The sequence below is a fragment of the Nesoenas mayeri genome (assembly GCF_963082525.1).
Source record: "Nesoenas mayeri genome assembly, chromosome: 1".
NCBI classification, from domain to species: domain Eukaryota; kingdom Metazoa; phylum Chordata; class Aves; order Columbiformes; family Columbidae; genus Nesoenas; species Nesoenas mayeri.
The window spans coordinates 67,951,509-68,090,979 of record NC_137541.1 but is presented as its reverse complement, the minus strand read 5'-3'; the positions used below and the strand labels follow the sequence as shown (position 1 = coordinate 68,090,979).

The 139,471-nt window shown below is 39.5% G+C and overlaps 4 protein-coding genes across 6 annotated transcripts; 2 read left to right on the top strand and 2 right to left on the bottom strand.

Moving 5' to 3' along the window:
* Nucleotides 1-21,353: 21,353 nt before the first annotated feature.
* On the bottom strand, nt 21,354-25,070 carry FGF6 (fibroblast growth factor 6; the record flags this gene model as incomplete). Its single annotated transcript, XM_080361342.1, has 3 exons — nt 24,586-25,070; nt 23,571-23,674; nt 21,354-21,530 (listed from the first exon to the last, which is right to left on the bottom strand). The coding sequence occupies exons 1-3, from the start codon at nt 24,923-24,925 to the stop codon at nt 21,354-21,356; spliced, it is 621 nt and encodes a 206-aa protein (XP_080217468.1). The 5' UTR covers nt 24,926-25,070.
* A 26,372-nt stretch (nt 25,071-51,442) lies between these two features.
* Nucleotides 51,443-73,279, bottom strand: FERRY3 (FERRY endosomal RAB5 effector complex subunit 3). 3 transcript variants are annotated; one of them, XM_080344551.1, is made up of 14 exons: nt 73,192-73,279; nt 71,800-71,988; nt 71,390-71,535; nt 70,988-71,169; nt 68,749-68,848; nt 68,541-68,662; nt 66,155-66,261; nt 65,252-65,449; nt 63,208-63,336; nt 62,037-62,105; nt 60,332-60,534; nt 53,804-53,861; nt 52,528-52,595; nt 51,443-51,693 (listed from the first exon to the last, which is right to left on the bottom strand). In XM_080344551.1, the coding sequence occupies exons 2-14, from the start codon at nt 71,975-71,977 to the stop codon at nt 51,601-51,603; spliced, it is 1,653 nt and encodes a 550-aa protein (XP_080200677.1). In that variant the 5' UTR covers nt 71,978-71,988; nt 73,192-73,279; the 3' UTR covers nt 51,443-51,600. The 3 variants fall into 3 exon arrangements, with proteins under 3 accessions (XP_080200677.1, XP_080200678.1, XP_080200679.1); XM_080344552.1 differs by having other exon boundaries at nt 63,229-63,336; XM_080344553.1 differs by lacking the exons at nt 71,390-71,535; nt 73,192-73,279 and having other exon boundaries at nt 71,800-71,870.
* Nucleotides 73,280-73,392: 113 nt separating this feature from the next.
* Nucleotides 73,393-81,903, top strand: RAD51AP1 (RAD51 associated protein 1). Its single transcript, XM_080363451.1, has 9 exons — nt 73,393-73,471; nt 74,351-74,400; nt 75,729-75,858; nt 76,843-76,952; nt 77,270-77,344; nt 77,982-78,134; nt 79,194-79,349; nt 80,196-80,342; nt 81,207-81,903. The coding sequence occupies exons 1-9, from the start codon at nt 73,452-73,454 to the stop codon at nt 81,335-81,337; spliced, it is 972 nt and encodes a 323-aa protein (XP_080219577.1). The 5' UTR covers nt 73,393-73,451; the 3' UTR covers nt 81,338-81,903.
* Nucleotides 81,904-101,673: 19,770 nt separating this feature from the next.
* Nucleotides 101,674-126,933, top strand: DYRK4 (dual specificity tyrosine phosphorylation regulated kinase 4; the record flags this gene model as incomplete). Its single annotated transcript, XM_080361202.1, has 14 exons — nt 101,674-101,697; nt 105,539-105,622; nt 106,921-107,070; nt 111,034-111,163; nt 112,350-112,513; nt 112,919-113,055; nt 113,886-114,026; nt 116,055-116,193; nt 118,585-118,666; nt 120,397-120,569; nt 121,710-121,770; nt 122,336-122,465; nt 126,086-126,240; nt 126,695-126,933. The coding sequence occupies 14 exons, from the start codon at nt 101,674-101,676 to the stop codon at nt 126,931-126,933; spliced, it is 1,809 nt and encodes a 602-aa protein (XP_080217328.1).
* Nucleotides 126,934-139,471: the final 12,538 nt, after the last annotated feature.

Sequence of the window (139,471 nt, the reverse complement as noted above, 5' to 3'; positions counted from 1 at the left end):
ATCAAACCTGAAATATTGGCACATTTTTACTGCTTCAAGGCACAGCAAGCAAGCTTGAGAGAACTACAAAGGGACGTGACCAATCTGATAAGCAATAAATGGACAGCAATGTTAAAAAATATTCCAAGATACAATACTTGCTTTTCAGTTGTTCTGCCAATGTTCTGCGTCTTTACAAACAAATAGTTTGATTTTAAAAATGTGGTTCCATTTACTGTACGAAAAAGCTGTACTAAATGAGACACTGTATGCAGGTAAAACAATTATGATAGGAATAGCAGGTTATAAAACTAGTCTATGTTAAGGTTTCTTTCAAAAATTAATATAAAACTGAAAAGAGTACTAAACAATAAATTAATATATACTCTTTAAAGAAATCTGAGGGTTTTAATTGTAGCAGTCTTAGGTTCAGTTACTGTCTCTAGTTGGACACAGTATGCAAAATTCTTAGTTTCATTAACAAGCCGTGGAGCAGTGCCATCAGCAACAAACACATTATGGATTGATACAACTGTAGCCAACTGCAGAAGTTGATCTGGTATTTTTTTAATTGTTTAAAATTAGCAAAACTCTGCCAAATTCTTCTGTCACACCTGTGTAAATCTAGAGACTTGCATCAGTGTATATACACCTGTGTAAATGACAGCATTTTTAGCCAAAGTGTATAAGGGTCATGTCTTAAACTAAGTAGACTGACAAAGCTGTTTGCACTGAGAGGCAATCTAGGGTACAGATGTTTTACTGGTTATAACATCTGAAAAGCTTTAATTTCATTTAAAAGATAGCTTAGAAGGAAAGGAGGGTTATTTTTTCTTCTCTTTTTAAAGCAATGTGTCTATTTATTGCTGAAATTATTTACCAATATTTTTCACTCTGGATTAAAACAAATGTTTGTGTTTTTTTGATGTGGTTTGTTTGTTTTGATTTTCTTTTTCTCCCTTTTATTAGATTACCATGGAAATGTGCACATGTATGCCTCTGTAGCAATTGCAAAAGTTTCTGTGAGAAGCATTTATAGAATAGTGTGTCCTCTTGGAATTTTTTGTGATTCTTTTGTGAACGCTGTTTTTCTGGTTTGATATTTCATATTCATCATGAAATTTTTCTGTACTTGCCATTATGCATGGATCTGATCTCTCTCTGTTGTCTTAGCTGCAGAGAAGCAGTTCTCAGATGTTTGAAAATTTTTTTCAAACCCCATTTTAGGACATGCCACTTGTGGGCAGTTGTTTCATTTTTTTTTTATATGTCAAGGAAGCAAAGACTTCTTTCACATGATTAAATTGTTTGGCGTTTTCAAAAGTTTTCCATAGGATCAGCAAAACTCCAGATTTTGCTGAGTTCTGTTTAAGCTGCTGGGCTAAAGCGAATTTGTTTAAGTCTCTGCTTGTGAGGATGATAATGCAAATTTTGCCTTTGCATAGACTTTTTGTTGTTGTTGTTGCATTAAACCTATAAATAACCACTGCATGTGTTTTTTGTAAGAGACCATTTCTTTTTTATTTCAGGCTGATCCATTTATTCCTTCTGTTGGTATGCTGCTTACCTTTTCCTACCCATTCAGTTGATGAAGCAACTAGGCATATGAAGCTTGCTTACTTTTCCAGCTGTGTCCATTAGTCTAATAGAGGTGATGACAACCTTTCTTCTTGTGTATCATTATGCTCAGTAACAACAATAGTTCTGCCACTTTTACCATGTATGTCAATATTGCTTTTTTAGATCTCTATGTTTTTCTGAGATGCTTGAAAACTTTGAGACAGCTTCTCTCAGTTCTCAGGAAAGAATTAGCTGCAGAGTCTTACAGTTTTTGTGTGATTTAGAGGAAAAAAAGAATGGCACTGAATTTGAAGACCAAAACCATTTCAGTGAGCTCAGCACTACTGTTCTTCTTTGTCTGCTACCTTAATCCAAATCAATAATACAGCTAGTGATAAGTTTTGTTCACACGTGGAAATAGCTTAGTCCCTCCTCTGAGGACCCTGCATTTTTAAGCACGTAGGAGAGAAAGTGTGTGCTGTGAAAACAGCACTATGAGCACCTGTGGAGCTTGCGACCTGGTGGTGGGAAAAGACAGGGCTGACCTATGCCTTAGGACTGAACACAGGTCTTGCCACAGTCAGGATGGCCACATTTCCACATTTTCCACTTCTCATTGCAGAGATACTACACAGTCGGTGTCAGGTGGCACAAGGCTTTCCTTGGAGCCATACTGCAGGGGCAGTTGGGGGACAACTCCTAGGTACCGTCCATGGTGGATGTGAGGAACTACTGAGACAAAGTAAAGAAACGTGCCATTCAGAGGAAAGTTGAAAGCAAAAGATGGAGAAGACAGGCTTCAGCTTGCAGGCTGAAATTTGTTTGAGAAAACAATTGATGCTCTGACCCTTAGTGGGTCTCATTCCCCTCCATACCTCTGCCATACCTCTGTCCCAGGCCTCCTCTTGCTGCTTCCTTGCTCCAGAGGCAGCGCAAGTCTGGCTAAGCTGGTCAGTTTGGATGCTCACCTGGGCTGGGTGTCTCAGCTATGACCTCGGTAATGCTTGTGCCTCACTGGTATGGGGTGTACGAGGAATGCTAGCCCAGGGCACACAGCAAATGGGACACAAAGCACTGAATATCTGCAAATTAACATCATAAATTTCTGTGCTGAATAAAGCAAATGTTCAGTGGAAAGTTTTGTAATTTATTTAAATATGATCAGCTAACTGGAAATTATATCCAAAACTGTGTACAGAAGATCATGAGAGAAGCATGGGATCGGGGTCATGTATCAGGGACATGGGAGAAACATGGGATCTGACTTCCCCCCCATTTGGCTGCTTTGAGTTTCAACCTTAGGTCACTTTTGATCAAAAATTACCTTTTCAAATCTGTAAAACCATGATCTCAGCAACTGTATGTCACTCCTCGTCCAGCTGCTACCAAAGTAACTACTTTCTTCTATTGCTTATGATTTAGAACCATTTAGAGATTCCACTTAAATTTGAGAAGAAACCTGTTCTCAGTGAGGGTAACAGAGCACTGGAACAGGCTGCCCAGGGAGGCTGTGGAGTCTCCTACACTGGAGACATTCAAAACCTGCCTGGACACCTTCCTGTGTAACCTCATCTAGGTGCTCCTGCTCCGGCAGGGGGATTGGACTAGATGATCTTTCGAGGTCCCTTCCAATCCCTAACATTCTGTGATTCTGTGATTTCAGTCAACTGCAGAGGACTTACAAGAGAAATGCAAGCTTTTTTACCAAAAATTTAAGTTGCTACAAGTGATTTTTTTTCCCAGTTATCTTTTGCAGACTCCTTGATAGTGCACCATCAAAAATTTGCAGGTTAAAAGTTGTTTTTCCTTCCAGGATTCTTCTATGAGTAAAATTCACGTTCCCTCACAGTGCTGGGCTACCTTTCATCATACAGGAGCATCTGTAGCACTGTTGCTTAATAAAGCATATTGACTTATGTTTAAACAGGTGTATCGTTTGTCCATTTTCAGAACTCTGTGCTCTCTGGATATTTGTGATGGCCTCAGGAAGCCTCTTGCTCTCTGCTGTTTCAAAGACCACAAGGGAGTTTGGGTTGACAGATTTAAAACTACCTCTGCTTTTAAACAGTTTTCTTTGCACTGCATTTCTTCAAAGAGGTCAGAGAAATCAGGGGCCCTTCTCCCTCCCTCCTCTTCCTTAAAATCACTGTAATAACTGGCTCTGGGACAATCACATCATCAGCGTTGGAAATACAAGGGTGGAGTGCCTCTCCAGAAGTTATTCTAGGAATAATGACGCCCTAAGTCAACGGTACGTACAGTGGATGCTCTGTTGTGTATGTGTATGCATGAGCCTTTGCCACAGGCTTTACCCGGTGTTGTTAAACACATCCTGAGTGACCTTATTTGGATGTCCCATTCTTGTCACACTGCCCACGACTAAAGAAAACATCCTGGCTATGTTCACCTACGTGAAACAAATGAGGTAAGCACAGCCCACTGGGTCTGGGACCGCAGCATGTACCAGCAGTTTCTGCTATGTGCTTGCCAAATATATTGTTTTGGGTCCTCTATTTTTTTTCCCCTCACCCTTTCTCTATGTAGCAGACACTTTGGAAATCCATGTCCAGTTTCAGAAGTGCTAAGTCACCTGCACAGACAGCTCAGACAGTGATATTGCTGGAGCAGCTTCCTCAATGCATTTCTCTACAGGATGTGTGGTCTTCCAGAGAAGTGCCTGTCTTTTCTTCTTGGCATTTTAATTCCAGTAAGACAGAAGACTGGCATAAGCTCTGGTTCACAACCCCGAAATGGGGGGATTGGCTTTTTACTGGTGGCTCTAAGGAGTATGAGCTTTCAAAATTTAATACAACACAGACAGGCAGAAAGAGAAAGCCCCAGTATTTCACTGTATTCTGAGGCGGAGGTAGATAAGAAATCAGACTTCCCTGCCTGTAAATGTCCCAGCTGGACGTTTGTGATGCTGTTAGTGTTGTTTTGCTCTAACTAACTGAAATGAAGGGCCTCATTCCTCCTCCAGCTGAAATCCTTGGCAGAGCTCCCAGTCAAAGCAGAACCAGTCCCTAAAAGGTCGTGTTTTCTGAACAGACAGTGTTTCTGTCATTTTAAAGCATCTGAATTTTCTTAGGTATTGTGGAATAGAGAATGGTTACAATCTGTGATGAGAGCTGCTGATACCCTCCATTTCCAAAGAGATGCTTCTATTTAATTGAAATGGAGTCTTCTGAGTTGCGACGCCTGTTCCTCTGGGGATGCAAAGCCCCTTCCATATATGGGGACCTGCCTCTCCTGCAGCTCAGGTCAGCAACTGGACACAACCAACCCCATAAATCATCTAATATGCTTGATGGTAGGTAGATGAGACAATGTCCTTGACCTAGGGTGAAACAAATGAGAAAAGTTGGTGAGGATCTGACAGTGGGTCCCAGCATAGAAGTAGGAGGCAAATGGTCGGGATAAGAGGTGTAGCTGTGAGGGGTACCCCAAGAAAGTAAAAGAAGAGGGCATGAAGACAAGACCTCTTTTCTTGTTGGCTGTGGTAACTGCTGCTCTTTGCACATTAGCAAACTCTGAAGTAATCTGCTTGAAAGATGCAGGTGTCTGAACCAAATGCCCTTTCTCAGTGCCTTGTGGTATCAAGCTCTCCTAATGATTTGTGGCTTAAAATATGTATTTACATTTTAAAAGATATATTTTGATCTCTCAGTGTGCAACTTGCAATTTCATATGATGTACCATAAAAGTGAAAGAGTTTCAAGTTAATTCTGCTCCTACACATGTACTTGTATCAGCTTTCAGGTGTTTTTTGTCCTAAAAACCAGACAGCCCAAGTCAATCTGATTTCTCACACGGAGATCCCTCCGGGCTTTCATGGAGCATCCTTGAATTGTTGCTCTTGCTGCTCAGACCCCAGCCTGAAAATCTTTATTTGCTTCAGTCCACCCTTTATAAAGTAAAATCCACAGGCCCAACAGTAAGAATGTGCAGCACTTGTCCATCTCTCGTTTCACTGCATGACCCTTCTGACAACCATGGACGGATCTCCATTGTTCCCTATGTTCCCTAATGCAGTATGACTAAATTAGTTTTATCCTGGCAGACCTGAGATGAGAAGGACATTAAATGTGTGCCAGGTGGCTCTTGCCTGGCAGGTTGACTGTGGGTTGAGACACAGGTCCCAGGTGGCAGAGCCCTGTCCAGTCTCCTGGGGTGAGCAGCAGCTGAACCAGCAGCTGACATGACTCTGGAGCTGATAGCACTGAAAGAACCAATAAGATGTTGCTGCTTTATTTATTATTATTTTTTTTTAAACCAATAAGATAACTATGATCTCTTCCATTTTGTCTGCAGGGGAGGGGAGCAAAAAGATAAAAAACAGCCTCTGAAGGGCTCCTCCTGGATACACTCTAGTTTAAAGGCTGGCACTCAGCTATTTGTGAAGCATTTTGCCCACAGTGGATCTGTTGTCTTCCACTTCTGTTCAGTTCTTCTTAGTACTGGAAACAAAGTCAGTATAAACAGAAACGTGCCCTTGGGGAAGCCTTCTTTTCTTGTGCCATATTTCAGATTTGAAACAGAAGCATTTGTGTACTCAGGGTTAAAGGGAACTTAAATTTCTTGATGCTCTTATCATGTTTGATGTTTGCTTATGGCTGTTTATTGAATCTGAACTCTCATAGTCAAATGTTGCTGAAATAGTGTTGCTATTGAACTGGTCAAGGGATTGGTTTTTTCTCCTGCACATCAACACACATGAAGCAAAGAATTCAGCTTTATAGATACTTCTTTGGATGTGTAAACTCCTTGTCTCTTGTAAAAACCTGCAGGATTTGGTGGCATTTAGTTTGGAGTCAAATGTAAAATGTAGTTTGCAAGCATGGCAAACTACTTGCAGCCTTTGAAGAGCATTTGGTTTCTCAGCTGCATTAGGAGTTTACTGTTGAGAAATGTTTGCCCTTAGGCAAGGGGTTAGGAAGGATGGAGATGACAGGCTTATAAGCATAAAGAAAAGTTTTTAAACTCACTTTTTCTTTCTTTTTTTTTTTTTTTTTTTCAATGATAGTTTTCTTATTTTCTGTTTCCAAGTCTGTTTGGGAGGAAAAATTCAGTACACTTTCCACAACCCTTAGCTTTTCAACTCTACAGCAAATATATTTATCTAGATGAAATTGAAGATAATGTCTAGTCAGTCTAAACTAACCAGTCTACCTCCATAGCTTTGTACGTGAGTTTTGCAAGTTCTGGGTTTTTTTCTGATTACGTTTTAAAAATGGACCACTCTAGCATCAGTTTGGTTTCAGGTGTAAAGAAACAAAGAACAGCCTTGCAAGAGTAAGAAGGTACACAGATATTCTGACAAACAGATTTGAAATGCAACTATGAAGCATTTCTGAGTAGTGTTTGTAAACCAGAGTGGCATGAGATTAATGAATGGCACTGAAAAAAAGGAGGACTTAAAACTAATAAAGCAGGAGCAGAACACAGAACACACCTTTTATCTTGGTCAGAAAAAAAACTACAAAGGAAGAAAAATGTGAGTGAATTGGTTCCCAGCCATCTCCATGGATAGTGCTTTGTTTCAAATGGTCTACTCTAACAGGGCTCTGTAATGCATAATTTCTGTACAAAACCCAGTTGAAACAAAGGAAATTTTTTTTAGAAAGAAGTTAAAAATTATTCCCCTGAGATGCAGCACTCAAGCAGATACACAGAGAGTCTGCATCCCACAGCCTTGGTGATATTAAACACTTGAGTAGGCAAGGTCCTGAGTGAGCTGATCTAGCTTGGGAGTTATGTGCTGCTCTTATCTCAGCTAGGACTAGAAACCTAAAGGGGCTTCTTCCTACCTAAATCTTTCTCTGATTCTATGACGTTGGGCATAGTAATTAATGTATATCACTGCATTTATTGACAGTTTCCAGTAAACTAATAAAGTAATTTTCCATTATTAGATAGAAGATGAGAACAGATAAGAAACTTCGCTCTAACCTAGTTTTAAACTTACTCCAGTCTCTTGAGTTCACAGGTTTCACTCAATTCTGTCTCCTGGAAGAAGAGATAGAAAGGTTTACTTTAAAGAAATGAAGAATGGAAAATGCAAAGCAGGGGAAAAATGCAGTGAAATCATCAACAGACAAAATATGTAGACAATCTCATCATCCGTCAAGGGCCCTTTTGCTGTGGAACATCAATGACATAGTATGTGACTGAGGAGGTTAGAATTGCTTCAGTACAATTGCATGTGTTGCTTTTTAGCTCTTAGACTTATTTTTAGTGGGATCTCCTTGAAACTAAAACTTGATTCAAGAAGCATTTGCTCTACAAGTTTTAAGAGTAATTTTTCAATCTGAAAATCTAAGCAGTGAATGAAGAAGTCCGTGACTGAACCAAGCATTGCCCTTGTCCCCAGTACTTCTCAATGTAAGGAAAGTATAAAGGTCTCCCAAGCTACTGTAAGACTAATAAATTATTCTGGACTCCTTTAGAACAACATGGAGATCAAAGTTCATAAAGGGCAAGGCCAGATGAGTAACAATGACTTCATTTTTTCACCTAAAGTTATGTTAGCTCAGCTTTGTTCAGAAGCTGGGGTATATTGAGATATTTCTCTGATGAGGGCACCTGAAGCATATAGACAAGGACTCATTAGATTTGACGGAAATCTGGTTAAGTCTTTAACTCTGCCCCTGATTCAAGTTTTTCATCACAAATGGTTTTTCAGGTAGATTTGCAGCTACAATATTTCTTTGTGTATTGCAGACACAATAGTTCTTCATGTTGCCTTCCTAGCCTGTCATGCTGCTGGCAAGGAGGAACTTGGAACTTTGTGCCCTGGATGCACAGGTTCATCAGCTGCTGGGTCACTGATCCTGCACCCAGGCCCTACTGATCTTTGGCTATCTTCACAGCTGGCACAAGCTGGTGTCATGCCAGGGCTGTTTGGGAAATGCATCCTCTTTCAAAGAAGACAAGCAGACTGTTTTTATCATCTTTATTGAAGTTTTGGAGTCACATCAATCTGCTTAGTTTTCCAGAAACAAAGATTTGCTGGTTGACATTAATTTAAACTTAGAAATGCAACCTAACAGTTTTTTTAATTGAAAAATATTCTTATATTATCCTTTCCATAACCCTAATGGACCTTCTTACATGCCAGAGGCTGGCTAGCCCACCTGCATAACCTGAACATGAATATACCTCTTCGACAGTGATGTCACTTCAAGACCTCTTTCTGCATGGTTCATTCACCTCTCAATCTCCACTGCTGGGAAAACACTGGAAATGAACTCAAGTTAACACCTTCATGACAGCTGATGACAAGCTCAACATAGTCTTAGATTGTGCAGAACACAAACATACATATGAAACTTCACACAGAAGAAATTTCACGGTCACCCAAGTGGCTTTTAGACCTGCATGTTGATTGTTGTAGTGGTGTAGAAAATAAATCTCATTCAATCTTATCCTTATCTTCTTCTGAAATCTGCAAGTTTCTCTTTAAATTCTACAACATGATGCCTACAGATTTGATCAAGATTTACAGAGTGTAGCACCCATGCCTACCCCATAAATGTCCCCTTCCCTTTCCCACATTTTCTATTCCTCTAGTTGTTGTCTTTGCAAAATGTTGTGTTCTGGTGAGCTGGCATGGAAGGGCTGCATCTTATCTGTCTAGATTCTGAAATCTGACCTGTGCTACAGCTGGTCCATCACTGGCATACCCAGTTCTGCTGACCTGCCTACTCAGGTAGTGTGTCTTGTTTAAAAAGTGTATTCTTTCTTCTGGTGTGCTTGCTCCTGGGTCCTTAGGAACACTGAGGATCCAGATATACAGCCTAAACAAGAAAATCAATTAATGTATCCAACTTCTATTGTATTACACTGCAAGGTGACTGAAAGTAGTCTGAATGTTTTGTTTTGGGAAAACTTTTGTTTTATGTAAAGTTTCCTATTTCCCATCATTGCTGTTATTCTAGGACTGGGATCTAGTGCTTTTGCATAGTGTTAGCTATGAGGTTGTATTAAACTACAGAAGTACTTAACTTATTTTCGTTAAGGGACTGTGGATCAAACACAGAAAGATCATGAGGTTAGAGTCAAATAAGTTGCTTGTGCTACTCACTGTTCGCATCAGCTCAGCCTGACATCTGAACGCCTGGCTGCATCAAAGCTTTGTCAAGAGTCAAGGCAGGGTAAGGATTTGCCATGTGTCCACTACTTTGCAATAACTGCTTGTGTTTTGACCATGTGGTAAACGTAAGTAAGCTTGTCCCTCACTGGATAACTGAGGTAGTAAAAGTCTTATTGAAAAAGATGATGATCTCAGTGAATGACACCTATGCTGCTTATCACAACTACCTTCCTTATGTTTTAGCAGCAGACCTATTGCCTCTTCGATAAACTGGAAGATTTGTGCTAGTGTGGTCAGCTGTGGGTCCAGGTCACAAACAGACTAACCCCAGGAAAAGAAACTGGCTCTGACCACCTGGAATGAGTCAGGATGGATAAGTTCTCATGACAAATATTTAAAAAAAAATAGATGCTCTTCTCCAGACAGTCCTGAAACAAATATAATTGCAAACAACTCTGTTGGTTTATACATTATCGCTAATGATTTATCATTTGACGTAAATTCATTTGGTTGCATTGTCCTTGGAGGAGCTATTCTAGTGCTGTGAGCTCTGGTCCATGAAATCAAAAAACACACAACAAAATTGTGCATTGTAAACAGTTAATTTGGGGGACAGAATTTTGGTCCACACCCTGTAATAAAAAATAAGCAACAATAATAAGCATGCATGCAATCCAGGATTGAATAATATGCTTACATCTCATGATCCAAGGACACAGCTTGTTCAGCTCATCTGGACTTATTGGTCCCTTGGATTTTGGCCAAACACTTTTCAGCAGACCATGGCTTCCAAAACAAACATGCTTTTGGGTTGAGCTGGATGCAGAGCTTGGCTGCAGAGAAAAAAGAAATCTCCGCTTGTGGCTGCATACTTGGTTGTTTGGTTTTAGGATTTTTTTCCAGTGACAGCTATTTCATCAGCCAGGATTGGTCACTGCAGTTAACTGCAATTCCAGTTTGCATTATATATGTTACACCTAGAGATTCCCACACTGTTTGTCTTAGCCTCAGTCTCCCCTTCCGTTACCAAGAGCTGGAAGACATTCTTACTTCCTACTTCACTCTTGTGTTCTGACAGGGAAACAAAATGTCCTCTTGGCTTCTGCTGTGTCATTTGTGATTCCAGGCTTGAGGCACAAGAGCTTGCAGTTGGGTTATTTTTCCAAGGCAAAAAGTCACCTATAGTTGACTACCTTTGACTAATTCTACCCTCCATTGCTTAAACCTATGCAGAGGGTAGCTTCAGCAAATGCCAGAAGTAAAACTAAAAAATAGAGAATGCAAAAGAGATTTGGGGCTGTTTATTTCCTTTTATAAGCATATCTTAAGTTACATGGCCAATACTGACCAGCACTCTGAAGTCTCTGAGATGCTTTTAGGTCACGGTCTGCAAATGTCTGTCAAAGATGCTGAATATCCTCTCCTTCCCTTAGCAACAGTGGGAATGGAATTGATCATTGCTTAGCTCTGTAGGGACTGAATTGTTTCACAACAGTTTAATTTGTTTACAAATCACTTTATGAAATCCAGACAACAATCTCACCCCATTGTCATGCTCTTACACAAAACTGTCTTCAATGAATGTCTGGCAGTTCCCTGGAGAGGCTGGAGGGGGAATCCCTGGTTTATGGACTCTCTGCCTTTGCCACTCCTTACCCTCTGAGACTTCTTAACCATTTCAAAAACAATGGCATATTGGGTTGCATTAGCAAAAGCATGGCTAACAGGTCAAAGGAAGTGTTTATTTCCCTTTTGTGAGGCCACATCTGACACTGTGTCTAGTTTTGAGCTCCACATTGCAAGAGAGATGTTAACAAGCTGAAACAAGTCCAGCAGAAGGCCACTTAGATGTGTGCAGATGGCAGCACATGGTATACAAGGACACTTTTTTGGAGTGGGGTTTGTTCAGACTGGAGAAGATGAGAGGGCAAATGTAGCTGCAATTTTGCTACATGAAAGGCATCATACAGAAGATGGAAATGATATTATTAGGATGTGAAAAATACATTGCTGATGTATTTTTCCACTCTCCACTTATCAGAGGTGTCCCAATTCAGTACAAATGGCTAACTTAGTTTTCTACACTGTTGGTTTTGCAGCATTTCCTGCATACAAGACACAGTGCAGGGGCAGAGTGCGTTGTCCATGGTCACACAGAAAGCCTGTGGCAGAGCTGAGAACTGAGCCTGTGACTCCCAAATGTTAGTCCACCACTCTGTAAACTGTTCCCTCTGTGTCTACAATTATAGAACCCCAGTGTGATATGCCAATTTCTAGAAAAACACTTTGTTCAACTCCAGAGTTATGGTGATAGGTCTCAATCCAGGAGGTACAGGTAAGGCTAGGCAGGGCTACCAGGGCCAGTTAAGGCCAAGCTAAGGGTTTGGTGCTCTGGGGATGCCAGAGCCCTGTATAAGGCTGGTACCTTGCAAGGTCTTGTAGGGCCAAGGTCTTGTGTGGCCAGAGAACCACCTCTCATAGAATCATAAAATAATTTTGGTTGGAAGATAAAGATCAGTGAGTCCAACCATTAACCTAACTCTGCCACTAAACCATGTCCCTAAGATCCTTGTCTATGTGTATTTTAAACACTTTCAGGTATGGTGACTCCATCACTTCCCTGGGCAGCCTGTTCTAATACCTGACAACCCTTTCCATGAGGAACTTTTTCCTAATATCAAATCTAAACCTCCCCTGGCACAACTTGATGCCATTTCCTCTCATCCTATCACTTGCTATCATGAATGCCTTCATTCATGTTTTTGTCAGGCATTGATTTTATTTTGCCTGTCTTCCCTTTTTTTCCCCTTTCCTTTTCTTCCCTCTGCATTCTCTAGTCCCATCTCCCTAGATGTTTGGTGTGGGATTTTGTTTGTTTGGTTGGTTTTTTTTCTGGGATGTTTCTTTCTCTGTTTTTCCAAAAAGAAACTCTGGTTGAGCCTATCCTCCTTCTTTACCACTGACTCTGCCTGTGCTATCACAGTCTAATGTCCTCACGTGGCTCTGTCCCCATGCAGGCTGGTTTAGACAAGGCTGGGCTCTGGGGGCAACCTTCATGAGGGTTGTAGGCCTGGCCTTCTGCAAGGCTGGGTTTAGCTGATGTATAAACTTTAGCAAGCTCTCACCTTTGCTTTGGTTTGTCATTGTGGTTCCTAAAAGACCGGCTTTCCAGAGCTGCTGGGATACTGTGACCATGTTGTGGTCTCCTGCATGCAACACCACATTTCAGTAACGAGAAAAGGACCAGGAGGCAATTAGGCTCTCATGTGATTTCAACATTGAAACCCAATCCTATCTCTCTCGCCTAGGATCAGCACTGGGATCCTGCTCAAAAACTCACAGATACTGAGTTGCGGACTTGGATCAAATATATTGAGCAAGCCTAAACCTGATTCCTGTCTTCTAATAGTAGGATAAACATCATCTGAGAGAGCACAGACTGGGTATTTGGTCCCAGACTGATACTTCCTAGGAAGTTCACTTTTAAAAGAAAGAAAAATGTATTCACACTAACATGTGTTATGTATCTGTTCTTTAAACCAGAGAGGAAATGAAGACCTATTAAATAAAACTTGATGTTTTCTGCCATGAACTTTCTTGATCTAAAAGACATGGATGAAAACTTCTGAAAAGCAAATTATTTTCAGTTATCACTTTTCTGGTGTACCTGTATACATATTGTAAGGAAAGCAAACATGTGAAAGGTTTTGGGTTTTTTGTTGTTGGCTTGTTTTGGTTTTGATGGTGGTGTTTGTTGTTGTTGTTGTTTTACTGAATTAAAAGGTTATTTTTTCCTTTGAGGAAGGATCTGGCTACATTTTTTTAATGAGACTCTGGTATAGTAGCTGCCACCCTTCTATAAAAACTGCTAGCTCAGTATTTGATGCTGAAAAAACAGCAGCATTTATATGATACTTAAGATTTTGCTGGTGAGATAAATATCTCTTCTTAACAATATGCTGTTTCTTAACAACACGCTTGTTTCTAAGTGAGTGAGTGACCTCTCCTATGTTTTTTTCCTTCTGTTTTTGTTTGTTTGGGGTTTTATTTGTTGTTGGCAGTGGGTTTTTTTGTTTGATTTGGTTTGGTTTTGTTGTTGTTTTCCCCCAAAATCATTGTTTCTGCAGGTGGCACACTGCCCCCTGGCAGCCAGAGCACCAGCATCTTCCCCAGGGCTCCTGCAAAGTTTATTTCTGGTAGTCGATGAACTGGAGACTGTATCATTTGTGATCACTTATGGTCCCACAGCACTCCTTGTAATAATGCACTCAGTAAGATAATGGGAAGAAAAAGGAATTTCTTAACATGCTTTAAAATTGCTGCCTTCAGTATAATTTAGAAAAGGCTGCTGCTTTCTGCTTTCCTGCTCAAGGTGCTCCGTGCTGCTAAACAGTATTTCCAGTCAGAGGTGTCACGAGTAGCAGCAGGGGGATCCAATGAGCCTTGTCATTTTATATCCTTTAAGGCTTTCTATGCAGCACTGCCTTTGGTGAGCAGGCTTTATGTTTGCAAAAGCCTTGCCACATCTTCAGGTTGGAAAATTTGGAGTTAAAACAAAGTAGTTTTCACAATGAATTTACCTGCCTAGTGTTATTAAATGTTCATCATCAAGAAGATACCTGAATCCCAAATACTGTTTTCTGTGGCTTCCCACTTAAAATTGCGACTTTCCTGCAAAAGGGTGCAACAGATACTAATACACGGTAGGATCTGAAGCCGGAATCTATTCGCAGCCGTGAGGTGGTGGCCTCCTCTTACCTTTGTGCCCAGGCCCGTGGTACAGAAACGATGCTTAGTTGCTGGTATCTAGCTGCTAAATAACAGAATGGCCACGAGAGGGCAATAATAAAAACAGCAAACAAAGAAGTGCATTAGTCGGCCTCAGGAGGTCAGACTCTTTCTACCTGTCCGTAGCAGGCAAGAGGTGGCATCGAGGTTTTGGAATAGCACTGCTGCTGCTCTTTTCCCAGAAAGTGGTCTGGGGGTGCTCTTCCACATGATTCTTGTACCTGTGTGCTACCCCAAATCTTGTGTACCACAACTGAGGTAGCCCTGCATCCCTGAGCTGTCAGGATGCCTGTTTGTTCTTGGTTTCTTTGGTCTTTTCTTGCCTTAAGGGTCTGAGTCCTTCAGATGACTTGTGCAGCTATTTTTGTTGGTGGGGGTGAGTTCCAGGTGGAAAGCAATTTTCTGCTTGCTGCTCAGGCCAGATGTGGCTTGTGTCAAGGCCTGATAGGGAGATACTTTCAGCTCTTAGACTGCCTTCCAGCAAAGCATGAACTGTGATGGTGACCCCTTGGAGACCTTTGTCTGTGACTGACACTTTTTGAGTTGCTCTCCAGAGCTTAATGAACCATGAGGCTCTCACAGGGGCTGTGGATAGAAGAGCTTCTTCGTTATGAAACCTCCCCTGTCTTTGAAGTTGGTTCTGCACCGAGCCAGAGGTTGAACTGTAGCCCTCCAGCCATCCCTTCTAGTATAAATATCTCTGATTCCATGGCCAAGTTGTACCCAGGGCAATACACATTTAGCCCTCAGCTTTTTCTGAGTAGAAATGCTTACTGCTTATCATATTTACATTTATTTATTTATTTGAATCTTGCTGCCATTGCTAATCAGTTTTTGCTGGCTTCAGGAAGGTGCAGTGCTGCCTGCTCTCACCTGTGCTGCTTACACTGTGACCTCCAGCCAGCTCAGGGCTGGCTTGTCAATCAGGAGCTATGCACAACCCAGGCTCATCAAGTTAATGAATACAGCACCTGCTGCCTCATGTAGATGGTGGGTCATCAGAGAAGCCAGAGCCTGGATAAGTGGACAGATTATGGGTCTCAGCCAATGGCTTCAGGCCAGGAGACACAGAGAGCAGCATGACTTGGGGGAGAGGGGAGAGAAGAGACATGCTGGGATACTCCTGTGCTCTGCTTTGGGTGCAGGAAGGCACTTTTCAGAGAAGTAGTTATATTTTCAGTGACAGGTCAGAGAAAAAGATGTGGAAAAAAGAAGAGAGATGGGATTATTGCAGGGAGCTAGGAGAGGCTCACTTTTAAGCCGTTTGATTGATTTTTCATTTAAATTGCATGTTAAAGCTTTTCCTTCCCTCACAAGCATCTCACAGCTTTACGATTTTGGGAACAGAGCCTGGGATCAGCAGCAGAGAGCTGCTGAGGCACGAAACCAACTCGAAGTGGTGAGGTGAAGCATAAGGTTACTATGTTGCAGCCGTACCTGTAGGAATAGGTACAACATTAAACTTCAAATGACCCAGAAGGAAGCAGAAAATGATGTAAACTGAGCTAAATTCAGCCAAAACTTTTCCTGCTGTTCATAGAAGTGTGGGCCTTAACCAGTATCTCTTGTCCCTCAAATTCCCTGAAGAATTTCCATCCCCTGAGCTGGGAGCACACAGTGGGAAGGTAGAATGTGAACTGTCCGTGCCTCTCAGGGCACCTGGACACTTGCCTTGGTGTGTCTGGCCAGCTTCACCTCTCAAAGGGCAAACTGCAATGCAGGGAGCAGAATCTACCCCATCTGAGGAGGTGTCCTGTCAGCTGGCCATGTGTAGCCTTTTCCTAGCCTCTGCAGATGACTCCTTACCAGGCCATTTATGTTTCTGTTTTGCTGGGCCTAGGTTTGTTTGCATCAGCTGCTGGTTTGTCCTGTTGTTTGCAGTCACTGCGCGTGGGCTATCTTCTTCGTGTCCCCACTTCCACCTACAGTGGCTGGCCTTCAGAGCTGCAAACAAGGCACTTCTATAGCAGATGGAAGCACTGCTTAACCCACCAGTGAAACATCACCCTGTCTCAGGCAAAATGTGGCACACACACAGCAAGGGTATGCGGGAATTTATGACTCCTGGTAAGCAAAGAGAGCTACTACAGGGAAGTGCAGGCCGTTGAAACACAAATGCAGAGACTCATGTTTAGCCAGCGTGGTGTTGCTGATGTTCTTGTGCTCCTGAGAAGGGCAAACAGCAATCAGATCCTTGAAGAACTGTCCACTCTGCAGTGTCATGCTGGTATGGATTAAATAGCATGCTCGGATGAAAAAGCAGGGGGCAGACTCTCAGCTGTTAATTTCTAATACTTCAGTTTGGGTCCCCAGACTGAGAGAGGTCTGCAATCACATGACAGGAGAGCTTGGGGGTGCAGGGGTGGAACACAAGTCTTACCAAATCACTGAAATGTAGCAGGGTTTTCCAAAGTACTCAACTTTGAGGCATAGTGAGGCAAAAACCTTCAGAGATGATTCCAGGAAGCTGCCCTCCCAAGTTAGTCCCAAGAAAGAAGAAAAATCCATTTAAAAACAAACAAACAAACAGGCAAAAAAAAAAAAAGCCTTTCTTATTTAATAAGGCAAGGCTTATGCATGTGCAGTTACACACTGAAAAGTAGTATTATAACAGGAGAGAAGAACAAGAAGCTTCCCAGGTAAAAAGCTTTGGAATTTAGACAGGTGACTATGACAACTTATTTTTAATCAGATTGCAGTTTTATTTTCCTTTACTTCTATGAGAGTCCCAGATTGTCTACAACAAGAATGATTCTCTTATGACTTCCCAGTCAAGAAGCCTGAAGAACACAAAAGTCTACCACAATTTTAAGTGTACCAATACATCTTCTTTTTTTAAACATGAATAAAAACTTCATGTGTTTGTGGGGGGAGGTGTGTTAATACAGTGACTCTGAAGCAAGGAATAAAACAAATGTTAAGAGGGATTTGGAGTCAAAACACTACCAAAATATATAAAAGTTTATTTTATTAATACATTAAACTATTGTGCGCAGCACGTACATATAAAAATAGAAGCAATTTCACAAATTATTGGACAGTTTTGTGTTTCTTGAAAAATTACAGTCTCAATTGTGAGTCCATATTGAGTCAGAATATGAGGTATATTTCAGTGAAAAAAAAAAAAAGTGAGAACTTTGGCACCATTTTACTGTGCAAAATAAAATCTTGGAATTGAAATAGTTTGTGAGGTATACAAACATTACTCCACTTTTCCACTGTGTGTGTCTGCATCTCTGCATGTTGAGGAAAATTAGATTATTTAAGAACATGATTCAGTTCCAGTCAAGATTGTTTTCTAACGGAGGTGGATTAGGTCTTAATTTATTATGGGATTTTCCTATGGAAGAAAAAACCTTGAAAATAAGTATCAGCTCCACAGGAGAATCCCATGTACAAAATATGGGCAAGACAGGCTGCAGTGGGGCATTCACAGCAATGTTTTCAAAGCATGTAGCCCATTTCATGGCCCTGTGTTAATGCACACTGAGATGAGATATGCTTTGAAAGGGATCACTGCAAGAAATATCAATAATAGGTTCCTAATTTGGCTCTGATTTGGGAAACTCCTTTACTTTCATGAGGGTTTTTTATGTGGTCACATATCAGTGGAACTATTCTTTCAAAGAAAGTTTTGCTTTAGAGTTTGCCAAACCATGCCCATATTTCCCCCATAGCCTCTGTATCGTATACATTCTGTTTATAAATTGTTTCAATTTCTTTTTCCTCTGTGCCAGCTCAACAAATTTATCCTGAGGTGTGTAAAATGGGTGGTCTTCCTAAATCCTCTTGCTCCCATGCAGGTAATTATGTCCTGAGGAGGAGGAGTTGGAATTTAGCTAACCAAGCATGAGGAAGAACAGGATCAGGCCATTTCCCAGGCAAATTGTGTAACTTCTTGAACACCGCCAGAGTGCATTCTGCTACCATGAACTACCCCTAGACTACTTGCACATGCACAGCAGTGTGTCAACCCGTGCCTTGACTCCTTTCTTGAATGGAGTCATGCATTCACTTAAGAAGTACCTCTGTCAAAGTACCGTATCCAACTAGTCTAAAACTCCACAACACTTCATTACTGCTCTGTTTATGAATGAGGGGTTTCCTGACACAGTTATCACTCCTGACAATGGCATCTTTCATTGTCACTTCTGACAGTGATGTCATTCACTCTCATATTAGCCAGGATTCCTGGAACTGGGAAACCTTTTTTTTTATTTCAATGTTGACTTCAACATTAATCTGGCTGGCATTGATAAGTAATAAGGAAAAAGCAGTTGTATAAAAAATAACTCAGCAGAGTGACGGGTAGGGCTTCCCAAATGCCCACCAAAACTGCGCCTGCAAGGGTCTGCAGTTCTTAAGGAGAAGCTCAGCCCAGCAGGCTGCATCCAAATAGGCTTCTTGTGACCTGGTCTACAGCTTGTTCTCACTGTTGACCAGTATGTGCAAAATGGAGTCAGTGAGTCTGATTCTCACCTTTTATGACAGCTATCCCATTACTTACCAGTACTGGCAACAATAAATTACTCTAGACTGCACTGGTTTAAGAGGGAACTGACTTCATCCTATCCTAAGGACACTGGTTTAAGCTGTAATCAGAAAGAAACTTACGTGTCAGCATTCAAACTATGATTTCTTCTACATGCATGTACTCTTCCAACCTTCTTAAAACTTAATTTCAAAGACACAAAGATACAGGTTGCCAGTTAATGTATTTCAGCACAGCCGTAGTCCTTCTATCTGTACCTCTAGTGATTCTAGGTCGATGTAACTGTCTGATATCCATCAAACTTTTCTCTGACCCACTCTCTCCACTCAAAAATCCTGCTTTTTCTCTTAAAATGCACATTTTTCCAAAGCAAACTGCTGCACACATTGTGGATGAACAAAGTGTACCAACTTGACTTCTTTCTACATACTGCAAGACCAGAAAATGAAGAGTAGCTCCTTTCCTTTGCCATATCCAAATTGTCCCTTTCACGTACTGTAAACAATATTCCATTCTTTTTTTTTCTCTTCATTTACACTGTGATCATCACTGATATTTGAGCAAAATAAATGCAAGTGTAAATCACACAAAAGGAGCTGGAAAACTGTATCTTGTTCACAAAAATATTGTCTTGACAATTTTTCAGAAAGCATGACTGTAGATACATCCCTGTAGGTGTGCTCTTTGGGCCAAATCTTCTGCAGCTATAAATGATAGACTTACTAGGCTGGTTTGCTCCAACTGAGGATCTGGCCTTGACAGTGTTTTTCATGCAAGTCAGAAGGCTCAAATTCATCATGAATAGATGCCCCCCTGCAAATAGAATGGCATGTCAAGGCTGGACATAGCCACATTTTGGCTGGACATGGGAGATTATCTTGCACTCAGATGTTCACTTCTGCAGCAGCATGGTCCATCTATGCTGAAAATGCTCAAGCTCTGACATTGCCTTGAATCTAGTTTCAAATTTAGGAGCACGACATCAATTCGGGAATCCCAAGGCTTCTGGTAACTGCCATTTATAGTTACTATTGACTTAGGGCCTCTTAAAATACTCTTTCAAAGGCACAGAGAATGTAGCTTCACTGGTGATCTGGAAAAAAGGTTGTCAAAATAGTAAGGCAAGGTTACACGCCATTTGTATGGCTTCTAGGAGAGCTTTGGAGAGTATTTCATACAGCTTGCTCTGTTGTCTTTGAAACTGATGCTTCAAAAGTGACAGAAATTGGAATTATGGCACAAATTCCTCTGCCTCAACTCAAGAAGCCATGCTTGTATAACTTTCTTCTTCTGTCCTTCATACCTCAGCGAAGTATGATAGAGAAGAACCAAATATACTTAAAGCAGTAAATAGAAGAAAATTCAAAACGGAGAATTTTTCTAAAATAACCCTTCACTGGAATATTTCATGAATTTCATTCATCTTATAAAATGCATCCTGCAGACCCATTCTAGTTATTAGAGATTAACAAGGTTCAGCCTAAATGGAATACAGTTCCTTTAAATATTTATGTTCTTTTACATGTGTATGCATATAAAGACACCTGAACATCTAGAGATTGGGATGATTAATTCATTAAAAATATGCAATTACATGGATACACACTCACACACCCCATGTCTACATATATATACACATGTATTTATATTAAAGATGTACACATCTATATTTGAGGTAGGTCTAAACTAAGCTCACAAAACGCCAAGGAGGCGGCATTCAAAATCCTCAACTCCAAATATATTTTACATTTGGGACCCATCTGTGATTTATCCTGTGGCCCTTCCTAAGTGAAATTGATTATAGGTCTTCATTTTACCAACAAGTCCATGTGAGGAGACCCCGGAGAATCCCTTCAGAGACAGAGGGCCTCTGGGCATAGACAGTTTGCTTGTGTAGAAACAGTTGTGGAATCAGCACCCTAATGATCAAAATAGGTTGAGGACTTTACAAGACAGGACACAAGGTGTAGAAGGGGGGGTGCAGGCAGATATTCAGGTGGAGTGAACTGCTTGAAGCTTTGGTGGAGCAAAGTCATCTGATGATTTGGCCCATGGTATGTAAACAGCTCACTAGGAAAGGTTATTGTCTGAGGTAATTAATATTAATTAGTAGATAACCTGTGATTGATTAGATTATTATCCACAGCCATTCTATATCATCCAAATACATTTTTGCCATTGTATTCCAGCTTGCATTTTTCTCTGTTCAGCACCAAAGGAGGCACACAGCCATGTAAATTTTGTACAGAGTAGAAGAGCAGCAGCATCGTATTACATATGCTACGTGATGAATCTAGTACAAATATTTTTATCCACATATACACATACATATATAGATTTCTTTTTTCCTATGACCAGTATAAATACTTTACCTGGGAGATTATTCCCATGTGCAAAATGAAACAGTTTTTCCTGGGATTTAATCTTCTGCTTTGCTCACGTTCATATTCTCGGTAAAAAGTGGGTCACTGTCATAGCAGGAGAAACCTTGTTTCCTCTCTTCACTCTCCCATGTTTGCTGAGTGCTATGTAAGCACCACGGTAAGCATTTGATTCATATGCATTGTAGTTATTGGGCAACAAGGTTTCTTTGAATTTGCACTCATCTTGAAAAACAGCCTAAAGAATAGGAAGGGGTGGGGGGAAGAACAAAGCGGGTACAGTAAATATTTCATGAAAACTCAAGTAATTTTTCTCAACAGCGTTTTTACAGCAGAACTTGTTGCAGTGTGCAACAGGTGGTGCTGGGGTGACTGCATCCAACAATAAATCTCCCTCCTCAGTGCTAATTTGGTGTCAGATGAACTCAGATGCCACCTGTCCAGAAAATGGATTGTGTACTTCCTGTGACAGATCAAATTAATTCATCATAAATCATGGATTTCTTCATTTTATTTGCAAGTAATGATTTCTGTCAGCATCACACTCTTTCGCTCGAATGATGTAGCTTTATTTGACACCTCTCCTCTGCAAGAGGTCCTATAATTTATAAAAGGATGATATGCTGGCTATCAAAACCTTCAGTTCTCTTACAAACAGCCGGGACAACTATTTGCTTGAATAAGGTATTTGAATAAGACTTCAGATCATCACTAAACCTTTTCTTTTTTAAAAATATTAGTGATGTCATATTTAACTGACAGTGAGATATACAGCAGGAGAAGTTTTATATTTCTTCATGTTGCATCACATAAATCCAATAAGAGGACATTATCTGAGAGAGGAGGTGCAAGGAAAAACAGGAGACAAACACAGAGCATTGAGGAAATTAAAAGAGAAAGGAGAATAACTCCCTGGCATTAAATGTTTGGCACATGAGACACCACTAGTGCTGTTCCATTTGGACTGCTTTGTGAAAGTTCATAAGAGTTTAACTTGGGGTGTTGCACTGAGCAAGGGAAAATGCTCATTTCTTACGACTTTTAAAAACGACTTTGAAAATAAGGAAGATGACGTTCCTTTTATAAGACCTAGCCAAGCAAAGCAGTTGGGCTTGTGGCACTTTTAAGTGCTTGAAATCAGACATGAAACTTAAAATGTCCTGCTCTCTTTATCCATGGGAGGAGGAATGTATCAGATTGTCCTGCTCTCTTTATCCATGGTAGGAGGAATGTATCAGATTAGTAACGGCTATGGGTCCTCCACAACATTTGGTATTTTATTAAGCAACTGAAATGCTTTGTTGAAATCACAGCTATTTCAAAGGAAATTACTTTGTCGTTTCTTGACAAAAAAAGATGAATGCAATCAGTATCAGTCATTAGTTTGAGATGGATGGCTTTTGCCTATTGCCCAGAGCCATCCTCTTTTAAATGCACCTCCCAACAAGCCCCTTTTCTGCTGAATGTTGAGGCTGGAGATGTCTTGCTCAGGCCTCAGAGATTAAACTGCATTTAGATGGCATAGCTAGCACTTTTTAGATGAGGGTGATGGTGATGATATTTCAGTATGACTTGCATAGCGTTGTTAATGGCTATTATTGGTTTTGCACTCTTTGGGCCTGGTCTCACAAAAGTGGTCCTTAAAATAACCACAGACATGTATGTTGACTTTGTAGGGTAGACTACCTATTTATTCTTCATGTTGGGGTTGGTTTTGGTGGGGGGGGTGGATCTGATCATGATTTTACTAATGGTAGCTAGCATACATAGCTCTAATTGTATCTTCTTACACACACCTGCACACACACCCATGTGCATGCAATCACACACACACACACACTCTCATGGACATATGCACAAGCTTTACCTCCTAGGGGTTTTTCCAGAGCACATGCTTTTGCTTTACACACAATGCACCACAAAATGAAAGCAACAAAGTTCAGTCTTACTAGAACATATTTGCAGTGCTGAGCCCTTAGAAGCGGCCATCTAATTAATCCATACTATTTGCAGAATACATTCGTTTTCCTAGGGTGCTCCCTGTGCAATCTTATTGGAAAGCTTTAAAATAACAGACCTCTAACAACCATGCTGCTTGTCACACTAAATAACACTGGTGACACCAGGCTGGGCAGGTTCCCTGTGGTTGAAAGGCTATTTTCTCTGCTTGCAATTAGAGATTTCCAGGAGGGAAAAAACAAACAAACAACAACAAAAAAACCCAACACCTTTGCAGCCTTTATTTAAGCCTTGAAAAACTGTTTGCACTTGTACTCACCGTTCCATAGAGCCTCCCCTTACTGTTCATTGCAATGAAGAGAGCACTTTTCACACCAAACAGGCTAACAACACCTCTCTCTACAGTGGATATTTCAAAGAGACCTGAAAAATGAGAAGTTCAATAGAAGTGATCACAGAATTTATAGCTAATCAAGGGCAATTCATCTATAATTTATTTTTTTCAAAACCCTAATGAACACTTCATATTTTCTTTACTAGAATTATCTCCCTAGTCTAGTATAACAAAAACACAACAGAGAAGATCTTGTTTTTTCCTACATGCCATAGAATATTAAAATAATTCTGGAACTGTAGTCAAACGCTATATAATCCTTTTACTCTATCAGACTCTTTTGGTCTTTCAAAATCTTGGGTTTTCTAATAAGCCAATTATTTTCATCTAACATGTTGTAATTACAGAGCCTTTGCTATTGAGCTTTAAAGAAGTATAGCTTGCATTTTGAAGTCTCCCAACGATATCTTAGCTACAAAAGATTTTAGCAGCTACCTTCTATAGGAAATTCAAATCCATAGGGCTAGTGATTTTCTTTTAATCTTATTGTTACAGACCAGCACCCACAAGAACAAGCAAATGAGAAACAGCCAGCCTGTTCCATGATGGAGTGTCCCAAAAGCACTAGTTGGCTGGTATTCAAAAATCATACTTTGGTACTCTGTGCTCAGCAACAGCCTCCTGAATTTGAAAAGCAAATGAGAAAGTGAGGAGTGAGAAAATACAGCAGAGAGACCATTTTCAACCTGATTTGTCTTTTCACATCTGTGAAGTAAAGCAGAATAAAAATAAATTGTATCTAAATTTGTCTAAGCATTTGTGACATGTTCCAGCCTGGAGGGTTCTAATGTTTATTGATCCCAGAGACTTTTAAAAGGCAACAGATGTAGCACAGGTTAATAATATCAAGTAATAACATTTACATTCTATGAAGGGTAATTACTAGAGTTCACAGCAATTAAGTGACATCTATTCTATTTCATTTCTGGATGCAACTCACTGTATTGGTTTTCATTGTGAACTCCGCTTATCCTTCCGTCTGGGAGGATTTGAAGGTGAAACCCGATGCCCACGTTGCAGTAAAGCCTTCGCTGCCTCTTGATTCCTAGCAAATAGTCACTCTCCCAGTTCACATCTGACTTCTCCCCTGACATCCCAGCAATGGACCTGGACAACAGAGATTGCCATCCTCTTTCCAGCAATGTGCCATTAGTTCTGCTTACAACTGGATGTGCTGAAGCAATCCCAGCTAGAAAACCGAGGAGAAGGAAAGCAGGCAACGTCCGGTGAATGCTGGCTTCGCAGGACATAGTGATGAGAAGTCTTTGTGCCGTGGCCATCCGGTTCACCTCCTGGGCACGTGGTCAGAATTAATGGCCCTAAAAATACCACCCTTCTTGTTTTTCTCCCTTCAGCATAGTGGCAGAGGCTTATTTTTGGAAAGCAAATAGAGATTGCTGACATGAAACTAAAGCCCGATAACAGTTGGGTTGGAAGCAGAGACAGGCCGGCAGGACTCGAACTGGCGGGGACCATGTTTTGTAGATCCGGCTTTCCGGTGGGCAGCCTCAGTTATATTTGATTGACCCATCTTTATAGTGCAGAGGCTGTCCCTCCCCACATCATCACTCTGACATCAACAGCTTGCCAAAGGTAAGCCTGCCACGGCTGTAACACTAACCTGCCGTCCTCGCGGGCTGGCTGAGGTTTGGTGAGCACTGTCACCCAAGACCGGAGGCAGGAGTGGGGTTTCATTGGCTGTTGAAAGCAAAGGAATCAAATTGGTTGGGCAGCGTCTTCCTTATTTAGAGAAGATGTAAAAACAGGTATGGACCTCATCAGCGAGCAATGACAACTTTGCAGGCACTTCCTTGGTGGCCCCATCACTGTGTGTATGTCAGGGCAGCTGAATATTTGGGGACAATTGGCTTGAAGCGGTCATTGCTCTTGCTGTGAATACCCAGCAAATCCAAGACACCTCTTACTATAGTGGCCCACGTGCTAACAGCTTGTCTGTTCCTCTAAAAGGAGAGCTCCTGGCTGCTTAACAGAGAGGTAAGCCATGTCAAAGGGAGAGGAAGCCCCAGGGCTTGCTTCTGCTGTTTTTATACAAGCACATTTCTGCTGCTTGCAGTGTCAATTCTGCAGAGTAGACTGTGCACGCTGGAGCATTGATCTTGTAGCTATATGTAGCTGGGAACATTGATGTGTTCTTAAGTGTTCATGTTTTTCACTGAGGTATCTTCCAAATTATCACATTTATTTGGGGAGGGTGTGTGCCTCTTGCAGGGTTGCAATTGTATTTGTGTTCACAAGACAAGGGCTTAGGTAATACATTAAAGAAGAGGAAAATGGGAAATGGTCACACCTCCCTACTGTTTCACTGTCTCTTTTCCTCAAGTCCAAATACTCTTTATTTTTGTAATAATGTTTGAGCATCTCAATTTTCCTCTGCTTCTCTTTGCTTAGACTGTCTCACTTGTTTCCGCTGATTTTGTACTGATGCTGTTTCAGCTTCTTTGGAGCTGGACAGATTAGACTTTTTTCTTAATTAGTTTCACAGCACGTATTAACATATTAGTGGGACGAAAACAACTGAAATTTATGCAGATATTTTTGCCAACATGTCTGTCAGCTTTTCAGAGCACAGAACTTGCATCGCCTATGTCATTTGAGATGCCTGCATGTTAATAAAGAGAGTACCTGGAAGCGTAATTGAACTGAGAGCACCCGGCGTGACATACAGTTTCACATTAACAGCGTTGTAATATGAGACCTTGGATACTGCCAGCACTCACGTAGGAGCACCGTGACAGGGAGGCAATGGCAGCCCTGAGGCAGGTGAGCAGTTCGATTCAGTGACGTATGAAATACTGATTATTCTCTTGAGAAAACGTCAGCTATTAAAAGATTGGGAACCACAGGACTAGACCCTGGCTGGTTCCAGGTGGCGTTTTAAAGCCTCTCTGACTTTGTTGAAGCAGCATGCAGAATATCTTCTGCCTTTTTCTCACAGTGAAAAGCTTCAGACCCTTTTCTCTCCTGCCTTCTACTTCGTCTCATGATTTTTCAGCTATGCAAAGTGCATATATAATTTTTAGCAAGGAATAATACTAGTATTATTTACACCCCCTCAGCATAGCTGCAGTCTTTATGAGGCTAACATCAGTGGGAAACAAAGCCCAGAGTCACTATTGTAGGGATGGAACGTTGAGGTCCTAGGCTGTCTTATGCTACAGTCTGAAGACCTGCCTATTCCCAATGCATGTGACTCCTAGAAACATTGCCTAATCTTTTTCTTTCCAATAGATTTTTTTTTTTTCCCCTAGAGAATGTTTCAAGTGTAACTTTGCAGTTTGCTCATCATCAGTGTCCTAGGAGAGAAATCAGAATACAGCTGCCAATCAGCAGCCAAAACAGCATTTAGTGGTTTCATGAGTTGAGGGAGAAGTGTGCAGAGCTGGCTTTCCATCATTGCCTTTTGATCACTTTTGCATCTTTTTGTCTCCTTTGTCAGGTTTCTCATAGTAAAGCCTGGTCATGGGCTAAAAATGCTTCTCTAACTTGTGCTGGCACATCTGCCACTGCAGATTCCCAGCAAACTGTTCTGATGGCCCAAGTCAAGGGAACACTTTGTGGGATGCACTCTGTCACATCCCAGTACTCCGATCCTCAAATAAATACTAAATGGTAGTACAAAAAATTGGGATAAATTCTGCCAAGTCTATTGGATGTATTGCTTTGGCTTGTAGTCAGCCCAGCTGCAAAGTGCCTGCTGTGAGCTCTGATGGGCCAGGGTAGCTAAATCATGGGACAGCCTCCTACCTGCAGTTGCTTGCTGAGCAATTAGAACTGACAGCATACTGTATGGGAAGTGTGGCCAGATCACTGGCCTGCAAATTCAGGACTTCTTTTGCTTGATCTGGAACCCAAAACAAATAGCTAAAAATGGTGATTTCACTGGGACACTTGGCCCTCGTGAGACCAATACTCCTGGTATCTGGCCTAAGACCAAATGGTGTGCAGCTGGGACATGAAGTGTATACTGTAGCCTTGTGCTGCTCAGCAACTTTGCATTCGAGCTGAAATGAAACGCTCTGTAGTCTGATCTGTGGCCAGTAGGTTGTTGACTTCCTGTGTATTAGCAAAGTGGTCTGAAGATGAACTGCCATATAAATTCTGGAGCTTCTGATTCAATTAGGCAAACTTGTCTCCTCTAACAGATGTCTCATTCTGTTTGGCTTTGTCTTCTTGGTTCATGAAATAACTGTTTTAAGAAAACACACTGTAACGCTTTGATTTTCAGATAGAATGTTGTCCTGGCTTCATGTCCCCAGTGAAGTTTGGAAGGCATCAAGGGAGACAACAATAGCATTTGCAGTAAAACAAATCCTGTGAATTCCAAAATGGTAAAAATTTACTTTAGCAATCAACATTTGCTTGCTCAAAATCTTAAGACTCAGGATGACAGTGCTTACTGCCTAATTAAAGTAACAAGTTTTCATTGTCAGTATTTTAGTACAATATTAAAATAACCCCCCCCTTTGGAACACAGCAGTACAGATCCACTTTCAGATAGTCTAGGAAAAGCCACGCAGCTGAGCAGTAACATGATATGGATGCAGACCACATCTTTCAAAAATGCATGATGACTTAGAGTCCTAAGTTCCATTTTCAAATCTCTTACAAGTCTCTCCCTATTTTAAGGCCTGGGTAGAGCAATCCCTCACTTAAACATAGAAGGACAGACTTGCCCATGTTGAAGACCTAGGCTGGAGGTGGAACAGAGGAGAAGGGAGATTTCCAGGTGACAAATCCGACTGTAGTAGCAGGAGAAGTATTGGAGTCTCTGGATAACTTGCATAAAAGTCTGTTAGCCCAAGTATGACCATGGAGCCCCATCAGACCATTCTTAGGCTAATGGGGTTTTTTGGTCAGCATGTAAAGATTTGTAACACAAATACTAGGACTGTTATGAATGAAATATGAATCACAGTATGAAAGCAGCAGAAAAAAAAGACCAAGGTTTGCAGAGATGGCATGTATTGGTATCCAAGGTCCCAGCTGATAGCCATGAAACTAGTAAATGCTGAGGAGTGCGTTTTTGGCATCATTAGATTTGATTAGGGCTGCACCATACATGATTAACCAGCAGAAAACCTGAGAGCTGGTAGCAGAAGGATGACAAAAAGGGTTATAGCACACCACATTTGTTATTCCTCTTTCTGTTATCTAACAGAGAGGCAGATTTGTAGCCATTCAGATACCCAAAATTAATAAAGACAATGGACAGCAACCTTGTCTGAGATTCTTGGAGGCTGAAGCAAGCAAGCTTCTGAAGCAAAAGTTTCACCTCATTAAAACTGCTGATTCCTAAAGCATGTAAAAGACCAGTTCAAACCCAATTTGTCATCACCAGTCAAAAGGAACCTAAGATACATAGTGAAGTCTTAACAGGTGTCCTCCTTTGTCCTCCATGTCCCACAGGCCACTTGGGCACATGCATTTTGGTGCATGTGCATACATGGGTAAGAGAGTAGGTAAGTTAAACAACTTAGAAAGTAATTTAAAATAATTATCTTCCCATTCTGCCACAAAGACTGTCACTGAGTTTTTATATGCTGATTTCCTACAGGCAGGAACAAATTACAGAACATATTCCTGCTAATATTTTTGAGGAAAAAATATTTTAAAAAGTTAGCTTGCTTGTAATAAATCCTGGTTTACTGCTTATTCATCCTAAATTCATATTCTGTAGAGAGTATGTCAAGCACTGATATATCAAACATACCCACCCATCTTTCTTTTCTGAGGAGTTACCACAGAAGCTAGTTCATAGGGACACAGAGTAACTTTGCTGTGCTTACACACAGACAGGGTTATGGGCAAATCTTGCTCTTAATGACACGATCACAATATCCTTCTTTCAGCAGAGCTGTCCTCAATGTATCATGATGTAACAAAGCAGAACTCGCATCCTTTATCTTTAGTGTCTTCTGCACAAGATCTCGCCAGAGATTATGCCTGTTTAAGGCTTGGTGTAGAAATGCAGAGGCAGGTAGCCCTCTGGGAAAGGGAATTGTGTTTCAACTTCCCTCTGTTCTAGGCTCTGGGAGAAGGTAACCCACACAGCCTCCAGAGTAGTTGATGTTGAGTCAGAAGGGGAACAGCCAAAGCTGCAGGTGATTGCACTGGCTCCCCTGTGGAGCCCTTGCTAGTGCAGGCTGAAGGAAACTTGGAGTTCTGGAGATCTCTGGAAGTGCAGAAAAATCCTTCTGTGGTGCAGAGATGTCAGTGAGAGGTATATTTTAGTGCAGCTGACTCTCTGGTCTTTCTCCATTCATGGCACAATAAAATCTCACGAAGAACAGTTCTGAGGTGGCCACGTCTGCCTCTGAATATCTTATAGAGATTGAAATGACTGTCATAAGACAGAGTGGTGACTCCACAGCTAACCTATGGGCTCCCAAGCTGGAGTTCTGCACACCAGCCCACGCTGCCTCTCTCATTACCTTCTCAGCTGTTCCCACTCCACAAGGACAGACAGTCCTAGGGCAAAATGCTGAGCTTAAAAAAAAAAGAAGTGACAGCCGCCAGCCCCCACAGAGATCTGTTCAGTGTTATTTATTAGGAGAGTGGAATAACATGGAACATGTTTAATTTGGTTTTAGTTAGTTACGTGTGTGGTTTTCTCATTACAGCAGGAACAGGGACACTGCAGGAACAGGGATGCTAAATGCCTCATTTAGGTAGCATTATTAATAGGAAAGCAAAAATAACTTGTTTTTGTTGGTGGTGATGATTATGTTTTGTCCAAGAGGCCAACTGGCCAGATCTCTGAGTGATTATTGACTATGGAAGCCACTCAGATTATTTCCTGTAATCCAGTATAGAAGATTAAGGACGATTTCTGCCATTTACCATGTAACCATGTCTTCCTTGTGTTGTGTATCATTAGCTCAGTTGAGGACTTTCTCTTGCATGTCAGTTCTTCATCTGTTGGTCTAGTTGTCTCCTCAGATTTCAAAGAAGTATGAATCCTGGGCCTTTTGTGCAGTCATCTGAACTCTTTCTTGGTTTTGCCAAACTTTTTTACCTGCAGAGTGGGCAACACCGAGAGTTTAAAGCTTGTAATCTAGTTTTGATAACCATTAAGATTTGTCATTTAATTTCCATAGAAAGGACCCTGTCTTTGACATCTCTTCCTGACCTCTTTCCTTACTCTCTTCCCATTCCCCCTCTGTGTTGTTGGTGGAAGAGAAGCTATTGGAGGGGTGGAAGTGAAACTCCTCAGACCCTTGGTACTTAGGGAGAGTGGTTTGGTCTTTAAATGGAACACAAGACTTGAACCGAAGCATAACAGATGTTTCTAGCACACAATTGGATTGCCCGTTGGTCCCCAGGAGGTGAGGAAGAGTAACACTACATCAGGTTTTGGCTTCACTCACCACATCTGAAATATTCAAAATCCCCTAAGGCAGACAGGTGTGTAGCCCCTATTGTCTTGTTACTCTTCCACAGAGGAAGACCAAATGAGTTACTGCAGAGAGAGGAGAAGGGATCAATATGCATGGCTTCCTGCCATGACAGGAGAGTAGAGCAGTGCCTCATTCTAGGAAAAGAGTTCTTGGGCTACTTGGGGTGAGAAACTGCTTTGTATTCAGACAGCATTGTGAAGATGTCTACATTTCAGTGGGTCCATGTATACTAAGGGTCTAAGCTTGCAGTATAGTCAATGCGGGCCTAGTTAATACAGAGAGCCCAGTAATTGACACAGCTCACCAGCCATTAAGTTTCTTCAGGGTGAGCTGAAGCACTCTCGGGACTCCACTACCTTCATTGACATGGTCTGTGTTTCACAGGAACTGCGACACATGGAGACACCTAAGTGGAAGTCTTTCATTCTGGAAGTGAATCCTTTACCCATCTCTCAGCAGCCTACCTAGCAATGGAGCAGCAGATTGAAGGTAAAGGTGTGCAGACTGCTGTTGGGTTCAGCAACATCTGCAGGGATGGTGTCTGCTTGGAAACCTCTTCCACCCATCTCCCAGTGGCACAGACACGTTTCTCAATCCAAGTCTGAAAGGCAATCTCAAGTCCATAATCTGAAGCCCTGCAGATGCTTCACACATACTTGCATTAGGCAGGTGTCTCACTATCCTGGCTGCAGTATCCTGGATGTTTTTGACAGCGGGGGTGTGTTTCAGAGACCATGTTCCTTTTGTTTTGTGCTAGAGCATTTGCACATTCCCAGCTACATAAAGGTGGGTGGAGAGTGGCTGCACAACGTGCCTCATTCTCACCCTCCTTGCATCCAGATCTGCTGTTGGGAGAACTTTTTAAAGGGCATCAAAACTCCAGGCTGAGCTAAGTGAACCATTCAGGGTTTTGGAAACACCTGGCTTCTGTTGTCAGCTGCAGGTTCTTTCAGTGTGATTAAGACCCCCTAGGGCTACATAACTAGTAGCAGTTCACAGACACAAATCTCACCAGCCACGGCCCAAAAGCTGGGTCATGCTCTGAATACTTTTTGGAACCAGAGCAAGAAAAATAGATTCTCCAGACCCCTTATGTTTCTGAAATCAAACTGCAGGAGTCATGGGATTCCAGTTCCCTGTTTCTGCCCATCATACACATGACAGGTTTTATAGACTCAGTCTTGTCCTGCCCATTGCAGAAATACCTTATTTCTTCCTCAGCTCTTTCATTTATTTGGTTTCAAAATTGATTTGCAATGTGCCCATAACTGTATTGCATGTACAAAAAGAGCAATCATGTAATAACTCATACAGGAAGGAAATTTAGACTGTCAATGATATTACTGAAGAACTCATCATGTCTTCTCTTGCCCTTCCCCATTAATCTCTCTAATTCCTTAACTCCCTCAGTAACTAATGAGTCGGAGTCACAGAAAGATTTACATTAGAAGGGACCTGGGCAGTTCATCAACCTCCGGCTCCAAGCAGTGCTAACTCCAAAGCAAGAGCAGGTTGCCCAGTCTTTAACCTCATCAGGCAGCAGCAAGAACAGGGCTGCTCCATACAGGAAGGCAAGCCAGCAGCTGAGGGTGACAGCAGCATGGACAGGGGCTGTACTTTCAACCAGGGCACAGTTCTAGGTCCTCACCAGCACTCAAACTTGGTGAGCAGAGCAGGGGTGCTGATACTAACAGGTCCCATCAATGGTTCACTGCTCAACACACAAATACAAGGTAATATATCAGGTCCCAGGTCAAACTAGGAAATCCAAACAATGGAACAGGAGCTCTTTGGAACCAGACTGGGAACAGAAACACCTGTGCTGTAGTTTAGGCCAGGACTGAAGGTGCATCCCTGAGCTTAGAGAGAAGTTCTGGAGCAACAGGCAAAGGGTGCAGTTTGGAGGGCATAGGTGGGGCTGTACACAGTAATTACAGCCACCTGGTACACTGAGGGCTCTGGAAAAGTATCTTCAAAGACAGGAGATTCTCTACCCTCTCTGGTTGCCCATTCTTGTGCTGCACGAGTCTTAAGGGTAAGTATGTTTTCATTATAGAATTTTGTCCTTAAAACTGGCCAAAAGATTCAATGCTCTGCCTTCCATCCCTGGGATCATAGATCACACATCTGCCAGCTTGAACTTTTTGATGGTTCCAAAATGTCATTTCAGCTTAAAGATGGAGCTGGTGTTTTCCTTTCATATTGGTCTTTATGTGAACCTCTATAAATAGGCGAATAAGAGTGGGAGGGCAAGGGAGTTTTATTTATTTGTTATTTAGTATAAATTGATTCCCAGGACTGATACAGAGAGATCTGAGGTTTAACAGAATCTATAGGAGTAACAGCAGATTTTTCATTTCCTCGTTGAAAATGTGCATATGGAACTATATCCTGTTCTCATCACCAGATGCAGGCTGCATTCTCAGAAAGCTACCTAGATGGGTGGCTGAAGCTCAGTTAGCCACCAGAAATTCATCCAAAGAGAAAGTTCATTGGCTAAATGAAGAAATGGGGCAATTTCAGAAGTGATTTAAATTCTAGTCAAGTTTGCAGGCTAAAGCGAACAGAATGAGATTTCATATATAAATGCAGTGATTCAGGTTTTGTTCATATAGCTCCTTTACTGAACAGGGGAAAGAGAACAGGGTAATTTTTAGTTCCTCAACAGCAGGGCAAGTAATACAGCAAAAGGGACTCAAGCTGTGCCACAGAGTATTAAGGAGCTCCAAATTTGTTGAGACCTTGCAGGGGACCAGGAATGCAAGAGAGGTGAGCTGTTTAAGGCAATGTAACTGATAATAATTAGTTCTGCAAAGAAAGATTAATTGAAAAGGCCTGTCTAGGAAATTGAGAAAAAAGGAGAAGAATAACAAAACCACATCATTTTGAAACAGAAAGGTAATGAAGAGGTATTCAAAGATATTAAAAGAGACTAGAAGGAATTTTGAAGGCATATGTATGGAAATTTTTCTTGGAAATTGTAAGGAACATAGCAGATCTGCAGGGGCACACAGGCAAAAAATAAAAATCGTTAAAGTACAAAGTAAACATCAAAAAATATATGGAGAATAGATAGCTAGTAAGTATTCTGGCTTACATCATCAAGGACCAGAGATAAGTGGCATATAGCTGGGATCAACCAGTACCTAGTTTCCAGCAAGCTGCACATTTATAGTCTGTGGTCATTGGCTCCTGTGGAACCTGGGACTGTTCACACTCAAAATTAGGCATATGCTGCTGCAGATTGCTGAACTGGACTGACTTACAGCAGTAAAGATAGACACATGTAGAAGTAGTTTCAAGATTAGAGCATTATGGAGCAGAGGGTGTAAAATAAGCAGAGTTAGTGAAACTCATTTTGGTATCAGTATTAGAGAAGAGGTGAAGGAGTCAAGACATCCTATATCTCAGTGCAATAACAGGATTATTAAAGAGATTATAAAAAGAAACATGGAAAATCTAAAACATGGAATTAAAAAAGTGGAACTGAACCATAATAGAAGCTCTGGTCATTCTATGAGACCTGTATAGTTCCTGTGGAAAGGTGTTAGAGTTGAGCTCTGTTTGTATCTTCTATGCTTGAAGAACGAACACATTTATGACATACCTGCAGAGTTCAAGGTTTGTGAATTCTCCACAGAAGTATGACAGAATGATTTTCCTGATGATATCCAGGGCTGTATTCAAAAAGCATCTTTCTGATACAAAAATATTTTCTCTTTACTAAAGCTCTAAAATCTTGCAAACAGCTTAGCAATATCTTGATCTTTGGTAAGCTGCTGAGAGCACCTTTAGCCCTTCCTTGAACATCTTTGATGTCCTTCAGCCCCCCGTGCATCCTAGAGGCTCTAATTTGTTGACCTCTCCTTTGTGCTGGGATGTTCAAAACTGGAAGTAGCACACTTGATGTGGCCTCTCCAGTGCTAGCTACAAGGGAAATAATCATTTCCCTCAATCGTTGAACTCCTGGCTACATTCTTGCTAATGCAGCCCAGTATGTGTTTTGCCTGACTCACCACAAGTACTGGTTTAGGTTCAGATCACTCTTCACCAGCATCACCAGCCTCTCCTAAAAGCAAAGCTTCTCCCCCTCTAGTCAGTGCCCAACCTGTATTTTTGCCAGGAATAATGTCTTCCCAGAGGAAGGGCTTTGCATTTGTTAATGCCAGACTGCATGAGAGTCCTGTCAAGCCAATCTTCCAGCTTTTCAGGGTCCATTTGGATGCCAGCCCTACCCTCATTGTATCAGCTTTTCCTGAAATTTGTTGTTGTCAACTGTGAGCTTGTGAAGTCAGTGAAAATGAAGTAATTTGGAGCTAATGATAGATTCTTCCTCAAATGCCTACTATGCTTACGCAGAATGTTGTTTCTACTCTCCAAATTGTTATCCATTGTGATTTTGTACTATGTGTGGTCATCCCACACAGTATCCATAGTAAAAAACAATATAAAAAAAAGGTGGGCTGGGTTTTTGCCAGAAAACACCTCATTCTTTAGCCTCATATTTTTAAAATCCACTTTTAAATCTGTGTATGGTTCTAGGTGTTTCGCTACTAATCTGTGACTGTACAGTACAGTTAAAATGACTGAAGCTTCCCTCCAATGCAAAACCCAAAGACAAGGTGAGATCAGTAAACCAAGTTTTCATATGGTTGATTACAATGGCCATTGGATATTTTTAAAGCCTGCAAGTCCCATTTTCAGAAGGGAACCCATCTCTCCATGTCAAAATATCCTCTGCTCTCAGCACCACAGCTCCTTATTACCAATACCATTTTTCACACTGAAGTCTGGGAGCTGTTGAAGAGCTGGCTGTGAGTAACTAGAACGTCAGTGCCCTCTCTCCAAATATTATGAAGATTTGAAAGTTTCTCTGGTTCAAGATTGCCTCCTTCCTTGCCTTGAAATGTTATTTTCTGATACTTACTCTGATAAGAAAGTAGCAAATCTGAGCACAAAATAAACGCTTTGTATTTAAGGTTGCAACCACCTTGTTATTTCTTCATCAGGCATCGCAATGCAAGGTATTTGTTATGATGGCTTCTAACATATGGAAGATCAAGATTGGATTCCTAAAATATTCTGAAAACTAGTTATAGCTTTAACAGTGACTGCAGTTAAATATAAAACCAAAGTAATTTGTTCTATTAAAAAGTCAGAGTCTTATTTTTATCAAGTGATGTTATGAGGGCGTGTTCTAAATCAGCCAAAAGCTCTTGTAGCAATAAGAGCTTCACTTCTGCAATTTTTAAGAGCCCAGTTAAGTTGGTGTGGCTTCTTTGTGCATTTTGTTAGCACAGAATTCTTGCTCTGACACTGACCAGATCAGGCAGACTCCAGAAGATTAAACATTTGAAGAAGACATAGGCAAGGGAAATGCAAGAGCTAAAGAATATAGCTGAGTTTATTTTTTGCCTGCAAAGATGAGTCTCATTTGGACAGGATCAGGTTGTGATGGGAACACAGGACTAAGAAGTAAAACCACACATTTCATGCATTCATATAACACTTTCCCTCTTGACACCCCTCTCCATACTATCATGTACTTCTCCATATGCATTGGCCTAGTTTAAGATTACGCTGCTAATGACGATATGCAACTATTCCAAGCATCCTCTAACCAGAATGTGTATTCCACGCAGGATTAAAGAATAGATTGTCTGATGCACACTAGACAGGCGGTATGGAGCAGGGTCAAGGCAAGCATGTAGCAGAGCTCTGAAATTTCCTTTTTGATCAAGCAAGTAGTGGGCATATGTTCGCAGCTGGAATGCGTGCTCAACTTACTTTAGTGGAGTTTCAGCACTGACCTTTTGCTGCATTCCTTCAGCAGCAGTAAAATGGTTCTGCTTAAGTAAACTGACATATACCACGTGCAAACCCAGCTGTCTTTTCCAGCCCACCATTTCTCCTACTGTTACAAAAAGCTTGAACGCATGGGAATGCTGTAATTTAATGTGTAATGACCTCTCGTGAAAATAATGTTGTAAGAAATAACTGTACTCATGGCACAATAAAATCCACTTCGAGAAAACAGTTTAAGAAATGCCCACAGGGGTGCCTGTTAACAGGTCCTGGATTGTTGTATTTTGTTACTGCTTGGTTGACACAAACACAGGAGGTTAAAGCCTCTTACACCATCTCCTGCTGAATCCAGTTGCCATCTCCAGCTTGACCCATCTTTACCTCTTTTTCGTTGCCTTGTGTTTGCCACCTTTGTTACTGTCCTGCTTTGTTTTTCCAAGTGTCTGGCAGGTCTGGCCTATGTATGATTCCACAGTAAAAATTAAGATGGTAGCAAGTAGGTGATCTGGCAGGGATTATTACTGGGTAGAATGCTTCTTTACAGAACTATTCATGATAGCGAGCACTGCCATTGGTGTGAGTCAACCCCAGGGAAACAGCCAGATTGTGCCCTTATAGTGTAGTGTTGTACTGTGTGCAGAGCAAGGCTTTCCCAGGAGGTTTGCAATTCCAAGTACCCCTATTTACTAGATGCATTAAACTTCAGATATGTGGGCTTCACTTTCAGAAAGTGCTGAATATCCCACTTGAAAGCCAACCTGCTTAAGCTGCCCTAGTTTGGATACTCAAAAGCGAAGACATTGCTTGGTGTTTGGGTAGCCAGGGGAGAGCTTTTTTCATATGCAGGGCCTGAGCTTCCCAAGTCACAACTGAATGCATCTTTCCCCATAAAAATGCAGCAAACACACAAATGACATGTATCCAGCATGTATTATATGCAGCCCGCACTGCCACATTCTTGGCACCTGTTTTTTGAAGGGAAGGTGAAAACCCTGGTGAATGGGAAGGGCAGTCAGGAAAGATCCAAAGGTGCTTTTTTTTTTTTAAGTCTTCTCATAGGAATGAAGGGGCTATTTCCACTGCCCTGCTCAAATAAATAACTCAGCCTTGATTGAGTTTTCTTCCAACTGCCATGACATCAGCTGAAAGATTATCATCTACTGCTCATTGCTGCTGCCTTTCACTCAAGTGAAGGTGGGTCAGTTTATACAGGACAACTGAGGAGCTCTTCTGACCCACCTTATTTTGCCTCCAGAGGCTCAGGGAGCATTTTGGGAAGCGTTTCACCCACTGGAGGTGGCAACCTTCAGCAGAGAAGGCATCAGACAGGGTGACCAGCTGCAGGTAGTTGCCCTTCTCAGCAGGCAGAGCTGCAGCCAGAGGACAAGGAGGTTTCAGAGCTCCCTCAATTCTCCAGTCTCCCTTTAGGTAAGGCCCCCTTCCCACTCCCAATGTGTTCGCTCCCCAGCACTTGCTCAGCACTGTAGCACTTCACTTGCCATGGGCTGAATCCAGAGCCCACTCAGGCTCCTTGACAGCAGTAGAGAAGCATTAGTCACCCAGGAATGACAGCAGACAGCAGACTATGGAAGCATCATCTACTGTAGTCATAAAGAAATACTAAAGGGTGCCTACAAAGGCCACTGGACTCAGGCACTTCTCTCAGGTCTGGATTTGTAACCCCAAACCCTTTTTTGAGGTTAAGCACCAAAGAGGAAGAAAGGTCAACCTGATTTTTTTTCTGCCATGGCAGGAGTGTCCTGTATTTGTATATATTTGCCAGTACATAAGATTATCTCAATCTCTTTGATGCAGGAAACTCAGATTACAGGCCCACTTGAGCCTGAAGACATTTCAGTCCAGCTCTTTCCTGAGAATGGCTTGACTGTCAAGGGAAAATAATATGCTAAAAAGCCAGGCTTGGATGGAATAATGGACGAATGAGTAAGAAACCACTGCTCTTCAGCACATGTCCTGGAAGCCAGGGAACATGTGGGTGAGGCAAGTGTCCTCTATGCATGGCAGATGCGTTACCAGTCTATCTGAAAGCCTTCTGTGAAGTCTAGTCAAAAGACTCAAAAAGACACCTAACCAGAGCTGGAAGCATTACTGAATGCTGAGGCTATTGTGGATAGAACTAGAGTTAGGAACAACACCCTTGACTCTGTACTCAGTCACGAAGATGACTCCTTGTTGTCATAAAATCTTATTAAAGAGGTACTTAAATGTAAGAATATCTCTAAAGTCTGGGTACACGGTACACTTGATATGTCTGCAGTTGGACAAAGAACTTGTTTTCTGAATCAGCGCCTTCATGGGTCTGCAGCATTGTAGCCATAAGTAAACCAGTTCTCCACCTTGATTTTACATTTGGTATATAGGGTGGGTCTGATTTATTTTAGTTGTGAGACAGATGAGCTGTAAGTTCTCCAACAGCACTAAAAGATGTCAGAGCTTTTGAAAGCTGGAGGATTTCAGAGTGGTGGGAGCTGCTGAATCCAGCCCAGATCCAGCCAAGGCTGCAGCAGCTCTACACCCCCAGCTCCAGAGAGTAGCAATGCTGAGCATGTGTTCTCAGTAGCCACACAAATACACAATATGTACATACATATCTATGTGGCCAGTCCCACAGATCAACACAAGCAGACAACACAGCACTCAGTAAAATGCAAACAGTGCCAATGGCCTCATTCTGCTGCCTTGCCTGACGGATTGGGCAGAAAGCCCATTAGTGGAAAACATATGTGCATGTATACATGAAGGTACAGGTACACATAAACATATACATACATATATAAGCTGTATGTGTCCTTCCAGTAACTGATGTGCTTTTAGACACTCTATCCAGTAACTTCTCCCCATCTTTGATCTCCCCTGCAGCTGGCACTTGGCCATACCAGCCCCTGTGTCCTGCAGACCTCCTCGCATACCTAACCAGACACACGCATGCCCTATGCATTCCCCCTATAACTGAAGTGAGATATTGAGTGTCTCCAGTATCTGGGCCCTGGATCTCTAGTGTCCCCATTGCCTTATGCACAACCATACACAAACAGGTCTCTCCCTCAGCCTTCTCTGCAGCTGATCCCTAGACACCACAGTCCCTCCAGCAGCTGATTCTCAGACTCACTGTTTGCTTATGGCCACTCCAACACCTGGCTGGCAAGCCTCTTACCCTACCTCTGGGTTGTCCAGCATGATATTCATGAGCAGGGACACACACTGACTCCCACACTCACACAACAGGGACTCTCTCCAGTCTCCCCAGTTGCTGGCTCCTCAGACTCACCAGCAGCTGGCACTCTGACCCCCATACACACATGTGCACACAGAAAGGAGAGCCGCTCACCCAGGAAAATAGTCAGGAACAGAGTTTAATAAGAAAACAGGAGAGACTAAAGGCTCAAGGCGTAGCCCGGCAAGTGTACTGACCAGCAGACTGTTTACGTGCAACTTGTCCCCATTTCACCCCTTATCCTTCTGTTTTCCATGCTTGTTCCTCCCCAGTCCACCTTGATCTCTCCCTCCCTACCTCTGCTCCCTCCTCTAAACATCTCATAATATGTCTTGTGCAATCCCCAAATGATTTTTCCCCAGCACGCCCTGCTGAGTCGCACACCCCTGTAGGCATTAACCTTTCTCAGTCTGTAACATGATGTAGAGAGAGCCTCCCCACTGACCCACCTGGTGGGTCTCATACCCAGATAACAGGGCTGAGCATCCTCATCAATAAATACCTACTTACTCTGAAAGAAATATGGCAAGAGGAAAAGCTAGAAAATGTTGTTATTTTTCAGCAAATTTCCTACAATAAGCAAAAGTATACTGTTGTCTAAAGTGTGGTGTACAGAGATAAAGAATCGACATGACTGAAAGCCCCTTCTTTTAAACTCTTTATATATGAATACACTTATCAAGCTCTGCATGTCACAAAGATTTTTTAAAAATTAACACAGTTCCTTTAGTTCTAATTTAGGCATGAGATCATGCTATCATAGAAATGTTGGTTGGAAGGAGCCTCTGGAAGCTGTCTAGTTCAACCTCCCACTTGAAGTGGGACTCTTGCCAGTTCTAGAAAAGATCAGACCATGGCTGACCTTCATACTGTGTATCTAGCCATAGAGAGATATCCATCTAACTTAACATATGATGATTACTATAGGGCTAAGAATAATTCTCTGACTAGGGGGATGTTTTAAATACACTGGATGGTATCTGATTGAATTTATTGCAAATTTATTTTGCAATGGATATTTCTTTCTCTCTTTCTTTCTTTCTTTCTTCTTTCCTTCCTTCCTTCCTTCCTTCCTTCCTTCCTTCCTTCCTTCCTTCCTTTCTTTCTTTCTTTTTCTCTCCCTCTCTCCCTCTCTCCCTCTCTCCCTCTCTCTCTTTCTGCCTTTCTTTCTGTCATTTTTCTCCTCTTTCTGTCTTTCTGTATTTTTTTTTTTTAATAGCAAGTTAAATGTTCAGAGCTCTCTATTTTTCTGCAGAGGACTGGACTTGGTGAAAACATGAGCATCTGAAGAACATTACTGATGTGAATGAAATGTGCAAAGGTCTGTTGTTTCCTTTTTCATTAGATTTACATGACCTATACCAATACACTGCTAACAAGGGGGCTTCGAGAAATATATATTTGCATGGTGAGGAGCTGTGTATATTATTACTGAAAAACCGTCTGCCCACTGGTGGTTTATGTATGTTATGACACTTACCCAGCACTCTCGCACTGCATATCTTAATTTTGCAAGAGTGAGTTTCATAAGCCATGGTTTTCAAATTAAGAAGTTGAGAGGGGATATTTTGGCTAAACATGCCATGAGGTACTGGTGACATCGAGGAACTGAGCTTTGTTCTTCTGATGCTCAGTCTGGATTTTGAGCCTTTAGATCTGTCTGCTAGACAGTCTTTTGTTTAGAAGAGTTGCAAAGCTTTGATGCCTTGCATATTTTGCACACATTCGTCTTCTTATTTAACCATTACATGTTGCTAGAGATATGCTGGGAAGTGAAATCTCGGGCCCACTGCAGCAAATAGCAAAACTCTCACAAAGTTCAGTAGGGCCAGTATTTAACATTACTTTGTCATAAAAAGCCCTGCATTTGGCTTAGGCATGCAACTGAGTGGAGGAGATCATAAAGTCAGCCTGAATAATGGTATCTAGCAAATATCATATATTTATAGCATCATAGAATGGTTTGGGTTGGAAGGGGCCTTAAAAATCACCTAGTTCCAATCCCCCTGTCATGGGCAGGGACATCTTCCACTGCGCAAGGTTGATCAAAGCCTGTTGAACCTGGAACATCGAGCAAAGGAATTCAAACAGGTGGACAGAGATTTTCTAGGAAATGTCTGGAAAGATTAATCTCTGGCTTCATCACTTGCATCACATTAAGTAAAAATTACTTGAAAATATTCTCTTAGAGTTGGTATGAGTCATTCTCTTGAACATAGAATATGTTATTCTAAGTTACACTGAGTTATTCAGTTGATCAGCAGAGAGTTTTCTCCACTATGATGTTTTCCTATTTTTTTGAGAGGGGAAAGCCTGTTAAATTCCCCTAGATAGTATTTTATGTATGTCAGAATTAAGACAGGGTCATGAACTGAACTGTAGTTAATCTGATAGCTTGGAGATAACAGTCATGACAGAATAACTGAGCCATTCCAGTTCAAAACCTGCTGTTTTCAGGGGGAGAGAGTGTGACTGCTTATGTACGTTGGTCTGGCTAGAAGACCCTTGTAACAGTCTTTTTTTGTGTATGGGACTGCAATTACAAGTAATTAGCTTCAACTGACCTATGGGTGCTGGTGTTTTCTTCTGAGGCCTTATCAGAGTTTGGGCACGCTACTTTCACCACCACAGGCCATGATTGGCCTTGCTTTTGGCTACAGAGGCATAAAAGACTAAGGTTGTGAGGAAAGCCTGGCCAGACAGAAATCCATTTAATAATTAAGGGGTTCAATCTCCTAGGATTTGATCTGGAGAACTCCAGTGCTCTCGAGTCACTGGCTTTTCATTTTCACTAGTTCCAGTAGCCTTTGAGTTAGGACTTGGGTGTCCTGAAGTATGCAATTTGCTCTCTTCTCACAGAACTTGGTGTCCTGCAAATAGCAAATGAAATGTTAAAACCAACCAACTAACAAACACAAAAGCAACAAGCAAGTTTTCTTTCTTCTCAGGGTGCCTGTGGTAGGGTTGAGTTGAAACTAAGGCTGGCAACAAAGTTATGGGAACAACAGGTGGCCTCTGTGTTTCACAGGGAGGAAAGTTTCTCCCATCTGTGCGTGACAGAACATCTCATCCACTGTCCAGATGATTACCTTTTTCTACATCCTGATAATGTTCCCAGTCAGTAAAGTTTTCCTGATCAACTACATTTTATCTCTTTGCCATTCATCCTACCATTTTATCTCTTAGTAATTCATCCTATTACTATCTGGCCCACAGTTTGTAGATTCAGTGCTAACAACAAAACCAAAAAGTCTGCTGCCAGTCTTCTGTGCAACTGGTGACCATTTATCGTTCCATCACTTGAGTCCTTGCATTTTTAAATCAACTTAGTAGAATGAATTGTTCAGTCCAATGACAGGAGTTTTAAAAGGACTAGATAATTTGAAAGGTAGGGAGGTTTGGCTTTCCTGGGTGTTGGGTACTTCAGAGAGAGGTAGCTAGTCCCCATGAAGTCTATGGTAATCAGAACTATACTGCTGTGGTCACTTGTGTGCCGTATGCTGAACATCCAGAGTTTTTATGCGACTTGTGTTGAGTGCTACGTCCGTCACTCAGCTTTGTCATCTCTGTTGGGACTTGTGATAATTGACAGCTACCAAGTGATTCAGAAACACAACAGATAGGAAATGTGTTATGGGGAAGTTCTGCCTTCCTTGATGACTCCAGAGCACATCCATTGTGAAAGGCAGAACTGAAGCAGCAGTGGCCCAATCCGAACAGTAAATTCCATCTACTGAAACAGCAGAAAGTGACACTAGTAAAAGCATCTGCATCAAAGAAAGCACGATATCCTTCATTGTTAGGCGGCACTTCCCTGAATTATTTTGAAGGTTTCAAAGTTGAGTGGACCTCAGAAAGATGCAGCAATTGCCAACAATTTATTTTTATCTGCAGTTCATATTTCGTAACAGGAAGGATTCATAAACAGGGCTGAGCAGGACTAGCTATCAATGCAAGAGTGGTCTGTACCATTTTGCATGTAGCAACATCAGCTTGAAAGCGTTGCCCATAATTTATGGACTGCTTGAAAGAAAGAACCACTTCCATGGGCAGGGAGAATTGCCTGAAATGGCTAAAAACATTTCCAAGATAACAACTGGTGGTCAGGCAGCGGTTTCCAAACAACTACTCAACAGAAGCACTCACATCCTCTTGTGTAGCTGCTCAAACTTGAGGCCAAGCTCCTGTCACTGACCCACTGCAATTTCCACCTTTTGTTGGTGAGCAAGGGAAGATTCATTTCTCAAAAAAGGAGGCTTGGCTGGCTTGCGCTGGTAGGATTTCCGCTGCGGAAATAGGCACATCGAAAACCGATAACGTGGATGCTGCACACACGAGGAGTGGCGGAAGGAAGCAGGCCCCTGTTTGTGGAGTGATGCTATTTCTGCCAGGATTTAAAAGTGTTCTTTGGAACAAAGTTGAAATAGTCACTATAAATGACTTGCATGAGTGAATACAGAGCATTTTGGAGGATTATAATTTATGCCGGGCATAAGCTGTTATGGTTCAGTTTAAGGCACTTAAAATAAGTCTTTTGGGAGACAACCAAACCAGCTTCAACTCTGGTAACTTCCCAGTTCGAGACACTCCTAAATTTATATGCAGAGGGTCCACTCCTGCCCATGAGCCAAAGACCTTGAACCCTTGCTGAAACCACTAGGTTTCAAAGATGCTGTGATGTTATTTGGCACTGTTATAAATGAACCAATGCTCATTAGGAAAAAGCTGACAATGTCATGTAGCACATGACTCTCCACACCTCTTATCCAAACCCGAATTAATATAACTAAAGGATTTATTCTCCCAAGGTTTTGCCTTTCACAGAAACTATGTTTGGAAGGAATGGGGAGTTTTTCTCCATGGCATGCTGCTTCATACAGATTTAAAATCGACCAATATATTAAGCCAACTGGGGTCAAACCATGTCTGTCTTGATCCAGATGGTCGTGCATGTGCTTCCCAAAGATGGAACAGCAGGAGGGAGAAACCTATCCATTTCAGCTGAGCAATCAGAAAGGCAGACGAAGCCTGTCTTGCCATCTCTCAGGCATCTTAAGAGTTCTTTATAACACAAAGGCACAGCTGTATCCTCCTGTCATTTTGTAAATTAGACAGTGGATATCTCTCCATTCTCAGATAAATTTTTGTACATTATTACATATTTTTCTTTGCTCAGTTTTATCCCTGTTAGTTAAAACCTTTCTTGGAACATGCAGTACAAACCCGCCTCCTCTTTAATCTTTGCACCCTTTAAATATTTACGGATGGTTTTCATATTCCCCTTCAGATGTCATTTAGCCAGTGTTACTCTGTATCTCTTCAAACTTAGCACCCTTGGAAGGGCATACAAGGCCAAATTCTGCTCTCAGTTACATCCGTGCAATTTTGAAGTAAGTCAGTGAACTTCAGTGGAGTTTGAATTTATACCAGCAAAATGCAGAGCAAAAGGTGACTCATAAATAAAGGTGACTGCTAAATAAACTCTAGGGAGACAATCAAAACTAACATCACGTCCTCCAGGCCCTGGACTGCACAAGGTCGGTGGCTTTTCTACAACAGGATCTTTTGCTGCATTCCCAGGGACTGGAGCAAAGATTTAAGAGACACTGTGAACTGCAACAGCCGTCTGAAGCATGCCAGTATCTACCACAGCTCTTCTGCGAAGTGCAGATATAGCACACCATCACGTGTGAGTCCATGCCGAGTTCTTTCATGATTGAACACTGTTAGCTTTGGGGTTTTTCTATGTTACAAAGAATATTACTAAATACTTCATATTTATATGTCTGCGTTACAAACATGACACAAGAGCCTTCTTTTATTCTGTGATTTTTCTTCCCTATGGGTATTGATAATTATTCCCACTAGAGAAAATTTTTCCACTTCTTATTAGCCCTGCGTAGCTCTGGTTGAAAGCTCCCTTCCATGTCATTTCTGAAATAAGAGAAACTAGTCAGTGAGACAAAAACTATACATCATGTACCTAAGTCCATAGCGCATTTTCCAATGGAAAAAAAAAATTCAAATGGGAAGAAAGTCCCCAAAGGAAGTTTTGTTTGCTAAACCTATCTCATCTTCCCCAAGCTGCATTTGCCAACCTACACTTTACATTACCTTCTACCACCTCTGCAGTCTTTTTTGTGGCCTACTCAGTCTGTTCTGCTACATTCTACTAAGCATACAGTGAATGTCTCATGGTCTGCAAAATTACATCAGTTATTTCCCAGCCATATCCTTCGGGTTTCTCTAAATTGTCTTACTGTCCCAGCTGACTTCCTTGTACTGTCACTCTTTCTTCTATTAAAGCCATGTTAAAGATTGTTAATGTGGTCAGTGCTTGAAAGGCATTATTAAATCTAGCAGAAAAAGAGCTGACTATTCCCTGACGAGTTTCTCTGGGCTGTTTATACTGCATTCTTCCACTTGGTTTATTTTCTTTATGCTTTCCCCCCTAACACTCTTATTAGATAGGATCAGCAGATGCCCTTCATCTCTCGACCGCTCATCCCAGCTATTTCAGGTATGAAGCCTGTTGCTGCATGAACTGCCATCCCCTCTGCAGGTCATCCCCTTCCCCAGCCTTCCCATGGTCCTCATGACAGGAACCATCTCCCAGGAGATGGATAGAAGTTCTCTCCTCCTCCAGAGGTGGCAGCCACCTTCCTCATGCTTATTCAATGGGACACAGGCAACAGACTAAACATCCTTTTAGTTACCCAGGGTACACTGATGTATCTATCTGAGTTGGTGGGTAGGTGACACAGCATTTTCTATGACATTGTTGTTAGGTCCTTCTTAGCAATGGACTTCAGACATTACACGTTGTATGGGATAGCTTAAATAATGAGGCAGAGCTTGTGAGACTTATTTCACATCTTATGTTGACTAGTTTCAACAGCTTTTATCTTTTGCAGCCTTTATTATATAGGGTGAACACTGTTTTTCTCCCTTTACAGGTTATCCTGACAGATGTAGTAAGTAAAGAACTGTGAACCACCTCTCTTTACCCAGAATCTGGCCTAATTTCCAGAAACTAATCTTCAAAACAGCTTTACAGATTTCTTACAGCTTCCTCTGTAGCCTAAAAACACCATGACAGCCTGTACCATGTGTAAAGAAGGTTAGCACATTCCAAATAGGAATTAAGGTGTAATTTAGATGCCTGCTTCAGAAACTGTGAGACTGCCACCCATGCTTAGACAGCAAGCATCTATGGAAGTGCTTGGTACTGAAGCACGGCAATGCAAATTTTCCCAGAAACTTAAATACTCTGCTTCTGAGTGTTCATAAACTCATCTCCATTTCAAGGATAACAAGCACATCAGCAACTGGCTATGCCAGAGCTCATCCAGATTATCAGTTAGGTTGCCCTTGCTATACATCCTCTGGTAGATGTGCTGACTCCGTGATGTGCCTCCTGGCAAAAATTGCCATCGTCTGAGGGTCTCCAATTAATACAAAAACCCACTTGCTCATCATGTTCAACACCACAGTTCCATTTGCTTTTCTACCTGAGAGGACTTAAAGTCAAATTTGATATCAAGCCACAGACTTTATTGATCAAGGGTTATTACCCCACCTGGCCTGTTGGAGCTGCCTGGTGCCTGTTTTGCCAGCAAGCACAAGGGGGAGCACAACCTATGACAGATGAACTGATCCCATCTGCTGCCCACACTCCCTGTAACTGCTGGACTTCTTTGTCTTATGGGTTTAGTCCAGCTTTCCACAGTAATTTTGCTCACAAATAGCTTAAGCCATTAGCAGGACAGAACCTGCTCTTCTAAGGACTCCCTCATACAGAATACCATCCTGCTGCTGGAGGTAGCCCCTTCTTTCTCTCAAGTGTAGGAAGTTTCACAAGGGTACTCAGTCCATCGCCACCTTGCTTCTAATGGTTGTTGCGGCTAGTCTCCAAGTGCTGCTCCTTCTGATATGTGTTCGCTTTGTTCCACTTGCTTCTAAAGGCTGGGGTAAGATTACAACTTGGTGTTCAAATGCTATTATAGCATAAAGTCAGGAACTTACACAACCAGAAATGAGGTTGTTTGTACTTGTGCATAATAATATATTCTTCTGCAGTCTCATGGGACCACAATTCTGCAGTTGTTGCTGACTTCTACCACATCCAGTACATGGTATGAAGAAATAGGTTTATTTTTACACAGCACTGATGGTCTGTCCTGATACTTCAATGAGGCAAAGATACAAGACAAGGATAGACATCTCTTCACACTTCTGACCTGGTGTGAATATCAGGGAACAGCACTGTATTTTTGAATATAGTACAGGCAAGAAATAAATGTGGCATGCAAGGCTAACGCTCAAAATACAACACAAGCATAACTTTAATGAGCGGAAAATGAGGTACAGATCAAATGAACTGATAAACTTTTAAGCTCACAGAAATAACAGAACTGGGTTAGAAATTGTTATCTTAGTCATGATTTCCTCCTTTAAATTATATTCCCTCTCCATAATCACCTTCTGTGGCTTCACTCACCTCTCATACAATGGGAAAATAACACCTTTCAGCTGTGCTTCATTAACTTGCATCCTGCTACCAGAGTGAACTATTGCAGAGGGAAAGGATCTGATGTGATTCTTACCTCTCCAGGCAGTGATATCTACTAATAGTGAAACTTCTGGAATTACAAGATATACATTCTATACATTCGATACATTCTATACAGCAGCCTGGTCAGGACAAGGTCTGTAGAACAGTTTCTCAACCATCTGCATTCTCCTCCTCCTGTTTGTCAACAGGCACCACATGAGGAGATGGACACAGGTGATATAGCTCAAGACAAGAGGCTCAAGGTCAGTTAGCTATATCCTTGACAAATGGAGACTCTCTAAAATTATTTTTTCCTGTAATAACCTCAGTTCAGATTCTGTAAAGGGCACCTGCAGTTGATCATGGTCACCATGAGCAGGTTAATAAAGCTAGACAATGCCATTTGCTTCTTGTTTCTCTTTGTGGCAAGAACAATTTATTCAACACAAGCTACGCGTACAATTTTGCACGTTCTCAAGGCATTAAATATTGTCATCCTTCCAAGGAACGCTGCACTGCATATACAAATAGAAAACCTCATGCCTATTGAGTCCTTTTCCTCTTAATCCAGCTTCTCATGACCCAAACAGGATATCTCATGTGACTTTACTCCATAAATTGCAGCCTGTCTGCTACTGTTCTGTACTGCTGCCAGGTATGGATCAAAGAGAAAGTACAGTTTAGGTCATCACATCTCTACATTCTGTTTTTCAATGAAGACAGCTAAAAATCTGCTGTTAGCACTACTTCCTTGGGAATAGATACAAAAAATGGGAATAATAGATGATCCATCAAGAGTCCTTTAGGCAAAGGTTCTGTCTGGCAGGCCAATTCAGGATTTACATGGGCCAGGCTTCAGTACAATTTTAAGCGTAATTAATAGTTTGCCCATGCCATTCCTACCTCTTTGATTTTCCAAAACTTCACCACTAGAGCTTGTTTGTTCTTTTTAGTACCAAAGACCAGTGCTGAAAAGTTCATACGTAAACTGCAAAGGACTGAAAACACACAGATTCAAAAAATGAAAGGCAAACATTTAATTATCTTCTTAGAAACTACTGCCAGTTTTACACAAGTGATACTAAATTAATCCATGTTTTTGTGTTTTGATAAAAATAACAGGAGAATTCAGGCATAATTTCTATTAACAGTCTAAAAGTATAAGCAAGATGATTTGCTGAAGAATTTTTGGTGTTCCACCAGCTACTTGTTGGTAGACGTACTGACTGAAGAAAAAGTAAAATAAAAGTACCAAGTATGTAACACAGACCTCTTTCACAACACAGATAAGTCTCACAACTTATAAAAAGGAATACTTCTGCTACTGCACCTTTCCCAAACAGAACAGTAGTTAGAGCACTTGCTTTTCTGGGACCAGAGTTTAATTTCAGCTTAAGGCCAGCAATGTAAAATGAGCTCTAACAGGATTAATCCAGCTCCTTCTAGATGAATTTTCATCCTTCTTTTCTAGAACACAAAATTAGGTCACATTACTTGCATGATTCTTCTTGAGAAGTTGCTGGCAGAGGAAAAGAAAGTATTTGACAGTTCAGTAATAGATGTTTGCTGGGTCACTTACATGGTTTCTGTTCAGCATGCAGGACTTTATAAAAAACTAAGCTAAGAGATCATTAATTACACGGCAACTTTATAAACATCATGAAATAATTAATATTCCTTTTATTCTCTGTAAGAATTTTAAATAGTATCGTCTCTCTAGAACAGAGCTTTGCAATCTTCACATTTATCAAAAGAAATAAATTAAAAAAAAAAAACACACTGAAAATAGAAAATAATTTGATTTTTCGTTGGCTTCCAGGATCCTTGTTTTTCAAGTGCAGAATTTCAGTAATACATAGAAAGAGATTCCAGATTCAAAGCCAGCTCTGCCAGGATCCTCATGCTTCCTGCACAACAGAACTGTGGACTTCTGAAAGTTGCCTGGGACCTCCAACACCCTGAGCTGCTTCGCTGTGAGCCTGACTCTTCTAGGAACCCCAAGAAACTCCGTTTCAGACACAGGACTTTCCCTGTGGCCAATCTCTGCATTGCTTCCAGCACCTGTGTCCACAGCTGAGTTCAAAAAGTTTGACTGTCCTAGACAGGGGGGGAAAACAGTTTTGAACCTCCCCTGTCTCCCTGGTATTTCTGATTAGATTCCTTAGTCATAAAACATTAATAATCAATAAGCAGCAAAATATACCTGTACAGAATCTGGATTATTATAGTGTTCCTATTCAGTTGTTCAGATGACAGACTTGTGAATGTGCTCTCTTTAAATAAAGCAAAAAAGTTAACATATGGGGAAAAAAAAATTAAAAGTTCTAATCATTGTCACAAGTATATTATTTTGATTTTTTAAGCACTTCTCTGATTTACAAAATGCAGCAGCATAAATACTTGTTCCATTTTATAACAGCAAAGTGGTAAAATGAAGCAGTAATACATTTTATTTTGGTGGTGACTGTGATTCTGGAAATACAACTCTGACTAATTATATCCAAGTTATTCTAAGGAGACACCTGACATTGTTCATACTTTTTAAAATATCATTGAGCAAATTCAGGAAATGCTTTTAAAACTCAACAACCTGCAGTCCATTCAGAAGAGCCTATTCCTACCATAAGGTCTTATTCCTACTACTTAAGTATGAGAATCACTCATATTTCTGTAGATTATATACAGTACGTTACATTGAACGTCTTTCAGATGAAAGTGAGGAATTCAGCATTAATACCCTGCTGAATTGGAAAGCAAGAGGTAAAAATCAACTGCTAACACCAAGTACAGAAAGCATTTATCGTTTATTATGACAACATGATTCTTGAAATTGCAACAAATACCACTTCACGGTCATCATCCCTCAGAAAAGAGACATTCTATTCCAGAATCTGTATCATCTCATCCTTTGTCAACAGGATACATCTTACTGCTGCACAAAATTCAGTGCTTAGAGGTCAGAGTCAGTGTAGAAGATACTCTGAAGATCTGCGGAAGCATATTACTCAGCTGGTAAAACATTTCCTCAGAAATTGTCTGAAAAATAAAAAATATTGCATCAGTAAGCTTTGGCTTTTTGCTATAGTTTGGAAGAATTGTCTCTCAACTTTGTTTCTTCATATTAGAGAACAGTTGTTTTTCAGAAGACCATGAAGATCGTTTTCAAACTACGTGTTATAATGCTATTTAATTTAATCAAAAGGAAAATGATTTACATAAAAATACTGTTTGTATATTTATGTGACATATCTGTTTCCAGTAGATTTCTTGTTCCGGTAATCCATTATTTTTGCGTAGCATAAGCAGGGCAGTACTGTTTGTTATCCACAGGACTCCTGCTCTCTGAATTCTAGAATTAGATTCAACTTCACTATTTAGCTTATTCTTGGCTTCCTCCTTGCTCACCCATTTACTACTTTATCAAAAACCACGTTATTTCTTTCATAATATAACTCTGATTTTTATATTGCTTCCAGTACCGCTTTTTAGAACAAATAAAAAATAGTGCTGGCCACCTTTGGAAAACTTTCTGTTTCTGACAATCAGCTGTAACTCCAAATTAAATCATTTCAGAATCTTAATGACAATTCACTTCAAATATCTAGAGTCATTGATGACTTCGCATAAACATGACCGAACTCTGAACTTCCCAGTTTGAGATTTTAGCATCCTCAGAAAATACTACAGGATATTCAAAAATATAAACCCCTTTTATTCCCATTTTATAGGCAAGGGACCAAAACCACAGTGATTAATTTAAGCTCATATAAAAAGAGCAGGGCAGAGCCAAGAAATCAAACTAGATCTGCTGACATTTAATTTCTTGTTCCAGCAGCCTCCTACATTAGAAATGAACTTAGATTAACTTACCTGTGGTACCAAGAACTGTACAGTCCGAGAAATTCCTCCGTCCCATGAGGCCATTTCCATCATGAAACCTAAAAACCAGCATTCATACTATATGCATTACCTATGTAGTCTTCCCTGTCAATTACACCATTATCAAGCAGCAAGAGAGTTTTCACGTACAATTAGGACTGTACATCCCTGTACATTGTACATCCCTGCCTTAACTAGCGATGTCATTAATTACATTTAAATCAGACTTGGTCAATTTCCTGACTGAAATATGCTTTAGCTGGAAAATCTAATGAGGACTTATGGAGAAAAGTCAATATACTCCTGAAGAGCAGAATAACCAGTCCTACTGTACAGCAGAATTGAGAGGTTTCTCCAAATATACATGTGTGAGTTCTTTCAATGGCTTGCATTCACTGAGAAATAGCTCTTTCCTTTAGCTCTAATGGGATCCCATCCATGTGAAGGACTACAAGCCTGTTGCCAAAAGTGACAATCTGACAGAAACAGAAACTGTCTGGACTGACTTATATGGAAAAAGCTCAGTTCTCCTTTATTGCTCAAGTTACTTTCCAGCATTTTTAGGCTAGCTTCTCCTTACAAATGAACTACAATGTCCACAGAAACCCACTAGGGGCAAATAAATATACCCAGAAAAATACTTGTTTCATGCAAGTGGCTATGTGGATGATATTCCATTAGTGAATTAGTAAGGGTCACAATAGGAAGAGGTTCCTTGAGTAGGTGGTAGAAAGAACATTAATACTGCTAACATTTTTAACACTCTAAATCACTGGTTCAAGTATTTATAAGTGCAACGCAGAAGAATGCAGTAAATAACACCACTTGGAAAGACAGAAAAACAAGTTGAATCCTGAGGATTTTCCAGCAAAGAGATGAATTAGCATATAAATTAGCCTTGGAAAAATGTTGGAAGTCATCATTGTTTGAGGCAAACCAAATACAGAAGACACTGTAAATTATACTTTAGAGAACCACCAGCTCTTGCCCTCCTTCAGAGATTACTCAAAGCAGCAAGGGCTTTTTCTTCTACTGTCTAAGTGGTAAAGATCCATTTGAAACATTTTTAGTCTCCATTCTAAGTGTCTGAGACCATTTTTTGGTACGATAATTAATAATTTTAAAGAGACAATACAAGCATACATTTCAACAAATTATAAATTATTGGAAATCGCTTTTTTTTTTTTAAATATACAGCCTGAGTTAAGGCTGGATGTCACCAAATGCAACACAAAAAAAACCCCAGCTGAATCATTCGCTAACATACCTTTGACACACTTGAACACAAGCTCTGCCCTCTTCAAACACCATGGAATGGTCATTTCCTGAAAATTAATAAAAATTAATAAATGAAAAGCCTCAATGCCAAATGGATTTAACCAACACGAGTAGCAAGGAAGTTATTAAAAAGAACACAGTTTTGCCACAGAACTGCATTTTCCCAACAGCTATTCAAGCAGCATTACAGATCATGAAAAGCAACTTGGTTTTCCAGAGTATTCTAGGCAGGTAGTATTACCTTATAGGTGACCAAGAACACACTGCAACTGCTTATTGATAAGAGAGCTCAGTGTCAGAACAATCTATAAATTTTTAAGCTGAGATGTTGAATAAAAATATTGTTGCCAATCCTATTAATGTTATTGGAAATGGGTCTATTTAGTTCTCCTGCAGAGCTTCAGAAAAATGTATAATATCCAAGGGATAACTGTAAGATTTGTGCTTCAGCTCACCAAAGACAGGTACTTGATGACATCTGAAGAGCAGTAACTGATGATTCCCAGCTATTCTTTATGATTCTGGTTAAGGTTTATTGGCATACCCACCGCCTTCAGTAAAAACCTTCTCCCTAATACTGGAACAAACCCTTCTCCCCTAAAGATGCATTTATGTTAAGAGTTAAAACAAACAAAATCCATTTTCATCTGATGAAGGATTTTTAGATATAAACAGGTAGGAAATTCTCACGTAAAGGTAAATACCAAGGTGGGATATGAAAACCACACTGCTTTAAGATATCTTAAGACATGGCTACAAGTCCTAGCAAAAATAATTTAAATAACAGTTTAAGTGCTATAGTACATTACACATCCCTTGGCTGTACGCTACAAAGTGAATTATATCAAGATGAATATGCCCAGCCATAGACAGAATGACTCTCTCTGTAAACAGTCCTCAGAAAGGAAATAGTACCATTTTGTTCTGATGTACTCTTCACCCTAAAAATGAGCACTTTCCTGAATACAGGAATATAGACATGGAAACGAATTTATTATTCTATGTACCTTTTCAAATTTATGCTTTATGTAATTTTCTAACCAATAAAATCAGCCTTTATTTTGCAATGCCAAACACTGCGCAATCGTCCATTTTAAGAGCTTGATTTCAGGATTTAAAAAAAACGTTGAGAAGCAAGGTTATCTAAGAATGCCAACTGATAACACCAAAACAGTGTACTGAACAAAGCGGCATTAAACAGTTACTGAATGCCAAAGTTCTGACTTAAAAGGCAGTATCTCCTGCCATCCCCAAAGTATGTAATACATTTAAAACAGCATAAGCTAGAAATAACTTTTCAGAAAACTTTCTTTTGTGATGTAAATCACAGAATCAATAGATGCTGCTTTTGGAGCATAAAATACATTAATCAGACAGAACAATACTTTCTTTTTTTTTTTTCATTTCTAAGCTTTCTGGAAGAAATACTTTGTTATAATTTATCTGCCTAAACGTGCTTTCTGTCACAAGTAATGGAGCCGTTTATTGTTAGTTTTGATCACCATTTTTGCTTAGGTAAAAAACAAGTGTCTAAAAAGAAAGGTCCTGTTGCTCTGAAGGCAACTCAGGAGTACCTTGCATAATCAATAAAGGGAGCTAAGCCTTAAAAGGACTGATCAAAACAGCAGGATATGACACTGTTCCTTGGACTGTTTCAGAGGAACATAGATGTTAAATCTTGCGGGCAACTCAGGGAAATAACAGGTTGAATCCAGAATGCCACTGCGTGCAAGCCACAAGAACTGAAAATGACGCACTAGCGATTCAGTTCTAAACCATCTTTAAAAATGCAGGTTCTCATGATTTTGCCATGTTATCAGGATTTTTCTCTGTATGCAAACTAAGTAACAGTTACAGAAATGATGAAGGATTGACTAAGTACCAATTAAAAATGCAATGCTGGGGATAGGGGAAAAAAGTCAAATACCCCATCTTCTATAGTAAGGTTTGGTTAAGAGCATTTAAACAAGTGAGAAGCCACCTGGGACCTCTGGTTTTCTTCATTAGCAGAGACCATACCTCACTCCTTTTTAGGATGCAATGATTTGTTGTAAAATTCAGATATTTTTTCCGCTTATTCGGAAAAAAAAAAAAAAGGACAATTTCACTGATTAGACAGGTAAGCTGCAAACCTTGTTATTCAAACAAATTTGTGACAGGCTCGCTGCATGGGGCTGCTGATTTTATAAAGCTAAGGGCTTGTATCTTTGCAGAACAATGCCAGCCAAGCAATGAAAACACTAAATGTCCATAAATGTCTTGTGGGACAAAGATTTCAAACCAAATTTCAACGGTTAAATTTATTAAGTTAAGAATTAGCAAGATGTTTACACAAAGTGTATCTACGCAAACGCTAAATACTGTATGAGCAGCTATACATTTAAATGCAGGAAACTCAGATGAGAATTATTTGAGGTTAACACACCCATCAGTAATCTCTCTCTATAAATCATGTTCATAAGCATCTGTTACACAGCTTATACTCCATTTATACTTTTTTTTTCCAAACATTTTTGTCCTAACTTATTGTAATAGAAACAGCTGCCCGTGACCCTTGAAGAGTCACATTTTTCATGGTATTGCTGTGAGGACAGCAGCAACGGCTCCTATATCCTAACTATGAAGGAAGCGCACCAGCATTTTTAGCAATGCCATGCTATTAGAGCCATTTTGTTGCCTAGTTTATATATCAGTTTGTAGTAGATTCAGAACAGTGATAAGACAGTAACACCTTAGTTGTCCTGAACTTGAACTTGTCTGGTTTTGTTTCTTTCCTTCATTTAACTTAATGATCAGAACAGAGAAATCTTGTTTTGTTGTTCTTGTCATAAGAAAAACTAAGGAAAATAGAATTCTTAATTTTTTTCAAAAGAAAAAAAAAATAGCTTTATATTAAGGTCCAAGAATAATGAATGTAACAGCCTCATTGAGATCAATATCCTCCTTACTTCTGTGAACTTATAAACTCTTCCATCCATAAAAGAAAACCTTTGGGAAAAGCATAGAGAAAACTTATGACGAATGCCTGTCACAGTGAAGCATCCAAACATCTCTGCAGCTGTGCTCCTGGTTAACCACTTTACAAAAATGTTTTTATGTAGGTGGTAAATGCAGATTCAAAACTGGGGCTGCTGAAGGCACCAAGTTCAGGTTAACTTTCAGAAACCTGTTATTATTCACTTTTCCCTCAACAACAAGTTACATATGCGTTCATTCCAAACTAGGTCAGCCAGCTGCAAAGCACTGTAATAAGCAATGCAGCTAATGCAATTCACACAATGCAGTTTTGGTTAAACATACACTTATCATACAGGTCACTTTCTGCTTACTCTGCAAAGACTGAAAACTTAATATAAAAGGTAAACCATTTTACCAGGATCTTTTAAGAATCCAGCACTAGACAAGAAGATAATCCTTCAGTTTCACACATCCAAGCAACAACATACTCTCAAAGCACATTGAACATGTTAGTCTTGTGCTTTATTTGTTTTTTTAAATACAGATGTGCAAATGAAAGCTAAAGCTAACAAAGTTTAAAGATGTCCTGGTTTTGTTAAAAACAAGTTTCTCTTTTAGTGAATTTGCCTGTCAGCTAAAGCCTGCATATTAGCTGCACTTTTTTCTAAAAAGCCAGATACATGTTTTGGTAGACAAAGAGGTGGTATGCAAGGTCACTGATAAGGATGGATGAGAATGGATGTACATCTTGTGAGAGGAGCAACGAGAAACAGGTGACCAAAAAACTGACCAACTGAAGCATTCCATCCCATTCCCGTTATACTTCATTAAAAGTGGGAGATCACGAGGATCTCGTCCCTTTTCCTTACGGCCAACGTTAGGAGAGGACCTTGCTAGTCGTCCCTGCGAATTGATGCCTAGTGACAGACTGAATCCAGTTCTGGTTGGCTGCAGAGTCCAGTCCAGGACTTTGGGTGCCGGCCCTTCATTCTGCCAGAGCAGTTGCCGGGACTTTCAAGATTGGTTTTGTATATTTTGTATTATTTTCTCTATTTGTATTGGAAGCATTAGTAAAACATTTTTAATTTTTACAACTGTCTTCTCTCTGTCCTTCTTTCCCTCCCAATTGCCCATACTTAGTGGGAAGGGGGGCGAGGGAGGGGCTGAAGGGAGAAAGAAGGGGAGAGGGGGTTAACAAAACATCTGCCATGGTTTTATTGTCACCCTGCAATCAAAACCTCTACAAAAGAATATAGTGAGATGGCGACTTCATTAAGAAAAAATGTCAATAAACATATGAAATACAGTAACTGAGTCCCATGACTAACCCAGGCTGCTGTCCTGCAAGTTGATTACTTGCATTGGAGCCCCAGAGATGAAAAAAATCAGAAATAATATTATTCATTCCTAAAAGTCTACTTTTATGTATACAAGTATATCCTTTAGAAGCTTCATTATTGGACATTTTTAACTTTTGCATTGCTTGCACTTTCACAATAATAGACCCTGATCTTGCAAAAGGGGGACATGTCTACATGGTGTTACAATCAAATTCTGTTAAAAAAAGTCACTGTTAAAGGTAATCCACTGGTGAGCCTTTATCTTGCTACAAGTCAGGCACTTTCAAAGAAGGAAAGGCAGTACCAAAATATACATGTGAAAAAAAAATCAAAGGGTTATTTAATAAAAACCCACAACAGACTCTCATTATCCATGCAAGTGTGCATTATCTGACTAATCTGATGCCTTCTATGACGGCATGACTGGCTGGGTAGATGAGGGGAGAGCAGTGCATGTTGTCTACTTTAACTTGAGCAAGGCTTTTGACACTCTCTCACAACATCCACATAGGTAACCTCAAAAAGTGCGGGTTGGATGAGTGGGCAGTGAGGTGGATTGAGAACTGGCTGGATGGCAGAGCTCAGAGGGTTGTGATCTATAGTGCAGAGTCTGGTCGGAGGCCTGTAGCAAGAGGTGTTCCCCAGGGGCCAGAACTGGGTCCAGTCTTGCTCAATCTATCCATCAGTGATCTGGACAAGGAGACTGAGTGCACGCTCAGCAAGTTTGCTGACGATACCAAACTTGGGGGAAGGGCTGACACACCAGAAGGCTGTGCTGCCATTCAGCGAGACTTGGACAAGCTGGAGGACCGGGCAGAGAAGAACCTGATGAGGCTCTGCAGAGGCCAGTGTAGGGTCCTGCATGTAGGGAGGAATAATCCCAGGTACCAGTAAAGGCTGGGAGTTGACCTGCTGGAAAGCAGCACTGCAGAGAAGGACCTGGAAGCCCTGGTGGAGAACAGGTTGACCATTAGTCAACAATGTGCCCTTGTGGCCAAGAGGGCCAATGGCATCCTGGGATGCATTAGGAAAAGTGTGATCAGCAGGTCAACGGAGGTTGTCCTTCCCCTCTCCTCAGCTCTGGTAAGGCTGCATGTGAAGTACTGTGTCCAGTTCTGGGATCCCCAGTTCAAAAATAAGGAACTACTAGATAGAGTCCAGTGGAGGGTTACGAAGATGATCAGGGGTCTGAAGCATCTTCCTTACAAGGAACAGCTGAGAAAGACGAGTCTGTTCAGCTTGGAGAAGACTGAGAGGGGTTCTTCTTTATGCTTATAAATATCTTAAGGGTGGATGTCAAGAGGATGGGGCAAGATTCTCTACAGTGATGCCTAGTGACAAGATAAGGGGCAATGGGCACAAATCAAAACACTCTCTTTTCTTCTCTGCTAGTATCTTATGAGCCACATGTGGCGGAGGAAAGAGGTTGTCAATGGCATTAAATTACTATGCACTGCAAAAAGTTACAGTTGAGTAAGAGACAAGCTCTGCACATTAGTGCCCCATTAAAGAAGAGAATATAAAAGCTCAACACAATAAATAAGCACACTTGTATCTACAGAGAGCCTCAGCAGTATGCTGCTTCTTGCCTAGTTGGTATTTGAGGGACTTAAGAGAGAAAACAGGGAAAGAAATTAAGGACGCAAGTGACTAGGCAGTGAAGGAGACAGTTCAGAGCAGAGGTGAAATTTGCTTGCTGCGGCACAGGGCTGAGGTGGTGTTTAGGGATACAGAACTCCAAGCCAAGCTTTACTAGGTTTACTGCTCATAAAACTTAAACCTTAAAACTGACTTTCTAACTCGCAACTATTAAAACTGGTGATCTGGTAGCACTATTGCATCAGTGACTCTGAAGGTACAGTTTGTAAGCAAGAGCTGTTGCCAGAAGACTCCCAAGCAAGCAGTCCCATATTTTCTTTAATACTTGTGCAACTGTTCAATGAGCTGGATCAAGTAAGTGAAGTGTCCAAAACACAGTGTGGGAATTAAAAAAAAAAAAAAAAAGTGATTCTGCTGGTTGAAAAGTTTTTAACTGGTTTGGTTCCTTAATGTGGGTCACCATATAGATATGAGTGCCAGAACAATGATGTGGGAAGAGCACGTGACTAGGATAAACTGTCCCATTTGGCTTAAACCAGCATGAAACACATGCGTTGCAAAAAATCCCTTTTGTTGCATCCTAGATGATAAAAAGAAAACAAACCTTTACATTTACTTACTTCTGACATATCGTGCACCAACAGTAGAGGAATACTAATAGTAGTAATGTCATGTGTGCAGCAAACTTTGAGAATGTTTCTGAGTCCCATGATTGCAGGATCCCGAGCAGTTATGTTACCAGACCTTACATTATCGTCCACGCAGAGGTGGAAAGCGACATGAATTTCAGAAAGATTTGAATGGCGTGTGATGTAGAATTCTCCTACAGAAAAACATAAATGAAGAAGGCAAGGTATCATGATAGTGATGTGTACTGAAATACAACTGTTAGACAATGCAACGATAGGGTCAGCTAAAGACAAAAGGCAAATACAAATATACAAAAGAGATCAGAACAGATACACAAGGAGATAAAAAAAGAAGTTAGAAATGAACTGATGTAAAATCTCTTGGAATATCATCATAGACACCTGGTGTAGTAAGACATAACAGTGCCATTACAGGCGGATATGATCTATATATAGCACAAAACAGAAAAACAAACGCAGAGGAGCTGTAATACTCAAAATATATAATGTAAGCACTGAATTGCAGACAGATGTGGGAGGCGGAAATACCAAAAATGGATGGGTTAAACTAAAGGATGCAAAAAGTCTGTGGAAAAAGATAGGGGATTACCTATCAACTGAAATATGTACCAGAAGACAAAAGTATCAATGATCATTAGAATTTAAAATATTTCATAGTAATGTGAAGATTAGCTATGGAGTTGTTTTCAAAAACTACTAAGACACCTTGATGGGGATATTTTTAGACTTGGTAACTATTTATCAAAGGTAGAGAAAGAGTAAGGGAAGGTGAAATGCAGGTCTTTCCATCTTACCTTCGTGCTGCAGATCAACAGTCTATACTAGAGTTGACAGAAAAGCAGGTATGCAATACCCCACACTGTTTCAGTCAACAGATGAAGGTCTTTCTACAAACTTATTTTCACGAGTCATTTAAGTTAAGATACTACCTTTGTACTGGGACACCTGAAGAACAGGTATGTACACCTTTCTGATGACAGCTAAGGAAGCAGCAATTCCCAGCAATGACCATCTAAGATTAATAATAAACAAGCCACTGCAGCAAGATTCACCCCAATTATCTCTTAAGGACCCAAGTTGATTTATAATTCACTTATACTAGCAAGATCTAAGACAATCGTGAAAGCAATTTTTAAAAGCCTTCTTATTCAACCATGAGTTGTATGGATTTAAACTCCTTCCTCCTCCAAGTGTGTATTCACTTTCAAATTCCACAGAAGCTTTCCTTACTGAAATTCACAACATATACAGAAGATACTTCATCTTTGTGAGGAATGGATTTATACATTCTCAAAGTTAAAAAATACATTCTAAAATGCTTTACTGTATCATGACAGTGACATATTAATTATTTTCAAAAATAAAATTAGTATTTGAGTTTCACCTTTTCCCAAGATGCTCAGAGATCTTTTTTTCACTCTGAAATTCTGAAGAGAAATTTTAGTCGTAGAGAAGTGATTTGCCCCATGTCACATGATGCAGTGGCAAAGCTGGGAATAGAAACCAGATGTCCTGACACCCAGTTCTCTGCCTTAGCCACAAGAACATCCTTCTCCTCTGATTGAGGTCAACTTGGGTTTAGTTTATAATTTATGTTCTGACCTTAGAGCTAAAAATGTGCATCTATAGAACACATTTTGCTTTAAAAAGAGGGGGAAAATGCAAGAGAACTCACCCGGCAAAATATTTGACTGGTTTCGTTCAACATTCTTTAATTTATCTTCTATTCCACTACTTTTGTTTTCTGCATGTAAATACATAGCACAAATATTAAACATATCATCTATTAATTACAGTTTGGCATGAAAGTTTGATGTATTGAGATAATATCTGGCTTGAATTTTTACTATAAAGTTACGATAAAGTCCCCCAAAAGAGGCAGGAATGGCAGGAAATAGACACTGAATTAAATCCTATGTCAACTCATTAGCTTTTGTATTTAATAATCCTACAATACATCTACATTTGGAAAAAACACAATTTTCTCAAAGGTAATACTAAACTTTCCAAATTGCCCCCAGAACTACATAGTACCTTGCTATTTCTTTTTAAATACTGCAATTATTTAAAACAAATTAGTTCCTAGTACTGCAAGAAAAATTTTAAAGATATTTACATAAATCAGTGGTATACAAACAGCTTTCAGTATTTTTCTCAGGACTACAGCAACACGCAGGCTCCTAAGAAAACTTGTTTCTCTGTGTACTCTTATGAATCTATTCATGTTACTTATGTATTTAAACCACATAAGTAGCTCTCTGCAAGAAAAACGGAGTTTCATGATGTACTGCCTTAACATCATGTGATCAAAAAATTTCACAGCCATTTGTAAAAATAAATGCAAAATAAACCATCCACGAGGTTTTGGTCAGCACTGAAAAATACACACATTTAGTCAATTTATTATTCAGTTTTTAGTGTTCACTTATAAAAAAGGGAAAAAAGTCATAACTCCTCTTCTGCAATTTTTAAAGCTCTACATTTAAGGAGAAATAAAAAAGTCAAGTCAGATGAAGTCTGTGTTGCTAGAGGCAGTTTAAACTGCAGAGGAAGGCACAATGGCCCTATACACTTCCGATGCTGTTAAAGTGTGATCAGAACCTAGAGTTATACCTTTTTATTTTTTTTTAATTTTTTTTTGTAAGGTATGGCTGTTTTAGCAGCAAAGACATCACGTGAACATGCTGTCTGTGAAGACAGAATTTCATGCAGACTTCTTGGAGTTCACAGATAAACTCAAACATTCAATTTTATAGATCAGGTAACTGAAGAAGAGTGAAATCAACAACAAACACTCAGCTGACCACTATTCTATTTCAAGTTAAGTAATTTTGGTTGTCACTGACCATGATGTCTTTTCGACTTACTACTACGCTGTGTTCTGGCCTTAAGTACAACCTTCTGGACAATTTCAAGCTGTTCTTGAATTCCAGGAAAATGGAAATCTGTGCATTCTTGGCAAACAGTTGCAAAATCTAGGAAAAAAATAAGATTAAAATACACGTCATACGGCAGTGCTTAGTAACCTTACATAATCCTGCTCTGCTGTTCAAGCAAGGCCAGTTACAAATGCAATTCTCCCAAAACCAGACAAAGCCCTGCTGTACTCCACTATAAATTCTAAAAAAAAAAAAAAAAACTGTGGCAGAGAGAAAACATTTTTTTGAAAGAAACTAATTACTTGGAAAAAACCACAAACACACAACCAAACTTGAGTGCTGTTGCTCAAACAGAATCACCCAGACCAAAAAAACCCCCCAAAATAGCAGCAATAATATATGTGCATTAAAAATGATCTTGTTACTAACAGTCCTTCAATCTGTGATACTTTATTAAAACATACATAACATACTTTCAACTGCAACAACAGCATTCCAGTTTGTTTTGAAAAATGAAAGCTATAATGAAATTCATAAACAGTGTATCTGGAAAGCTGGAATTATAGTTCTTTCCTTTTAGTTCTCACAGATCTGAAAGCTAAAGAAAGTGTCATCAGCTGAAAAGAGCTGCAAGTTCCTTTTCCTGATAAGGAGGCATTATGGCAGATTCAGAAATATTATACTAATAATTAGGATCATAATGTACTGCCTCTGTGCCTGGTATACTAAGCTCCTTATCCTAACATCCAGCCATCTCTCAAAGGTAGTCAATGGGAGCCAAAACAAGCTATTAGAAGGAGCTGGACTACACTACATTCACTTCTGCAACATTTTTTCAAGAATGATGGTGCAGACAGCTGCAGAATGTGCCCGCAGCTAAGTTCACCAAAGTCCCTTCAGAACTCAAAGAAATAAAAATTTATTGAGGATTATATTTTACAGATTATAACATAGTTGCTTATTTCCCACTCTACTGTTGCTGCAAGATCTAATGGTTGACTAGAAGATGCAATTTTATGTTTAACACTACTACTTCAATGTTCATCTTATCACCTAATATTTACTATAAAAAGAAATGTTTGTTATTAATGTAAATATTAAGTAAGTAGTTTAAAAAAAAGTAACTGAAAATGAGTACAAATATGAAATAATATTGTCAGAATTAAGCAACTTGGAAACCATAAACAGCACAAATGCAACTGCAATTTTTACCAGTACACTCCTTGCTACAAGCCTGATTTCACGCTGCCTTCAGAGAATATCAACAAAGTCCCTTTTTTTCATAGCCTACTAGAATAATGATGAATAACAGTAGCTCCAGTCAAAAAGATATTTTAAGTGTAAATACTTTGGTCTTAAACTTCAAGATGAAGGTGGGAAAGCCAATAATGTGTTTCAGAGAAAGCCTTGGTGACCAAAATTGGAACAGGAACAAATACATTTCATTGGTTAACCTCGACAGAAAACACCTTCGTCATAGTATCCAGTTACTCAAAAGACACACCATAAAAATGGCTACTAATCAAGCTCTACAGGAAGAGGCAAATACTATTCCTATTGTTCATTTTTAACGGAATTCATAGTGCTGCAGATGTCTAAAGTACATGGCATTTTTATGCACTTACTTATCAATTAAAAATCTTAGCATGTTTCATTTTCACCTTTACAAATAAGCTTCATTATGCTAAGCTGACACTGAAGAGACAGAAGCCCCTACTGATATTCAGCTTGCCTAAGGCAGGGGAATCAACACTGAAGTGTTCACTCCAAAAAGTTCCTTCCTCAAACACAAAACCTAGGAAAGATATGAGAGAGATAACAGCATATCAGAGTACAACTTTATCCCTCATCCTTACTCATATATCCTTTTTTGCATTTGTTGCCATTTTGCAACACCATTTCTAAAACATGAGGGTCTCCAGTAAATTTTCATGTTACAGGAAATATTTTTTGTGAGAGAAGACAGCAAGTTATTAAGTGACACTAGTTTTCACTCTGTTAGAAGACTCACCTCTTTTGATGCCGCTGTATGAACTGATCCGGTTATCTACCAATAAAACCAGGCCACAGAGAGAAGTTGAATAGAGAGACATTGCAGTTTGAAGTCTGTGAAGTTTTACTCCACTTCGATGATTACGCTTATGTTTACAGAAATCCAGCATATCAGCTCTCAATAATCTCAAATTATGCATGGTCTTCAACTGAGCTCCTGTAAGGCATATAAATCATTTTAATACATAAAGTAAAGTAAGAAACTCAGGATTGTTATTAAAATGCAAGGCATCAAAGTGCTCCCCTAAGTTTTGTGAAAAAGATCTATAAGGGAAATATAACCAATAATACTCAAATACTCTATTCATTTTAATGTACAGATCAACAATTTACAAAGTAAGAGTAAAAACATAACATTTTCACATACTGTTTCAAAGTAAGGCTTACCTGTACCTGAAATAAGCCTTCTTCCCTATTATAAGGCTATGGATGAAATATTAATGCAGTCAAAACAGATAGTGTAAGAAGACTCTATTGCATAAACAAAAAGTAAAAAACGTAAGCATCTATTTTTCTGTTAATCTATTGTGGGGATTGAATTTCACATTTTCTTATAAAACATAAGTTAAAATATTACTTTTAACCGCGATGTGTTTTGATATTAATGTGCTTTTCTACATCAGTCACCTTGCTAGGGTTGATAAAAATTTGCTTCTAGAATGTTTTCCGTTAAGTGTATCTCAAGAAGATACTGTTTGATACAGTTTATACTGTACTGTACTTCTCTTACATAAGTAAAGAACAAATACAAAACAATTACAAAGTGCATATATTATATACATTGACAGTTAAATACTGTAAATAATACATGGCTTAGATACATTATTTACTAGCATCTGTTACTTGGTGTTGGATTACTTACCCAAGTGAATAGTAAAACTTTCTTCTAACAGCCTTTGCTCTTCATAAATTCTTCCATTTCCTTCTGCAGATTCTCTTAGTTGACTGGGCTGAACCTTAATTTCATCACTAAAATAATAAGAAATGCACTAAAAAGTTTATCTTTTTTTTTTTTTTCAAGACCAACAATATTTTGTGAAAGCTATCCAAAATTTTCGCAGCTAGTCTGCAAAAATCAAGAAACTAAACCTATTTGAATGAACTCCACTCATCTGAGGTTTTACCATTCTAGCATGCAATACTCCAGATGCACACCAGGAGGAAGAGTAGATTCCACTGTTTGATTTACATTACCCAGTTCATTTGTAAAGCTTTCCAAGACTGAGAAATAAAAAAACATGACAATACGTAGTTATGACATAATAAGAGCATAGAAAAGTTTTAGCTAGTAGCTTCATAAATAAGGTTTTGGCTATTATAAATAGGCTGAGAAGAATTCTAGTTTTTCCTTTTCCTCCTTTTTCCCCACACAAAATGGTAGATTAAAAAAAGCCAAATCAAATGTTCCACAGTGTTCAGGAAATATTTCAGATAGCAGTTTTAGGCTATGTTTTTTTTCTTTTTTTTTTTTGTTTGTTTGTTTGTTTTCCTAAATTCAACTGTCTGGTAGCAAGTAATATAATAAGTACTGTTTCTGCAACATGAAAGAACATGAACATCTCGTCAATTTGTTTCTGCAGTAAACATTTGTTTTCAAAGTGGCTAATCCCAAAAGGTATTTCATAAACTTTTAAGCAATTCCACTAACTGCAAATGCCTAGTGATGAGGTAGAACTGAGATATGTGATATACCATTAACAAATATATACATACTTGTTAGCACCTAGATGCTTAAAGATATATATATACACACCCACACATATATCTTTTACAGGTATATGTGTATGTAACACACACATTTTCATCTCTCTTTTTAAGCTTCTAGTTGCCCCAATCTAGACCTCTTGTGCATTATTTTTAAATACATTAGTGATCTGTAGTTTTCAAGACTCAACACTTTCAGCTAGTGTGAGTGTAATGATTCAAGTACTATCACTTCACATCTGTTATAAGCACCCAAGATTATGAAGCCAAAACATCCTCACTCTCAGAGGTCCTTTGCTCTGGACTTCTGGCAGTCCATTTCTTCTAGCTTTCAGCTCTAAGTGACTTCACCTTGGTCTTATTTTACAGCAGAAGGCCAGAACACGGAAAGAGGTTCACAGTGAGTATGACTAGTCTTTGTAATCTCACTGTCTTTAAAGCCTCATAGAAATAATCAACAAGGCTGACACGAAAATTCTGTGGGAAAATATTTTAGGATTGAGCTTAGAGCTTGAGCAGACTGTCACTACTGCAGTCATGTTTTACCTGATCACTAGGTTAGAAAGAGACCAACCTGCTTCTGAGCTACGCAGTCCTAAGACATTCTGGGACTAACCTGAGAATTGCAAGAGATTTCCAAAAACATAAATTCACACCCAACATAATCCTGAGGAATGTAGTGAGAAATCTAAACATATAGCATCATCTTCTAATGTATTTCCCCTCCTCTCTCACCCCTCATATTCCATACACTCAGTTTCCTTATACCAAAAAGAAACACTTTAAAGAAAGTGATGAAGTACTAATATTTCACGCACTAGGGTCCATGCCTGTCTCCTCTTATTGCTGGCATCCACTTTGTTCAAAGGTGTTGTGTTTCCCATAAATTCCTTACTGCATCCATCTAAATCTACTCAGACATGCTCTTCTACTATGATGAGGGATGAGAAAGCATTGGGGTTTACTCCTTCTATTTTCCTATTAGTAGCAAAGCTGGTGGTTACTAATGATATAGAATAAGGATCTCCCCAAGTTATAAATTCTGATTTCCCTGCTATTTACTCAATCAGAAAGCTTTCCATTCAACTCTCACAAGTGTTCACACTAAAAAATAAATTTCTTTTTTTAGCTGTCAAGTGATGTATACATAAAACAAACAAACAAAGAGGCTTATAATTCAAAATTTGTGATGCTGTTATCACTTATTAAGCTACTATCATTCTGCAGAACATCCTTAAATGGTAACAGAAAGCCTTGTGAAATAGTGCTAAAGAGAGACATCATAAATAAAGGTAAAATAGGAGAAATCCCATTCAGCTCAAGTTGTAGTTTGGTGCATCAGAACACATTCTGGTACAGAAAGGTTACAACATTACACAATGAAGAAACTCCTAAAAATACAAGTATTTAATTACGGTGGTTTACTTGCCTTTGATTTTCTTTGATGATCCTAATTAAATGTCTAATCTGAAATAAAGATTATATAAAAGCAAGTTCTTTGAACTATTACAGATGGAAGTAAGCACCACAGAGAAATTAAATACCTGATTGAGCTGTTGTTGGGATTCTTCAGGTCCTGATGAAGCTTTATCACCCATTCCTGGTATTCCTGCTTCTGGATAGCAGTAGACTGTTTTAATTCATTGGTCCATTTGTTCTCTAAATCCTAACAGGACAACAGCGATGATGTGGGTTTTATTTTTAAAGACAATTATTAGCATGATATATTCCAGTTCACTGAATTTAGTTTACCTGCTGAGATTCAAAATGCTGAGCTGCTAATGAATTTACATCTTGGTCTGTTAGTGATTTCCCTAGCTCCTGCATCACCTTATCCATTTCAGCTCCTTGTCTGAAAGAGAAGCACATGTAGATTTAATAACAAGCAACACACTCAAAAAAACTGACAGAAGGACACCCATTGTTGCTAATACAGTTACTGATACGATGATTGGTTGTATCATTCAGCTGGTTGTTGCTTATCACAAGCAGAGATATAACTGAATACACCGCTGAAAGATATGTCATGTAGTACATTGTCTGTATGCTCATTTTGGAATTGCAATTCATACATTTGAAGACTGTCCTCACAGGTATTCAAAAGAAGGTATGACAGCATCTCCAGATACTCTAATATAGCACTTTCCTTATCATTAGAAGAGTTTTTGAAATGCACCTAGTTAGTCCCTTGCTTTCTTCCTGCCCCAAACGCAGATGACACAGACAGGTAAACACCAAGACATAGGCTAAATACACCTATCTTTAATAGCCAGATGAGCTTCCTGCTCAAACTACATTGAACAAGGCGACTTGGAGTTGAAGGGCTGCCCTGCTATCATTAGTTCATCCAATACCTCATCCCTCCTTACTCTTCTCAATTTGTGGCTTCATTTAGTGTTCCACATTCAGCCCTTTCTTCAGCATGGAATCAATTTACCCTAGCACAGATTTAGCAATGAATATCCACAAAACAAATTTGATTTCAGGTTCAGGTAATCCAAATCAGCTCCTGTGTAAACAGAACAACACCTACGCTCATTTGGGATAGTCTTGGCTGCCACTGACATATGGGGTTTCTTGATTGAGACAAATAGATGTGATAAATTCCTCTGGAGTCTATATCACAGTAGAGTTCCACAACACTACTGCTCTTAGGATCAAGTGCTCTTTCTTCTAAATGCATACTAAAGAAGAGTCAACAAGCAGCAAAAAGTTTTGCTAACACATTATTGGCAAAATTTATCCCCAAATGAGAGATACACAAGATTGAGTCTGGAAGAAATTATATAAACAGGTATGCATTGGGTAATGTGAGCTTAAACAAACACAACTGAAGAGGAATATTAGCACTTAGAATGGTAAAACATACTTACATACATATATTCTGGCATCTCACAAGTATCCCTAGCATTTAGTCTCTATTATTTTTGTACCTATACTTCTGTGCATTCACTTTACTCACAGTAAGTTTGGGATTGGAAGGGACCTCAAAAGATCATCTAGTTCAATCCACCTGCTGGAGCAGGAACGCCTAGGTGAGGTCGCACAGGAACATGTCCAGGCGGGTTTTGAATGTCTTCAGAGAAGGAGACTCCACAACCTCCCTGGGCAGCCTGTTCCAGTGCTCTGGCACCCTCACTGAGAAGAAGTTTCTTCTCAAATTTAAGTGGAACCTCTTGTGTTCCAGCTTGATCCCATTACCCCTTGTCCTATCATTGTTTGCCACCGAGAAGAGCCTGGCTCCGTCCTCGTGGCACTCACCCTTTATATATTTATAAACATTAATAAGGTCACCCCTCAGTCTCCTCTTCTCCAAACTAAAGAGACCCAACTCCCTCAGCCTTTCTTCATAAGGGAGGTGCTCCACACCCTTAATCATCTTGGTTGCCCTACGCTGGACCCTCTCCAGCAGTTCCCTGTCCTTCTTGAACTGAGGCACTCAACCTATTTAGTCTCAAAAAACAAAACTCTGCATTGTATATGCCTCCCTCTTGTGGACAAAGCAGCCACCTGCAGCTATTCAAGCGTATTTGGAAACTTGGGAGCCCACACAGACTTACTTAAATTTCAAAAATTTGCTTTTAAAGTTGGTTCAAGTCTTTTGCTCATCTTTTCATTCCATGGAACTTCCTATTTTTCATTTAAATTACATAATAACAAAGGTAAAATATGGTATATACATATGCTTTATTTTCTATTTCCTAGGCACTTGACATTGCTGTATCACTTACATAGCAGGTAGAACAACGGAAATCAAATCTTATATTACTTTGATGGCTTTAGTTTTTATGCTTTTCAGTGACTGAGGAGAATATAAGATAGCTGACCCTCACAATATAGGCTAAGTATTACATGACTTTAAAGAGGAAACATAAAACTAAAATAGGGTTACAAGGCAAATACAAGTTGACACGTCCTATAAGTTGTATATACTCAGTGGCATGCACCTCTATTTAACAAGAAGAAAGAAAGTAAAAAAAAAAAAGTATACCTTTCCCGTAGTTTTTTCAGTTCCACATCTCTTTCACTTATTAATTCTGAGATACTAACAAAGTAATTGTGCTCCAGGTTTAACAGCATCTCAGAAGCTGGAGAATGTATCAGATCATGATAAACATCGGCAAAATCTTCATCCCAGCTGGTTTCTTCAGGTTTTGCATATTCTAATGTTGTCTAAAAATCATAAGAGATTTTTAAAGAATATGGTACCTTTTAGAACATATAAGGATCCCTCACAATGATGGGGCAAAACCAATTGGGCATGCATAATGTAAGAACAGATAAATGAATTTCAATGTAATTCTGCACCTTTGCAGATGTGATTCCGTCTGTACATCCACACATGCTCTCACAAAGCTAGTCTTGAATATTAACTTTTCAGCCTTAATCTTACCTCTTTATAAGCTTTAGCCCAAGTATCTGCCAGCTGGTTTATGTCTACTTTTCCTGACTTCACTGCTTCCAGAGCCAGTTCAGCTTCTCTATCATAATCTTTTATAGTTTCTTCTTCTATGAACTTATTAAGGGATTGCTTCAGGTCTGTTACAATGAAAATGGTCCATCAACAAAACATGTCAGTGGGAGTATCAGTAATCATCTGGGAAACATACAAATAAATTTTTTTCTGAAAACTTCTTACCTAGGCACCTTACTTGCTAGTACTGACAGCAATTTTCTTTAACATTTTGCTGTTTTAAAAAACCCTTTTAAAGACTTCTAGCAAATACCCCTCTTTTAATTTCTTAAAGCAGGTTGTAAGACACTTATGGACATATGACACTAATTTAAGAAATCTATTCTTACCATTTTCTATAAAGCATGGCAGATTGTGCAGAAGCATTAGACGTCCATGTAAATGACTAATATTCTCTTGCACAGGGAATTTGAGAGGCACAGTAAGGACTAAATGTTGATTTCCAGCATTGAATTTGTATACATAGTCTCTCTCCCTAGTGCAGATCTTTCCTTTATTAGGCTTCATCTTTTGGTTTCCTGTATTAGACATGAAAATAACGTGTTACATTCTTGTAAAATCATAACTACAAAATGTAAACTAAAAACATTGCTTTACTAATAATTAACAGCCTCTGGCGAGAAAACTTAAACTCCCAAATTTTTCATAGATACTCATCTCAATTTTGACTTCTAAATACACAGGTTGGAACTGAAGCATAAATACCAGTTTCCAAAACACTGAATACTTCCGAATTGCAACTGCGTGTATCATTATATACATTCAGGTAATTATTCTTGCAAATTACAGTATAAGCCTCATGACATAAAGACAGAATCAGGGCAGAAGGAATCCTCATAAATAGCAAACTTTAACTAAGACACTGTGACTGCTGACACACATCTCAAAATCTAAAATCCTCCACAGTGCATTGAGATTTTATTTCCTCCTTTCTGCAGGTGGTAGACTTGGAGGCAGAGGAAATTTGGAATAGTTTTTAGAAAAAGTTTATTTTGTCACTCTGCAACCTGCTTTACAATAGATCGTAATTATTTTTAAATAATACCATTAAAAATAAGCCAAACGAAAATACAGGATGGGAGCACATACCTGTATCAGTAATTTTTCCCTCCACTAGAGCTCCTCCCCTTATTTACATTCCTCTTTTTTGAACATCACCTGCAAAGCTGGACACATTACTCCAGCTGAAATCTCCCCAGTGCTAAAAACCACGGTCCAAGGAGAAGAAAAGCAGAAAATGAAAGAAAAAAAGTAGATTTTTCATAGCAAAATTCATGGGACCAGTTCACAGGGGTGGGGGGCTTTGGGAATTAGCCTGCATTTTGGAAACTGATTAAATAAATCAGCTACACATCGCTTCATGAGAGCAATAAAATGCCTTGGACCTCATTGCGGCTGAGCAGCTGCCCCGCCCCAGCAGAGAGGCCCAAACCCCCTTTCCAAAACCTGGGCTGTGGCCCTCAGTTCTACCACAAGCTCTGGGTCTCCAGACCAGCGGGCCCATGCCCAGGGAGACAAAACCACCTCCCGATACTGAGGAAGCAGAAGCAAAGCTGGTGGCGGGAGGGAAGGGCCCGCGGGAGTCCGGCCCCAGTGGCCCTCCCGAGAAGGCTCCAAATCCCCAGGGCAAACGCAGCTCGGATGGGGCAGCGCTCACAGGGACTGGAGCCCCTTCCCAGCCGCGAAGGGCAGGAGCGGTGTCCTCCTTCCTCTTCGCTCACCTGGTTGCCGGGCGGGCAGGTGAGGGGGCGGCGGGTACGGCCGCTGCGGGAGGCGGCGACAGCGGCTGGTTCCCGCCTCCCCGTTAGAACCTTCGTGTCCGGAGCCGCAGATTCGGCATCCACCCGCTTTGTGGCGAATGTGCCGGCCCAGGGCCCAAAGGGGGTTGGGGGAGGGTGGGGGCGGGGCAGGAGTGTCGTCAGTGGCGCGCGTGTGTCCCGGCCCCACGGCCGTTGGGCGCCGCGCGCCGCCCGGAGCGGGAATGGCGCGGCCGGTGAGGAGGTGCGTGCGGCGGCGCGCGGTGGCGCGTGGCGGCGCGCGGCGGCGCGCGGCGGGGTACGAGGGGCGCGAGCCGGCGGCTCAGCCGTCGCCCGTGCGGCCTCGAGGCGCGCGGGCAGCTCGTGCCCAGCGGCGCCGAATGGCGTTTCCTAGAAAGCCGCGGGCGCGCGCGCCGCCGGCGGCCGTTACTGGCTGAGGGACCTTCCTGCCCTCAGCCCCGCGGCCGCCGATCGCAGCCCCGCGCCTCCCGACCGAGCTTCCCCGTGGCCTCTTGCAGCGCGGGGCTTGAGGACGGGCCCGCGCTGTTTCCTTTCTGGCTGGAAGGAGGCGCGGGGCTTCTCCCTGGAGTGGGCGGCGGGGGTCACTACGTCCCGCGAAGAGCGGCCCTGGCGGGTGGCGCCTCTCGAGTGGATCTCTGGCCACGGGGTGGGCTTGGAAGTGCTGCCGGTGCCTCCTCTGGGTAGGATATCACCTGCATCGACGGCAGTGCCACTTAAGAAACAGCCTTAAGGTGCAGGGAAGGCATTTCAAGTGCCTAAAGGTCACCCAGGAGATAAATTCAGTTGCCTAGTAGCAGTTCTGAGATGCTGTGCGCATAAGGAGGTCACAGTGTTGCCACAAGGAGAACAACAGTACTGTTATTTTAAGATTTTTTAAAACCTAGAAGTTATTCCTAATGGTTCTGTATCCAATATCACTGGTTCTACATGCATTTGAATATACATTGTTTTAAGAAAAAAGTTTTCCAAAGAGGTTTTTTTAAGATAAAAAGTTTTACAAGAAAGTAAAATGTGACTTACCCCAAAATCAAGTGTTTGCAAGTCAAGGTGCTCAGTCTGAAAAGATTAATAGTATACATTTCCCCTCCTCCTCCCCCAACAGGAACAAGAAAATTGTCGATTATTCTCAATTTGGGGATTTGGAAGATGATGGTAAGCCGTGTGTTCTTGTGCATTACAAAATGCCCAATATGTAACCATGCAAAATATTCTCAGAGTGTCTTTCTTTATAATGAATTACATAATTGAGAAGGCTATTACTCTGTCACTGGAAATAATCCAGGCACACTGTTACATATCCTAATTCAACAAGAATATGATGGCTGTAAACCAGAGTATAACAACAGTATGTCAGGAAACTGGCAAATACATTGTGTCTTGTTGCAGGAAAATCCATTTCTTTCCCTGCCTCATTTTTCAGTGGTAATTGATTGCTTCATGTCTGCCTTATGATCAATTCACAGCATTGTCAGTCAGAATATCAAGGAGTTGTGAATCATCTCTATGGAGATCTAACGTTTTTCCTGCAGCTCTGTCTTGATGCATTTTGGGCAAGGACATAGCAGTCGAATTTTGAGTTTTCATTGATAATTCAGGCCATTTGTTTTCACTACAGTCTTCCTATACTCCAAGCCCTAATGGGTGTTGTGCATTTTTCTTAGAGAATTTGATTATTTTAATGGGTTTTTGTTTTGTTTTGTTTTGCATTCTGTTTGCAAGATCCAGGGAACAGTTTGAATTGGTGGGGAGGGGAGGGCAAAAGTAAATATGTTGAAGGTCTTGTGTGAATCATATGGATTAATGCAGATTCTAAGTTTAAATGTGGTGCATGACTTTTTTTAGTTTGTACTTGACCACTTGTAATATTAAAGAAAAGTACAATTTCTTAGAACTGTTAGTGATCTTATCCAAGGTTCTCCATCGTTTAGTGAATACTAAAGATGATTATATTTTTCCTTATTTTGCACTGTGATATGCAATGTCCTCGGTATGCTTATAATTTTCTTTGAAAATTGAAAAAAATGCATTGTATTTGGTAAGAGGCAATACAAAAATGGAAGTAAATGGAAGCAGATTACATTTTTTAAGAAAGGGAATGATTCCCAAAACACCAAGAGCTATAAAACTGTTTAATGACAGTGATTACTATTGTAATTAATGGCTGTTGACTATATCAAAAAGTGAACTTCTAATTATTGAAAATCTGGTAACACATTGAAAATTGAAGCTTTATTGCCATATTGGTAATAAAAATTGAAATAATTACTGCGTGAATGAAAGTGTATGCAAAAGAGTTCTTGTTAAATTTTCCTTTAAAATACAATTAAGAATAATATAGTTATGTTCTTTAAAAACAGAATTAATTTCAAAGAGGTTATCTTTGGTATATTTTCAGAGTGTGATGAAATTAAGTTGAATGATTTATTTTGGCCATAGAATATAGGAAAACCCATTAAAGTTTGTTGCTCTTTCCCAAACAGATGAAGACTTTGCTGCACCTTCAAGCAAAAAATCCAGAACACAGCTCAAGGAACCAAAGAAGGAGAAAAAAGAGAAGCAAAAAAAGCCACACGAATTAATTCCATTACAAAAGCAGACACCTGGTAAGAGGTAAGAAATGCTGAAATGTGGCCAACTCTGTGTAAAGCTGGATTTCAGTAAGAGTATTTGTTTTTTCTTTTTTTTTCCCTAGAGTTTTAGGTGGCTCAGAATAAATAGCTAACAACTTAGTGCAATAATGATTTTCTGCTTTATTGGTATAGTTGCAAATCAGGGATATTGTCATTATGCATATGTTTGAGTTGGGTAGTGAGTTATGTCTGTTTTGTTACACCTCTACCAAACTCCAAGTGGCCTGAATAGGTGCAGAAACAGGTTTGCATGTCTGATCATGTCTTGATATCTCTACAGCGCAAAATAATTGTAACAATTCTGAGTTACTGGGCACACCTAAAACTGAGAAATATAAAGCCAAGTTTGACTCCTTAAGAAAGAACATATTGAAAGCTCAATAGAAAATACAAAGTCAATGAAAAAGGAAATCTGATTATTTTGGTGTTAAAGTTGTGCATAATATTACATTTCAGTGTGGTGTTTCAGGCAAATGTAATCATCTTTTTTTGTGATACCAAAAATAAAATTGGAAAAATGAAAGAGTTTCTAATGGCACAGCAAATATTTTGGTCACATTTATTTGATGTTTAGCTTTTATGGATCCATCAAGGAGCTGAAGCTAAGTGTAGCTTCTTGAAGAACTAAGTAAACTCAGCGTCTAAAAACATGATGTCTGTTGTTTTTTCCAACTGACTTTTATTGATCTGTAACAATCTCATTCTTAGGATGTACTTTGTCCGAATCTTTTCAAATGTTTTGCATTGTATAATGTTTTTAAATCTATTGTACTGTAAATATTAGTATGTACTTTGAATCTTTTCAGGAAGTAATATTCATATGATATGCTATAAGTATATATTGAAATATTAATCTCTTAACAAGTATTTGAATTTAAAGAAGTTCAGTGTGGCAGAAGTAGATCTGTAACACTCATGTCATTGTTTTATTATTTAACATATTTGTTTTATTTTGTTTTTCCAGGATATCTTTGGATGACAAACTTTATCAAAGAGATTTGGAAGTTGCCTTAGCCTTATCCGTCAAAGACAAATCTGCAAATAGACTTGAGGTGCAAAATTCAGAAGGACAAGGTTATTTTACAGTTCAGTGCAATACTATTTATATGGAGTGAATTCAAACATGACAGTTTATTTTTCAGTGAAATAGGTTGAAAGTCATGTTTTATTTCAAGATGTCATGATAAAAAAATGAGAATTTCTAGGTGGTGCCTGTCTTCTTACATTCTTGTTATTTTCTATGAGAAAAATAAGATTTTCCAAGCATATAGTTTGACTAAAGACAGATAAAAATGTTAGCTATTTTAATTTCTTAATATCTTGACTTTTTACAATGTGGTTTTTGTGTACTAATATATTATTGTTTGTTTGTTTTCTGGATGCTAAAACAGGTGAGACTATTGAATCAGAAAATATACACAGGAGACCCACATTTTCCAACTGCAGTGTAGACAGTGAACTTTTAGGTAAGTTGTTCTCATACTCTGTCTTTTCAGAAATAGCATTTCAAGATACATATAAATCACTTTTCTCTTCTTTGTTTCCATTGGTTTCTGTTTTTCACTGAGGTGAGAAGAGTCTTTATCGTAAATAAAGACTGAAGGATGCATTCATTTTTTCATTAAAAATTTGATCCCAGTCTTAAAATGGAAAACCTCTGGGTTGCTGAATGAAATTATTACAGATCAATAAAAGCCAGTTGGAAAAAACAACAGATGTTATGTTCTTAGATGCTGAGTTTATTTAGTTCTTCAAGAAGCTACACTTAACCTCAGCTCCTTGATGGATCCATAAAGACTAAGCATCAAATAAATGTGACTAAAACATTTGCTGTGCCATTGGAAACTTTTTCAGTTTTCCAATTTTAGTTTTGATCTTCCGTCAATTTGTTTGTTTGATTACAGATAAATACTAATAATTTTCACAACCAGGAATTATAGTTTGGTCAGTTAAAAGAGTAAAATGAGAATCACATGAAAACAAGTGCCAATGATACGCTTCTGTATAGTGTACTTCAAAATCACTAATATTCCTGCTTCTTTTTGAATCAGAGAATAGATTTACTGTTAATTTCAATTAATTAGAACACCTTTTGTTTTCTAGGTCTCAATCAGGTTATGGATGATGATGTACCTAGAGGTGACTGTAGGCAAAGGACAGCAGCATCTAAAGTTCCAGTACAGCAGAAGAAGTTACAAACTGTTGACAGTGATGATGGAGAGAATGCTACTGACTCTGAACCAGAGTCTGTACCCAGTAAGTTCTTCTCTATAAAAACACCCTCCTTAGATGTGCTTTGAATGTGATGCCTTACATTTAGTTTTTATTTTCAGTTTAATGCATACTGCTTCTACTTTGTCTTTCCTCCTTCCCTACTGAAGCCTTATTTTTCAATACTAGTGGCATCTCAATTGCACTTTGACACTAAATTAAACATTGGAGCTTATTTATACACATTACTCAAACTGTCAAAAATGATACTTCTTCTCTTCATATTTCCTGTAGTTGCCTGCGGTTTGCATCCAAACAAAGACTCTGGAGTAGTGTCAGGTGTTAGTGCTTTCCGTATTGGCTTTGTTTAAGCTTATTTAAAAAAATAAGTATCCTCCCTTCTTTCCCTCCTCCAATTTTCAACTCTCAGAAACCATGCTTCATCCCACTGGAGGTCAGTCTGTCCTCATACTCTACTTCTGGTAGCAGCCCGGTATGGAATTTCTGCAGACTATGATAGGCGTCTCTCATTCCCCAGTGGTAAACATGTCTGTATCCATTGATATATTCCTTGCTGAAAGATTTATTGGAAAGTATTTCTAGAATTGTCAGTGAAATAAAATATCAAGGGAATAATCCAGATGTTCATATTGATAGAGAATTATTTTTAAGATCTGATAATATCTGGGGGTTTTAAATAATAAGTATATAACATCTTCCTAACAGCTGAAATGAGTTATAGTATTTTTCCACTTTAAATAGTCATGATTGAGAATATATAAAAATCAGAGTCCCTGCCAAGTAATTTTAGCTTTTTCATCTTGTACACATGGAATATTAGTAATTCTGCTGTTAAAATTATTATCGTATGCAGCTTATACCAGGGCATTCCATTATGGAAGTACAGAGCAAGAATTCTGTAAATATAGAACGTGTTATGGAGGCTATTTCTTTCTCAGGTCGACATACAAATACATCCAAATTTATTTTACCATATCCTTGAGATATCCTGCTTCTTTACGACCAGAATGTGATTGGAAGGCCCTAGAGTAATAGTAAATTGTATTTCCTTTGAAGAGATGGCATCCCTTTTCCCTGCTGTAGGTGAGGAGTCAGAAGAAGATTCAGATTACACTGAAGATGATGATATAGACTTTGCTATGGAAAAGAAGAAGGCCAAAGGAAATAAAAAGAAAACCAGACAAAATATGTCAGCTGAAAGAGAGAAGAAAACTCCCAAATCCAAGACTAATACTACAGGTAAGTTTGTACTATGAATTTGGAAGAAACTTCTTTATGATAAAAGTCCTCTTTATTTTCACTAAGGAATAGATGAATTTGGCTTGAGAGACTGCCTGCAGGGTTGTGATGCAAATAGTTATATGCAGAGTAATAGGGGGAGACTAGAAAAAACTTCTGAAAGAAACTTTATAGTAAATTGACATTCCTTACAATAAAAGCAGACAAAAGTGAAGAGATGGAGTTCATTTATTTTTATATATTTAGCTTTTAATAAAAGGTTAAATAACAATGAGTGATTTGAGGATTTTTTAATTATAATCTCAAAGCCTCCTCTTGCAGTGGCATTTTTAAATTTTTAAGTCAAGGCTAGCTAAACGATACTAATTCTAACTACTTGGCAAAAATCATTATGAATGCCCTTCAGAGTTAATTGTTCACTATGTTGCTAACACAATTTACTTTAAATAGCTTAAGAAAATTCTTGTCATGGTGTTAATCTTGTGTCTGACTTGGTAATATGTTTTAATTTCAGACCTGAGTTTACAACATGTAATTTAGTTTGAAATTAGTTTTAGTTATAACAAGAAATTGTTTGCTTTGTGTAGCTGACAGAAGAATCTTCCCTCTTACAAATTCAATGTCTGGCAAGTCTTCAAGAAAAAGTTGTTACACTACTTGTTTTCAAAACAGGATTGAAATTCCAGAGTGTAACAGGACTGACTGTATAAATATATACTGTTAAAGACATGACAATCTAGTAACATATTCATTATTTCACTCAATGCAGAGAGCTTGTGGTGTACAATGATCTATCACCATATGCAGTGTGATGCTTTCTAAGATTGCTTTCATTTTCCAACTAAGGATCACCTGTAGTTTCTTCTTCACGGACAATGCAACAAAAATCTGAGCCCACACAAAAGATGACGTCTAGTTCTTTAGAACCAGTTGGGAGGCCTTTGCATACATCGAGTCCTGTAACAGACAAGAAGCCTAAATGGATACCACCAGGTACCTGTGAGATTGTAACTATAAACAGATACATTAGTTGACCTGAGTTTTTAGCAGTCTCTTCTAAAAGCAAGCAAACAAACAAACAATATTTCAGAAAAATTACTGCCCTTTTATAGTGAAAGATATTCCTTTGATCTTAGATTGGAAAAGGAAAAAAAAAAAAAAGTAGAAGAAAAAGCTATCTCTGGCTTCTTTTCCTCTTACAGCATTATCCTTGACTCCTTTATGTGGGGAGGTTAATAAAATATTTTCCAGAGTGTGGATTTCTCTCTCATTAGGAGCCTTCTTTATCTCTTGTACATGCTGCTTTATTATCTGTTATAAACAAGTAACATTAGAAATATGTTTGAGTGTTTTAACTGCTTTAGTAAAGCAAATGCTGAGAAGCTTTATTCTCTTAAGGTGTTTGAGCATGCTGCTGCTGATTCCTGCCTCTTACTTAGATTTTTCCTTCATATTTACTCTTGTGTATGTGTTTCATTCTGTTTGACTCCTTGCTCTCAAGCCTTCTTTTCCCATTTAGATTTGTGTTCAATTGTGTGATTCCCTGTGGAGTACCTGAAAATGCACACTGGGAGCAGTATTTATATGCTTGTCCAGTATTGCTGCACTGTGTTGCTGGTTACTTAAACATGAGCACCATACCTGCTGCATTTGCTCCCAAATAGATTGAATCCCAGTGACTATGCTGATTTTCATGTGCTCCTATGGTATGCTCTTCAGCCTTTTTTGCAGTGTGTTTAGAATACTTTTTTTTTTTTTGTTCTGCTATGAAAACTATAAAAAGACAACAGTTACATGATTTTTTCCCTCTAAACTTCTTACACTTTTTTTTTTTGTTTGTTTTAAAATTGTTTTCAGCTGCATCAGGAAGCAGTAATAATAACTCTATGAAATATGTTTCGGTTAAGTCACCTACTCGGTGTCTCAGACTCGGCCTCTCCAGACTAGCAAGAGTCAAACCGCTGCATCCCAGCGCTACCAGCAGTTAAGCGGTCAGTGGCAAGGTGCCGCATGAAGGAAAAGACTTTGGAAATTATTTTGCTTATACAGAGTGGGCAGCAAAAGCTACATGGCATCATACATTTTGTAGGACTGTTGTTTATGTACATGTCTAATTCTATAATGAGTTTTTATTCTGCAAAATGCTAGTTTTTATTCTGCAAAATTCTGCAAAATCCCTAAGAACTACTGAATAATAATATTATTTAAGCAAGGTGTCATCTGGGTCACCAGCTCTTTGATGTGTTATACTCAGAGATGCGGGGGTTTGATGATGTTAATTCTCTGATACCTAAACTCTTGCCATTAAAATAGTCTAGACAGCACTATGTCAAATTATAGAATTTGATACCTCAAATAGATTCTTAACACAAGTGAAAGTCACAGTTCAAAATATGTTTCTTGGAAGAGTGAAGTTATCACTTTCCACCCCCTTCTTGGAAAGTTTGTCACCACTCTCTCAATATCTGTTAATGTTTGCATATTTATATGTGGATTTTAATGAATTTTTATGTATTATAGATAAAATTATTTTTTAGAATGTTGTATTAAAGAAAACCCTAAAATAAAATACTTTATACAATCTAATTAGTCTTATCAATTTACTTTATTTATTTTGAAAATCTCTTCTAAATTTTGGCTACAGTCCTGCAAATATTTTTGCATGTGCATACTCGTATCAGAAGTCAACAGTATTAGTCAGGCTTAAACAGCAAGGATTTTGCTTTGAGCTCCTTGGTCTTCGCTGAAGACCATGACACCATGCATAGTTAGTGGATTTTATAAAGCTTTGAAGTGATAGTTACTGAGTAAGGAGACTGACCTTTCAAACTTCTTAGTCCACAATGTAAATACTTTCCTAAGTGTATTGACTGTGTCAGATACTACAGGAGATGCATTTGTCCCCGTATTACATAAAAGATCTAGTCATGATCAAGTAAATTGTATTAACAAGAGAATATATAGCCCTATTTAGAGTAATTACCCAGGCAAAAGCATGGTGCTGCCTCAAGTAAAACTGTGGTATGACAAAATACTTTTTAGCTATATAGTACTTACATTATTGAAACAGGATGCTAAGAAATACATATTTATTAAAAAGTATGCATATTGCCTCATGGAAGGAATTAGAAGAAATCTGTGGATGAAAATCTGTTTCTCAGAAGCAAGGAAACATGGGCATTATGACATAACATCTTGCATCATCCGCATTTTGGATGCCTGACTCTTGACTTGGAATTGCATAGCCCTGAGTGAAGTGTGATCCAGTGAGCTGGGCTAAGTGAGTTTGTGAGGGGGGAGGCACATGCCTGCTGTCGCTAGTGCTTGTCTGAATCGTTCATGAATTGTTTTAACTTGCTAAAATGGCACATCAAAAAAAGCTTTTAGCAGGTTGACATCTGATCAGCTGGAAACTGCTTCCAAACAAGGGTAAAGCAAAAGACCAACAGAAGGAAAGGTAAGTATCCAATTTTAATGCTTGTGACAACTAGTATATAATATTTAAGTTATCTTATTCCTCTCCTTGATTCCCTTTCTTTGTGCCTACTTAGGTAGCCCCTTTCTGAGGTATACAGAGAATAAACAGCTGTAGCAAAGTGGGAAGCACGAAGGGCTTTGGGCCCTAGAGTGATTTGTTGCAGCATCCAAGTCTATTGCCTCCTATTTGTGCTTCAGTCCTTTCCTTTCCACTGGTAGTGGTCACAAAAAACCAGCTGTGTGGTCCCTCACTGCATTGCAGTCACCAGGGCTCTTTCTGTTGAAATTAAACTGTTGTGAATCATTTTGCCTTTATGGTATCTTCAGGGATACATTTAAATTTTGTGTGGTTACATGTTTTCATGCTATAGTGAAACATGTAAAATGCAAAGTATTTTATCAACATGGTACTTAAAATATTTCTACAGCTAAAAGGTGTAGTAACCTCCTTTTCCCTCCACTCTCACCCTTTTTTTTTTTTCTCTATGAAACGTATATTTGAGATTTGTGTTCCTCTGGTTTCAATCTTGGCATCTTTCAAAAATTACATAATTTACATAATTTTAGTCTGTCACCTGTCTTTGAGGCCCCCCTTAAGTTTGTATGGGTTTCCAGTTCTTGGGGATTTTCCAGTATTTCCAGTATTTTTCCTGAGTGAAAATTTCACATAGGAAGTTAGACAAAATGTCATTGAAAGGGAAGTAGTAGATGTTCTTGATTGTGTGTTTCAAAGCTACTCTGTATCTGACCTGAAGAAAGGGTGTCTTGCTAGTAGGTGCAGATTCTTGTATAAAAGACTACTTCCTTTGTGTCCTGGGTTATTAAAGGACATGGTCAAAAGCAGCCAAATTGATTTAGGGACTGATTGTTACAGTAATTATTATTTTCTGCTAGTAACAGAGGAATTGTGTTATTCTGCCTGCTTCCAACCTTGGAAAATTATTTTTTTTCTGAGAATTACAGTTGCTTTAAATTTTAAACGCTACATAGAATTGTCTGTACGTAATTTCTCCAATAGTTGCACAATGGTATGACATGAAATGCATTTTGATGTCAATTTGTAAAGCGATCAGACAATGTGTTGGTTTGCGTGTCAGAGTTTAGTTTTGACATACTTGCTGTTTTAGAACTGCACCTGTATTAGTAAAAAAGAACAATATTGCCCTTAGTAACATGCTTTAGGTTTTGGTCAGCCCTGAAGTACTCAGGCAGTTGGACTAGATGATCATTATAGGTCCCTTCTAACTGAAACATTCTATTTAGTTCTGTTATAGTCATTCTAAGGATTATCTAATGTGCAGGCAATCATTGTGATAGAAGTTGTTCTTTAGTGTTTGAGGTGCTTATTATAAAATATTTTTGTACTTACTCATAAATTCTTGAAAATAATTTGTTTATGCTTTGTTTCTATGCTCAGACCCAGCCCTACACTGAATTTCAACAAAAGTTATCTAAGAACTCGTAAAAGGAACTAGCTGTAAAATTTCCTTTCCTGGGGACTAGACAGAGTGGGTGTGGAAGAGATTCTGAGCAGCTCATATCCCCAGCGTGGATGCAGAATCCTTTAGTCCTGTCCTGACAGATACTTGTCTGAGTGGTGGAGTCCCCAGCTTCCTTGGGTGATCTGTTCAGAACCTGAGAGCAGAGCACACTGTTAGAAAGCTTTTTGGTAGTGGTAATGAGATCTTTTGAGTTTTTCATGTAGCCTGTAGGCTTATTGTACTTTCCTATATATCCAAGTCTAACCTGATCTCTTCAGACTTGGTAGAGCTGGAGTCTACTCAGTGTCTAATGTTGTCACGTTGTTTGAATCTCTCTATACAGTGTAATTCTTCCTCAAAATGCTGGCAAACCCATGGATATTGCCTTAGTACGGTTTTATCAGTCTTGAGTTTTTCCTTTGTGGTTCTCTGTCTTGCCCTCATGTTTCTGGAAACACACCTGCGAAGCAGCATGTGAGAATATAAAAATTTTGCAGCTGAGACATTAATGCAACTTAACTGACCAGCAGTGAGCAATCACTTCCTTACTTTAGCATTATTTTGTAGAAAATGCGATGTGCAGAGAATATGTGTCATATCTCTATGAAATATGAAAAATCATTAGCTACCACTAAATATGTAGGCAAATACATGTGCTGCTACCATCATCCCTAACCCAAGCCTTCAGAAAGCATTCCATTTATGGCTTCACTGATTTTTTTTCTTGCAGATTGGTTGTCTATTTGCTCTTGACACAATATCAACCACGTTACTGCCATAAGGCAAAGACCACTATTTCAACTTTCATTATTTCTAAAAAAAAAAAAAAAAAGTTTTGATTCCAAAGCTCTCAACGTGTGAATAATTCATTATATGATTCCAGAGATCTGAAACCCAGCCCTCATTTCCTTGGCCTGTATTGGTTATTCTTGGATATTCTATTAATGTGAAATTCTGGATCTTTAATGTAGCTGAATAATAAAGGTATACCTTAATGGTTACTCAGGCTATGGGATTTAACAAGGGAAACAAACCTTTTCCCATTATTTTTGTAATAGGAACAAGAAAGCCTGAATGCCATTTCCTGAGATCAGTGCCATCAGGGATTCCATGGGATGCTTTTCCTTAAACTGCTCTTTAGTTTTAAGAAGATCAGTTAGGTCTACATTACAAGATGCACTATCTCTAGGCAGATGAATGCCATCTGTCCTTCACGTTTGATCGCTTTTGTTGTCTTTAACTTTCTTTAACCAAACAGACTTGTAACGAATTGGTGCAAACCACAAAGATGAAAAATGTGTGTTACCACTTCCTGTGATTCTCTGTACAGAAACCTGCTCTTTGCATTTTAAAATGGTATGTCTGGCTACTTCAAAGAATTATTGGTCTGTCTCCACTCATGCATGCCATCGTTCTCTTGACAGGAAGCTAAAAAGGTGTGAAAAAATCAGATCTTATTTGAATTAAGAGAGTTTCTGCTGTGCTGATTCTTTCAGTCCTCACACACTCAATATTCATGATGCTTGTGCACATTTTAAACAAAGACTTTCAGCATAGATTGTTCCCATACATTTAGGATATTGAAAATTCGGAATTTTTTTTTTTTTTTCCCACCATTTTGTTTTGTTTTGGTTTGGGTTTTTTTTGTGATTTGGTGGGGTTTTTTTTTTGCTTTTTGCTGTTTTTTTAAAATTGCTTTTGAATATAACTCTGATCTCTAAAAGGTTAAAGATTAGTTTTCCTCAGCCCTGACTGAATAAGAACACAGAAGGACTTACCATGTCTGTAAAAGACAGGATCTACACATTCCTTAGTGTATGTAAGCTTCTTTCTATTTAATGCTCAGGCATCTCAATTCTGTCGCCAAATTATTTTTCATAATTAGAGTCTTTCAAGTCAATGCAATCATATTTATGGTGTCATTAAAAATTCTCAGACTGAAGAACAAAGAAGTAATCTAAAATGTGAGACAATAGACCTGATCAAACATGAAAGACAGATGATATTTATCTTCTTGGAGATAGAGTATGTTGTAAAGTAGAGCCAAAGATGACAGATTATCCTTCTGTTTCCCTTGAGCAGACGAGAGCTCTTATATGAGTATCTCACATTTTTTTACTTCCAGTAAATCTGTGTAAATCTTGCTTTCATTCTGTTATTTTTGCAGGATTCATTAAACTGAAGGATTCTAAAGAGTAATAATCAGATAGTTCTTTTAGACATGCCTTGTGAAGCCCATCTCAGCAGAAACAAAGATAGGTGCAGATTTCTTAGAATGCAAACAGAAGTTTGTAACTCTTGGAAATCAACATTAGAGGGCAGTACATTAAGTTACTATTCCAGTACAGTAGAGCTTAATGGTTAACATTTGTATTTGCAAAGTGTATGCATATCAAAGAGCAGGTTGAAATATGTGACCACCAGACAATGTAAATAGAAATAATGCACTACAATGAAATTAGAAAACAACAACAACAACAACAATAAAAACAACCAATCAACCAACCAAACAAAAAAACCCCCAGATACTGAGAGTATTAGGTGGTAGTTGCCAGTGTAGTTAGTTATTCCTCAGGTCTGCTGTATATTTTTTTAATGTGTGTAATATTTTGCCAGAAGGCAAAAGAAGAATGAAGACATTCAGTTATCTATACTGTACTTGCATCAGCAATGGCTGGTGCTTCTCAGTTACCAACAGCTTAGCATTTGATTATCCAGTGACAGTGACTCTTAGAAAAGTAAGATTCGACTCTGATTCCTATAGAAAATGGAAATGCACTCATTTGAGGATGACCTTATAAAAAATTTCCATAGTTGATGTTTGTTATTCTTTGAACACAAGTGTTTTATAAAAAATTAAATTATCACTTAATAAATAAAATATTATGTTACAGTACACTACTAGTGCCCTAAAGTATCCTGCAGCTTTAAAAACCTAGTATGTTTTGCTGAACAGGAGAAAAGTAACTAGAAGGTATTCTAACTATATAACTATTTTCCAACTATTTCCTTTGAATCCAAAATATCTAGAATAGAAAAGCAAGCACATATTTAATAAGCATTAATCATCTTATCTTTTGTCAAAGTATATCACGAACAGAGTTTTACTCCAATATATTTTCATAGATGAAGTCAGTAATAAAGTTAGTAGGTATTTCCTGCATTATTTAATTCAGTTATAAGCTTTAATGTGTAGTACTTTCCCACATGTTTGCTATAATTTTTCTTAAGCATTTTTACCTGGGTAAAAAATCATATTGATGTAATTTCTGAGTGCAATCCAGCTGATTCACTTTCTTTGTCACCATTTCATAGAAAGAAGTTACTTACAAGTCAGAAAACATAAGAATAGCCAGATTTGCCATCTTCCCCGGCATAGCTAAGTCAGAAAAAGGAATGCATTCAGCACGACCAAAGGTAAGAGAACTGTATAGACCTCAGATGTTGGAGGCATAAATGTAACGTAGCCATAACTCAGGATGCTGTAGTGCTTCCCTATGTTGAAGTTAGGTAGCAATTGACAGCTGTTGACCAGATCCAGATGGTATGTAATCACTCAAATCTTCCTTCATTCTGTGTGCGTCTTTCACAAAGGCCAGTTGCAATTAGGCACTCGTACTTGAAGTAATGCAGGGAAATCTGTCTTGCTGTGCCTTAAGACAAACCTCCCTCTAAGGAGATGGAGAGGACCAAGACTCCTGTGGTAGCAGAGTAGACCGTGTCTTAGTTTGACTTGCTCCTTTGCCCTTACGCATTTGATTGCTGTCTCAAGAAGGTGCTTGTCTCCTGATTTTGCCTGTGTGAGATGTTCAGAAGGGCATAGCAGGTGGCTCCCACCCTCCTTCGCAGCCTGGTACGTTCTGTTCTTCAGTGCATTGCACCTCCCAGCTTCCTCTGTGACACAGCCAACATATTCTTGACCACCTTCTACGATTGTTGCCCGAAGACTGTCCAGAGATACTAAAGATGTGTTGATCTGTCTCTTTGATGACTCAAGGACACCCAGAAGCCTATTGACTGGAGGAACTGCGAACTGCAGCTTCTCTGTGTAAAAACAAAAAGAGCTAATAATCAAGATTCTAAAATAATCCTCTCTTTTTCTACAAAACTGATATTTTTTTCTGACTTGTGGTTGCACAAATAATAATAATAAAAAGTCATTGCTCTAGACAATAATTTTTATATTTTAACCTATGCTAGTAAATGAGCCATGTTGTGCCACATGTATTGAACATCTTGGATTATTATAAAGGGGATTGGAAAAATAGTGTTTTGCTGGAGGACCAAAAGCAGAGTGATAATCCATATGCAAAATGGTAAAAGTAGTCTTTTTTTCATCTAAATGTCAATGAAAGTGAGGGAATCGATCATTGAGAGACTTGTGGATGTAGCAGTAAAATAAGACTGAGGGAAGAATTCAAAATTGTATCTTTTTTTTGTATTAAATGTTTGTTCCAATAAAATTTGACATAAGGGACAACTTCTGCATATCAATAGTTTCACAGGTGTCTAAAACACCAAGACTGCAGAATAACTGCCTTGCTTTTACTTGAACTCACTTTAGTAAAAACAGTACTGCTGATGTTGGCAATACATTCTCAATATTAAGTCATTAAATGTGGAATTTATAGCTGATTTCACAATATTGTGATTTCTTTTGGGAGCTACTTTTGCTTTTCACTTTTACTGAATTAGTCAAGTCCTGATTAATTATTCAAATTCTGATGATGTTGATTCTCAACAATAAAAATAATCTCTGCTTATTGACAATTTTTCATTTTCATTAGTATTTTGGAACACTTTTTGATCTGTTATTTTTATGCTACCAGGAAAAATCAGTGATCCAATGAACTTACCACTGAAAATTCTAATGCTTATGTGGACCTTCCTGTTCAACAACTATTCTTTATGGAATACGAAAGGAACAGAACATAAGAAACTGGAAGATAAACAAGCTTATGCTATATGTAACATGCTGTATGGTCATTTCAAAATCAAGAATCAAGATTCTTAACACTGCCTCAGCTGATAAATGCTGGGCATCACAGCTTTACAGAGCAGGGACATGATCTTTTACTTTCTTCCAAACATAATCACAGGAGGGACAGCATTTCAATATTTCATGAAAGTCTGTTTTAAAATAAAGTGGTGAAAGTTTTTAGGTTGACACAGAATTCATGGCTAAAAATTATTTGCAAGCTATAAGGCAGTATCTCTCTTTCTCTTTTTCTCCTGACATCTTTCTTTCTTACCTGGTATGGCTCTCTTTGAGACCATGAGCAGTTAGGAATTGAGAATATTAATAATTCTATTTCTAAAAATCCTGGCAAAAGATGCCACAGATTGCTGAGATATTTCTATGCTCCCAGTTTAAATGTCAGACAGTAAGGGCTGTGTCAAAGCACAACAGAGATGCTACCAAAAGCGTGTTACCATCGGCCATGGTGAGGCAGCCTAAACTGACAACCACTGCTGAAAAAGGCACTCAAATACCTCCATGACCCTGATCACTTGTCATTAACTGCAGGGAATGTTTTTGCCTCTGTATGGTGAACTGGAAGAGGACTGATGCAGGTTAAAACTAAGCTGAGTTTGCTTTGCTGGTTTAAGTTTAACCTGAGTTATTTTTTCATCCAATTTATTGTAGGACTTCACGAACATTTGTGCTGGCATGAAGAAGGGGACAGCTGAGGATTAAGAATAAATAGCAAAGGGAGAAGCAGACTTCTTCCACCCCTCCCACCCCCCCTGCACCGCCTCCCTAGCCCCCTTTTAGCAACAGTGCTGTTTTAAAATGCTCATGAAACTATGATGCTCTTCTCTGTCTTGCTGTAGTCTGTCTCAGTATATGTGAAGAGACATCAGATACCTTGGACATCTCCTTGTTCTCAATTGTTCTCAGTCTGGACCTATCCAGACTGCTGTTATTAATTCTAAGTCTTAGTTTGATGTATGAAAGAGTAACATTTTTTGAAATGTGTGTTAATTAAACCCGTGGTGGGAGAGAGCAGACAATAGCAATATTGGATTTATGCAGCTTCTTCTGTATTTTGCATTTTATCTGTGATAACACGTCCCAGTCGGAAAAGATGTGGTATGTGATGGATATCTGCCAATTACCTACATTTTATCCTCTGAGAATATAACATTGAATTTCAACCAATTCAATTCACAAAATTAGCTCTTAACAATAGCAACATGATTTATGCTACTAGGTCTGGAACGTTGAAGTTTGCTTCAAAGCCAATTGAAATTGTGATCAGTCTTGATTTCAGGAGGCTTTTGGTCAGGTCTTTTGAGGATAATACCCAGCAATAACTAAGAATATAAATTATTTTTAACTTTTTTAAAAAAAAAAACACCACAACCTTTTGCCTTTTTTTTTTTTTTTTTTTTTTTTCCCCCCCCCACTTTTTAAAATACATTATTTCCTGGTGACCTTGCAAATGCCCGCAGAATTCATAGCATCATAGAATGGCTTGGGTTGAAAGGGGCCTTAAAGGTCATCTAGTTCGAACCTGCCTGCCATGGGCAGAGACACCTTCCACAAAACCAGGTTGCTCAAAGCCCTGTCTAACCTGGCCTTGAACACTTCCAGGGCTGGGGCATCCTCACCTTCTCTGAGCAACCTGTTCCAGTGTATCACCGCTCTCATGGTAAAGACTTTCTCCCTTCTATCTAATCTAAATCTACCCTCATTGACTTTAAAGCTTTTTTCCACAGGACATGATGTATGCTAAAGCTCTGTGTTCACATATATGAAGACCTAGCAGGTTCATTTTAATAATCTTAAGAAGGTTTAGTAGTTCTGTAGAGGTTTCAGGTAGAACTCAAATCCCTTGTAAAAGATGTAAATCCCTTGTAAAAGATATTCTCTTTTCTGTCTTCACATGGCTGTGCAGAAGTAACCATGAAGCCACCGCCAGCCTGCAGGTTTTGGAAAGGCAGGCCAGCTGGTATGCCAGAGAGAAAGATCCTTATGTGAACACTTCTCAGCTCATTTTCCTGCCACGTGGATGAATCTTAGTGCTCTTGTGCCTTGCCTGGCTGCCCTCAGACATTTCGTCTGCCCTTCCAACACATCCCTGCAGCCAGAGCTGGTCAGACACGATGGCCCAAAGCCTTTTCTATGAAGGCTGAAGTGTACCTATAAAGGAAAGACAGATGAGATATATTTACTGAGAGCTGGCTGAATTTAGGCTACCTGCTAAGGAATTGTAAATGTGAGATGTGAGGTGGAGAGCTGCCAAAGTTCCTGGGAACATTTAAATCAGCAAGATATAGATACAGCACTGCATAGTTTTGAAACTGTCATTTAAAGAAAAACCACAGTCTGTATGGGATATATTTTCCACATCTAATGTATGTAGCTGTATATGGGAAGTCTAATTCTCTTAATTCATCACCTCTGTGCACTGTATCTTCATTAGCACCAGTGAGATTGTAATAAACAGTAAGCATATATTCTCTGCTGAACTGGTACACTTTGGAGCATTTGTGAGCTCAACTCCGCTAAGATCAGCTCCCGCTTCCCCTTTTTTCGTTTGCTTTCATTCATCTTTCTTGCCAAATAAATTTGGAGGCAGATTTTTCCAGCTGCTCCTGAAAGAGCAGGGAAGTATGTTATTGAAGTGATGTGAAGCATTCTGTCCTCCACACATCACAACCAGCCTGTTCCTAAGCAGCAGCTGTGCCTCACTCCCAAATTTTGATCTGCATCATTCCTGAGATGTATGACCTGGAATATACCACAATAGCTGCTCTGCACACTCTTCATGCTTTCTGTGCATCTCCTTGTAACATAAAAAGGATTTATGAGCAAATTTTTTGTTAACATGTGATATGATTTATTACTGTTCTGATTACAACCATGATTTTACACTCTGTAGCTGAACTTGCAGGATGTACCTTTGACATAGAGTAAGAAAAAGTGTTATTGTGTGAGACAAGACTGTGATAACACCAGTAAAAAGACAGGTCATCACAACCTTTGTGTGTATGATAAGCAGTAATACTGCAATGTTACAGAACTGTTTAGCTTGGAAGGTACTTCAAGAGATCATCAACTTCAACCCCAATGACTCTTTGTACAATAGTAAGTAGTAGCTAAGGAAATAGTTCTCCTTTGAAATCTCCCTAATATTTGGTGTATTTATGTTGTACATGAAGAGAGTATTACAAAAATATTCTCTCCAAATAATAGGAAAGTTTCTTTACTAAGTACATATTTCTCCTGAAATGCCACTGAGGCATGATTTCTAACACATTCCTCCTCTCCAAAGAGAAAGTGAAGCAAATATACACTTAAAATCTTTTATTTGAATTAACAGTAGCAATGCGTATGTGCCAGGTGTGGACTTTTCAGCACATCTATCTTTAGTACAGTGATATTGTATTAAAATTCAGCATGTGTACTGAAATTGTGTCAGTAGGTGGATCTTGTAAAGACTAAGCACTCATCCTTGAAGTACATAGAAGCACCTGCATACTTCAAATTAACTGTGTGTTACTGAAATATCATACTGAATCAGTGCCTCAGACTGCTAATTAACTCATGTCTCCCCCACAGGGGTGTTGCCTTAACCACATGTTATTCAAATCATAGTTCACTGCTCAGTTTAATAACAGCATGTGAAATGCGGACTGCAGTCCAAATCCCAGGGGTTTCCTGTGGTGTCCAGGCACCGAGAAATATCTTGCCAGGCCAGTGGTTGCCAGCCGATCACGCACATCAACATCAGATGCGAATCAAGGAGCTCTGCCAGTCTTGCTCACGTGGCCCCTTTGCCAAACACAGGGTGGCCAGGAGCTGTTGACACCCTAAGGAGGCTGGTGTGGGGATGGAATTTCTACTAGAATGTGAGGCAGTTCAGACCCTTCTCATGTCTGATGCCCCTTCTTCCTCACACTACAGCACCTCTGGCTGCAGCTGTGGTCCCCTGCCTCTATGCACCTCAGTGCTGCTGCAGGTCTGGAGAAGGAGGTGGATACAGACCCCTGAATGAGGCACTGGATGAGAACGGGAGGGAGTGGACAGTAGTGAACCACTGCACTAAGCATGGACCTGCATTTCTGATAAGCCTAAGTGCCTACAGCATTTCTGAAAATTGGCTTTTAGCCACCAGAACCTGTGTAGCTAAATGCAGAAATCCTGCAATAGCTATAAGTAGATACCAGCAGTAGACAGTCCAGGGGCTTCCTGTATAGCCCTTGCAGGAAGGCAAAACCATTCAGAACATCCAGAGGGAGTCACCCAGAGCTAGTCAAAAGCAAAATGTAGACAGAGGAGATGTGCATGACAGTTGCATCCTGCCTTACATACTTTCACCTAACCATTATATCTGGATTTGTTCCTATTCAAAACTATTTGGATAGGGCTGTCTTTATTTTTCAGTAAGAGCCGTGTAATTGCAATTATGATTACTAAGGATATAAGTGAAGGAAGTTTTGGAGAGAGGTAGTTTCTCTCAACAGCCTAGTTCAAAATGTTGGAAAGACACAGACTTATTCTTCTTGTTACTGATTTTTTTGTTGTTGTTTGTTTCTTTTAAATCTGTGTTCTGTTTTCTGACAATAATTAGACAGTTCATCTGCAGAGTTGAAGTTTGTTCCTGTACTTATCCACTCATTCAGGTCACATTTGCCATATATTTTTTCTATTGATTGGTTCACTGGCAGCCATGATGCAGTTGCCCAGAAAAACTATGGCCATCTATTTTGTTGACTGGGACTTGATTTCTCTCAATTTAAAAGTCAAAAACTTAGGAAATTTCACATTTTCAGGTGATTACATATACAACTGCCCATCGTTTTATATTTAGTTATCTGCTTTATTTGCATTTTACATTCAGAATCAAACTGTCCAGTTTTGAAAATGTTTTCTCTTTTTCTTAAATTGTCTCTTCTTCCAACAACAGTTAGACAGTTAGAAGAGATGTCTCCTATGATTAGCAGCAGGTCTCTAGAAATTTCTAGGGAAATACAGCAGTAACTTATTTGCAAGACCAATATGATAATATTAGTGTCATGTAAACTGGAAAAGTACAAGAAGATATAAAATGTCAGAGCGATTGTTGCTTGATTAGACCTGGGGTCTATTCGCCAGAGAAGCAGGAGATACCTATTGTAAGGTAGACAAACATTAACCAGCAACGTAGAAGCTGGAATGATGTAGAGCACCATGAATTTTAATTTCCAGGAAGGTGGTTCATCTCTCCAGGGTCTGGGACATGCCTGGTTGGGAGATCCACGCTGGCAAACAAGGAGATCTGTACTGTGCCCTACTCAGGGTCCCATTCACAGTACGTACCCGTTCAGTGTTCCACAAGTGCAGATCAAATTATGCCCTTGCAGGAGGTACAAGTCAAATTAACCCACAGGCTCAGCACCTCTTAATATCTGTTATTTTCCAAATGTCAATAGTATTCGCTCTAGCAGTACACTGATGTCAGGTCACTGCCATGCACCAGCACTTGTTGAGAAATAGAAGGGGCTGGTGCAGATTCATTTAGACGTCTTCCCTCTCCTCCCAAATCAATTTAACTTTTTCAAGTATCTGAAAACAGAGTAAATTTGCTCCCTCTCAACACCTGCAGATTAGTTTGGCAGGTATCGTAACCTGCACTAAAATGAATAGTTATTTTGCACATTTTTATCAAGTTCGTAAGTATTGTGTTTATGAAAACTAGAGGGTCATTACAGGTTTCTTGATGCTTGAATGAAAGCTCACATTTCTCTTGTTGAATTGCTCTCTTGATATTGACTGTGGTTCAGGATTCAGGGAATGGTCCGTCTTCCACCAGACTTCACAAAAAGCTTGTTTGATTTTATCCAGTTTCTCCATTTTCCATCACTTCCTTTGTCTCCTTTCAAGCTCTAAATTTGACTCCCGGAAACAGAAGAACACTGATGGGAATGGGAGTAAGATATGAAGGCAAAGGAAGAATTTGTTCATTATAGACTTTATAATGCAAGCCCTTCCATTTATTATTTTGATTGCTGTAACTCCTGCCATGGGGAACAAACTCTTTGCTGATTCTTTAAAACCTTTCTCAAGCTTTGCGATTTTGTTTGTTTTGCAAGAAAAGTTATGGTCTTCAGGTTTTATTGTTTGTTTCTTTGTTTTGTATTTTTTGTTGTTGTTTTTGTTTTTTAATTAAAACGGTGTTGGGTTTTGACATCTTGGCATTTATGTTTTGTTATCCAATTGCCTTTTTTCTCATCCTTCTTTTTCCCTTCCTTATTTTTTTTTTTTTTCCAAATTTCCAAAGGAAATAAAAACCAAGTAAGGAGAGAATATGATTTCAATGTCTCTGTGGTCCTGAATATTTTTTTTCATGAAAACATCTTGAAATAGGGAGAAAATAATATTGTGTTTGTAAAGTTATTTTTTAACATTAAAGATATATAATTGTATTATAATTCCAGTCTTTTCCAAAAAGCAGATTTAGTATCTTTTTTTCTCTTTTTTGACTCCAAACCCACTATGACTTTATTGTCATAAGACTTGTGCTGCTCTTCAGCTTTTTAAAATCTTTCTTTCACTTTAACAAAGGTTGTGTCTGCATTTTTCTGCTCTTTATGAAACATGAGTTCCTTTATTGTTCTCAGAAGAAAAGTAAAGAAAATAATGAATTGAGACTGTTAGCTATTCCCCCATGGAGACTGTCAGAAGTACAAAAATAGATTACAGTTTGCTGAATAAAAGATCACTGAAGTCTATTCCCTCAATATTCCAAGCTAAAGCCGCTCCTTCTGTAAGCATTTGTTTTGCTGATGGAATATCTAAAAGGCTGTCAGGGTGCACAGAGAATTAACATTTAAGCAGAAGCAGGAGTACCTAGAAGCAGTCATTCCAAGATTGCAAGTAGTTTTGAGGGCTCTGAGGAAGCTGTGAGTGAAATGCTTGAGGGCACTCTCTGGATTCTCAGTAAAAATCTGAATTCCCGTAGTATTACCTTCATTAGACAGCTTATGTTTATAGCAGGACAGCTAAAGCTATGGATCTTTCTTTGAAAAAGAAAAAAAAAAGAAAGGGAAAGCAAATGATGCACCTTGTGGTGCCTCGAGGGATGGTTTTGCAATCATGCTGAGCCTAATTGACAAACATGTTGTGCTTGAGCGAAGTCCTCAAAGATTTCATAGCACGTCAGCAAATATGCTACTGTTCGCAGTTCAGGTTGATATTATTTGGTTTGTGTCAATGCTGTGGAACTGTGGTAAAACAATGTGTGATTTGTTTCCAGCCTGTTCACCCATGACAATTATCAATCAGCCCATGCTATTATTCATAAAGGGGCACCTGTGTGTCTGGGTTGGACTAGATGAACAGAAGTGTCAGCTTTAAATTGCAAGGAGAACAATTTAATGGAGACAGATTTAAGACATGGAGCTTTGTCATTATGGGGAAAGAAAGAAGCAGCGAAAGCTGCTGTGATTTCAGCCTCTTCAATAACTCTTGTTTACGAATGAGAAGAAATAGAAGAATCCAGCCTAAGGTAACAGCAGTTGGCATTTGTTTTTATTGATGGCTATACAAATGTTTTTAGTAGGTTGTGACATACCTTTTGTGAAGAATAGAAACTATTAGAAAACAGAAGGAAGACAGTTTGATCAGTTGTACTATCCACCATCAATTCCCTATGATATTTTGATTAGATTAATCATTATTTAAATTTGTTTGGAAAAGGAGAATTAAGATGACAATTTTTGATTAAAACATTAACATTATTAGTTCTGCAAAGTTAAGAACTGTTTACATATTTAAGTTACAGGAGTATCTTACAGGTTTCTGTATAAATGGTGAGCAAATTCTTAATTTGTAGAATCCCAGAGTACCTAAGATTCTGCAGAAGATTTCTGGTTGACCTTTTGGTTTTTGTGAGAGGCTTTGTGGTTTATTAAAGCTGTATGTATATTGTAGATAGCTGGTCTATTTTTTTATTTTGGAGAAAAAAAAAGATGCTCTGTAGAAATCCCAGTGAGTTGTATTATACTGAAATAAAATTTCTGCCTTTTAAAAATGTATGTTTCTAAGTTTAAACCTGATGTTTGATCATTTTGTTTAAATTGACCTTCTACAGGAAAACGAAATGTGAGGGGTCATTCATTGATGTGCTAGCAATTTTCTACTAGTATAACTTCTTCGAAATAATGAAGTAATGAAATGATGCCCCTGGTTTTCCTCCCCATATGGCATTATTTCGGAAGTCATCTGAATGTACAGGTGCATGTCTGAGGTCTATAGTACTTGGGAAGGTATTTAGTAAGTGCAGTTATGAAGTATTCAGAGGCTGAGAGGCCTTGATTCTTCTGGAGAAGCCTCTCCAGCTTCCATTTCCAGTCATCACAGGAGTGACACAGCTGTTTCCCAAGTTTGGTAGATAGAAACAACTGGAGGTCTTTCTTGAAAAGAAGATCTTGCAAGGCTTTCAGGCCTTGATAGGAAAGTTAAAAATTCTTTTCCATCATGGTAATGATCTTACTTACATATCATCTTTTTCTTTTTTTTTTTCCTATGATTTTTCAATGTATCTAGTGCTACGTTTCATCTGTGCACCCCACTTGAATTAAGTCAGCTTATCTGGTCCATGTCCAATTTCTGCTTCTTATGTGATTCCCCTTCAGTTTGTGAGTCCAGGAATAACTGTATTTTCTATTCTTGGAATAGTCCTGAGAACACATTGATGCTTTAGAAAAAACAGTTTGAGCACTGATTTCTAGGCTACGTCCTTTGTTTGCCCAGTCTGTTTCCTGGAAATGATGGTGTTGCTAGGGTTCTGGTGGCTTCGTACAGTCAAACAGCTGTTTGGAAGATCCCCATGTACCCGAATTCTATTTTAATTCAGTTGTGGACCCTTGCTCAGATGTTAGGAGTTATCTCCAAGGTTATGATAATTATGTCCTTAATTTCCTCCTTAATTTCTTAATTTCCTTAACTAATGCCTTAATTTCCTCCTATGTGAAATTGCATTTGTGATTCTTATCTAGCTTTTAAGCCCTTTTAGAACTGAACAGCACTACTAATTTGTTTTTCTTGTTTGCGAAGAAAAAGAGCAGATCTTAACTGTGATGGGAATTGTTGATAAACTTTAAAGAGCCAACTTCCTAACAAATAATTTAAATATTATAAACTTGACTTTATCATATCCCAAGCTTTTGCACTCATCTGTGGAAGACACATTCTCAAGAAGTTAGAAACTGTGTGACTGCCTTTCCTGTTTCCAGCAGACTTGGACTAATTGGTTCATCTGATGGGATCTTTGTTCAAGTGCATGTGTGCAAAACCTTAAATCACCCATTCCCTTTGCACTGATTTTGTAACAGTCTTATTGACATGGCTCATACGCTTTATTACCCCAAATGGAACAGGACTGATTTAAGAAGTTTTTCTGCCTGTTCTACTCTCATTATTCTTTAGCGACTTACGGTATTCACCTTTGCTGCTTCAGGCTGCAGTGGCAGCTTTCTCCATGCCACTGGTCAAGCCTGTATGTATGCCACAGCTCAGGGCTGGGCAAAACCAGGTTCACTTCATTGTTCCTCTGTATATTTTGTCCTCAGTCCAATCTGGAGGACTGAAGTGCAGGAGGAGCACAGTAAAGGGTATAAAGAGTAGAATTAATCTAGTCTAATTTTAGGGGTATAAAAATTTGGGATAGCTAGTCTACATTATTTGTGCGGGTTCCTTCTCAAGGCAAGCCAGTAAAAGGACAGGTGCACTTGAACGGGGAAATTTGTTCACCTCGAACATTTAGGCTGAGATAGAATGAGTCCCCTTCCCACTCCAGAATGGCTGTTCCTTTTGCAGGGTAAATTCTTAAATTTCCTTTACCTCTAATACTATTCTGCTTCACAGAGGTGTTTTCAAACACAATACATTTACAGTTAAGCTTTTGTCTGTGTGATGATCACAACAATAGATCACATCCACAAGGAATTTATCTACCATTGCACTTAGCTGCTTTAATTAAATAGCTTTCAGAAACAGGTATTTTTTTAATAAGGAGTTACAAAGACCATAAATATCTCCTTCAAACTTAACAAAACTACTCTGGAATTTATGGCTGAAACATTTTGTGCACTGCTTTTTACTTCAGCATATTATGACTGAAACTTAGTAGTAATACTGGCAGGTTTTTCTTGCTTTGAGAGTATTGTTGAGAAAAGTAGAAGAAAACTTTATACAGTTTCTTGTGTTGTCAAAAATTAGTTGATTCCCTTCAGGTATGAGAAAAGAATCATCCTAAAGATTGTTTTTATTCCTGCATGACTTAGCACAGCACATTTGAATATGCATATTAGAAGAATGTAATAAAATCTGACTGGACACATTCCTGTGCAATATGCTCTGGGTGAACCTGCTTTAGCAGATGGGTTGGACTAGATGATCTTCAGACGTCCCTTCAAACCCCAACCATTCTGTGATTCTGTGAAAATGAGGAGAATAGAAAGCATTACAAAGAACATAAATCAAAGAAAACAAAATAGAGAACATTCTTCTTAATGGGGGACAGTTAACGCATGGCCAGATCTGTCCTCTCTATGTAGGCTATCCTGGGAATGCTAATAGTATCTTGACAAAAATCAAAACCTGAGATGGAAAGGTATGCCCCAGAGGGTTGTGAAGCTATGTAAAGCTGTACTATAATTCTTCTAATTAAAAGCATGGCTGTGTTACAGCAAACCAGAGGGGATGCAGTGTGCAGCTTTCTGTCATGTGCCCCACCTCATATATCTAGCACAGCTGGTCAAAAGAAGAACATTGAATATGATTAGCAAGTACCAGTAGTGATTGCAGTATTTCCCCATCTATGTCATACATAAATGTGATATCAACAGTAGACTGCGCTGATAATTTCTGGTATCACAAATTTGTATTTTCATAGGTAGAATATATGCCACACACTGCATTAGTTAAATCGCTTCTTGTGAACCTCAGTGAAAATTGCTCAGAAATGCTTGATGTGCCTGTGGGATATAAGAGTTGGAGTGTAACTAGCTGTATGTGCTCACACATGCCTGTTTGTCTGTATATGTGTGTGGGAGTGATTTAACCTAAATACACTTCATGTGTGTTTGTGCTGTTTAATTTGTATTCCAGCACATGGCAACTCCATGTGTTCCGAGGGCTGAATGTGCCCTGCTGGCATGGCAATATGTCTGGTTATTTGGCTAGAAAATGAGGAGTTTCTTTTGTATGTAAGGGGTGATATTGGGGAGGATTTGTTGAACAGAGAGTTGCCAAGCTTGGGAGAAAGGAAAAGTGGGAGTGATGGAAATGAGAGTGATGTGCCTTTGAGGACAGTGCACCTCGGCGATTATATTAGGCAAGGGCAAGGGCATTGCTTGCACTGCCATGAGTACAAAAGAAAAGCTGCTAGTCCTTTGACCAGACTGTGAAAAGTGGTGCTCATTCCAGGAGCATCACTAAAAGTGGTAGCCTTCTAGAATAGCTTCTGTGGGTGAGCATCTATTTCTTCTTTGAAAACCCTGGTTTCTGAGTGAAAGTAGAACTATTCTGGGTTGTTGACAGATTTAAGACCAGCAGGGAACATGCCATTGCTTGACTGTACGAAGGAGGTTGTATTTCTGGTTTTAGATATTTAGATATTCCCTTGAGATGTTTGGGGGGATAGGGGTGCCTCCATCAGTGTTCCAACACAGGCATACAGGCACAACACCCAGAAGAGGAAAAGGAAAGACAGGATGGCAGATGAGTTCTGTCTCACTATCCACACAAAAATGAGAGACTCAGTATCTCACAAGGCAGAGGAGCTCTGCACTGATGCCAACAAGAACCACAGACCAAGGGGCCACACTTTGGTCTTCAGTAGATGAAACAATGATGTCCAATGAGAAATCAATCCTTGAGGTATTAATTTATTTTCATTTTCCAGGCTGGCAGTCTTGGTGAGTAGATTTTACTTACTGTATAGCAAGGTTGCTGTGACAATTTTTGAAAAAATACAAGTTCAAGTGATTTTTGGTTTCACAAGCACATGAGCTCAGTGAGAAAGAACAGACTGAGACAGCAAGGAGAACAGCCAATCCTGTTATATTTGTCTTTCTTATTACTGACTTGCCATGATAAATATGGAAAATTATATTTGGCTAGAAGGAGGCTGAGAAAGGGAACAGATGGCCACCAAAAGAATACTAGAGCAGCTAATAGTCACTGGCATATTTCCGGGATAAAAATTTAAATCTGAAGCCAAGCAGAGGGGTTATCCATTTTTTTTCTGATAAGGGAACTGTGTATGAAACTGATCCTGCTACGCTCTGACTAGATGAAGGTGGGCTTCCTGAAATGCATTCACTGAATGGAATAAACAACCTCTATCCTGCAGTAAACGGATCTTGCAGTTATGCTGACAGAAATAGTTGACAAGGTGGGGAAAATGTTTATGTTCCTACTGTATTTTACGTGAGTGAGAGTGCGTTTGCTATGGCTTTTTAATATATAGTGTGATTTAACACCTACATTGCAGTCTCTCTGTGTTCTACAGGCTTTATTCACTTTTGATAGAGGACAGAGAGAAGAAAGTGCCCATTTATATGAGGAGACAAAGGAGTCTATATTTTTCATAGTTGTGTGGTTTATAATTTCTAAAATTCTAGTACATTTCTGATTTCTTTGGTAAAGTAGAAACTGAAAAAAATAAGCTGACATTTTAGGAATTATAAAAATGTGTCACAATTTCTGATTTTGCAGAATGCTGTATGCTCAGTGCCTAAAACTCCTTATGACTGCAGATGAGGTAGTAAATGAGGACATTGTTCTGTTTGTTGAGTGATAACTGGAATTATCAAGGTAATGGCCAATAATACATGATCTGAAGGGTTGGAAGAGCAGGAGATGATAGTTTGGGGTTGAAGTGCAATATTGGAGCTGTAGGACAGGCCAAGTGCTGTAGGAGTTGGACAGCCAGGGGTGAAATGGAATGGAACACTGAGAGCTGCTGCAGTTTTTCTTTAGGATGCATCCACCAGAATTAAGCCAGTCACAAGAGCTTAGTTGTAGTTCCCACACTAGATATACAGGGCTATGCTGGAGCAGCAGCTGATGGGTCATCTGGATCATTATTATCAAGTAAGTTACTGTGCAGACTAATTGATTAATGCACCTGCTCCCCATTCAGCCACTGGCAGGACTGTTGTAGGCACGGATGAGTTTTTCCATGGATAAAAGATTATGCTATTTACTCATTTGTGAGGAATGTTATGAGGATGATAAATTATTGATTTTAAGGGGGTTTGAATTAATTACTCAAAGAGTCCTGAAGAACTATAAGCCCTTGATAAGCAGGTTTTGAGAGAGACAAAGAGAATCGCAGATTTCCATTATTAAAACAAGGCACAGCTATGGGCTAATGGACTGACTTTGCTTTTGCAGAGTAAAAGGAGAAATGTCCATCTCAAAATCTTGCTAATGCTTCCCCAGTGAATGCACATTACATAGATTCTGAATTCTGGCAGCACATTTTCATGCTCACTTACCTGCTTCCTTAGTTCTTGCTGTGTTTTAAAGACATTTTGTGAATGGTTCATGCTCTCTTAATAAATACAATATATTTTGAAATACAATGCCATTTTGGAGTGAAGACTCTGCAGTCTCTACAGGTATGTACTGTTTCTTTGGTTTTCAGTGATAGCTGTTTCTTTCTAAAATCCTGTCTTCATAATGACTTGTATTTACAAAAGCACAAAGTGATCAAGAAACTGTCTTTAAATGGAGTGTAATGTTTTGATCAGCTCCAGAAACTGAAAGATGAAACTAGGTGGGAGTAAAGTATACACGAGGTGTGAGAAAAAGTATATCATGCATTAAAATTAATAGTCCTATTAGGAGCTCAGTTGATATAGAGTTATGAATGTGGATCACAGACTCATCTTTGTAACAAACAGGATTCTCCCTTGAAATGCAGAAATTTAGTTTGCATGTGAAGTGTTTGTCTGCAAAAATAGTCTGGTACTGGATTTTCCATAGGTATCTATGCAAATTCACACTGAAGGATAGTGACCACAAGGATATTTGGTGCACTGAGCAAAGTATCTCATGCTCTAGGACATTCATATGTAGGATGCAGTGATTCTCTTCTGGGGACATTTGTTGTGGTGACCCTGGAGAAGTTTTGTTTTTACAGCACATAATCCCTTATCCCTGACTAGCTGATCTCCAGTTCCAAAGATGGGAATTACTATGTCCTGCAAAGACCAGTCTTACTACCTTTCCCTTTGCTGATATTCTCCTCTGCTCCACAGATATCAATAACCTTTTATCTGAGACTGTACTCAATCAGCATAATAAAGCTAAACCCAGAGCTGTTCTCAGCTTGCTGTGATTATGAAGTTTACCCTTTAAGCTTTCAGAAAGCTTTACTTATTTGTGTGGGGTGTTTTTTTTTTTCCCTCCAACTTTTCAATGAAAAGGAGAAAATACCTGCAATGGACACTAATAGCACAGTTGTCCAAAGGGCAGTTTCTAGCTAGTCTGCCCAGCGTTAGTGGTGTCTTCATGGTTGATGGTAAGACAGTTGAACCTCCATGTCAAAGGGCAGCATTTCCTTCATGTGATTAAGTAGATTTACAAAACGAGTTCTCTCTCCACACTTAGTTTGGAAGTGTCTTCTAGAGGTCTCTAACCTCATCTCCAAGGATGAACACCCCACAGCCTCCCTGAACACCAATTCCATACTTCGAAAGCAGGATGTGTCACAGCCATTGTACATGAGTCTTCAGCTTAATTTGCACCTTTGCAGCAATGCTGCTGTGCCCTGGATATATTGAGATCACTGTATGTGCATGGATCAGTTTGTACACAAGCATCCTTCGCCTGCTACAGCTCCTATATATATATATGTGTATATGCAGTGTATCAGCACAGATGCAGCAGTCTAATCTGAGTTGTCCCTTATTCTTTCAGGATCAGACAGAGGCTCTTTCAGTGTCACTAGGCTGCATCTTGGCAGATGTTTTATGACACTAGCCAGCACAAAACACATTAAGCATACCCTTCCAGCATGTAAACATCTTTTCATGTGGACTAACTGAAGTTCATGACAAAAGCCTTTAAAAATTGATGCCCTGGCAGTGATACTGGCACCGGATAGGCTAAAAGTCATTGCAAAGAGCAAAGACTTTATCATCAGCAGGTGCTCTGCCCATGCAAGACTTCATGGCAGGTACAGGCCATGGCTGCACAACAGATAAACAAAAATACCATGCTGCTTTATTTAAGTATTTTTAATCTGCGGCTCACATCCATAAGATAATTTTGACTGCAAAATTGTTATTTTGAAAGTCTAAATTAAAGTTCCCTGCTCCAAGTTCCTCTGCTTCTAAAGAAAATATTGCTGTTATACAACTTCAGAACACCAATAGTGGAGCTGATGTGTCTACATGGATAAAGGTGTTTTTTATTTGCTGTGAGTGGAATGACATTGCCTCAGAGCCCAGGGACAAGGGAGCATTTTTGACCAAGCCCAGTGGGGTTTACTCCAGCCTCTAGAGCAGAGCTGCAAGCTGCTTTAGTCACACAGTTTTCAGTATCTTAAATTATCATAAAGATTTCTGCAATTCACTGCAGTCTGTTATTGGACAGAAATGTACAGTGCTACTTATCATGTTTATCTTTATAAAAAAAGCTGCCAAAAGCAGCAGCAAAAACTTAAAAATGATGCACTACTGAGCACTTTCCCCATGTTTCTTTTTTTTTGTATTTGTTGCTAATATTATCTGTCCATTGGAACCAGTGGATTTTTTTCTATATCTCAGTAAATTTAAACATTGATTTGTGTTTTTATAAAATTTTTACCACAAGTTGAATCGGTTTAATGCTGCTATTAACAATGGAAGGGCTCACAGTCCACCTTGTGACACAGTTTCAAGCTGCCTTTCCAAGCAGACCCACTATCTGCTTTCAAGCATATATTTAGGGGTTGCAAAGCCCCCCCCTTCCCCTCCGCTGACCACATGGACATATCAAGCCTGCCGAGAGGCATAACAGGGAAAGCAAGCTGTCTTTGCACCTGCCCACAAAACAGCTGTTCAACTGGGAAAGGAATTGCTGGAGCATAGAGCGTTATCAGCAGCTTTTGTGGTTCTCTCTCACATACTGTGTTGGCACAGGCATTGCCACAAAGGAAAGAAACACAGAAACCATACAGATATTTCAGGAGTATTTTTTTTTCCCAGAATAATTTTTATTAAAGCATCATTTAATGTTTGCAGTCTTCCCATGTGGATGCATTTTCTCAGTCTCAACTGACTGTTCAAGAGAGAGATCATCTGGGATCTAACAGAGTCTTCCATCAGGTATGTGACTCTTCAGCTGACTTTAAAAATATCTGAATGCTTGTTTTCTAAAAGGCCCCTTATGATAAACGAATCTGAGCAGGGGGAAGTCCTTTATTCCCTGCCCTCTTCCATTTCTTCTGTAGCTGTATGACTATAAGTGCCTGTTCAGTAGTATTTGAGGCATTTATTTTGCCTGGCCACTTTTGTTTCTTGCAGCTTTCATGAAAAGTCCAGTGGAATCTCAGTTCTAAGGTTTTAAAGATTTTCTTACAGAGTATTGGAAAGGAAAACTTACTCATTCAGGTTGGCTGGATTGAGAGCTTTGTTTCTTTGCTTTTTGAGAAAAGACCAAACCTCTCCTTTGTTGTCAAAAGCCTCACAAATATGTTTCTGTCCTTCCCCGATGACAAAAATTTCACAGACTTATATGGGTTATAGCCTTAACTCTCTGGATCTTGTTCTGCATTTGGTAGTGCATAGTTGAACTATTTCAGATGTGTTTCAAATAATTTCTTATTATTTGCCAAACAAATAGTCTACCTCAAAAATTGGTGCTGAGAGTTAGATTTCTCTCACTTTAGATATCCAAGAACATCCTTAAATAACTGACTTTAAAGAATGAGTGGTATAGAAATGTTTTGCAAATAATAAATGGAAGAAGTCTAAAGGAAGGACTACTAAACCTGAAGTTTTCAAATGAATTTATTTTTCAGTAAATTTTGCACAGAGCTTGTCTTTTCCTCACTAACAAAGAATACAACAAAGGGGCCTGGTCGAAGTGAACTCCATGGGAAATGAGGGGAAAGGAAATATTGAGACCTCAGTGCAGGGAAGACCCTCCCACTGTTTTCCCACCCGGTGTTTGGCAGCAGTCCAGTTCCGATTTCTCTTCTACCACTGGGAATAGCTAATGGTGTTGCCTGTCATTTACTCTTCATGCCTGCTTATTGTCCTACATATGCTTGTTTTCCCCACTTTGAGGAGTCCTGCTGCCTGGAACAGCTCTTCAGTTTCCAAGCCCAACCACCTTTTCCAGCTGAAGGAGTCACTGCTCTGATGCTGGGTGGAGATGCTCTTGTGGGGAAACTTTCATGCCCTAAAATGCGCCAGGCTGCCCAATGCCTGGACAACCTCTCCCTGCCCATTAGTACAACTATGAGCTGCCAGGAAATATCTGCTCTTTTCCCCTTCGCCATTATGTGCCAGAAGTGAACCATGCACATTTTCAAGGTTTTAAATCCCTCTAGTTTTCTAAGGTGTTACATCGAATTGCTTTGTACATTTTTATATAATATTTACTTATGCTTTCTGTTTAGAAAATCAGTCGCAGTGTTCTTTCCTTCCCACATCTGGAAGGTCAAGCAAAGCATGGTTTGGTCACAGACACTGCACACCCTCCCCCCTTTGAAAGCAGCCTTCCTCAGCTAACAAATAAGAGCTTGCAGAATGTCCTCCCTTCTTTTCAGGTGAGTTATAAAGCTCTTACACATCTTGTGTTTGACTGGTTAATCAGCCTCTCTCTAAGTACTGCTACAAGAGTGTCAGTGGCAAAGCATCACGTGTGTGTGGGAAGAGAGAAATAATTTAGTGTCAACATTTGCATCAGTTTCTGTTTTCAGCCATAGTTAAAGAGAAGAAAAAAAAAAAGGGAAGAACTATAAAGAGTCAAATAGATAAATTGCTTACCAGCATGGTTGTGTGTATCTCCAAATATTTTAATGGACATCCAGCATCACAGGAAGTTTTTAAATTCATCTTCACTTCTTCACTTTTGGAATTCCTTCTTTCTCATGTTTTTCACAAATCCCACGTACATTCACTGTCTGTACATCATTACATCATCAGCATTCTTCTTTTCTTGGCAACCATGCACTGATTTTTGAATATAGCTTTTGTACCCTCTGACACTGACAGAGACTGATCTTTTGTGTCTCCATCCTGTCCCACTTCTGTGAGTGATCAGGGCTTTCACAAACAATGAGGAATTATAAATAAATTTAGGAATAACTTGGGTAGGAAGGGACCTCTGGAAGACATCTAGCCCAACCTCCCACTGCCAGCAGTGCAAAATTGGAGCAGGTTACTCTGAGCCTTGTCTAGTTGGGTTCTGAATATCTCGAAGGATGGAGAGTCCACGTCTTCCCAGGGCAACCTGTTGCAGTAGCAAACCACTCTCATAGTAAAAATGTTTCTCATAATATCTAATCAAGATTTCCTTTGTTGCAACTTGGATCCATTAGCCACATACACATCTTATCCTAGGACCATGCACCTCTGAGAAGAGTCTGGCTTTGCTTTCTCTATGCCATCCTGTAAAGCAACTAGACAGCAGTAAGATCACTCCTGAAGCTGCCTCTCTGCAGGCCAAATGAATATATTCCCTGCAGCCTCTCCTTGTACATTATGTGTTCCAGGCCCCTGGACCATTCCTTGAACTCTTCCCTGAATTCACTCCAATTGATCACCATCTTTTCTTGTACTAGGAGACCCCAGACTAGAAACAGTACTCCCAGTGTGGCCTATCAAATGCTGAAATGGGGGGAGGAGGGGGCACTTCTCCCACCCTGCTGACTATCCTCTTGCTGACAAAGCCCAGGGTGGGTTGGGCCACCTTTGCTACAAGGACACACTGCTCCCTCATGTTCAGATTGTCAGGCCCTTCCCTGCAAAGCTACACCCTTTCAGTTGTCCCCCAGCCTGTCCTATTGGACAGGCATATTCTGTTCCAGGTGCGGGTTGTAGTATTTGACTGTGTTCAACTTTAGAAGATGCATATAGCCTGTTTTTCCAACTTGCTGAAGTCCCTTTGGATATCAGCTCTGCTGTGTTCTGCAGATTTGAGAGGGTGAACTCATGAGTAGTCATTAATAAACACACAAAACTGTACTGGCCTTAATATTGATCTCTGAGGGATGCCACCGGTAACCAATGACAGTCATTGGAACCCAACCATCCAGCCAATTTTCCACTCACATTATGAAACATTTATGTAGTTCATATCTCACTTCTTACATTTCAAGGATACTATGGGAGACTGTCACAGATCTTGCTGAAGTCAAAGTATACAACATCCACTCATTTTCTCTCATTGGCCAGGCCAATCACATCACCAGAGAAAGCAGTCAAGTTGTTCAGACACTATTTGCTTGCAACTTATGTTGGCAAATCCATACTGGCTGTTCCAAATTAACTTGGCTTTCATTTGGTTGGAAATGGCTTCCAAGAGGAACTGTTCCATAGTCCAGCCAGGGACTGAAGTAAAGCTGACCAGCCTGTGGTTCCCTGAAGCTTCCTTCTTGCCCTTTTTGACCACAGATGTGATGTTTACCTTTTCCAAATGGTCAGAAACTGCTTCCAATTGCCATTGACTTTCAAAGATGACAGTGAGATGCCTTGCAATGACATTGGCCAGCTTCTTCCACACCTTCAGGTGCATCCCATCTTGTCCTGCAGACTTAGGTATATCTAGCTACTTAAGTGGTCCCTAATTATGTTCCTCTAGTGCAGGTAAGGTTTCTCCACACAAATGCTGCTTCTAGATTCCAGGACTTCAGAGGCCTGAGGGCAAAACTCACCAATGAAAATCATTGGGTACCTTGGTCTTTTCCAAATCCTTGCTCATCAGGTCCCAAATTCCACTGGGCAGTGGATTCACATTTCCCTTATCCTTTTTTGCTGGTTATGTTCTTACAAAAACTGTTCTCATTGACTTTCACATCCCTTAGCAGCTGCAGTTCCAGCTGAGCTTTGACTTTCCTAAACATGCCTGCATGTTCAGGTAGTGTCTTTTACATGTACCCCAGATAATGCATCCCTGCTTCCACATTTTTTGTGCTCTTTACTCTGTGCCTTGTCAGAAGTTCCCTTTTCATCCATGCAATGTTTACTCAACTTTCTGCATGTTGGAGTGGACTATTCTTGTGCTTTAAGGAGACTGACTTTGCAAATCAGTGAGTTTTCCTGATTTACTTTACTCTCCAGGGCAGTCTTCCATGGGTTTATGATGAAAAGATCCCTGAACAAGCCAAAAGTTGCTTTCTTTGAATATCAGAGTTTGTAGTTCTACTGCTTGTCTCACTTCTCTGAGGATTTTAAATTCCACAATCACATGGTCACTGCAACCAAAGCTGCCCTTCCCTGACCTTCACATCCTCAACCAGTTGTTCCTGGCATGTGAATATCAGGTCCAGCAGCACATCTCAGATCACTCTCATTAAGAACACAGTTCAGAAACCTCCCAGAATGATTTTGCCACTTCAACAGTATTGAGGGGACTCAATTACCCCATGAATATCAGGGTAATTTTTTTTAAGTAATGATGACTCTTCCCTGATGTACCTAATTAAACACTGCTCTTACAAAGTTAGCAAAGCTGTTTGCAGACACTCTTGCCTGCTTCATCAGATGGATCCTGTTCATGCTCAGCAGTTCTTGTTCCTCATCCTACATTCATAGAAGCCATAGCCCTCTCTGAAGCTTCAGTCAGGTATTGATCCATTGGATGCAATGTCTCCAGCTGAGTCTTTTCCCCTCAGTGAAGGGACTGATGAGAACATGGCCTGAGCCCTCACACACTACATCCTTATCCCAGAACACACTGTCTTCTGTCACCTTCTCTGGCTTTCTTTTATCTCCGACCCTCCATCATCTCTTCATGGCTGGATTTTGTAGCCTGTTCTCTGTTTTCCAATTCTGGGAGCCCTGAGAATTGACATGTGCTGAGATCTCGATGACCTGCTGATAAAGGTGACATCTATATATCCTTTCTTCTGCAATTTGTTCCTTCAAGTGCTTCCATACCCACACAGGCCAATTCATTTCCCATTCATGCCAGTCTTGATGTTTCTGTTACAAATGTGGGTGTGCAGAGCCAAGCTGGTGTCCCTGCAGTTCTGTGGGCTGCACAAGCCATCTCAAAGATTCTAGCACAACTCTCCAGTGGATGTGCCAAATAAAATCTGAGATGATTAATACCTATTAGATTATCTTTCCTGCCCTCTCTACTAGGAAGACCATACTCAGACACTACCCTAGCTCATGTGAGTTACTGCAACTTAATCAAACCACAGCACTTTGTAGCATTTCTACAAAGTGAGTGCCCATGTATTGAATTAACCTGAAAGATGAACTTCCTTCTCTTATTTAGAAATTTATCTTTCCATCATCTGATAGCCTCTAGTGCTATTGGCAGAATTTGCTCTCTGGGTAAGTAGGGTTTTCTAGTCCCCAAGCACACTTGTTCTGTCTTGTCACAAAGTTGACACTCAGCAAATCCAAAATAAATATTTTGCAGCTTTGTCTTTGGGTTGTAGCATTTTTAATAATATATTTTTGTATATATTTGTATAATTGCAAATCAGCCGACTGTTCATGAAAATATCTGAAAGCAAAATTTACCAATTTCCTTTTTTTTTTTTTTGGCTTGGCAGGAAAACAGAACTCAAGGCAATTTTTCCCAGTTTAACCTTCCAGACATTCTTTCTGAAAGTGATACCAGAGTCCAGACAAAACCATCAGAACTGGAAAGCGCCAGCATCAAACTGCCTATGACAGCTTCAGGTAGAATACAACAGAGCATGCTAAAAAGGCTGGAGTGATAGGCTGTCTGACCAGATAGGGAGTGTGTGCAGTCAGGATATTCAGTAACCAGAGGTCCAATGCTAAATGGCTACTGAAACATTTAGTCAACAATTTGGAGGAATGGAATATGGGTAGGATTGTTGATTTCTCAAAATCTTACTCAGGGATCTAAGCAATAGGGGAATTAATAGACTAACACAAATATACAAATGAGAGAAGTATGCATTAAACGAAAGAATGTGTATTTGTCTGACTCATGACAGGTCATGTAAGTGACAGCAATATTCTCTTACAGTGTTAAGACACTTTCCCCACTTGCTTGTAGCTGTGTCACATTTTCTCTATGTGAGCTAAATTGCATTTTGGGAGTTCTCAGATCTAGAAAGTTTCTGGCAGAGTTAATTTATTTTTAGAAGGAGTATAGGAAAAAAAACAAACAGTAACGGCCTTTTGCTGTGAAATGGTTTAGCATCCCTGCATTAGTGGGTGAAGATCTGCCACTGTGTAACAAAACACCCACATGCATGCTTAGAGAACACGTTGATTTGTAATGCTACTGTCTGATTATTTATCTAGATTTAAATTATGTAAGTGGAGGTGTTAGGATAGCTGAAATGTTTCTGTGCGGGAAGAATCTGAACTAGGAGAACAGTAGATTTGGGCCCTATTTAATTCCTAACCTCATGCATCTGAACTTGACATTTTCTAACAGAAAAACAGGTATTTGAAAGCTTTGGTTAACTAAAACTTACTGCAATTATATAAATATGACAATCAAATTAATGAAAACATACAATTTTTAACATGTAAGCTATGAAGCTTGCTGAAGCAGACAACTGATGGGGTTTTCAGAAACATCGAATTAGCTGACTTTCCTCAGAATCAAATAATTTTTACCTAATCTTAGAAGTCTTGCTGACAGATTATGAATGCTTTATTGAATATGATACTGTAAGTCAGAAAAAGAAACATAAATTTGTGCAAAATGTCAGCGTTGTAGGATCATAGGAATGTTGGTTGGAAGGGACCTCTAACAGTCAGCTCCTCAGCCTCCTGCTCAAAGTGGCATCCTCTACTGTAAAATGTGCAGTTGTAAAAGCAATTTGCCATCAGGTTTCTGACATTTTATTGATTTTTGGTTTTATATTCTTTTTTTCTGATTTAGAAGCTTTGAAAAATTTTAGAAACCAGTTAACAGTCTATGAGCAAAAAGAAATTTTAAATTATACAGAGCTATGGTTTCTTGGGCTGGAAGCTAAAAAGATTGAAGGTTTGCCTGAAACCCAGAATAATAATTGTTATGATGATGAGCATGGTTCCTACTTAAAGGTAAGTGGAAAAATTATGGTATTCATTTTCAGCTCATTAAGTTTGTAGTGACTGTCTGCCAACCCTTAAATGATCTATGTGAGATAAATGTTGTTTCTAGAAGATAAATATTCACATAGTGAAAACATCAGTACCAATCTCTTTAAAACTCAGAAGAGAATCCTAAAGACAGACCCACTTTGCATCTCATTCAGGAATGATCCAAGGTAGGTGGATTCATGAAGCATGCACTTGTTATTTTCTCGGTCACCCTTGTTTAATGTACTTGCTATCAAGTACATGAACTGCACACTTGCTATCAGTCCAGCATCTTTCATAGACAGCAAACTCACACACACACAAGCTACTTTAAAGCCTGATCTTTGTCATATTACCTGGACCTGAACTATTTGTTTTCTTTCGAAGGTTTTACATGACCACATTGCGTACCGATATGAAGTGCTGGAAGTGATTGGGAAAGGGTCATTTGGGCAGGTGGCTAAATGCTTGGATCATAAAACCAATGAATTGGTGGCAGTGAAAATAATAAGGAATAAGAAAAGGTAAGACCACTGTTGACTTTAAATCAGTACAATCAGCTCTTTGTTATATAGGCAGTGACAATCTGGGATAATGTGGACAAAGCAAAATAAAACTACCTGTACATCAGGCTTTCATTAAACACAGTGAGAACAGAGTGAACAACGATGATGTCAGGGACTCAGAATTGGCCTGAGTGTGGTGCACACACAGTCTGTGAAAGCAGGCACAGTTTTTCCAGACTTAGAAGGTCTCTTTGACACAGCTAATGCACAGCCCAGGTAACCAGCCCTGCATGACTGAGACTGGCTATGGTCCTAAGCAACCTCTTCTCTTTATGTGACCAGTTATAAATTTTTAATTGAGTTTAGCTTGAACCAGAGACAATGGAGCAGATGAGAATGATACTGTTGAGTCCAGGAACAGCTGTATTCCAAGTTATAGCTGTTCAGTTTTCCCCCTCAATGAAAACTGAAGGTAAAGATGGTCTTCAAAACTCACTGTCTTACTCTGGGAGGTGTGAAATATGGTCCTGTCCGAGTAAACAGAAGCATTCCTATGGACTTTGAAAGCACTAGGATTTTACTCTGGAAGCTCCTTTGAAACTGTTTTTCATTAAAGCATTTTTTCAGACAAGTCAAAATAACTACTCTTAAATGCTATGTCAGGCCAGTACATTTAGACTAGGAAACAACCATAATGAATCAAAGCTACATTAGTTAACAGGGGTGAATGGTAAGTTTTTGATCATTGTCCCATATGTTGAGTTTACACTAAGATTGTGGTGTTTGTAGCATTTGTAGAAATACAAATTAAGTTAATGTTGCCAGTCCAATGTCCTGTGCTATTTCAGATTTCACAGCCAGGCTTTGGTAGAAGTAAAGATCCTTGATGCTCTCCTGAAGAAGGACAAAGATGATACTCACAATATCATTCACATGAAGGAATACTTCTACTTTCGCAATCACTTCTGTATTTCCTTTGAACTGCTGGGGTGAAGTATATATTTTCTTTTACACAAATCTTAAGGACTATTGTAGATTTTGTGCCTTACAAGCTTTAATTTTTATGTCTTCTTCGGAAGAATTTGTAGCTTTTAATGTTACAAGAAACTAATAATCTCTAAATACAAACTGCATAACTGAGCCTTTGGACATCAAAGGTGAATGGAAAAAGGCCCCATCAAACTTCACACAGACCTGATCCATCCCTTTTTTTCTGTGGTGTGCATTGAAGTCTTCTTCCCTGAGAGACCTATGGGGAAAAGAGGAAAACAATGAATTCAGGACTGGTAAACTTCAGGGTATATAAATACGAATAATATTAAGTAATTTTAAAATACAGCTGCTTTTTGCTTTCTATGAACCTGTGATGCAGGACACATCTTGGGAGGAAATTTGGAGAAATTTTAGAGAAGGCAGGTTATTTTATTCACCAGTCTCCTTGCAATCAGGGCATCAATTGGGAATTATGGAGGTTACCTATAGCTCCCTATCCCTTAAAATAGAGCTCTCACTGCTGCACACGTTATAACCCTTGTTGAAGATTCATCCTCAAATGGAAGGCTCGGTATCAAGGAGACCTAAATTCCTTGTGTTGCTGCATGTGAGTGTGTCGCTCAGATACACAGGGCTAAGAGTTGACTCCTTCTCTTCAGGGAAGACACAGACCAGTCTTTTCAGAAGGCTGCTCTGGAAGCTTGTAGGAAAATGTTCATAGGATAGACACTATATTCAGCTCTTCACAGAAGAGCTGGAGACTGGTTGCCATATAAAAATATTTTTTTGGTGAAACTTTTATTTAATCTAAAATACAGTGAAAACTCTTTAATTAATGAACTTTCTTCTCCATCAAGTCTGGTAACTTGCTTCTGAAGGAAAGGGCCTTGCTGGACTACAGTGGTGTACAAGTGGAGAAGGCAGAAAGCTACACTTGTTTATGTCCTTGCAGATACACGTGGTCCTGCTGAGGACACGTCTTGAGAAGATATTTCTGAGGACATGCTTATGCATCACTTCCATAGCCACCATCCCTGTGGCCATCTCCTCCTCTGAAGAATGACCACACATGAAGCACTCAGTACTAGTCAGGGTGCAGGCCAGGCTGGGGGCTCCACAAGGCTCTGGTGCTGGGACCTATGGGAGCTCCCTCAAGTCCATTGGGACAGGGTCTGACAGGCAGGAGCAGGGCAGCCAGAGAGCACTGGGGCAGTGCAGACCTGGATACAGGGATGGGACAAGGCTGGGTTGAGACATGGGCTTGCGGGTGGACCACCTTGGTGGGACCCATAATAGGGCTGTGGGGAGCTGGAGACTAGCACTGCTGTGGCATTGCTGGGGCAGGGGGTGATGGCTCCAAGGGGGCTGACATCGGGTCCTGGGCCTTGGGGATGTGGAGGGGCTCCAAGGTGTGCTGAACAGGGACATCAGGGCTGGTGGTGCCCTTGGGGTCTCAGGGTAGGGCTCACATGTTGCCAGCCACACTTGAGAGAAGTTAGCAACATCATTTAATGCACTACAGGGAGGAGCCAATGGTGACAGCAGGAATACAAAAACCTAACGGAACCTGAATTTCTGTGGGTATTCATCCAGAATGTTTTAATGCTGATTAAGGACTTTTTAGAGAAAAAGGATTTACACGAGGTGGCAAAGCGAAGACAAATGAGAATGAAAGGAAACTGAAGAAAATCTGTTTCTCCCAGTTCTTTGATGATTGTTGTTCTGCATGAAAAACAGCACAGCTGCATAATATAGCACGACGTTTAGCAAGCAAGCAAGCCCACTGACATTATGCCTTCTTTAGATCTGGAGGCTCAGGGAAATGTTTGTGCATACTACATGCAGAAGAGCATTCTCAAGAAGGAAAATAGCTAAGACATTTTCTTCTGCATGAGTCCTCTCTCATGTAGGAAGACAGGCTAAATATCCTCTTAATGCACTGTAAACTCATCATGCCTTTAAAAATAAGTTCCCTAATATCTTTTCTGCTTTCTGTGTTCTCTTCCACCCCGCAACCTTCACAGAATAAATTTGTATGAGCTGATAAAAAAGAATAATTTCCAAGGTTTCAGTTTGTCTTTAATTCGACACTTCACTCAATGTGTGCTGAGATGTTTACAAGTGCTCTACCAGGAAAGAATCATTCACTGTGATCTGAAGCCTGTAAGTACAGTCATTTAATAACCTGTTATTCTTTACAGAATATATTATCTTAATCTCATTTTTTATTGATCAAGAGGAACTCTCAGAAGAATCCTTAAGCTCAACAGGGTATTTATACAGAAACGAGTTTATTTCTGACTGTATTAGTACTAGAGTTGAGTGATTCTTTCCACTGATTCAGTTCATCCACTGCATTATTATATGAGATCATGTGGTTGCCAAAAAGTATGCAAATACGAATTAGATTAAGTTATTGACTTTTTGCTGAGAGAAACAAAAAAGTACCTGTGAAATTAAGTATTTCAATATGAGGGACATTATAATGCAAAGAGATATTCACAAAGCAGTCTGTTTCAAATTATCCCATTAAGTCTATTTAATTTTGTATGCATAATTATAAAATTAAGTAGCTTAGTAAATGACAAAGCAGTTCTATAGTACTTTAGGGTGCTCACCTGTTTCTGGAGGAACATCTGTGATCGAGTTCCTGCTGGTCTATCTGCTAGGTATTCATGCTAGGTGAAACATTTCCATTCTCCTTAAACCCCAATCTTAAACTTATGCAATTTTCTGAGATTTCTGAAGTATTTTAATTCTATTTTAATTTCAGGCAGGCTTTTCTCTTGATTTCTTTTTCAAAACGGCAAATGAATCAATAGATAAATAAATAAATAAAGAAATAAATAAATAAGCTCTCAAGTAAAAATGCTAAGGATTAAATTCTCCTCTCTCTTTGCTTAATGTATCTTGACTCAGAAGTCAGAAGAGTCACATAGTCTTTATCCATTGTCTTGCCAACATTTTTGCAAGACGAATTTGCAGTGAGAAGCAAGGCTTGCAAGATAACCAAAATATCTTAATCAGAAACATTTTAGTCCAATGGGAAATCTCTTTCCAGACAGCCACTGACAAAGAATGAGGTTGACAAATCAATGAGCGTAGTCTGTATTTAAATGGAATAACATATTATTGAACGTTTAGTGAGTTAACTAAAAGATAATTTCATTCTCATTCTACAATTGTACAGTTTCATGAATTTAATTTATGTTGCCTAAAACTCACATCTGTTATTCCATCTGCATCCTATGATATTTCTCAACATAAAGTAGTGTATGGAGTTTCTCTGGACTCCATGCTTGGTAATCACTGCTCCCAGACTCTGGTTTTGCAGTTAACCAGCTCCCTTGCATTGTGGGAGATTCAGTTTTAGAGACAGAGTCCTACCATGAGCATGATGGGATAGGTAGCTGCAGAGAGAGGATACTTCTTCCTGTGACAGAACGAAGAACAGCTGGGAAGTGAAAGTCACTCTTTTACTTTCATCAGTAGCAGCTTCTCCCTCCTATCATGCACAGCATTTCCTTACGAATCCACTAATTACCGAGGAAACTACTTTGTCATTATTTGGTATCAACCTGAGAACTACTCACAGAATCACAGAAGGTTAGGGATTGGAAGGGACCTCAAGAGATCATCTAGTCCAATCCCCCTGCCAGAGCAGGAACACTTAGACGAGGCTACACAGGAAGGTGTCCTCTGTCCTTCTAAGCTTTTACGTATAATCACTTTAAAACTAGTTGATAAAGGTAGCCATCTCTCTGCTGAGAAGTGGAGAAGACTGTGTGATCAGAAGAGAAATCAAAGGAAATCCTTTATTTACATAGATTTTTAATGAGGATGAAATTCAGCTTGTCAGAAGAAAGCTAATAGGCTATGTTTACTCATCCATGTGAATATTCCTGAGCTAGCTCTTAAGAGTTTGAGTCACTTCTCCAGCTGGAGCTGTAGGCACACAGTGCTGTACCCACCTGCACCCATCTCATCACCCATAGAACCCTACCATTTCTGTCCATCACTACCTTGGGATCTCCACATCCCACTGTTGGAAGGCAGAGCATGGTGTGCTTACAGAGAGTCTGGAGAACATTGAAAGCAGTAGAGGGAAGAACTGTGAAGTACAACCCATTTGTGGGGCAGGGGCTTTCTGTGGTTACAGAAGAATGATTCTCGTTAACTTAGCACAGCAAGCAACCAGATGGAGTTTACCTTTTGCTAGATTAACCACAGTGAATTTGAGGGAGCTCACTGCACACACAACAAGGTTTCTCAGTGTGCAGTGGCTTGGACTGTACGTGAGGGACACCAGTGTCCATGTCCAGTTAACCTTCAAACTGGGTAACTTTACAAATCTCCCCTTTGCTTTGGTTAATTGCGCATTAACGGATAGCTAGTCATGTTAGTAAATGAGTTTCCAAGGAAGTTGTACTTCAAAGCTTTTATTACATGGATAAGTGTAAAACCAATGTGTTATGCATTATTTGTTTTCCAAAATGTTCATTTACCTGATGTGGTGTTAAAACCCTTTTTCCCCTGTGATTTTTTCCTCTTTAGGAGAACATATTATTACACAACAAAGGCCAAGGTTCAGTTAAAGTTATTGATTTTGGATCAAGCTGCTATGAACACCAAAGAGGTTTGCAGAAAAGTCAAGTTGATGTAATTTTCTTAATAAGCTTTCTTAATTTAAAAAAATGGGTAAAAACTTTCTTTGGTTGAGCTAATTAGAATCTGATTAACTATTCAGCCACTGGTGGTGGAACAAACACTGGTAGGAGACAAGTAAGCTATTACTGTGCTTTTTCTTTGTCCCAAACCTGATCAGCTCCTCTACTCCTTTTGAAATCAGAATTGCATTTGCAAGAGTGGTTAGCTGAAATAGGCCTACGAGGATAATCCCAATACTTAACAAGGAGTTTATCAGGTCCAGAGAGCCTTTCTTAACAAGATTGTTAAACTATAATTGGTACTTTTTGGATGAGTGAAATGTGGGCAATAGGAACTATGCATTTAGTTTAGAAAGTTTAAGTTCTGTCTTATGTTATTCCTATCAAATATTGAAGTAGAATATGCAGGAGATAACAGAACAAAATTTGTAAAGGAGAAATGAATGTATAGAAATTCACCTAGTAATAAATCTTGACATAATAGACATATTATAAAGCAAGAATGATATCCTAATCAGGAATGCAAATATGATCTGTTAAAAAAAGAAGAATAAGTAAAGAAATCTGCACTGCATTTTATTAACTTAAAAAACAAAACTAGTCTTAAATGGCTCATATTTTTCCTATGAAAGATTGTTATTTATATTGAGCCAAACCAGTTCATCTGTATTTTGGGATTCAGATTTATATCCCAGTGTTATAGGAGTGTGTAATTATTTTAGGTTGGCCCATTAAGTAAAAGGTAATCAGAGAAGTGGCCTGAAATATTTACAGAGTAACAAATTGAAACATAAAACAAGTGAAAGATGGAGCATGACTGAGGAGACTCGATCAGCTGAAACAAGAATTGGTACAACCCTCAAAGTGGTGGAGGATTAGAGAATAGAAAACAAGAGGTCAGCTATTTATTTGTGACAAGAATGACAAAAAGCAGACAACAATTATGTAGTTGGTCGAATCCACAAGGGCACAGATTGCCACCATGGTACTCTAACTGTGCAGATTTGGTTTAGTCACATATTGTGCAGTGCCTAATTTTCAGGGCATTTTCCTTCCAGAAAGTTGTTGAACATGTGGGGATACAAAGAAATGCAGAAATATAAGCAAAGTAACTATCAGAAAGATAGGAATAAAAAAATAACAGAGCTTGCATTATGTAATTGTGTTCAATTGTCTGAATGACAAGAGGTAAAAGAATCAGTCTACTCACTATGATAAGTCTCAGTCTTGGAATGAGGTGTTTTGATGTTTTGTATGGGGCTATAATGCATTAATAAGGAAATAAGAAGGCAGTAGGAGATATTCCCTAGGTGTTAGTGAAATCAGTATTTCATACAGCGCAAGCCTGTGAAAGTGAAGAACTGTTGATTGATGCAAGGTGAAGACCTCCAAATAGGAAAACAGACATGGAGTAAGCTGAATCACAGCATTAGTAGAATAATTTCTTTCAGTGAAACTTGTAGAACAATTTCCAAATAGAATAGCGGAAAGCATATCAACTGTTGATTTTAGGATGGGGTTAGAAAAGGTTTTCAGAGCCTATGTAAGCAATCCCTTAATGTCACTTAATCAATAGAGTAGATATATGATGCTCTGTGATGCCTGAACATGTATTTCACTTTTCTGTAATATCTTGAATCCACATTTCTATCCCAATTATGATATTTTGCCTCTTGTCTAATTTTTTGTTTTGATATAGTGTACACCTATGTTCAGAGCCGGTTTTATCGCTCACCCGAAGTGATTCTTGGTCATCCTTATGCTATGGCTGTTGATATGTGGAGCTTAGGCTGTATTATAGCTGAGCTTTACACAGGCTACCCACTGTTTCCAGGGGAAAATGAAGTTGACCAACTTGCTTGCATCATGGAGGTAACTTTTGGGTTTATCTTTGGAACTGCATACTCATTTGATAAACTACACTGCCAGAAACAAAGAGGAATCTCAAGAGAAGAATACAGTTGACTACGGGCGGGCCTTTTAGAGGGAGGTTTATTACAGTCAAAGGGCTCTTTGAGAGGATGACCTCTAACACAAACCTGTTATTTCCATTTCATGTGCTGAACGCCTCTTTGTACACTCACTGTCTGGTTTCTGAAGGAAAAATATAATTATTTGGTCAGAATTTGTATGGAGAAGTTAGAATAGAAGAAGCATATCCACTCATAACAAAGCAATCTGCTCATAACAGGCTCATATTTTTGTAGAAATCAAATATGTTTGGGTCAAATCAGATCTCCTTAGTCCAGACTCCTGCTGAAAGAGATATTTTTGCTAACATTTGATTAGTCAGCCATGTTTTTCTGTTGCAAAACTTGAAAACCTCAAAAGCTTGAGCAGAAACTCTCTGGGTGACCTGCTCAGCTGCTGCTGTACTCTCCTTGTGATAAAGTTTTTCCTAATACTCACCCTGAACTTCTCAAGCCACAATTTGTGGATGTTGCCCCTTCTTACACTGTCTGCCCCTACCAAGGAGTTTGGCTCTGTCATCTTTGTAACTGTTTTCCAAAGAGTTTTAGGAATGTACCGTCCCATCTCCTACCTCAGCTCACCTACCTGGTGCAAACATTAGAAGTGGTACAAAACTGACCCACTGTAAGACAGTTAGTTCCTCCATACTGATCACTAAACTGCAACCTGATGTTGAACTCAGCCCCAAGTTCTGATCCTTCTAGTGTCATGTTAGTTTGTAGAAGATTGTTCAAAGACAATATCTCTCCATATGGCCACCTACATGTGTCATTAACAGTGTTTGTTCTTAGAGTCTTCTGTGGTACTGAAGAAGCCAGCGTCATTCCTTATAGTTCACATTTTCTGTGTACAGATCTCTCTAATCCATCAATTCCTTCCACAAAAAATGACACAAGAGGAAATGGTTTATAGACATTTCACAATAAATTGCTATGTTCAGCTTATTTTCTAATGGGCGAGAGTAAAATAGCCCATCTCTCCTGACAGTTGCTATGTATGTTTGTGAAATGTAACTCCATGACTTCGATTTCTGTCTTGAAGGTATTGGGTCTTCCACCAGCTGATTTTATCCAGGCTGCATCAAGAAAGCGAACATTCTTTGGTAACTGTTTCTGATTGTTTGTCCTTGCAATATTCCTCCCTTCTAGTTAATCAGGAGTTCATGTCACTGGTAGAGAGCTGGGTCAGAGACCCTTAGCTCCTTCTTAGCTGACGAAACTTCTCTCAGAAAGATGTATTGAAAATAAGCAGATGGGTAACATGAAGCCTAGAAACGAACCCAGTGCCGTGCTTTTCATGGTTTAAGGGGTCTCTCCTTGCCAAAGTGAAAGGGAAAGGATTGGGAAATCCATTCCACTGTTACTCATTAAAAAATTTATTTCTAAAAGGAATGCAGTGGGCTTCAGGAACTAATTTAGATTAGGCTCTTTCCCCTGGGTATGATTTGACTTGGGAAATTACACAAAATTTAAAAAAAAAATCAGGGTAGGATGCAGTCTCTAGAATATAACAAATATTGTTTGCCACAAAACTGGCAGACTATCAATTCAATCCAACAGAGCAAAACTGGAGTTAGTGGGTTTTGTTAGTACTGGTTTTGCAACTCTCTTAACCATGTAGTGAGGATTTTTAACATAATTATTTGAGCACATCTTTATTTTTTTAAGATTCCAAAGGTTTTCCTAAATCCACAACTAACAGCAAGGGAAAGAAGAGATGCCCAGACTCCAAAGACCTAAGCACAGTGCTGAAAACCCATGATGCTGGTTTCTTGGACTTTCTGAAAGGATGTCTTATGTAAGTTCATAGTTTTGACTTACATGCAGCTGGCTAGTTTTAACTTTGCTAACATTGTCTTATGCTTAAAGGCTGGGTGTTTTTTTTTTTTTTTGTGGGATGTTCTCGGGTTTTGGGGCTTTTCTTGGTTGTTATTTTTTGTTGTTTGTTTATTCCTAACAGTAGCATTTGGGTAACTATTATTATTCACAGCTTACTGCAGGGAGAAACCTTTGCACAAAAAGACTAATAGGCTTAGTGCAACGTACAAAAGAAAGTTGACATCATCATATCTAAAAGCAGATCTTCTGATGCTGGAGACTAAACTCTAAAAGCAAAGATTTTTTACCAATTAAGGCCTTTGTATTAAATTCTTTCTGCTTTATCTAAGAAAAAGGTTCATTCAGATAACACAGATAATATTAATGTACTGTCCCAAGGCAATGCGTATCTGGAGATCAAAGTTGAGTTTATACTTAGATCTAACTCCCACTCTGGTGGGAAGAAAATCTTCCGGTTTCCTTCAGGAGTTCTCTTGAGAGCTGACTTAGCTGGCTTGAATGTCTTGACTATATTTTCAGTGCTAGGCCTTGGGAATGGCAATCAGGTGATAGGCTGTGGTACATGTATGAAAACAGTTCTGCTTCTTTGGATATCTGCTTACAAAGATCTTGCTGTCTGCCTGCATGTTCCTTTGGGTGAGATTAGATTCTTTAGCTCCAATATCCCATACACATCCCCCTCAGCAAAGCATAAAAAGGCAAGGTGCTTTCAGACATATCTCCATCCCAGAATTAATGGTATTTTTTGCTTGCTTCTTGCCTGTGGTGGCTGATGAAGAGAACTACTGAGCACGGTTACTAGCATGTTACGTAATAGTTTGTGTGCTGATTTAAGCCCTTTTCTCCTTATTATAGTTATACTTATTTTTCATCGTCAGCAGCCATGTTGCACATTTCAAGAATTATTTGATAGACTATATTTTTCTGTTCTTTTGATTGGAATAATTTTTTCTAAATCACTGGAGCTCAGAATGCAAGAGTCTAATGTCTCAGATCCTGTCATTTCTAGGATAAACTGTTGACTTTACTCCAGTCAAGGATTTTGTTACTGAATACCTAGTATGACAAGTGGTCTGCAGCTATTTTCTTAAAGGAAATTGATGATTTTGTAAACTGCAAAGTGCAAATAACATGTGACTGTTGACAGGCTTCACAAAAGGTAGAAATCCCAAAGATTCTCTATGCCAGGAACTTTTAACCTAGTATCACAGAATAATTTATATTGGAAGTGACCTCTGGAAGTCATCTAGCCCACCCTCTCGCTCAAAGCAGAGCAAAGTGGAAGCAGGTTGCTTAGGATCTTGTATGGTTGGGTTCTGAGTATCTCCAAGAAGGGAGATCCACAGCCAATAGTGAATCACACTGACAGTGAGAGCGTCAGTGGAAAAGTGTCTGTGTGTTTGTGTGGGGCAAGAGAGACATGATTTAATGTCACCAGCATTATCTGTTATCACAAAGTAAATGGGGCTTTTGAATAGATGAAGTATTGTGAGAGAAACAAACTATTTCGTGGCTCAAACTTGATCATGTGTCTTTTCCAAGGCAGTCAGGTTACTGAATGTTTTACAGGGTGAGACCCCATGGACCCAGCTGGTATGAGGTGTCATTTTGCTAATAGGTCTTTTTGCTTAGGAGATGGTTACTAATGAGGTTTTACCTATCCATCAAACTAAAAGGCTGAGTATGCAAGAAGAAACTTTTGTCTGGTTGCCTGAAATACTGATGTCTTGCATAGGTGCAGTAACACTTTTGGGGTCAGCTTGGATCCTAAATTGTGCTATGTAATGGCAGCAGAAACTGATCCCACACCTTCCCTAGTATTACCTGTATCTTATGCAAGGCTAGTATTTTGTGTCTTCTTTAGCATTGATTGTAACTTCCTTTCTAGCAGTTTGGTAGTAATTTCCAAAGGAAATCCGAGCTAACTTGTGGTTACAGTAAAAAAATAAAAATTTAAAAATCATCTCTATCTGTTTCACAAGGAGGTTGCTTTTAATATTCGCTGTGTGCTAAACCTGTATGAGTCATTGATCCATTTTGGTTTGCTGGATGAATCAGAACATTTAGAAAATAATTTCAGTGAAGCGAAAAGACCCTGTAAACTAGTCATTTCAGGCCATGCAGGAAAAAAATGTTATATGTTAGGCTTGTTTAAATTTTCAAAGAAATGAAGCAAGGTTTGGAATGAAAACCCTTTTTGAGACAAAAAGAATTGAACTATTTTGTCTTTTTCAGTTGCCAATCTCTGTCTGTTCAAAGCAGCTTGATACATTTGCCATGACTTCACAAATAGTTTTGTTTAACTTGTATACAGCTGTTTTGTGTATGAAAACATCAGACCAAAAAAAATTCACTCAGCTTTTGTGATGACAAGAATCTGGGTTTTTTCCTACATTATTTCTGCACAGTTCTGGACAGCACTGAGATTAGACAAATCAGAACAAAATAATCTGCAATTGATATAGAGATTAGTAACACAGATATTAGGATTGATATGTATGCAGTATGACTGGTAAGATATCTGTGTTTGAACACTGGAAGAAACAGCAGAAGAGGGTTTGAAAGAATGGCCTGTATTTGGAACAGAAGACACTGGTCCCACCTGTGAAATCGGGGAACGTGTTGTCCATGTCACAGCCAGGACATCTGTGCTTTGATGAGACCACGACAATGAAAAATCTCAAAGCTCACAGCAATTGCGTGGCAACAAGGTTGCAGAATATCACATGCACCATTCATTTTCCTGTTAGCCCAAAAGGAAAACAAACATATATCCCAAAATACAAGGAAAACCAGACCACAAGTAGCTACCTTTCCTAACATTTATGGAAACTGAATTTAGCAAAGTCCTGATCTGAAGAACCATGCTCAAACAGCAGGTGACTCCTAGAGGATATAGATCCGTCTAAAGGCATCATCACCAATCATGAACAACTCCAGAGATGTGATGAGGACTCAGTAGCTGACAGCTCTTGTCCTCTATGTGACACACAAGTGATCTTGGCCAGAACACTTGGTACTTGTGAGTATGCGGGTGTGAGAACTGAGTGAATGAAACCTGTGAGAGGATAAAGTTGATGTAGAGATTTAAAAAAAAATTAAAAAATAATAAAAAAAATTCACTTCCATAATACGATCTCATATGTTTTGTTACACTAAGTCTGTACAGTAGTTCCAGGTGCAGTTAAATTAGGGAAGACATATTTTCATTAATTACCCTATGTCTCATTTGTGTTCCCTTTCTTGGAGCTTGTATGGACAGAACATGTAAAGCTTGAAACAAATATTGTGTAGGATCCCTGCCCTAATAACACTGTGAATTGCATATTTTTGTATTTAAAAACGGTTTGATGCTGCAGAAGGTTTAATTAGCATAGCACACAGTGCCGAAGTAAATAAAAAGTTTAGAAGGATGGAGAAGATTAGATAAGATTTTTCCTTGTTTTCAGTTAAAATTCTTCTGTTTCAAACAGTGTCATCATGACATGATTCTTGGGAGACAATACTGAATCTTTTTGCTTAAACTGACTTTCAGCTAGAGCTACTGTTAAATAACTATTTGTCTACCATGGTTTTAAGGTGGGAACCTGCCTTACGCATGACTCCCGATGAAGCAATGAAGCATGCATGGATCCAGGAACCAAAAATATATAGAGCAAAACAGAAAACACAGTCTTCAAGGAATCTGAGTGATGCCTCTTTCTCTACACCAGAAAAGAAAAAAGAGAATATTCGTAAGCATGTGTTACCTGAAGAAATAAGTGTATTTATGTCAGTGTTTGGTATTTCTTTGTATTTAATATCATCTGTTTGAAATAAGGTGAGGTGATAGAACACAGCGTGCAGATAAGAGATGGTTGCTGGAACATGGTGGATAAAGCCACTATTTCTCACTTCTGTAGAAACCCATTACTTATGTTTTGTAGTGGCTGCCAGCAAGAAGACTGGCAGTACTAAAGATGGACACAGAAAGATCTTTTCCCTCCTGATAGCAACATAGTTCTGGTAACTGACACCACACCATAGTGCACTTCACTTTTAGAGCAAAATAATGCATCAATGGTGGTTGTAAGATCCCAGAGAAAATATTCAACTGATTTTTTTTGGTGAATTTATGGTGATCATGTGTTTATCTACTGCTAAGAGTCTGCAGTCTTACTCTATCATTTTATTTATTTATTATTATAGAAAATATCTGGAACGACACGACTGATGAAGTGAGGAGTGAACTGGCTGAAAGACTGACTCCCACTGGCTCCTCTGCTGGCACAACAGAAAATGATGTGCAGAATACAAGGAAACATGTTATTCCAGAGAAACATTTGGAGACTCAAATGCTGGAAAAGCCTATAAAAAGTGATCAGGCAGAATGCAGTGGTGAAACAACTCTTCCAAAAAATTCTTTTTTTTCCCCACCAATTAAGTAATACACAGCACAAGCAATGATCGGTTCAGTTGCATACCTGGTGTATTTTGTAGATATTGTTTGTACTCAGGAATATAAGCTGTATCTGTCTGTACCTGGGCTTTGCACATTGTAAGTATATTTAATGTTCATTTTACCCTGAAATAGTCCAGGCAACCAAAACAGAATTTGAAAACCATTCCTTTTCCTCATCCATAATCTTGTTGTGATCAGAGATCCTTCACAACCAGCAGCAATAAAATGGAGACTGTAGAGGTGGAGAGTGGCTTATTCTTGATGTTATAACAGGCTTTTGAATTTCAGATTTTCCTGGAGCTAAAATAAAAAATGCATTGCTTGAAGAATCTAAATCCTTTCACTTACATCAGCATAAATCAGGAATAACTCATGGATAGGGTTACTGAATTTAATTCTGTGTAAAAATTAAGAGAACTCACACCTAGTATCTTCACTTTCCTCCTTCTCTATCTCTCTCTTTTTGTAGTGAAGCACTAAAAGGAAGCCATTATCACACCTTCTTAGCAGATTTAGAAATGTAAATTATGTTCTTTAGCTCTTTAGCAGCAACAGAGTGATATTCTGCAGGGACTCCACACAGTATTCATATCAACAAGAAGGATGGATTAAAGCGGTTTTGATTCAGAAAAATTGTCCTCCATGGGAAGTTTAACTTAATACTCTGAAAAAAAGCAAACCAAAACAAAACAGATTTCTATGACCCCTATGATTTACATGTTTAATTAACTTAAACATTTATCTCTTGGACAATAGACTGTATTTTTGTTGTTGCATCTGTAAAGCACTCACCTCATCGTGACTCTTTACTGTGGCTTACAGATAGTACCACAACATGAAATGAAATAATGAGGAAATTGTGTTACAAAATGCAGCTGCTACAGTAACAGTGATATTGCAGTAATCCCAAGAGAAACAAGTGTTCGTAGGTGTTAAGAGACACCATAGCAGCGAACTCCCGCAGTCTCTGTGCAAAGGGAAAACCCAAAGGATGTGAAAATGTTCTTCATGCACTTCTAATGTAACAGTGAGTAAACAAACCATCATGTACAGAGGTGACTGCATGACAAAAGGCCTGTAGCAGGTGGACTCTCCTGCTGAATGCAAAGTTAATGATGACAGTAATTTTAGGGAAAATGGACTGCACAGTGCAGTGTGAGAATTCTCTTTGCTTCAGTCAAATCCTGGGACTCATGAAGAAACACCTGGAAGATGAGTGACCCAAGCAAGGCAATAGCCCATTATTGAGTGTAATTGAGCAGTGAATTACAAGGGTATTTTGGCAGACAAATACCATCCTGCTGCGATGCAGACATTCCTGGCAAGTAGACCATCTTGCAGTAGCAGAATTGTCTGTATCTCTGGCTTCAGGGAGACTCCTCTGCAGCTGAACCCTCCTGGAGACTATGAAAACCTCCCATTCATCACCAGAATGATGCACTGGGAAAAGTGAGTTCTGTCATGCACCACGATTTGGAACTTGGACAGAATACCCAAGAGTTGGTGAGCATCTTGCAGAATGTGGGCAGAGCCCTTACCACACTTCACTGAGGAGTCCCACACCTGGTGGGAGCTGAATGAAGGAGTTAGACTCATCATCAGTATTAGGGAATATTCAGATGATAGGTTTTTGCAGATATTTGGAAAATCTTTTGGCTGTTTGCAAGTAACACAGAAGATCAGAAGAAGAGGGTTTATGTCTAAGTGCAAGGGTTCAGTGTGGACTAAGAAGAGCAAGAGTACTTATCCTGATACCTCTTAACATAAAAGGTTAGATCCTTATATCCTTAGAACTAAAATTTGGACTGTTTCCATTCGGCTGCTATTCATTCTCCATCTCTGTTGTGATATATTCACTTGACTGCTTAGGCTGCTCCAAGTTAAAATATCTGTCTTCTCATAACTGTGCACTTCTGTGTTTGTCTGCTCTATCTCAGATGCAAAGTTTGGGATCAATTATACCAAGCTGCTCTTGATAGTATTTCCTAGTCCTAATGAAGCTGTAAACTTAATTTGATTTATGGGCTTATGTGCTGGAGCCACGTTTTCTTCACAGTTAATAAATTTCAATAGCTTTTACTAGTAAGCAGCACCATATTACATCTCATGGCAAATGGTCATGGGTTTTTCAAGGCATTCATAGAGTTGACAAAAAAGTAACGAAGCCACCTGAAACTGCAATTCAGTTTGATTATCCTTCTATTCACAAAGGGCAGATGGATGGCATCTTACTGTGGCTAGCTGCCTGTCAGGTATTTCCTGTCTTCCGTTCTTTGCTATTCTTTCTTAATTCCTTCAGCCTCCACAGTGATTTCCAGCTTCAAAATCTTTCCTAAAAAGGGCTTTTTAAGATAACTTGGATTTTTTTAGACATGACAGAAATAAACAGAACTGACTTAGCAGGAAGATCTAGCCCTCAGATATCATCACTGCTTTCACATTCCTCTGCAGAAACAAGTAGATTCATCAGATACAGGTAGCATCCTCTTCTCTGTGCTGTAAGAGAACAGCTTTTAAAATGTTGAGAACAATCCTTTAACTCCTGCTCTACTTGAGCTACTCTCAGACTGGAAATGGAGTAGACTCGTAGGGAAAAGAGACATTGAGTAATTTACTTGGTTGAACAGCCCAAAGCATGCATCACATTTTGTTTCTCTTTGATATAGTGCCACCTTTTAGCCACATTTGCCAAAGGAATCAGGTGGCTGCTTTCTTGTCTGCCTCTGCACATTGGTCTGTCTTCCAGTTGGTGTCCTCTGCTGCCATTAGCTCTTTGGCATCTTAACAGATATTAGCTGAGGTAGGCAGAGGAACAGTGTTCTCAAAAGTATTTGCTTTTCTATGCTACAGTTGACAGAGGAGTGAGACTCTACCAGTGTTACCAGTTAAAGACAAACAGGAGAACACAGTTTTGTTCAGCTCTGCTGGCCCACTGAGCAGCATGTGAGCACTGGCTACCCAGGGAGCACATTCACATTTCTGCTTCATTGTGAGGATTTGCCGCCCCTTGCCCAGGAGCTGGGCCAAACAAAAACCCACAGGGAATGTAGGGCATAGAAAGAGCTGGGCATTTTACAGCAGAAATAACTGGTTTGGGGTGTAAGGGTAGAGGAGGCACCACACCAAGGAGGGAAATCATGTCACTGAGTTGAAGAGAAGTTACAGGAACAAGCACTGTTGCAACAGTGAGTATTTACAGGTTGTAGGGTACAAAACTGTAGGAAATCAAGCTGTGAGAACACAAAGGCTCGTTGAGCAAACTGTTATACCTCTTCTGTCTTTGAACATCCCATTATTAAAATGTTGTTTGTAAAAGCTGATAATAATGCATACTCCTAGGCCCTGTTACCTTTCTGGAATTTAATGCATTTGGTAAAAATTGCACTTCCCCTTCTAGGAGGCTGCCTAACTATAATTGCTATCAGTCAAATGCACAGTGACTTCTGCAGCCCATACCAAGCCATGGGAATCCTAACAATTGTGCCATGGTCTTCCTCATGATGGATCCTGAAGTTAGAACTTTTATTTAGGGTCGATAAAGGTCTCATCTGCAACCGTCTCGAAGCGCCACAAGCCAATTCGCATAACACGGAGGTGCAGCTGGCTGTGAGGTCTTGCGTCTGCACTGGTTTCAGCTACTTCGCTACTGTTCCAGTGCCATCTAGTGTCACTACAGGTTACCTGTATCCAATTTTGAAAGCATTGCTAATGGCTCTTCTTTACACACCCCGCTATGAAAGAATAATAGTAAGTCCACCAAATACATCTCACGGAACAATGTGCGAAAGTGGTGGGGTTTTTGTTTATATCTAGAATGTTGTATCTTGACCTAGGATTTCAGGGTTATGCCTCAACCCAAATAACAACAGAAAAAAAAGCAACCTATGTTATTCAAGGGCAGAGTTGAGCCATGAGATTGCAGCAGTATGTCTGTACTAGATCACAGAATCACAGAATCAGTGGACAAAAAGGAATGAGTTTAGCAACTGCTTCACTGAATCAATGTAGCTTAGTACAAGAAACCTAAGCAGAAATTTTGCAGCTTGCTCCCCCAAGCCTTGTTTTGCATTGTTTTAATTTCACAATGCACGATGCACATGTAACACACTGTGACTCCTGTAACACCTGTGTGAATAAGCAGGGATCATCTACCCTGAGGCAAGGTGCTAACCAGAAGTATAAATTATTTGTGATGCTGGTTTTTCTCTGTGGATCAAACCTTTACTCTCTATTGATGAGAAAACAAAAAAACCCAGTTGATGTTTGTCAGACTGGATAGAGTAATGCCATTTGAATTTTTCAGTCTGCAGGGAGCCTTGACAGAGAAGTTGAGAGATTGGTCATGCTATTTCTGGTTGTTTTTTTTGTTTTTTTTTTTTTTTTGTTTTGTTTTTTTTTTTTTTGGTTTTTTTTTTTTTTTAAGCAGAACTGTTGTAGTAAAATTATTGGTATGCTAAAAAAATTGAAGAGTTACAGTAAGTTGTGATGGGAAAAATCTAGGAAGATTGAAGCTCTTAGAAATAAATCTTTCCTAAGTGTGCACTCTGTAAGCTCATACTCCAAGGACATTATTTGCATGCTGTGAGAACCAATCACTTGTTTAACAGTACTACTGAACAGACAAAGCACTAAAATTTGTTTCTAATGAAACATCCAGTGTTGTCTTTTACTTGATTGAAGCTTTTTTGTGTCGGCACTGGTAACCACATTGCAATGTACTGTATGGGATGGATGTAATGTAGATTATATACGGAGAATTAGATTGCACAATAAATTTAAAAAATAATTAAAAAAAAGTGTTACAGTCACTCTTTATCATTTAAGTGCATCAAAACTGCTAGTGCTTCACATACAAAAGGTTGACCATTGACTGAATTCTTGCTTCTGCTAGGAAGAAACAAGCAATACTGATCGAGAGTTTCTTCAGGTGGATCCTGTGTGTTTGTGTGGGAGGTAGGTGGGTCTCTGCTTCCTGGGGCATTGCTGGATTCATCTGGTAGGGGACACTTTCCACTCCTACCATTTCACACTTATTTTCAAACAACCTATTAATTTCCTTTCATGATCCTTCTGCTAGAAATGAATCTCTAGTTTTACTGCTTGCTCAGGTCTGTGACCTCCATCAGTAGTGATCCTCCTAATTACTCCTGGTCTTTTTACTGTAGGCAGTAAAAAGGTTTATTGGCAGGTATACATTTCTGTGGCCATAGAAGAGTATGTGCCCCCTTGTTTCTTACATGAGACAGCAAAAGGCAATTTGTCAACCTGACCACTGGTCATCTTTGACCCTCTATCTTTCCCCATGCTCTTAGCTTTCAAATGACAAGTCTGTCAGCAAATGGCTATGTAGACACTGTATTGTTCATATCTATTCCAAAAGACCTTTATCCATACCCTATGATGCCCCTGCCTTCAACAGTACTTCTGTCACCCCTATGAAGCTTGGGAAGGGAAAAGAAGCAAAAGATCTACAGTCCTACAATTCCCTCTTCTTTAAATATCCCTCACATTCCCCTGTACTGTTTCTTGCCCTCCTAGCCCACTTCACCAATTACTTAATATAAAGATCACCTCTCTGTCCTCAGATCTTTGTTCAGAGCATCCAAGATTTTCAGCCTGTGAAGAGAGAGTGTACCTTTCACAGGTACAGTGGGATGAATACAGGAACAGGAATGTTTGTGCAACACTGCAATGGCAAAACAAGCCAATAGCAGTGAAAGAGCCGAGAAATGATGTTAAGCAAATGTGAAGTTCTTCCACAAGGCAGCCCATTAAAAGAAAATCTCTGCCAGCACCCTTCCTTCAAGATTGTATGCTTTACTCAATGAGGGGGCTGTATCTCTTCTGATCCTTGCTGTGTCCTCCCCACACAATTTGGTAGAAGCTGTCCTGTAGACATGTGGCAAAAAGCAAGTAAGTCAGCTTGGCAGTATCTTTCACAAAGTCTACAGTTTTTTGAAATCTAGAAAATCTGGAATGGACCCAAATGTGGAAAAGGAGGGCTGTCCAAGAAGTGCAGCAATATTTTTAGCCTGGCTACCAAAGGGTCAAGTTATCACTGTTATAGTATCTGTCTGAGTATCAGACTCCAGCAATTTTTAAACCTGCTGGGTAATTTTACTCCTAATAGTGAGCATACTATAATACCCTGCAATGTCTTCTAAGGGAGTATCACACATCTCAGGACGATATAGTACTGTGCACCACATTGCAAAGCATAGCAATCTAAACTGCAGCAGCTCATAGTGCAACATAAAGCGTTTCCCAAATGAAAATAGTCCTGCATTGTCTTAAGGCCTTCTAGAGGACACAGTCATTATAAGGATGGACTCAGGCAGAAAGAAGAAGAGTTTGCCATACTTGAAACCTTAACTGCAGAGAACTGGGGAACAAAGTAAATTCGCTAATGCAGCCTTGATTCGGCTTTTTTTGGCAGATAAGCTAATACACCATGAATCTACACACTGACACTTGACCAACATGCCTTAATCAGAGAACAGAAAATATTATAATTATTGCAAACACTGTCATAAGTTCTATCAAGCAAACCTTGTTTTGTGCATGAGGCACAGACTTTAGCTGTCTTGAAAACATTGATTCCCTCACTGACACCCCGTGCTCCTTGCCAATGCTCACAACCCATTCATTTTCACCCAGGGCATTCCCTTTGCTGCTGTCCTTTCACTGGTTTTTCATTAACATCATCCTTTTATGTTCCCTTTTAAAGCAGGGTAATGAACCAATGCTAAAATAGCAGGTACTCTGTCGACTGTATATTGTCTTGAGGTCCAGGATTCAGCTTCAGGCCCTGCTTCAAATACCACAACACATGGTCCAGAAACTGGATATCAACCTACCAAATGTCCTTTCTTACTAGCTCATTTGGGCAGCTGTTTCTTTTTCTCTTGTTTTCAAGTCACTAATTCCTCTTGGAACTGAAAGCCTTCCCTGACAAACTGTCAGCAGTGTGGTACATCTGTGTGAAAAGCTGTGGCTTCTATAAATCCACATTTTTGGTGAAAAATATTTCCTTTGAAAAACAGGTGACCAACTCTACTGCTTTTCCTATTGTTCTCTTGATTGTCTAACAGGGGGTAGTCTTCCCACTATTTTCCTCTAATCCAAAATATGGCATATTTCCAAAATTTCCGTATTTGCCCTGCAAAAAAGCAAACACAAAAAAAGTAAAGAAAAAATTATATTTTAATCTTAGTCTGAGCATAGCTGCAGAGCAGTAATGCTTAACACTTGGATAAAATCACAGACAAAGAAAGAAAATGGTAATTTAAACAGCAATATTTAGTTTTGTTCCTATCACCTATCACAGCAGAAGTGTTAAAATTACCAGAGGTAGGCTTCCTTAAGTATCCTTACACATGAACATTGGTGGAAACAGCTCTTTTTAAAATGCTGCCTTTTTCATTTTGATGAGATACAAATCCGTTGTCTGACTTTTATTGTCACTACAGGCATGAATCTGTTGCCTTAACATATCCATAAATTGCTATTTAGGATGGTCTTTTAACTGAAGATTACAAGATTACAACAGAGGATAACTCACAGAGATGAGATGGGTAAGGCAGGAAACCCATGACCTCCTGGAGCAGCAGGTGAAGCCACTTGAAATACAAGTGGGTGACTCAAGTGATACTAGACAGCTGTGTGAGGGTCACCTAATTCAGGGCTTTACTGACACTTTATGGATAAGGATGCACCTGTAGATGTTTAGAGCTCTATATACCCAGGCAAATTACTCTCAAATTAAATCCTGCCCTAAAGGTCTCATAGCTAGTCTTCAGCAAGAATCTGAGGGTTTTCATGCTAAGTTGGAGGGAATTAGAACTAAATGTACCAAAATGAGTGATTAGTTTTTTGCTTAAAAAAAAAAAAAAAGAGAGAGACTAGGAATTTAAAGGGTATAGAGATACTGCACTTCGGATTCATTCTGTGCCACTTAAGTAATTTTAAAAAATGTTTGATCTAAGTTAGTCTGGCTTCCCTCTGCCACTGATCATGAAGGGAATGTAAATAAATCCCTTTGACTGAATATGCATTTTTGACAGCTTGCATTCTGTGAAGTGAAGGCTGCATTTCTTTCCACACTTCCATAACAAGACTCTGTGACTTTCTTTTCTTTGGAAAAATGGAGTGTTTTGTTTAAAACTGGCCTAAAACAGCAAGCAAAGGTGTTAAATAAACTAAACAAAAGGACAAATATTGTGAAGTGAAATACAGATATGACTTCAACTGGTTGTAACTGGTTCTCACCTCCAATGGCTTGTTGACTCCTGAACAACTGCAGGACCTTGATGAGGTGATAGAATATTTAAAAGGAAAATGCTCTGAGTATTCCTAAGAAGCAAGTGTTGTCTTTACATGAGAGCTGGTGCCCAGTGGAGCAAGCTACAATTTCCAGTGAAATGCAGCTGCATGCTGGACCTTTTTGAAGCCGGAGTGAAGAGAAGCTGATGAATTAATGCATACTGTGATTAAGTTACAAAGAATGTACCCACCATTAACCAATGACATGATAAATGCTTCTTAACCACCTGCAAAATGAGGGGACATTTTTCAAGTTTTAAATCCTCCTGCATGACAAGATGAAGATTAAGTAATACATTGTTTAGAAGCAAGATGCTTAGCTTATATTTAACTAGAAATTAATAGATATATTGTAAGTACTCTACTAATTATTACTTATGTGTGTAGCGATTGCGCTTGCTCGAAGAACTGCCAATGTGGAAAGGTCGCTCAGCAGACAAATGAAAAGACCCTCAAAAGCCCCCACAGGAGGCTGCAGTACCTACAAAAGGATGCTAGATGACAGCAAAGACCATGAGATAACTAACTTCATACTGACCTTATGTTTACGCAACTTTCTTGGTATAGATGTATGTTAAAAATTTCCAAAAAATGTAAAGAATAGGCAATAATTGTGTGAATGTAAGCAATGCAAGAGTATCCTGTCACTGAAGCACTTATGGTGGAGAACCCCCAGTGCTAACCCAGAGCTGCTAATAAAGCATGTCTGCTTAACAGTATAATTGACTTTGCTGTTAAGTATGCTTTTTTGTTTCAGGAGAAAAATTCTGGTGTTCGTCATGGGTGACACATGTGGCTCAGGCACTGCTGGCTCGAGGTGGCACCTGGTGGCGTGATCTGAAATTTTTGGTGAAATGTAGCTCCTTGCCGGCACTTTTTGAAGCCAGAGAAAATTCCAGGGCTAGTCCTGGGTGAGACAGACAGCATGGGTGTTGCCGGCTCATGTCGCCAGCTACCAGCTCTTGTGAAAAGATGAATTATTTGTCTTTTCACCAGAACTGGTGCCTGTTGGCACGGGCTACAATTTTCAGTGAAATGCGGCTGCTTGCCACAAATTTTTGAAGCCAGAGAAAACTCCAGGGCTGCTCCTGGGTGACCCACATGGTTCGGGTGCTGCTGGCTCATCCCCCTGAGTCTGATGGCAGGAGCTACAATTTTCTTCCAAATATGGCTACTTGCTGGAACTTTTTAAAGCTGGAGAAAAAGTGCAGGGCTCCTCCTGGGTGAGCAACACAGCTTGGGTGATGCTGGTGGCTGCTGGTACAAGCTACAATTTTTGGCCAAATGTGGCTCATTGCTTGAACTTTTTGAAGCCAGAGACAAATTTCAGGGTTTGTCTGGTGTGAGCCACGTGTGTCAGGCACTGTCTGCTTGTACTGCTGGGAGCCAGTAGCACGAGCTACAGTTTTCTGTGAAATACATCTGCTTGATGTAACTTTTTGAAGCCGGAGAAAAAGTGCAGGACTCATCCTGGCTGACCTATGTCATGTCTTTTCTCCATGTGCATCATCAGAGCCCAGAGAATGCTGTAAGTGCCAAAGTCCCAGCAGTGAGATGTTTTGTGGACAGGCACCTAAGGAAGAGACAGAGACTGTCTTTGATTAAGCCCTGACATCCATGGCTTGAGTGCTGCTGACTGATACAAATGATGGGACCAAGAATGAAAGGTCTCAGTTAACTCTCCTGAGGCCCTGAACCATACTATAATCATGGCACAGAGACAGTATGTATCTTGCTCTTAGTCACACTCGAAATGGGGCTGGTCTAATTGCTTCTCAGAAGTGTGTTTTCCATTAAGAAGCTTTATGCAATTTTCTGAGTCAATGAAGGTGACACATGGAAAAGCAGCCTGGCAAGTCCTTCCTTCTGGACATTTCTGTGACAGGGCACAGTGAGCACTGCATGAAACCTCAGAGCAAAGTGATGAAAACAAGGAAGTTCTGTTAGTGCTCTTGTACACAGAAATATATGAAACTCCAGTGTGAACATTATCTTCCTTCCAGGTATACGGCCAGTTGCGCAGGTACACTCTTTCCACCACGACCGCACCATCAATTGTTGCTGTCCACATCACAGCCGCATGATATGTGTGGCTCTTTGAGCACTTACCCTGAGCATCTGATGGGGGTCCTGGTTGCTGGAAGCCCCCTCCTCCTGCTCCTGCTTGTATCAGAAGGTAGGGACTGCTGTGGTTTCTGCTGTATTGAGTGTCTATAAACTTAAAGCTTGAGAGGTAAAGTCCATCCCTATGTTACACTTTTATTGGCCTGTTACACAGTTTACTTGAAAACATATATTTCATAACCATTTGAGTGATATTTGTTTCCTTTAGCCAGATTTCTCTTGATATTCATCCAGCTCACTTGGCTTTTCTGTCTGATATCCACTTATGTTTGCAGTACATCACAAAGTGAAAAAATTTCCCCAAATGCATGCATCTTCTGTTTCTGAACATTACATTTTCAGTGAAAAATGTCACAATATTTGCCTTTATTGCCACTGGAATTCTTCTTTTCCAAAAGAACTAGCTCTGTTTCTTCTTCTGGATGAGACTGAGACCATAGTATCACATCTACTAATCATCCTGTTATGATTCAGGTGTTAATGGAATCAAGTGGATCTGAGACAAGTCTGAGAGGCGCAGTCCTTATTTTGAAGGATGGAGTAAAAATAAGGGCACTGGCCTATATGTAGTGCAAATATGTCACCCTTAAATGAGAGGTCACTGAAGTGGGTATTAAAGTAGAATAGGTGTTTGCTGGGAAAGCTCCAGACTGTTTATGAAGTAGAGCCCACCTAAGTCATAGCATGGGTGACCAAAGAGTTTGCCCCATGCCCCATGGCTGCCAGTCTGCCTGGCCATGAATGCAGTTCACAATGTGTGTCCTTATCTTTTGGTTTGCCTCATCACTGATTTACAGCTTTTTGTCTAGTGACAAATCAGATTAACCTATGGACTCATTTCACATTTCAACTGTAACTTTGAACTGCTGCCCTACATTGGGCCTCACTTAGTCACAGGTCTGGATGCTGTTATTAATCCACTTTCATATCTGTATCCCTAATAGCACATCAAAACTTACAGGAAAAACTTCTTAAAGAATATAATAGATAGATACCTAGCATAAAAGGTCAAAAAAAAAAAAAAAGACAATATATGATATACACATACAAATATATGTAACATATAAAAGGTATTTTTAAGCACAGGGTTGAAGAGGTAACAAAAATGGAAACATAAGCTTGGAAATATAAGGTTAAATGGAGTTCAGCATTCTTATTAATAGTATGTGTCCCATTGGGAAAAACATGCCATGCTGGAATACACAGCTGAGGAACATTCAGGGCCATAGGAAAGCAGTACAGAGTGGCCCACCCTAGTGGCAACTCCTCACTAAGGTTTTGTCTACTTCAGGACTGTAACAGAAAAGGGATCTCATACAGATTTTTGTTTGTTTCAAAATGAGTTAAGAGTCATCGAGCCATTGTATACCACAGTAAGATATCTTCAACACCTTCATCAGTCAAAGTGGAGCTTATCTAACTTTCTTACTGAAAAATATAACAGCTGCCTTAAAATGTAATTTTCGAAGAGCCCAAAAAACAGAATGGTCTGTGAGTTACAGAACACAAGTTAAAGTTATGATGGTAGCAAAACTTCAGAATTAATAAATTAGTTAGACATACAAGTTAAAACAAAATATGGTCTCAGACCCATGTTTGTTTGCATTCTAAGTAGCCATTTTAAGACTGATAACATACCAGAGAGAAAGAAAATCTTGATTTGGAACAGCAAACATAGTCTTAGCACTTGGCACAAAATGCAATAGTTGTGTTTGCTCCAAGTCCTTTAAATATTTATCTTTGAAGGAATACATAATGTTTCAATACATTCAGTTAAAAGGGACATGAAAATGTGTGTTATCAGCTCTCAATTTTTGTGGCAATACACACATCTTTGGGCCAACTGACCACACAGAAGTTCTCCCAGATCTGCATAACACTGCCTGTAATGTGAGTTCTCAGTACTAGTTGTATTAATTCAAATTACTTTGACTTCAGAGCTATTTAGAAGTTTCTTTCTTTTCAATAAAGCAAATAATTTACACTTACTTGTGCTGAGTGGAGAATTTGTGGCTAAAGGTTGCTATACACTATGAAAAGCTTTTACTACAGGTTAAAGGTTGGCAGTCACCAGATTC

Coding starts and splice junctions, on each gene's coding strand:
- RAD51AP1 (XM_080363451.1), top strand. CDS start 73,452: ATGGCGCGGCCGGTGAGGAG. Junction 78,135..79,193: donor TGAACCAGAGTCTGTACCCA/GTAAGTTCTTCT, acceptor TCCCTGCTGTAG/GTGAGGAGTCAGAAGAAGAT. Junction 80,343..81,206: donor GCCTAAATGGATACCACCAG/GTACCTGTGAGA, acceptor AATTGTTTTCAG/CTGCATCAGGAAGCAGTAAT.
- FERRY3 (XM_080344551.1), bottom strand. CDS start 71,977: ATGAAGCCTAATAAAGGAAAGATCTGCACTAGGGAGAGAGACTATGTA. Junction 71,536..71,799: donor GCCATGCTTTATAGAAAATG/GTAAGAATAGAT, acceptor TCATTGTAACAG/ACCTGAAGCAATCCCTTAAT. Junction 68,663..68,748: donor AGCATTTTGAATCTCAGCAG/GTAAACTAAATT, acceptor TTGTCCTGTTAG/GATTTAGAGAACAAATGGAC.